Source organism: Molothrus aeneus, chromosome 6, assembly GCF_037042795.1.
Source record: "Molothrus aeneus isolate 106 chromosome 6, BPBGC_Maene_1.0, whole genome shotgun sequence".
Taxonomy (NCBI): domain Eukaryota; kingdom Metazoa; phylum Chordata; class Aves; order Passeriformes; family Icteridae; genus Molothrus; species Molothrus aeneus.
The window spans coordinates 45,993,317-46,120,364 of NC_089651.1; the positions used below are offsets into that span (position 1 = coordinate 45,993,317).

Sequence of the window (127,048 nt, forward strand, 5' to 3'; positions counted from 1 at the left end):
TTTGTAGGTATTTCCGTTTACCACACCTACAGCAATCCACTCCAATTAGTGTAGACCAGTGTTCTCAACAGTGAGACATCTATAAGCTGGATCTTCAGAACATAAAAAAGTATATACCTTTGAGGGTTTCTAGCAAAAAAGACATGACTAGACCAACTGTAGAGTCTTCTCTGCTTAAATAGCCTTTGTTATCTTCATTGCACACTTCAAAAACCTACAGAAAGAAAGTGATTTGCATTAAAAACCAATAAACCTAACCTAGGATTTTTTATTTTGCTTAACTGTTACAGGAAAAACAAAAGAAACACTTGTTGAATCACCTCTATTCATCTACTTTGTTCCAGTAAAATTGAAAATGGGCAAGTCCATTCAGTTTGGGATTTTTAGGTTAAAATAAATTTTTTCATACTGCTACATTTTATGTGCTTATGATGAAAAAGCTTTTTGCAAACTTAGAATACATAGTACAGACTTCTGGGAAACAAATCACATAAAATTTGCTTCTACCAGACCATACATTTTTTCTTGAAAAATGCCAGATAGCTTTAACTCTCATTAAGCCACTATATAGACTGGAACTATGAGGAGAGCGTGCAATGAAAGGGTAGTCAGAAGCCATCAAATTTTCTGAGGTACTTATAGAAGACAAAACAGCATTTCCAGAGCCCATACTTAGAGAAGAGACTACACACTTAACATAGGAATCCATCTAACGTTCCCAAGAGCTTTTCCCACAGAACACCTTCAGCAAGAGTTGATAATACAGCATCATCTCTTACAGTAGCGAAGGTTTATCCACGGAGCATTTCAGGGAAAACCGCTATACACAGCTCTGCGGACAAGCACTGAGAAAATTTCACAAACCAGCTGAATTTTCAGGAAAGATTTTCTAAGAGTAGCCTGCCCTTTTCACTGCGTGTTGACACTTCCAGAATTTGTTAACTGCAGCCACAAGCTTACAATAAATTAAGAGTAACGAGAACCAAGCGCTCAGTTCGCCGCAGCAGCCGAAGCGCGCTTTGATGCGGGCCGCGCTGCTCCTTTGATTAACGTTACACCTGCTTTCCTCCTCTCCTTGCTGAAGCCCTCACGCAGTTATCTCATTAGCGGGGCACTTCAAACACAACAATTAACACCGCGCCGAGCGAAACCATTATGCAAATTCCGCACCTGCCCATAACTAATATTAAGGTCCAATGAAGGCTCGTTAGAATAACTCAGCTCACTGAGACGCGCCGGCTTTGCCGGCGCAGTCCCCGGAGCCGCCACCCGGAGCCCTCACGGCGGCCGCGCGCCACCGCCTCGGGGGCGGGGCCGCGCCGGAGAGGGCGGGCCGGGCCTGGGCCTGCTCTCGCTCCCCAGCGCGGGCGCTGCCGGGCGGGCGGCGGGGCGGTGAGTGAGTGCCGGCGGCGGGGCAGTGAGTGAGTGCCGGCGGCGGGGCAGTGAGTGAGTGCTGGCGGGGGCCCCGGCGGGCTGCAGGCCGCGAGCGGCTGCCGGGGCTCTTTGGTACCGTGGCCCGCGCGGTGCCTCCCCCGGCCGCGGGCGCTGCTTTCACTGTGGAGCGGCGGCGGGAACCGCGGCCGCATGGCCCTCGGCGCGCTGGGGGCGGCGGCTGTCGGGTTCTGCCGCCGGGGTTTAGGGGGGAGGCACAGCGGAGGGGCTCGCCGGGGCCACGGGGGTGACGGGGGAAGGCCGCGGTCCCGGGGTGTTCCCGCGGGGGCTGCCGGAAAGCGCCTCCCCGGCTGGGCCCGGGCTCCTCAATCCGCTCCGCAGGGCGCGCTGGGTCGCTCAGCCATGGGGCAATATCTGTGTCGTGCAAATCGCACCTCTGATTTTTAGAATGCTTTCCTCTATCTTAGCCTGTTTTCCATGTGCGGGTTTTCACGTTTGCAGCTTCCCATTTGATGGTTGCCCCTATTGCACGTGTTTCTTTGTTTCCCGGGCACAGAAACAAGCCTTGTACGCTGTGAAATTTCCCGGAGCTTCTGCCAAATACCGAAGCACAGTTCTTTAGTAATAAACAAGTGGGAGCTAGGAAGGTAGACAGACTTGACCATAACAAAAACGTTCAATTTTTGCTTGGTCTTTTTCCATTCCTAGGAACATGCTTCAGGAGGGCGCACACGGTAAATGGACAGTGTCTAGCAGTGATGAAAGTGCCGAGGAAAATTCGGACAGTGAAAAACCATGTACATCTTCACTATCGGATGCTGCGTGTGGTAGAACGAGTGAACCACAATATCCATGCTCTGAAGCTAGGAAAGCTGCTCACAAGAGAAAAGCTTCCCCCGTGAAGTTCACTGATACAAGTCTTTCTGCAGAAGCACCTCCAGCAGTAAAACAGAGACCAAGCCAAGAAGGTTCAGGTTGGTGTCTTTCTAGTAGTGATGAAGAGCCTGAAGATCTGCAAAAGCATGTCCACAAAGAAACAGTGAAAGAAGAAAAACACGATGCGTCCAAAGAGCATCCTCTGAATCTTTGCAAAGATGACAAACTCTCAGAGAATCTGAAAGAAGAGGAGTATAATGTAACATCCAGTGAAGCCCAAGATATCTGGGATTTGGTAACTGGAGGCAATCCTTTCAGGTTTTTTCTCACTAAAGTCAGTGGAATTGAACGGAACTATAATTCTGGAGCCCTCCACATAAAAGGTGAACAAGTGGCTTCTACTTCTAGAGGGCTTTTGGGAGAAACAAGGGAATGCTTATTTTTAGTTTGTGGGTATTTTTAAATGCAGCTATTTCTTGGTGTTGCTGCGGTTTAATATTCTAAATGTGCAGGTTTGTAGAAATTGATTCTGTTATCTGGACCTTTCTCTTTTAGAAGTATAGTGTATAAAACACTATCTGCTGATACTTTGTTGCAACTTAGGCTGCAGAAGTCTAATGTGTATTTAGCCGAGGCGAGTCATGCTGCTTCTCATTGCTGCTTTCCCTGTGAGCTAGTCTGGGGAAAACCACCTGTGGCACTTAAAGGGGTGCTTTACTTGGGTGCATAACTCTCTGAGTAGTTGTTTGCACTTGCCTTTGTGCTGCTGAGTGGTTTTGACCTAGTAATTCACTATTACTAGATTAAGTACTTCTGAAATTCTGTGTCTGGGGTTCATGGATCTGTTTAAATTTAGCTGGGAGAGAGCTGTCCATCAGTCAAGATGGAGTGGAGTCTTTGGAGTACAATACTGATGCCTCAGGAATGTTCTGTTAGTTGTCCTTTGATGTAAGGGGAGGAAGAGCTTTCTGCACCTGTAAACATCCCTGTAGTGAGAAATAAAATCTTACACATCACAAGACGGAATCAGAAACAAGAATTAATAAGAGAATTGTGTACAGTTTCCTGTGTTACTGTGATTGAACTATGGATAGACATATCCCACAATCAGTCTGCAGCAGATAAATAAGCCTTAAATAAGCAGATTAATAAGCATTGATAAGCCCTTATTGCTGCTACTCTGCCACAGTTCTTCAAGCTCACTCGATAGGGGAGAGAGCAATTTGATGTCCCTTTCTCAATATGATGTTGGACTTTTTCCTAATCAGCTTTTAAAACTTGTTTTCTGCTTTGAGAGGATTATTAATTTTTGTAAGCATATGATCCTGAATGATTCACAGGAGAGTCAATGACTTGGAATACTTGAAACAGTAAACCTGAGAATGCCTCTGTTACACCAGATCTATGAACCACAGGCCCTTGTGCTGTGGTAGTTATCAAGCTGTTCAAGATGCTATATGTTTACTTGAAGTCTTTTTTTATTTATTTATGCTTTAATATTTTTAATAGATATTTTGTCTCCTCTTTTTGGAACTCTCATATCTTCTGCCCAGGTGAGTTTCCTGTTTGTCAAACTGATTTCTCTTGCTTGTTTCACTACATTAATCTTAAACTTGATAATCTGTGCTTGTGCCATGTGGCTGATATTAAATGTTTTCAACTGTTGAACAATTTATTGAAATATAAACACAATCCTATGTTCTGCTGTAGAATTCAGGCAATTATAAGACTATTTTCTCCTGTTTTTGAGGAAAGTGCAAATGAGAAGTGTGAATTTATGTTCATATAAATGAGGTTTGTTGAATGAAAGAAAGAATGCATTGCAATCTAGGAATAATATCTTTGTTATTGCCTAGAAGTTTTGCTATCATTCATGATATAAACACCTGACAAAGAGATGATCCTTGAACCTAAGCTTTTACATTATGTGCATGTGATTGTTTTTTTTCCCTGGATGGTAAATTTTATGAGTACTAATGCACACTTTTGAGAAACTTAAATTCATTCTTGAATTGTTAAAGAGGAAAGAAAGAAAGGATATAAAAGTCAAAAATACACCTGTTTTTAGAATATGTTATATATGAGGTAAGTAGTAATGTGTGATGAACATAAAAAGTGCTTTTGCTGTAGTTCCTTGGTATAGCTGTTTTTCTCTTTTTAATGAGTCTATTTTCTTTTTCTTACTTACAAGTTTAACTACTGTATAGATGTGGGATGGCTTGTAAGACAGTACCCGCAGGAATTCAGGTATGTTTATTTTACAAAGGTGAAAATGATGACATTTCCAGATTATTTCTGTTCATACAAGGTCCTGTTATAAGTGAATGATAAACACTTCTTTGCAGTGCAGATGATTGTTACCAACTTGATATACATAGACTTAGTTTTCTTTCTTCTCTCATTCCACAGCTGTAGTTAGTTCTCTGATTTCTTGACTCTTTTCTAGACTGGGAAATAGTCAGAGTTCAGGATAGCTGGTTTCTGATTGTTATTAGTTAACACTGAGGAGGTTCCACTGTGGGCCTCAATGAGATGGCAGTAGATGACCTGTAAGGATGGAACAAGAAGCTTTTTGCCGTACAGTTCACTGAGTCAAAGAGCCAGACAGAGCAAGAGAAAGGAGAGAACGTAGGAGGGGCACAAGAAAACTGTGTGGAAAGGATCAGGATGATTTCATGGATATGATATAGTAAGGTGATGAGTATTGTCATAAAAGCAGTTCTTGTTTGCTTGAAATTCCTTTCTGAAAATTGTGAACTCCTGCAGATGGAGTGAGCATATAATGTGCCTCTATTTTTTTTTTGTTTTGTTTTGCTGGAAGTGCAGTAGAACCAGAATTCATAGAATCACAGAGTGGGTAAGGTTGGAAGGGACCACATTGGGTTCAGCAGCACACCACTCCTTGTGGGATCCTCCACTATGCGTGTCAGAAAGCTGTCATCAGTGCTTTCAAGGAGCTTCCTGTACTGTTTGTGCTTTGCTGTGTTGCTTCTCCAGCACATGTCAGGGTAGTTAGTCCCCCACAAGAGCTTGGGTCTGAGGCTGCTTGTACTGCTGCTGTAGAAGGCCTCATCCTCTTAGCCCTGCTGATCAGATGGCAGCAGCAAATGCCAACAACAGTGTCACTCTTACTCATCCACTTTTTTATCCTAACCCCTAACATCTTGATTGATATGTTCCAAGTGTTGCCTCATGTAGAGGGCAACCCCACTACTGCACCCTTCTGTTTTTCTTAAACAGCATGTAGCCCTTCATGACAGTATTCCAGTTGTGTGTGCTATCCCACCATGTCTCTGTAATGGCAATGAGATCAAAGCCCTGTGACTGCACACAGCTCTCCAGTTCCTTTTGTTTGTTCCCTGTACTATGGTATGCAGGTGCTTTATGGAAGTATCTCAGTGTGCCAGTATCCCAGTGGGGGTGTAAAGGGATGCCCCGTAGTCCTGTCTTGTAGTTATGTATTTGGCTGCTTCTACTCTGTGCAGTTATCTCCATCCTGTCCATCATTCCCTGTAGCTGGCAGGAGAGAACACAACTTGTCCTCCAGTTGTCCCAAGGCCTTGAGGTCCCTCTCACTTGTCAGCAGTCTTGTTGGGACTTTGTTGGTAGTCACTTGAAAAACCCATAATAATCAGTGGGCTGAGTTTTCTTAGTGGTCCAGTCTCTTACCTGGACCCCAGGAGGCAACACACCTCCCTATGGATTAGATCTGGTTGGCAGGACCAGAAATTTGCTTTTAGGAAGAGAACACCATAATTACTGCCAGAATAGACCTTCTCCCTTTCCCTATCAATCTGCCACCTTCTCTGTAAGATAATAATTTCTAAATTGTCTTAGGTTCACATTGTATATATTGGTGCTTTTGAGAGCTTATATTTCTCTGTTCAAGCTCTAGGGAAAGAGTTTCTTTCATGATCTTGTATTAAGAGTTTTTATTTTGGTGCCTGCTTTACTCCACACTACCTGTTTCCCTTTTTTTTTTCCTGTTAAAATGTTCCGGTGTCTATTCTTTAGAGGTTCTATTGTAGTTACTGCTATTTTGAGTTAGTTAATAAGGCATATTGATTTCAGTGCCATCTTTCTGCTGGACTGTCAGATTTAGGGGCCAGATATAGCTACATGAAGGAATGGTTTAGGCTAATTGCTGATTCACTTGATGTTTTAATGGTAATCCCCTTTTGTTTAAGGAAGAAGCCATTGCTGATAGTTCATGGTGAGAAGAGAGAATCCAAAGCTGAACTAATTGCACAAGCACGGCCTTATGAGAATATTAGCTTTTGTCAGGTAATTAACATTTGTATCATCCTTTGGTTGAAGTTAAGCCATATCTTACACTCAGAGTCTTGTTACTGATGAAAAGACACCTTATGTGTGAAGGTTTTTGTTACACTTTGAGGAATATCCAGGATACCAGGGCCATAGGAACATGGTAACAGTGATCTTGGTCAGATGTGATTACGGTAGGCTTCACTCACAAAAGTTTGTACAGAATAGCTGCCCACAGAAATGCCACAGGGCTCACAGAAGAGCTACTCACCTTCTCCACTAACATGTTACACTCAAGTTCTTACAGTGGCTGAAAAGGAAGCATTATTTTTATGTAAAGCACTGAACTTAGTCCTAGTGTCACTATAATCTTAAATCTCATCAGAGAGTTATTATTTCCCAAATATGTTTTACACAAGAATGCTGATATGAATAATCTCCATAATATTGTTAAAATTGTTGTAAGCATGCTTCCTGGCACATGCCATTTTACCTCTGATGTTCTGTTCATTGTTTTGCTGTCCCTAAGTGGTGAATCCATTGCCTTCATCCTGGGGAAGGATGTGGCTATGGCAATTTGCCAGTGTTTCAGGATTTTGCCAGGTGAAATATATTAATGATCATGGGGACACTGTGCTCTTTGTTAGGAGGAGAATGATCCTGGAATTTTGTTCTCTTTGAAACAGTCTGGTAATCCTGAGTTTCCTGTTGAATGTGGACCCAGTACTGCAGGTGTGTCCTCACTGGTGTTCAACAGTGGGGAAGCATCCCCTCCCTTGACGTGCTGGCAGCACTCCTTCCAATGCAGGCCAGGACCCTGTAGTCATCTTTCATGCAGGGGCACATTGCTGGCTTCTGTTTCATGTCCAGCAGGAACCTTGAGTTATTTTCTGCTGACTATTTCTGAAAATGCTGCTAGTAAAAGAGGCACAAATTCTGGAACAGTTCCAGCATTATCATTTAAATTTAGCTTGTGAAAAGTGCATTAGAATTATGGAGAAGGAAGATAATGTATTTTGTGATCTGTCCACTAGAGAGCAGTGAAATTAAACAAAATTAGAAGCAATGCACAATAGCAATTTTTAATGATCAACTTTTAATTTTGTAGGCTAAACTGGATATTGCATTTGGAACTCACCATACGTAAGTAACACCATGAAGCAGAAAGGTTGCAGTAAAACTGGAGTTCATAGAAATTGTTGAGTCTTAAAGCTTCCATAAACATCTTCTATTTAGAGATGACAGGATTGTTCTAGTTTAATAAGACAAATTAGCCATTTGAGTACATATGAGATGTGGAGGTTAAACAGTTGAAGTTGAACTGGTCTAAGACAGGGGTGGACTGCAGGTCCTGGCTCTTAATCATGCCTTAATACCAAAACTGTAATGCAAACTTGTTCAGTCATAGCCAGGATGGACACAACACTGATTTACTATGTTTTTCAGTTCATGTGGAGGATCTGAAAATAACTAGCAAATCTGGGGATCTTCTCAAGAAAAAAGCTTGAATTGGATATAATAGAAGTGTCTTAAGGTGAATTTTATAGATGGAAATCGACAGAAAAGATCAGATCTTATGTTTTAGCAAAGATCATTTGAGTTCAGTTTGGGTTTCAGATCTCATCCTTTAGGATCACATGGATATGCTGCTTTTACACAGCTAATGAAAACTTGGATATGAAAATCTGAGCAATTTTTTACAAAAGATACAGATGTGTATGTTTATCTCAGTCACTAGTTTTAAAATTCTGTTGTGCTGTAGCTTAAGAGTTATGATAAATAAGTAGCTTTTTGCCGTCACAATGTTTAGCTGTATACATACCCACATTTAAGGTAGAAGTAAGTTAAAGAGGAAGTAACTAGGTTTTTTTAATAAATTCAGTTATCAGTAAAGGCCTTTGTGTTCCTTAGTTCTTTTTTTGACTGTCTGCAAAAAGATAAGTGTCTAAAGAGGTGTGCAAATATAGGAAGTGTTCTGCAAATATTCACTTTGTTGTGGGTAATTAGTTGCACGAAATGTTAAACTGTACTCTGGAATAAAATATATGGGGATAGTCTAATGACTGCCATGTGAGTTTGCAATGCATGGATTGAAGTCTTAAGTGCTTGCATGATGCAGAGCATATTTTTGAAAATAATTACCTTGGAACCTTTTAATGAATTGCTAATTTATCTCCTACTCTCAGTGTACTTGAAATAAATGAAGAGTTATATATCTTTTTTTTAAAGGAAAATGATGTTGTTGCTGTATGAAGAAGGTCTTCGAGTTGTGATACATACATCCAATCTTATTGCTGATGATTGGCACCAAAAAACTCAGGGGTAAGCAACAATCCCTAGTAGGTGAATGCTTAATACTTTCCATAGGGGTTTGCTTCTGCTGGAGATGGGATATTAGGTGATCTAGTGTTGCAAGCCTTACACTCTTAAGATAGAGCTATTCTAAAACAAAAATTTTAAAAATTTGACTTAGAGAACTGGTAGCTGTCTGGGTCTGAACTTTTCTTGCTTCTCCTGTAAATAAAAGTGTTTTCTGAGTTGGCTGATAGCTTAAAATCAATCTGACTGATACAAAATTTTATCATGCTGTGCTGAATCTTTGAAAAAACTTTGTAGCTATAAAGTACCATTTATATAGATCTGAAGCAGCTATTTTAAAATTGTCCTAATCCTGCAAGAATAATGTGGACGTGCAAATGTTCTGCTTTTGTTGTGACTGTATCTAGAATGTAGTCTAATAAATGTTTGGCATTATTGGCTCTGTAATACAGTAGATGACCTAGTATTCACCCAGTATCCTTTCCTAGGAAGGATTTTTTTTCCTGTCTTATTTTTTGGTAGGAGTCTTTTGACTTAATGACCAGCTTAGGACATGGTTTTGTTGAGAGCACAAAAGACAGGATGCAGTGACATGTTCATGTAAGGGTCCTCAAACTTCAGTTTTTTTGGCTATTTTTATGGGAGCATTTTTGTAGTTAGATGACCACAATAAATCAGGCTATAAAATTTCTTCAAACTAATGGGAAGTTGTTTTTCAGAGGTTACTGTCACTTTGACATCTATTTTGCTGCCATTAAATATGGCAGGGTTTTGAGACTTTACTTGTCTGAGACAAGCTCTTTGAGTGGCAAAAATAGGCAGTGGTTTTTTTTGCCTTTAAATCTTATGGGTGGCTTTAGTATCATATGGCAGTTAGCTTTTCAGAAAGCTGAGAAGGCATGAAAATACCTACTGGGATACTTAACAAGTTCCCCTACTTCTCAAATATGAGAAATAGTTTTCTTTTTTAGCTTTTGCATACTGCACTGTTATGCAGGAGCACAATATGTTGGTTCTGAATTTCAAAGGGTAGTATCAACACATTGTAAAGTTGATAATGCAGAATCTTTGGTTCCCATGGCTGCAGTAATGTGTGAGTGGAAAGAAATACTAAATGTTTTCCCTGGTGGTCTCCATCCTATTTTACTCTGATGGAGGTTTTTGAGAGACAATGTATTACTGTGGGCTACTCTTCAAATATATAAACCTTTCAGATGCTTTAATTGGTGATTTTCTAGGCAGTTGCACAAACCAGAAGTTTAGCAGAACATATTGCAATGTTCTATTCCTGTAGAAAATGTTGATGAAAGAACTGATGGTTGCTAAGTCTGAGCCTGACCAGTTAGTACAGACATTTTTAGTTAGTATCACAATGAATCTGTCAAGTATTTGTTTAGGACCTTCAGATGTGTTTTACTCCCATACTAAACCCATGTGTTATTAATGCATAGTGTGCTTGTTTGTATGGCTGATTTTTTTCTTTTTTTTTTCTTTTCAGAATATGGTTAAGCCCTTTATATCCAAGGCTACCTAAAGGAGCATCTGGTGGTGAATCTGCAACTAATTTTAAATCTGACCTAATAAGTTACTTGGCAGCTTACAATTCTCCTGCACTCAAGGAATGGATAGATCTGATTCAAGAACATGATTTATCAGAAACAAGGTATATATAATCTTAAAGTAACTTGCACTGTGGGTTTTTTCTTTTTTTCTAGAAATTAAATATCTGTGTTAGGATCTGTTAGACCTCGTGTTTATTTTGTAAGGTAACAAAAATCTTGTTTCAGGCTGGAGTGTTCATACATGTCTCTATGTGGTCTTAAAAAATTTCTCTTATGTAGATTATGTCAAGTAGACCAACTTCTAGTTTTATAAGCATGCATTTTAAAAGAAGAAAAAAACGTACACCAGCAGCAACTTTACAGAAGGTAGCTATGAAGTAATAAGGACTTGGTTTCATTTGAGCCAGTCTGGCTCAAGTATTTACTCTAGTAATATTACCAGTGGAAAAAACTGTGTTGTATAAAGTTTGTCATGTAAGAGAGATCATGTAAGCAAAGGTTACTGGAATGAGGCAGAGTTTAATCAACATACATATCTGTAGAATTTTGTCTATAACAGGCATGGATTGGTTTTGGTGGGCAGTATTGTGTCTAACTAGTCTTGGAATAGTCTTCTCTAATATCACATTGCTGATATTACTTTAAAAAAATTCAGGATGCTTAATTTACTTCTGATAAGTAGTTGCACGTAAATATGAGCATTTACTTCAGAAAGTGTAAATCTCCCTAGCAACTTAATTGCTGTTTTATAATCTGAACAAAAATTGTTGAAAAGAAAAGCTGAAAATGGTCACATACTGCGGTGGTAGTGAAGACTGAAACCTTGTCTAGTTTATACATTAAAAAGTGCTTTTATTTTTACATAGTGTCTTAAAAGATTGGAGGGAGTAAAAAAAAAAGTGTACTTTAAATCAGGTGAGCTAACAGCTGCTCTGATTGCATTGATAATCAGCATGAGTTTAAACAGATGAGTTGAGCCCTAGCTGATAGGAATTTATGCATGTGATAGGAAAGTCACTTGTTAGGATAAGGATTGCCATTTGATGTGCTGTTGGGGGCATTCAGTCATGAATAAAGTTAGCCTTGAGATGTATACAGTAGGGAACAGCAGCTTAAAGCTGCTTGTTGTGACTTTAGGCAGGTCTCTTCCCTCTTTTCAGGTTAAAGTCAAATAGGTTTCTAAACCCATTATTAGGAGGTGTTGAAAAAGCTGTACTTTGCATCTGAACTGTTAGGTGCCCAAATGAAAACTCATACCTGAATCTGCTGATTGGATGTAGCAGTAGATTGGCTTTACTCAAAAGTATGTGCCCAGTTTGGGACAAATGAGCTGTTTGTGTGTACTGCCAGCGTTATCTGTCTTCTGCATTTTTGCACACTGAAAAAGATCTAGTTCTTGTCTCTGCTGTAGAACAGCCTGGTGATGCATGACAGCCATGCAGGAGGCTGATAATAAATTCTACAGTTGAAATTCCACTTTTCTTTGTATTATAAATCCCATGAGAGACATTAAATATTTATGGTTGCGCTTGAGTGTTCAATCTTGCTGGTAAGTTTTACCTAAATATCTTGCTACTTTGAAAACAAAGCACTTGAGATCTACAAAAACCTGTTGTTTTTTTTTCTATTTTTAGAGTGTTTCTGCTTGGTTCTACCCCTGGACGATATCAAGGCAGTGATAAAGAAAAGTGGGGCCATCTTAGGCTCAGAAAGGTACCAAAACTGTAACTTTCATTGTTGATATTCTTTAAAATGTAAATAGAATTTTGAACAGAATTCTTCAGTTCCTTCTGGTTTTTCCAGCTATCATCAGTCTTTTAATACATTGTTACAGTTAAAGTTAGCAATAACATGTGTAGGCTTGCAACTTAGAACTTAACTTAATCTGTCTACTGATGAAAAATACAATAAAAAATGTTTTTATGAGTACATTAGCAATAAAAAGAGACTAACGAGAATCTCCATCATGTTTTGGATGCAGGGAGACATAGTGACAAAGGAGGAGGCAAAGGCTGAGGTGCTTGATGCCTTCTTTGCCTCTGTCTTTAACAGCAGGACCTGTTCTCCATGTGTTCAGCTCCCCAAGCTGGAAGACAGGGACAGAGAGTTGAATGAGACCCCCATAACCCAAGGGGAACTGGTCAATGATCTGCTGCAACACTGAAATGGACACAAGTCCATAGGACCAAATGGAATCCACTGAGGGAGCTGGGAAAAGTGCTCATTGAGCTGCTTTCAATCATTTGTCAGCTGTTCTGGCTAACTGGGGAGATCCCAGTTAGTGACTGGATACCCAGGTCATTAGGCCCAATCAGCAGGACTATGAAGGCAGATCCTGCTTGGCTAACCTGATCTCCTTCTGTGACAGCCTGGTGGGTCAGGGAAAGATTGAGAATATTGTCTACCTGACCATTAGTGAAACCTTCAAACAGAATTCTCCTGGGGAAACTGTCTGCTCCTGTTCTGGATGGGTGCACTCATTGCTGGGTTGAAAATTGGCTGGATGGCAGATCTCAGAGTGGTGAATGGAGTTACATCCAGCTGGCAGATAGTAACAAGTGGTGTCCCCCAGGGCTCCTTATTGAGCCCACTAAGTTGGAGGGGAGTGTTGATCTGCTTGGAGGGTGGGAAGCTTCTCCAGAGGGATCTGGACAGGCTGGATTGATGAGTGGAGACCAACTGTGTGAGGCTCAACAAGACCATGTGCCTGCCAGGTGCTGTATTTGAGTCACAGCGACCCCAAGCATCCCTACAGGCTGGGGGCAGAGTTGCTGGAAAGCTGCCTAGTGGAAAAGGATCTGGGGGTGCTAGTAGACAACAGATGGACATGAGCCAGTGTGTGGCCAAGAAGGCTAGTGGCATCCTGGCCAGTGTCAGCAATGGTGTGGCCAGCAGGACCAGGGTAGGGATCATCCCCCTGTACTGAGCACTGGTGAGGCCACACCTCAAGTGCTGTGTTTTGGGCCTCTTATGACAAGAACAACACTGAGGTGCTGGAGTATGTCCAGAGAAGGGCAGCAGAGCTGATGAAGGATCTGGACCATGGTGCTGGTGAGAAGTAGCTCAGGGAGTTGGAGGTGTTCAGCCTAGAGCCCTTTTTGGGCTCAGGAAGACCTTACTGCTCTTTACAGCTACTTGAAAGGAGGTTGTAGCTGAGTGGGGTTGGTTTCTTCTCCCCAGTAACAAGTGATAGGACAAGAGGAAATGGATTCAAGTTGTACTGGGGGAGATAAAGTTTGGATATTAAGAAAAATTCCTTCCAAGTCTGTCAAGTATTGGAACAGGCTGCCCAGGGAAGTGTTGGAGTCACCATTCTTGAAGATATTTAACAGATGTGTAGATGTGGGATTTAGGGATATGGTTAGGGGTGAATGTGGCAGTATTATATTAATAGTTGAACTCTCTTGCCTTTAGAGAGGTCTTATGTTTATTTAGGTAAGCTGTAATAGTAAGTCTTCAAGACTGCCTATATCAAGTTTGCAGGGATCCCTCTTGTTTGGTTTGGACCCTTCTTGTTTTTGGTGGCTTTTTTTGTTGTTTTTCAGAATTTGATGAGATATTTCATGTAATCTATTAAATGCTTCTCATAATTGAAGAATTTTTAACCTGCACCTCCTGCTGAAATGGCATTATTTCAAATACTGTTGTGAATTTTATATGAAAATCTAATGCTGTCTGTGGCAAACTTCTGTGACATACAGAATATTTATGTATCACATTGCTTTTCAACATGAGGTTACTCTTGTGGACATCCCTTTGCTCATTAAGAGCTTGTCCTTTCTGGTACACCTTGTCTGATGTTTTTTGCCTATTTAGACATAGAATGAAGAAAAAATAAAACAGAAAAAGCTTGTAAGGGAAAAAGATGATCTTGTGGTAGATGTTTCTGTGATTTAAAAAGGTTTTTTAGTGACAATGGAGATAGACCTGATGATACTAACATTGATGACTGAAGCCATTAGATTGTGTGTTTTCTCTAGAGTGGTGTAAAGGTGGCAACTACATACAATTTAATATCTGTCTATATAAATCTGGTTTTAATGTGAATTTAAATTCCATTCACAGCTGAAGAACTCCTCTGAAAGGATCATTTCAGTTTTCTCTTCAATTGTTCTTTTTTCCCCTCTTATTGTAGACTTCTATTGTAGCTGGGTGTCATGGCTTTAGGATACAAGAGGAATTTTATGGCCAACAACCACCAAATATGAAAAATATTTAGTTGTTTTATTTGTTGGAACTTCTGAAGTTAATGTTTCATGTTTTTAGAAAGAGCTGCTAACATTCTTTTCACCCATTATTTAATGGGTGGCTTTGGTGCTTTTGGATAAAACTTGTGATATTTAATCTTCTCTTGAAGAGTTTATTTGGAAAGCCTGATGATTTTTTTTATTGCAAAGTTAAGTATGTAGTATGAATGTTAATCTCCTTCATTATCAGAAGTAAATTACAGAGGATTTATTAAATCAAAAGTGATATCGAACTGATGAAGGTATTTGGTGTGTGTTGAGGCCTAACAGTGTTTTAATTCCCCCCACCAGCTTCTGAAGGAGCATGCTGTGTCAATACCAGCACAGGAGTCCTGGCCTCTTGTTGGGCAGTTCTCAAGCATTGGTTCAATGGGAGCTGATGGGTCCAAGTGGCTGTGCTCAGAGTTCCAGGAGAGCCTGGTGGCTGCAGGCAGCAGTGTGACAACTTTCCGTAAATGTGATGTCCCAATTCATTTGGTATGTCTTTGAGATGCTGGTGACCTTTATTTAACACTTAATTGTTTGTTTTGGAAATCTTAGTCATTGTTTTGCTTTTAACTTTTGGAAGACAGTAATGGAGTTTTGATCATGAAATTATATATGCCACTTAAAGCCATTTAGTTGTATGTGGTTTGCTACAAAAATGTACCATAATTTCCATCTGCATGACACTAGATTTATATCATCTCATTAAAATTATCTTCTCATTCTATGGCTTGTCTTCCACTGGGTTTTGTAGATGCAGCTGTTTTTCCTGCTGAGATGTAGCTGAATCCTTAGTCATTAATACCTTTGTTTATTAGCGGAATTAAGGGGAGAAGTAGAAAAGTTGGTGGCAGGAGTTTGTTAAATCAGGGAAAAATGATGCACATGCATCATTTTTACCATGTGCTAATTGCCCCTGCATACTTACATCCCACATTTGAGTTGTGAGACTAAAATATCACAAAATAATGTTAAGAACTAACTTTGGCTACTGTAGAAGTGGCTGAAGCAGTATTACTTGAGACTTGCTAGCTAATTTTGGTTAACTCTGTAAGAATGGTAAAAATACTAGACTTTGTGTTATTTGCACAATTGTAGTCGTAGGCTGCAGTGTAAATTTATTACTTTGAAAAAATGAAGCTTTTAATATTTTTCTCAAGTTTTCTTTCAAGTGTTTGTTTGAAAATTAACAGCTTGTCTATTCAGAGCTGTATTAAAGTTACTTTTTGTTCTACCTCCATAAAGGTTTATCCTACTGTGAACAATGTGAGGCAAAGTCTAGAAGGCTATCCTGGTAAGCAGATGAATCCCCGTTTATTTGCTTTTTGTGATCATAATGTCCTGCAAAATCACTTCAGTGGCTTATGTTAAATGAACATGAAGTTCTCATAATGTGATAGAATAGGTGACAGTAGAATCTTACTGCTTTTGCTGGAGCCCTGACTCCTGTTGTGATTGAATAGATAAGGTTTTGTGGGCATTGGTTTGTAACATTTGTCTGTCCTAGCCATGTTCACATGTCACTGTATAGGAAAACATCAGCTCCTACCCACTGCTCTTACTCCAGCCATAATTTCATTTTGGCAGAAAATTCAGGTTTGAGTGTGTCAAGTTCTCCATCTGTTTTGAATGCAATTTCATTCTGCACATTAGATACAATAGAGGCTAAAGTGTTACTTGTCTGTTTTTTAATATTGTAATATACAACTGTTCTGTTCATTATTCCCATGTTTATTTTCATTAAGTCATATTTGTAAAAGCAGCCCCAGCCAACCTGAAACAGGAACAGGTACTATAGTATCCTGTAACTCAAAAACAAGTTTCCAAAAGGTCAAGGCAATTGGAAGAGATTCATGGGGACTGAAAGAAAAGAATTCTTTCCTGTCTGTAGCAAGGGTAAGAAGAAGGATCTGGGGACCCATAGGCCTGCCAGCCTATACTTGACCCCTAGGAAGGTAATGGAACAAGGAATCTTGGAAATACTTCCAAACATTCTTCCAAACAAATCCTTCCAATCCTGGAAAAAAGAAGGTGACTCAGAGTAGTCAGCATAGATTTTTAAAGGAGAGATTATGCCTAATTAACCTGAAGTCTTTCTATGATAAGTGGTTTGATGAATGAGGGAGTGCCCCTAGATGTTGTTAAGTTTACCTTTGTCTTTAAAAACTTTGTCGTCTTCAGCATCTTTACAATGATATGAAGAAGTACAGGCTGGATGAATGGAAAGTGGGGCAGATTAGAAACTGGCTGAGCTGCCAGGTCTCAGAAGTTGTGAGCATTGGCACAAAGGGCAGCAGGAGGTCAGTGGTAGCATGTGCCAAGCACTGGGTGCTGGGGCCGTGTGCTAATGTCTTCATCAGTGACCTGCATGGTGGGGCAGAATTCACCTGTAGGGAGTTTCCAGATAATACAGACTGAATAGGAATGGTTGATGTGTTGGATGGCAGTGCAGTCAGTCAGAGGAACTGTGCAGGCTGGAGAAATGAGCAGACATCAACCTCCTGCAGTGCAACCTCAGGCAGTGCTGAAGATGAACCAACAATGCAGCCTTGTGCAGTGGTGTTTGCAGGGGTTCCAGGATGAGGGAAGGGATGAGAATCTTGACTGTGTGTTTCAGAAGGCTGATTTATTATTTTGTGACATGTATTATATTAAAAGAAAATTATATATAAAACTATACTGAAAGAATAGAAGAAAGGATTTTGTCAGAAGGCTAGCAAGGAATAGAAAGGAATGGAATGATAGTAAAATCTTGTGACTGACTAGAGAGTCTGAGACAGCTGGACTGTGATTGGCCATTAATTAAAAACAGCCACATGAGACCATTCAAAGATGCACCTGTTGCATTCCACAGCAGCAGATAATTATTGTTTACATTGTGTTTCTGAGGCCTCTCAGCTTCTCAGGAGAAAAAATCCTAGCAAAAGAATTTTTCATAAAATATGTCCATGACATCCTTGTAGACAAGAAGACCAGCAGAATCCTGGGCTGTATCAGGAAGTACATTGCCAGGAAGTGATCTATCCCCTCTATTTGGCACTGGTGAGACCACTTCTGGAGTGCTGTGTCCAGTTCTTGACTTCACAGGACAGTACAGATATGGACATTCTGAACCAAAGTACTGCAGAAAGCCACAAAGATCAATAAGGGACTGGAGCATCTGTAATAAAGGAGAGGCTAAGAGACTTGGATAATTCTTGGAACTCGGAGAAGAATGCTTTCCTGAGAAATCTTATGAGTGTATATAAATTAAGAGAAGATGCCATGTAGAGGCAGATTCTTTGCATGGTGACCAGGGAGAGAACAAAAGGCAATGTATGTACATAGGAATCTCCTGTATCTCAATTTATCCTTACAGCAAAATTGTTTTCTGATACTTAAATGGAATAGGTTGCTCATAGAAGCTGTAGAGTCTCTGTTTTTTAACATACTCAAAGCCTGAGAGGACACTGTACTGAAGAGTGTGCTCTGCTGAACCCTGCTTTGGGCATGGAGTTACTCTAGATTATCTCCAGGGGGTGCTTTCAACTTCAACAGTTCAGGAATTCTTTGGCTTTGCTGAATCATTAAAAGTGTTCCTGTTCAAAGCTATATAGGATAGCTATGTTCCTATGCATGACTAGCTTTTGAATTTTAGCAGCTGGTGGATTTTGAACATGGAGCTAGCATGAATGTTTTCAGAAGTTTTTGTCTTTCCTCTGGTTAGTGTTTGGACATACATAGAAATTGCAGCCAGAGAATTTATAGGTATAGGGTGTGTTCTGAGAGAAGTGTTCTGAAGGTTTATTCTGATTTCTTATTATTTTGCTTTTAATTCTGTTAAGTTTTCTTTATACCCTTTAAAGTTTGAGCCTACTTTGCTCTCTTCCTAGTCCTTATCTCACAGCAGTAAATGAGTAAATAATTCTAGAGGGTGAGACCCACTACACTTGGTGAATTACGACTCCGTGCAAATGAACAGCTCTGTAGACTCCTGTAGTTAGTGCATTCCTGAGAGTAGTAAAGCTTTTGTAATGAGTTCTTTTGGTGTCTTCTAGGACACGTTGAATAGAGTAGGCTTTGCATCATGCTTTTGCTACACAACACTAATATAATTCAGTATGCCTGGCTGATTCTTCTTAAATCCATTTCAAGAAATCACAACATGCATTAGCCAAAGGCCAAATCAATACAAATGTAATTTTATCATAGAAGTTCTTTTTAAAATAACATTGTTTGGGATTTGGAAGGTTTATTCTTTCTTTTGAAAGCTGCTTGATCTATTTCCTCTAGTTTGTATGGGTAGTGATTCCAATCTATTGATATCAAGTAGTATCATATAAAAAAACTACCCATAGTTCCCCCTATATACAGTTTCTGATTTTCCTAGTGTAAATGTGCTGTGTGGTGTTTAGGAACTTGCTAAATTATAAGAATGGAAAGAACTCCAGCAAGTATATACCATTTTATACTACTGGAGCACTTAACAATTTCCTGAAAGTAACTCATGAAGGTAGGACAGATAGCTTATTCCCCAAGATGCTTGCTGCCTTTAGAATGTCTTCCAAAAAATAAATGTACATGTTCTGCTTTTTTCCTTAAGCTGGTGGCTCACTTCCGTACAGTATACAGACAGCACAGAAACAGCTGTGGTTGCATTCCTATTTTCAGTAAGTAGAACTCAGTTCTTTGGGTTTTTTTTTTAAATTCAGACTGTATGTTTAAAGTTAGTTAGTGCTATAATGTTTGAGTATTAAAAGCAAATAAGTGGAAGTGGTTACAGGTATGATATTCCTAAACTCCTTAAAATAAAGGCCTTTAGTTCCTTATCTGCTGGGTCTTCTCTCCAACAGCTGCTAGAAAATATGCTGTTCATGCTGTTTACCTAGAAAAATTATGTGGGATAATGTTGCTACTGGATTTAGGTTTCTGTAAACTTTTATATAATGTTTCCTTCTCCAAACAGGAGTAATGTTACTCCTTTTTTTTTAAACTTCCAGTTGTATTTCTCTTTCCCCACTTGTGCCTCTGTATTAATGGGATTTCAACTGAGCCACAACACGACTAGAAAGGCTTTTTTTGGTGGTTGCTTTATTTTTTTCTTGTAAGTACAGCAGTCCTGCTGCAAAAATTCAGTCCCTTGTGGCAATATCTTTTGTTAAAGATGCCTGACATTTTCTATTAAAAATTTGTATTTCCATATGCTACTAGTTATGCCAAATTCTAGGAGTCTGACACATTCCATGCCAGATGTCTCCCTCAGGCTGAATTGTTAAAAACTTATGCATGTTTAGAGAACAATGGGAAAAGTTGTTTTGCAAAGATCAAAAAAAATTAATAGAACTTGTAACCTCTTACAAGACCACAACTTCCCATTCTTTTCATCAGAAACTGTTAACTCTTCTGGATGGAAGTTGCTCTGGTAAGAATATTTACCAAGTAAGATTGTGTTCAGTTGGGTGTATATTCAGGGGACTGAAACAGAATTGCTTGTGGCAGAGAGCATCCCCCATTCTAGAGTGAAGGTGATTGCTGTTGTGAACCTTGCTGGTCAATGTCTAAGGAATGGAACTCAGTGAGAAAGCATGTGAGGCTTTGTCTCCTGCTTTTAAACTGTGTCCTCTGAACACATTCAGCAAAGGAAGAAAGCTGCAATCAACTTGAAACTTTCAAGGTTGTTCAGTTGTGATTCAGAAAGAAAAAAAATCATCAATCTGGGGGAGTTTGTGCAGTCTTAATTGGGTTTCTGTAGTCATACCTCCTGAGAATCTTATTAGAGAAAAGATGTAACCTTTCTTCAGTTAGTCTCTTATTTAGTACACAGAATGTTACTTAATCATGATATAATTAATTGATTTATTCCTTTTCAATGAGAAAATGCCCACATAGCTGTCTCCAGGGGCCTGCTCTGGCAGCAAAAGGGCTGTTTGAAGTTCCTCTGTGGAATTGGCTGCGGATGGCAGTGGCCCTGCAGAATTGCTCTGTAGTGACTGCCCAGGTGCAGGCCCTTAACCTGCCAGAATGCAGCACAGCAGCCCTTGAGCAGAGCCTGCATGTAGACTCTTACCATAGGGCAGGAGGCACACTGCACCTTTTTATCTGTGGAGCCTGGGACACACAGAAAACAGCAGGTTTCACTAGATGTAAATACAAGATGACCTGTTTGAAAGACTTGCTATAACGCAAATCTTTGGGCAGTGGAGGGATTAAAGGAATTTAGAAAATTTTTCTTCAAACTGGAAAATAGTAAGAAACCAGCAGGAAATTAGGGATTCTACCAAAGCTGCAAGGAAAAAAACCAACCTAAGTATTTTATGCTTACAGTAAAGGAAAATGAATAATTTTTTTTTGCAAGTAGGGAGAGATAAATGGAGTTGGAACATGGTGTCCTGCAGCCTCTCAACTGAAGAGGCAGGATGTCTTCCCCAGCACATGACTTTTTATAATGTCTGTGGGCTGATTTTCTCTCTTCTGCCAGCTGAGTGTGTTTAACCTGTAATACAGCTCAGAACTTTAATTTTTTTTTTTAAAGTGTGACTAAACTTAATATTGCTTTTACTTTTCTGATTGTAGCAAATGATGACTAGACTGCTTTGTTAGATTAGCTACTGTGTAAACAGTAAAGAGTGTAAACAGAGTAATTTGCAGAGTTTTCTCTCTGGTATTATTGCTTGTTTTTCCTTCCAGTATTACTAATTTATGAGGACAGATTTGCAATTATTAATAATTTTTGTTAATTGCTCCTTTCAAAACATTTGATCAGCTTTAATAGTATTGTATTTTAACGTTCCTTTTAGTTTATTTGCTTTTAATATGGTGTGCCCTATGTTTGTGCAGTTACTTTTGTCAAATATTTATTTTCAAAGAGTGGAAGAAATTGATTTGACAAGAGTTTGTTTGACATATGCCTGACAAGTCCACAATGATTGTTGTATTAGAGCTTTGCGTGTTCTTTAGATTTATAAAGTTTTGAATAAGTGTTGAGTTTTCTTCTTAATTTGCAGAAGTACAGTGTTGTTCCCCTAAAATCATACAAGATGAGAGACTGAGATCATAAGTGTTCTCTTAGGTTGAAACTAATGGTATGAGTTGTTTTAATTTGTCTCAAGCCTTGTTGCCAGTATCTTAAGATAGAAAATTCTTTCGGTATTTGAAGTAAGAGAACCAAATGCTGAAAGAGGTGGTGTCGTAGAAAATTAGTTATTCCTGTCTCTGTTTATGAGTTGGATATGTCTGTACAGTTAAATTTCCAGGATTTTGTGATGGCTTAGTCCTGGCTTGCAGCTCAGCACCACAAAGCCACTTGGGCTCCCCCACCCTCCTTCCTACCCCCCTAGTGGGATGGGGGAGAGAATCCTAAGGGTAAAATGGGGAAACTTATGGGTTGAGATAAAGACAGTTTATTAATAAAGCAAAAGCTACTCATACAAGCAAAGCAAAATTAGTTGGTTTACCCCACCCTGGGCAGGCAGGTGTTCAGACATCCCCAGGAAAGTAAAGCTCTATTGTGCCTAATGGTTGCTTGGGCAGATAAAGGCCATCACTCTGAATGACCATTTCTTCCATCTTTTCTTTCATCACCATTTCTTCCCTCAGCTTCATGTGCTGAGCATAATAGAGTAGGTCTGGAATATCCCTTTGCTCAGCTGGAGTCAGCTGTCCTGCCTGTGTCCCCTCCCAGCCTATTTACTGGTGGGGTGGTGTGAGAGGCAGAAAAGGCTGTGTGTGACAGCTGAAATATCTGTGTGTTTGTGCTCTTTCTAGCACAAATCCAAACATAGCCCCATACTAGCCAGCATGAGGAAAATTATCCCAGCCAAAACTAGCATGCATTTTCCCCTTTTAATCCTTACATGTTTGTGCTGTCCTACTAGGGGAAACATGGCCAAAATATATATTCCCCATTCTGATTTTAACTTTCTAAAATAGGAGTTTCAATCACTTTAGATGAAATCAAACTGCAGTTAGAGTGCTGTAGGTAATAGATAGAAGTGGTATTACTCTTGCTAAGGCACACTATTTGTATCTGTCTTAAGATAAGGAAGCAAAAAGGCAGTAGACTGAGATAGTATCTCAGTATAACTGCAGTTAGTGGTGAGGGGAGAAGTTTGTCCCAGGGCAAAGCAGTGAGGTAAATCTAAAGAAAATAAATTTTAAATTCCCAGTTTTTCCAGTTTTTCCTGTTTTTCATTTTTACAATTTTATTGGAATTACCCAAGTATTTTGGTCCCATAAAATTAAAGATGCTTGTCTAAACTGTCAGTTGTGAGAGAAAAGCTATTAACCAGGGTGGTTGAGTCATGACTCAGCCTTATAATTTGTATGTATGGGAACTGTGGAGTTTGTAGGGGAAGACAAGTTAAGTCAGCTAATTCTGTATCATATATATCTTCATCTGTCCTATAGAAAGGTACTTTGATGTGGCTTGCATCAAAACATAAAGAAGTCTGGTTTGCATCAAATGTGCAGAGTGTTTCAGCTTTTACCCTTTAAGAATACAGGACCAGTTCTCAGAGGTTTTTTTCCTTGATCAGGGGAGATAGGGTTGTTAAAGTAACTAGGTCCTCACCCATGAAATATAAAGCCTCTTAATTTTAAGTGCACTGTATGCAAGTGTTAGTTGTTAAAGTCAACATAGGTAAATAATTCCAGCCCTTCCAAGTCAGTCTGCTCAGGCTTTTAGAGGAACACAGTGCACTTAAGTTTTTCAGAGTAAATTGATCCTTTTTGATTTGCGTATTAGAATAGAATGCTGAGTTAGGGAAGCAGGATTGTGACAACTGAAACCAGAGTCTTCCTTCAAATCTGTGGAAAGAAATGTCTCTGGGGTAAAGGAAAGTGTGTTAAGAAGCTTTCTTCCTGAATTTGCATGAGGACTAACAGCTGTGAACATAAAGTGCTTCTTAATGCTGTGGCTATATACTTTCAGTTATGTACATATATTTACTGCTTGCTTGCACTTTAGTTCTGTAACATTGATGCTGAATCAGTCTAGCAGTGGTTTGTTATTTTAATCTAGGGTTTTTTTTATATGCACATAGATATGATCTCTATTCTCTTAAACCCTCAAACTTCTCAGTGGCTTAGGGGCACAGAAGGGGGAAGAGGAAGAGTAGCAGCAACAATCTACCAGTTGCTCCCTGCCTTTATGTCATGGATAATAAACTGTAGTAAACTCAGAACTCTGTGAGGTTTAGTTTGGTGCCAAACTCAGTTGCTTGAAGTCATAACCGTTGATAGTCTTCAAAGGACATGTGTTGTCTACAAGTTTAGACTTAGTTCCTTAAGTGCTATCTGGAACAGAGAAATGGAAAAAAATTGTTAGGAGAACCTGACACACTGAGGAGAATATCTCTTTGGGCTAGTTTTAAGGAAAAAAACCCTCGCCTTCTGACTTCTAGTAGAATTGTTAACAGTTCAGTTAAATGTGGTATTTTAAGATTTTTTCTAGAAGAAGTATTGAGTGTGAGAAGTATAAGTAGCGTTCCTGACAACAGCACCATGATTTATGGTATTTTTTTATACCTCAAAATAAAACCATATATGAAAAGAATTCCTTTTGCTTTTCTAGCAAATGGTCAGCAGAAGTCACGGGTCGAACTCATGCTATACCTCACATTAAGACTTACATGAGACTCTCTCCTGACTTCCAGAAGATTGCTTGGTTCTTGGTAACAAGGTAAACATCTAACCAGTACAGCTCTCATTTAAGAACTTTATATATGGGTTTTTTTGTCAGCTGCAGGCCCAGGTGAGTTACTTCCATAACCTAGAATTTCAATTAGTGATGTGAATTTTTGTCCATATTTCATGTTTCTCCATTGCATTGCCCCATTTGAGGCTGCAGATTGAAATGATTATGTCAGAAACAGTTGATAATCACACTAAAATCTTGTCTGAGTAGTGACTACCAGTTTTGGGGTTCAACACCAATTAAAGTGATAAATATTTTTAAATTTGGGTTAAGTTTCTTAAAGATATGATGTGCTATAGTATGAATGTGCTGGTTTCTACAAAACAGAGTTTGGTTAGCTGAAGTTGTACTTGGGCTGCCCTACTGTAATAAAACATACAGATACATAGAATTTGGAATCTGATCTTTTGTCAGATTGAGTAGCTTAGCAGTCTGCCTGGAAGTATAAGCTTTATATTTCTGTTGTTTAGTTGTTAAAAAAGCCAGAAGAGGAAGCAAGAATTTCTTGACTTGAAGGGAGAATGACTTGTTGTAAACGAAAATACAGATATGTTTCAGTTTTTATGCAACCCTATATTCTACAGATTATGATCTGTCCGTCCTTACTTTTAAATGCTCAGTTACTTTAATATTTTTTTTCTCTTTATATTTGGTCTCTTTAAATTTCATCACTCATTGATACTGTTGCTTGCCATAGTGGTAATGATTAGTGTGCTTTTTAAAAGGTTTTAAGTCATTTAAATGTGATGCTCACTCCATCTAATACAGAAATTCATGGTTGCTTTATTTTCTTCTGATGTTTCTTTTGCTCCACCATTTGCTGTTACCAAACAGTATCCAGTATGTCCATCAGGTGAAACATAAGGTGTAAATTTTGTATTGTGCTGTAGAAGTAGGTTTTGACAACAGAATTGCATATATTTTTGACTCCCAAATTGATCTACTTTGTAGTAGATACTGATGAAAGATTAAATACAGAATGGTGCTGAATAGCAAATTGAAACAAAACCTCTTTGTATTTGTTATCATAAAAACCTCTTAAGTATTTCTTATCATAAATAGATCCAAGAACAAAATGCCAAGAGCAAAAGATACTGTTTAACACTCTGTACTAAATGTAAAATGCAAACCCACTCTGTACTGAAGGTATTGTAACTAGTCCTAACTGAGCTAGCCTTTAATCTTTATAAGTCATCAAATTGAAGCTATTTACCAGTACCAAATTCCTTTCTGAAATGTGCAAAGAAGATTCAAAAGGCTGAATTTGTCTTGTAGATCTGTATGACAGAAATAGGCTTGTATAATTAACCACATGTGTTATATGAATGCCTTTCTACATATTGTCTCTGTTGCTCCCACTGTGCTGTAAAAATAACAACAAGGAATAACAACCAAGTCACTTTTTGTGAGAAGACTATTCTGATTGAATTTAAGTTCTCCTGCTAGAAGGACATTGCTAGGCTATGTTCTTTAAACGTTTTCTGCATTGAAGATTGTGCCTCACTAAAATGCTTTGTTTCTCTTAACAGTGCCAATCTATCTAAAGCAGCCTGGGGAGCTCTGGAGAAAAATGGCAGCCAGCTGATGATCCGTTCCTACGAACTTGGGGTTCTTTTCCTGCCTTCAGCATTTGTAAGTCCATAGTACAAGCACAAATCCTGGGATATCATGAAAATCTGCAAATATTTATGAATACAAGCATAACTGAATAATCTGATCAGTAGGTTCTCTATTTCCAGATAAAAAAGTTAATAGCAAATTGGATTTGTGAGGTATTCATAGTCTTGTTTTCCTACACAGCGGGTATAGATTTGGTATTGCTGTGACTTTTTTCCTCTTACTGACAGGCAATAATATTTTGAAATTGTAACATATACCTAAATGTTATTGGAAAGGATGATCAACTCTCTTCTTTTGTGCTTTTTAAAACTGGCCTGTGAGTGCATATTCACATTAATGTAAGGGGTGTGTGTTGTATGTGTTGTAACTTGAGAAATGATTCCTAATCTTGCACCAGTCGCTGTTCTTGCTCATTCTCTGAAATGCATTTTTAGTCACGTGACTCTCTCTTAATATCAAGTTCCTTATTGATCTACACTTCCTGGTTCTTAGCCCTCTATGAAATCCTGTGGTAGAAAGTCCTTAATTATACATTGTATTTAAGAAAAAGGCTTCCCTTCTTTGTTTAGGTTGGGTTTTGTCTATTACCTGATGGGGGGAGAGATGCAATATGTGGCTGATTCCTCCTTCTCTCTGATGGGCTGACGATACCAAAATGTTCTCAACAGCAGTTAGTCTATGATCACAAACCATTCAAACTTCTTCCTATGTGAAATTTCTTCTTTTCAGGGAAGACCACTGCAATTTTCTCTGAAAAAGTATTTGTATGCTAAAAGTCCTTAGAAATATTTTGCTGATAAAGAGTATTTATTTCCTAGATAATGTTCACAGAAGATCACATAATGTTCTGTCATTTCTACTGATTAGTAATGTTGTCCCAAATGAATATTTACTAATATTATGACATTGTAAAAATGTTTGCCTTCCCTAACTGGATAATTGTAGTTTCCTGAGATTGCATATTTAGATTGATGGTTTCTGACTGCAGCTAAAGAATTCCTGTAACTCACTCTTGACATTTATAATGAGTTTGCATAGTAGTGAGGTCTCTGATATCATGAACCTTAGAGATGTTTTTCTCCAGCATCATTTATGTGGAAGAAAATGTGTTTATCAGAGAGTGAAACAAGAAAAATCCTACGACTTCTTTTAGTAGGAAGCATTGTTTTTTATATCAATGAGCTCTAAAAAAAGGAAACACCATTTGTGTAAACAACTATTAATAACAGAATAATGAAGCATTGGGCAAAGTTGTGCAAAAATTTGACTTTTAACAGCAACTGACCTGAAAGGGATAATGTTCTTGGAAGTTGGATATCTCTGGGTGTTGCCAGGCATAGAATCTATGGTACTGGTATATTTGTACCTAGTAAATTATGGGGTTTGTATAAACATAACTGATCTCCAGATGACCCAGTCATGTAACTTTCTAATAATAACTTTCTCAGCCTGTCTTTGTGGGAGAGGTGCTCCAGCCCTCTGATGATCTTTGTGGCCCTTCTGTGGGCTCGCTGTAATAGGTCCATGCTGGGGGCCCCAGAGGTGGATGCAGCACTGCAGGTGAGGTCTCATGAGAGCAGAGCAGAGGAGCAGGATCCCCTCCCTTGCCCTGCTGCCCATGCTGCTTTGGATGCAGCCCAGGACACAACTGGCTCTCTGGGCTGCAAGTGCATATTGCCAGGTCATGTCTGGCCTGTACCCCAAGTCCTCCTCCACAGGGCTGCTCTCAGCGACTTCTCTCAGTCTGTGCTCCTGTCTGGGGTTGCCCTGACCTGGGTACAGCACTTTGCTCTTGGTTTTGTTGAAGGTAATGAGGTTCTTGTGGGCCCATTTGAGCTTGTCCAGCTTCTTGTGGATGGCATTCCATCATTCAGGTGTGTTGACTGCATCACTCATCCTGGTGTCAAGACAAGCTTGCTGAGGGAACACTCAGTCCTGCTGTCTGTGTTATTGGTGGAGGTGCTGAAGAGCATCAGTCCCAAGACAGCACCGAGGGACATCATTTATCACCAGCCTCCACCTGGATATAGAACCATTGACCACAACTTTCTGGCTGTCTTCATTCCCTTAATTATACTGGCATCAGTGCTGAGTGGATTCCTTATCCCTTAAACCAGCTCAGACTGGCCAAAACAAAACAGGACAGGTTTCCATGAAGCAGCTCAACATGATCAGGTAAGGGCTAATGCAAGGAAGAAGTAGGAAGGACAAATTCAAGGGGCACAAAGGTGAGTGGGGAAATCATATTGAGGTACCTTTCTTTCAGCCTGGAACCAGAGCTTATAGAGAATGATGGTCCATGAAGTTTTGGATAGAAAATAGGAATAAATGGCTAGGATCTGGGTAAGAAAACATGATGTGCAGTATGAAGTAGAGCCAAGTTTCCAGATCTTTCCCTTGTGTCACTCTGGTTACTTCAAAATAGCTATTGTTGGGGGAATAGAAGGCTTTACGTTATCATATCAAAGGAACATCTCAAAACTCAGTGTTCAAAAGCAGACACTTGTGGGAAAGTATAATGGCCAGGCATTCATGTAGTAGTTTGTCCCTGCATATTTCATGACTTAGAGGCCTAACCTGTGAGCATCTCTTGTCTGTTCTTAAATGTCTAGGCTTTTGGCAGTCACAGTCTGCTCTGGCTGAGTTCCACAACGTAATACTGTCACATGAGGCAGTTCTGAAAGTTACTCACTTGAAGGTTTTTTCTTCTTGCACTGAAAGATGCAAGAACCATGTGATCCCTAATCATCCCTTTCATACCTCTCTTTCCAGACACCTTTATCTTTGTCTAGAATGATGAGTTCTTATCCTGCTCCTAGGGAGGAGATTTTTTTGATCACTTTTACTTTTCTCAATTTTTTTTTCCCTCTGTATCATTTGGGTTGGGAGGGTGGTAAGTAGAGGGACAAAGCTTGTACTTAAAATGCAAACATGATTCTAGAGAAACAGATTCAGATATAAAAAGATGACATAATGATGTTCTTGGTGTTCTCACTGGTCTGTTTGGCCTGCTGTATTTTTACAAAGTGGTGTGTAACAGGTTAGCTAACCATGGTGTGAATACAATGCTTTCTCTCTACAGCCCTCACCTCCCTTGTCTTTGTCTTTCTTATAGAAAGCTCCTATGCTTTCTATAATTTCTACAGCTTTTAGATGGCTGTACTAAAACCTGTCAGTGTGCACAAGATAATCTTATGTTTGAGTTTCAGACCTCTCAGAGCACAACTTAATTGAAACTCATTTAAAACTTGCAAGAATATATAACAGTACATATTTTGGATGAGAATACTTAGTTCTTCCCCAGTTTCCTACATATTGATAATTAATTGTGAAGACTGGCAACCAGAAGAGAACAAGTCAGCTGATAATCACATGTATGTGATATCCCACAGTATACGTGGGAGCAAAGGAGGGAGAGACACTGCAGCTGCTTTCCTTTCTTCACTGAGAAGTGCATGCCTGCAGACACTCTTGGTAACAAGGAGGTAGTCAGACAAATACTGATACTGGGTTTATGTACATGCAGTCATCTGATACTCAAGTTCCACTGCTTACTTTATAATTTCTTATGCATATGCCCTGCAGTTAACTGCATAAAAGTGCTTCTTTGATAATTTTTCTGCTAGTCACACTGGTTCATTGTGGTTTTAGAATGCTATGTGGTGGGGTAGTGTTAAGTGAAGATAACAGATAACTGGGAATAGACTAAAATTTTTAGAAACAGAAATGCTTGTTCACAACTAAAGCTATGCAAAATATAAACTACATGCAGTGCTTTGAAACATAACTGAGCTTTCCTAGGCCTCAAGGGACTCACCATGCTCTAGCTATCAGAATGCTGATTTAATGCTGCCAGTTTCTGATAGTTCTGTTTCTTTAGGTTATTTCATGCAGTATTATCACAAAGTTCATGACAATTATTCTGGTAGAAGTTAAGACTTAGCATCATAGAATCATTTAGGCTGGGAAAAGACCTTTAAGATCATATAATCCAATTAAAATATTCCTGGCTGTGATGGAAGTTGAACCCATGTCCCAGAAAAGACTGGAGCCTTAATCCAGCACCTGGGACTACTTGGCCACACTACCCTGGTGTATTTGCATAGCACACACTTCATGTCGCTTATCTTAAGAACTCCTCTAGCTCTGCAGTTTGTGCCTTCTATTTTCTGCTGAATACAAATTTGGAAGTGGGTCGTTCCTCACTTGCTATCAGCTGACTGCCAGCTTTTGTCTTTTTTTTTTTTAAATGCTTCCAGAATTATGCTTTGAGGTTGGGTTTTGGCCTGGTGTGCTAATACAGACTCTCAAAAATATGTTGAATAGTTGTTCCCAATATAGCAGCAGCTGTTATCATTTACAGTTCTAGTGTTTAGGGAAAAATCAGCTGATGCTGGCATTAGATCACAAGCTTCTATTGAGTAAAAAATAATGTTTATAAGAAAGATTGTCCTGTGTTTCAACTACATTTCCCTTTCCATCTCCATTTCTCACCTCCTACATCCACACTCTCTCTTTTTCAACTTGCTCTTTCAGCTGCTGGGGATTCCTTTCCAGAGGCTGAGATAAAGTACATCTTTAACAGGTAAAACATGCAGTGAGAATGCAATGACCAAAAAGTATGGAGTTCTGGAAAGCATGTTCTAGTAATTATTTTGTTTGAAAAATCTTGGAAGTGGCTAATGGAAAGCCTTTTAAGTAAATGGTTCTTCCTCACAGCTTCTGTGTCTGATAAGATGCTAAGATAATTTGAGCTTGACTTGCACTAGTATAAAAATTTGTGAAATACCTAAGTCTTTTTAGAGGTTTGTTGAATATGATTCTGGCTCAGTCAGCTTTTAGAAATACAAGCTCAGAAATATAACAGATGCTATTAAAATGAAAACCCACCCATAATTCCTACCTAGTGCTGTCAAATCCTGTAATTATATCTAGATAATCAAACTCAGACAACTTACAACAATGTTTCAGAATCTGAAGTGCTGTATTTGATGTTGAATACTCACTGGAGTGAAGTGCTGTTTTGTACTTGACTCTGGGTCTGGGTGTGTGAACTGGATTAGAGATCAGCCAGGCATTAGCATGTGATTTTCAGAACTGAACTGCTTAAATTTCTGCTGTGTTTGAATAACTGAGCCAGGCACCTTCAGCCATAGCTCAACTTAGAGCAGAACCAAAATCAAGTCAGTTAAGCTCTTTGACTGTAATATCAACTTCCAAGGCAATGTAGTACCACTTTCTTCTTTGGTTTCTCTAGTTTTAGATGAAGTCTTTTATCCCATGTAAAATGGAGTGGGAAAGCTAATACAATGTAAGTAAACCAAGATTTTGTATGCAGACTTCAAGATGTTAAGCCTTGCTTTATGTGTTCACAGAACTGCCACAAGGTTTTTAAATTCTAGTGTTAAAGACACCCAGACAAATACTATCCAAACCAAGAAACTTTGGGTTTAGTTTGTCACTGTTGGCTTCCTATTAAAAAAAAAAAATCTTCTGGTACAGTTGGATAAAGTTGTCTTTGGAATAATTGTGCCCAGTGTTGAGGAAGAATTTTGCTGTGTATTCTGCTGGCCTGATGAGCCTGGCCCCTGTAAAGTTTGTGTGCATCCTTAATTCTGTGCTGCTGAAACCAGCAAGTTTTTAAAGTTTTGTCAAAAAGGACTATTTTTCTGCTTACTGGCATTGGAAATATTATTCCCATAATCATCCAGTGGGATAATCAGTTGTCTCCTGTTAAAATTTACTTCAGTAGGATCAAAATTCTGTAATGGCATCAGTCTTAATTCCCACTTCAGTAGGGCTAGCAATTCTTACCTTTATCTTGTGATCTCTTTTTTTTATAGCCTGCAATATACTTTGTGTTTGGGGCAAAAAACATTCAAAAGCTGGAAGGCAGTATTTGAAAAACTGTTAAACTTCCTTTTCCCATTCTTCCCAATGTCTGCTTTTTCAAAGCATGATGCTAAGGCACTAATAAAAGCCATATCGGCACCTAAAGTTTTAAAAGTACAAAAAAATTCTTCCCCAATTGAGATATGTATTTATCAGCATTTCAAATGTATTGCTGTAAGTTCTTCTATTCGAAGAGCAAAATAAAGCTGCTGAGGGAAAAATTCTGAAAGAATAGAATATGGCCGAGGAAAATTTATAAGTCAGACAAAATTATTTTATGCAAGATCCTGCTGGTTTGTTTTTTGGAAACCATAGTGAGAGCTGTCAACATTCAGGAAATGCTCAAAACAGACAAAGTGTGTGATTTACTTCAATTTCTGTGTGAAGATAGACACATGAGTTATTTTTAAAAGCATGTGAATCTCCTCAGAGAGCCTTGTTAAAGAATATATTCCACAAACTAGACACATACTCCAGTGTTTTGAGGAAAACCCAATGTCTTTTCTTAGATAAATATTTCCTGAATGGAAGGTCTCTATAGGTTAAATTCTGACAGACAAAACTGTTCTGGGATGAACTGAGTCAAGCTGCACTGGGGGACAGCATCAGAGGAAAGAGAAATACAATTGCTGAGTACTGAGGAAGAAAAGGCCAGGAAAGCCACAGTTGTAGAACAAGCGAAGGAAGTAAAATGCCTGGAAAGAAAAACACTGAAGAAGTAACAGGGCATGGAGTGTAGAAGAAATGAAGTAGAAACAAAAATACTGCTAGGTTGAAGAAAACAATGGGTAACAGGGAGGAAAAAAAAACAGATGAAAAATATCCTTATTTTGTAGGTAGAGGCTGAAGTAGGCTGTGTTTTACTGTGCTTTGTGATAGTAAGGGTTTCACAAATGTCCAACTCAGATGGTGCCAGGCAGCAGATTTGTAATTGTGGTGCTGTCGATCGGGCACAAGAAGTTGGTTGTAGCATAAAACCATCTCACAGTATGGCAGAGGAGCCTTCCCTGCTGTTCCACGCGTCTTCCATAGGTGATGTAGAAGACGAGAGAAGCTCATGGGATGCCTGGGCAATCAGACCACATGTCACATACATGCTGACAATTTAAGTATCTATGAATACACACCACCCAGACCCTCCTACCAAGTGCAACCTGACTGCTGTGAGTTATGAAAAAATATCTTTCAGCATTTACACAGTTCCTGTTGTTTGTGAGCTATAGAATTCCTGGGATATATCATGTTCTTTCCACTACAAACAGAAGTATGGTTTTTGCATTTTTACATGACATTTCTACCAATTCCTGAGTGATTCAAATTCATTGGAAGTAAGGCTATACAACTTGATTGCATTTTGTGTAAGTAGTTATGATTTTTTTTCCAGTCATTTTCAAACCCTTTGATGTTTATGAGCTTTTAAAAACAATCTTGCATATTTACATTGGTCTGTTTTGAACATAGTACTTGTTACCTCAAGGCTAAGTTCCACAAAATGCTGTAGGCTGGTTTTAATGTAGATTTATCAAAATATCTCACTGAAATGATATAAGAAAGGGACATTCAAACTGGATTTTCTTTCACGCAGTCCTTTAGCATTAGACCTTGTTTGTTTCCTCTGTTCTTTCATTTAAAGGGCAGTGGCTTTTGCCTAGTCCTTGAAATAATATATAATGTTTCTTACATCATAACCTATAGTTTGCTCTTACTTTGGGTAATGAGACAAAAGGTGCATCTATATTCTAAAGGAGATTCTTGAACTGACTTGCTAGAACAGCTGTCTGACATTGTCATTGGCAGCTCTCCTTTTTCTAGGTTACTATTCTTCTTGAATATTAAAGAAGAAAGCACAAGGCTGCATTAATTCCCATGCTTTGTGTGGTCATATGTGGATGTTGCTGTCTCCAACTTAAAATGATGACATTTGATGGTGTAAAACTCCAGTGAAGAAAGACTTGCAGTGTTGTGTATAGCTGGGACTCTCCATTCAGACAGTGTGTGTGTGTTTGAATACCACAGGATTTTTTGGCAATTAGGATGCTTGCTTGTACTATCACAAAACAGTAGTGCTGTGAAACTCAGACTGGTGGACATAGAGCTTGAATCAAGTGTAAGTTAATAACCGGACATGAGCAGCCCAGAGAGCCAGTTGTGTCCTGGGCTGCATCCAAAGCAGCATGGGCAGCAGGGGAGGGAGGGGAGTCTGTCCCTCTGCTCTGCTCTGTTGAGACCCCACCTGCAGGGCTGCATCCAGCTCTGGGGTCTCAGCACAAGAAGGACCTGTTGGACTGAGTCCAGAGAAGAGACACAGAAATGGTCAGAGCTGGAACACCTCTCCTGTGGGGAAAGGCAAGAGAGAGCTTGGGGCTCTTCAGCCTGGAGAGGAGAAGGCTCCAAGGAAACTTTATTGCAGCCTTTTAGTACCTGAAGGGGGCTTATGAGAAAGGTGGGGACAGACTTCTTAATAGGAACTGTGGGGGATAGGACAAGATGAGTGGTTCTAAACTAGAAGAGGGTATGTTTAGACTAGATCTAAGGAAGGAATTCTTTACTGTGAGGGTAGTGAAACGTTGGCACAGGTTGCCCTGAGAGATGGTAGATAGCCCATCCGTAGGAACATTCAGGATCAGGTTGGATGGGGCTCTGAGCAACCTGCTACTAGTGGAAGATATCCCTGTCCAGTGTACAGGGATTGACCTAGATGACCTTTGAAGATCCCTTCCAACCCAAACTATTCTTTGATTTTAGTAAGAAAAATAGTTGCAGTAATATCTTACAAATAAAGAAACTTGATAGCCTTTAAATTTCTAGTCTGTTCTAATCAAACTACTTGATTGGCAGTAAGCTATTTGAAAGCTCAGAACTAAGATTTTGCTTTTGTGTAACTCACTACAGTTGGGATCCAATTTCTCTGGAGAAGTAGCTAAGCAATACCATCTGCCCAAGTTACTCAAATCACTTTAAATGTGTCTACCTTTGTACTGTATTGCATTTTTCTTTTTTTAGTCCTTAACCTTGTTTGACAGTAATGCTGTCATTCTAATATAAGTGAAGTCTTTGAAGATTTTGTGCAAGCAGTTTCAAATCTTCATTAAATTTTTTTGTGTCTGTGGATGATGTTACCCGACATGTCTGAAAAACACAGATTTGAAGACTTGCTTCTATAACACCAAGTGATTTCTAGTTTAGTCCATGAAACATACTGAGCATCCAGTCAATGTGGTCAGAATGAAACTAAGCAGCAAAGAGAAATTTTAGAAGCTTTTCACTTCAGTTAAATATTAAACACTGAAGGACTTCACCTCGTGAATATGGAAATAAATTAGTGTATGTGTAGGGGTCTGAGAAGGCAGAATATATCCAATATGGACCCACAAGGCCAAGCCAATGGTTGTAATAAAAAGAGAAGAGCTGAAATAGTAGAAGTAAGAGAAGCTGAGTTTTTAAGACATGATGGTGCTTCATGAAGTATCCAATCTCAGTAAAGGAGGTAGGAAAGTTTTGTTCATTAAAATAGCTTACTGAGAAAGTATCTATTGTAGATTAAGTTTGTCTTTTCCCCCAGAAACTAATGAATCTTCTTCTGTATTTTTCCCTTCTTTCATAGGGATTGGACAAAGGTTACTTTCATGTAGGAAGTGAAAAGCTTCCAGAAAGGAAAGATTCAGCAACATACTTTCCTGTACCTTATGACCTCCCACCAGAACAGTATGGAAGCAAAGGTAAGGTGTGACTTCAGAGGAAAAGTAGGCTTGTATTATGCATGACCTCATTAATTTTTAGCAGATAACATTTGTTGTGTGCAACATGTACATTATTAACTCTTTCCACGTTGCTGTTTTGAGCAATTGCCGTTGATCACCTCCAATAGTCAGCTGAACACCAGAAAGCCATTTGTGGTCAGCAGATGTATCTTTAGGGCAAAACATTTAAAGAATTAAAAAAAATCTGGTAGCTGACAGTACTACTCAATATCTAGATAAATAAATCATATCCTACATCAATCTCCTGAAGGTCTCTGTAGTTAACCAACAGATTCAGGCTGTCATAATAAAAAAGACTATTGCAAAGCTCAATATATCAATGATAATAAGATAAATGAAACCTATAGACCAGCAGTATGAGCTGAGAGTTCCTTGGAAGGGAAGCTGAAAATTATCCAATCTGGTGTTTGGGAATCATGCACACAATAGCCTATAAATAAAATTTGTGTCTTTAACAGTACTCAGATTTTTATTTTCTTGTAGAATCTTCTAAATGAGTACTGAGATTTTGTTGTATAACATTTTCTCATTGAGCTCCCATCGTCACGTCTCAGTTGCACTATTGCTATTATCTCTCTTGCCAATACACGTTGCTTACTGTAGTCAAGGAGTTTCACTTCATTTGTGATATAGATATTAAATGGTTTACTGACTGAGGAAATAATCTGTTGTGTGGAGGAAACTTGAAACTTCTAATACATAAGTATATCAAGGTTTTTTAATAACAATTTGGGGGAGGTCTGAGAAGTGCAAAATACTTTTTTTTTCCTCATCTCATCAGCACTTTGTTGAGAAACAAAGCAAATCCTGTGTTTAAAGCTGCAGTACTGGGTGGTGCTTTTTTCCCTTTTTTTTTTCCCCAAACAAGTGGTCATTGTCCTGGCCTTCAGAAATCATCACTTTGTTTGTGAATATTCATATAGATCCCACATTTGTTCCCCATCTGCCTTTCCTCCTTCTTGAAATCTTTAAGTATGATTTTTGCATTGAGAGGAGCAAGATTAGTTCTTTTTCAAATGCCATGCTTATCCAGAGGGAGGGGACAAGAGAGACTGAAGTGCAGTGTGCACCTTTTGCAAATGCTTAAGGAAGAACTTTCCAGATTCATGCAGCAGGGAGTGTTTGCCATGTAGAATGACTTGAAGTCTGGTTATTTACAACCTTTCTATATATGTGAATACTTGTTGCTTTGAAGCTATCATTTTAAATTAAGTAGAGGTAAGAATCCAGTCTCTGAGTTTAGAAATCAACCAGGAATTCTCTCATCCAGATCTCCACTCACAGTGCAAAAGACACCCATAGGAAGAGGATCACAAAGGTGCTTTCTTTGTGTTTTATCCTTTGCTATTCAACTGTGTATGCCTAGTTTTGACTGTACTGCCATCTGTCATCTTTATGAGAACATGAAGGCTTGAGGTGGCCTGCCAGCATGGATTCTTTGAGTGATACTCAGGCATTACTCAAAAAGAACTTGTCTTGTTCTCCAGAGCCTCTCTACCTTTAAGTGAAATGTGGTGGTCTTTTAAGTTGTGAGAGAATGTTCAAAAATCTGAGTATAACTGAAATAGTGCTCCACTTGAGCTTTCAGACGATCTTTAAGTGGCAGTGGGACAGGAATGGCCCCATTTTACTGAGTGCTGACTCCACTGCTGGAGTTCTGCTGCTTGTAAATGAGGCAAGAGTGAAGCTGTGGTACCAGCCTAGTAGATAACACTAACTCCAGTGAGGTGCAGTTGGCTTATCAGAAATGAAGCACTGATCTTGAAATGTGTGAAAGGTAGGTATGTTAAAGACGCTTAAGAAATTTTTGGGGCTTTGTTTCCACCCCCCCTTCCCCAAGAAGATCAAAAGAATTAACTTTGAGAAGCTTGGCAGTCATTTTCATGTGCAACAGTAAACAGCTGCCATCATACAGTATTTGTGCACAGTCATTGCCTTTTCTCTTGTGTTATAGATCCTATTAAAAGTGATGAATAGTTTTAAATTGAACCTGCCATTTTATAAATAACCGAATTATAATTTGTATCAGCAATAGTTCTACACATGACTTATTAAAATACTGTCAGCTGTTTTATAAAATCAACAGCATCCCATTAACAGAACAAAGTTCCAAGTACAATAATAGCTACCTTGAGCAAATTTTATTTAGATAGCTACAATTAGAAAGAGCTAAATTAGGGATTGAGACCTCTCAGCATGCTTTAAGGAGGTGACTGGATTTATTTCTGTACATCTGAAGTTTTTCTCTGCCTGCATGTTCTGCTGAATTAAGCAGAGTCACTGCCAGATGGTAGGAAAGTAGGGAAGATGGATAGGTCTAAGCTGCATAATGTACTCTTGAGTGACAGATTCCAGTGCTTGAGTGGGACTGGATTTATTCTGATGTCATAGATAGAGGTCAGTGTTTAAATCTGAATGTATGTTTGAAATCCTCAATGCTTTTCCCAATTTGCTTTATTCTGTACCCATTTTTTTAACTGTTAATGTTTACTATCTGTTAAGGTATTCACCTGAAGTACAAAAGGTACACATGGCTCTCCAGCAGGAGACTGATAAAACATGCTTAGGGAAATAATGGTGCTAGTTTTTTTTCTTTTTAAGAGATGACTCAAAGTCTAGATATCTTGCAGTTGAGCCAGAAACCTAGAGAGTTTTGGCAGTGCACTGTGACTTAAGTGCTATAGTTTCTTCTGGTTTCTGGTGCCTTTTATTTTTTATATGCTTTGAAATCACCTGTCCACTGTAACAAAAAACCAACCACCTACCCTACTGCTCTCTTCCTGCTGTAAATAGACACATTTTAAAACATTTGCATAGCTGGGATATGTTTTACTGCAACATATGGAACTACAGTATGAGAATTAAGAACACTCCTGTGGCAAGTAATAATGAGTACTTAGTAGCAGTGGTCCCTCTGCCCCATGTTTAATTCCCATGGTACTTGTCACAATGTGCTGTTGTGTACTTTATATAACCCTTCATTACTGATATTGTCACTTTCTTACTCTCCTTTCCTTGCTACAGTAATTCTCACTTCCTGTATTGTCAAGAGTTGTCATTGGATCCTGTAAATTTAATTGGATAAAAGTCATCTCAATCAATAGCTATTCCTGTCATCCTTGGTACAATTCCGTTTAATATATGCGTATTACAGATTAATGTCACTGTATTCCTTCAGGGCTCATTTTGTACATGGAGAGAAGAAGCAGGATAGATTTACATAAGTTTCTTAATTGAGAAAAATCACTGAAAAAAGGGTTAAAGATTTTTCTGTATTTCAGTAGGAGTAGCCTGCAAGGAGTAGAATAATACCTTGGATTCTTAGAACAGCTGCATTTCTGCCACATGTGTGGTAGGAGGAAGAGCACAGAGCAGGTTGCAGAGCTAGCAGTTGACTTCTGGTGTGTTGCCTTTTCTCTTTCCCAAGAATGGAAAGAGCTTCTGTATTCTGAGAAGTGGGAGGGAACTGTGTGGTGCAAACCAATAATAGCTACCTTGAGCAAATTTTATGTTGCTCATCTGAAAGTGTAATGTTTGAAGAAGTGAGGGGTAAATGTGAATTTTTCAGAGGTCAGGCAGTGTCATTCTTAGGTACTGAATTCTCACTGTCCCTGTGAAAAATATTCATATGTTACAGTGCTTATTTATAATTACATTGGGTTAAGAGAGATGCAGCACAAAACTTGCTGGCACTAGGCCATACCAAATTTGGCTGCATTACTGTACTTGTATGTTATCTGAAATACAATTCTTATACAGCTGGTGAGCATGCTGGGTTATAACTATATTTAAAATAATATCTGGGGGAAAAGCAAAGCCTTTTGAAAACTATCTTACAGTTTTAAAAAAAGAAAACAAAAATGTCCACTAAACTGAAATTGCACATGATGTCAATTGAAAATCAGTGAGAATTTGGACCTTCTTCTTCCCTCCAAAGGGAAAAGAGGAAGAGAACCAAATTTTGCATTTGATAAATTAATTTGTCATGAGTATGTTTCTGCTTTGGTTTACAGATCAACCGTGGATTTGGAATATTCCTTACACTGATGCCCCTGATACACATGGAAATATGTGGGTTCCATCATAAGTGTTTCCAGTACTTTGTGATGTTCCACTTGCTAACACTGAGCCTGCTGTGTCACTTGCAAAAACTGCTTGTTTCTGTTCTGTAAGCTATAATGTCTGCTATAATGGTTAATTTGTAGTTGAAACATTAAAATGTTAATAAGGGAGAGATTCTTGGAGAATCTGTAACCACATTATTACAAGTGAAGCTGCTTTTTTGAATACCTTTTTATATGCTTTTTCTTTACTGTGGTTTTCAAGACAAGAACTGTTCTCAGAGAGTCTCTCTGCATTTGTAGCTGTAATTAATTTTAAAATTACTGCTCTGTGAGACTGTCAGTTGACCCCAGTAGCTGGAATAAAAGTTATTATATGGAAAATTCAAATTAAAATAAATGCAATCTTGTTAATATATCCTTTTTTCTGTCTTCTAAATATGTACATTTCGGATTGGGTTGGAACTTGTATCTTGCAAGTGTACTCCCAGGTATTTTATAAAATTGACAGCATCCCATTAATAGAACACATTGGTTGTATCAAAAATAGTGTGGCCAGCAAGTCCAGGGCAGTGATTGTCCCCCCATGCTCAGCACTTTTGAGGCCACACCTCGAGTGCTGTGTCCAGTTTTGGGCCCCTCATGACAAGAAATTGAGAGGCTGGAACATGTCCAGAGAAGGGCAGTGGAGCTGGTTGGAAGGTCTGGAGCACAAGTCTTCCAAGGAATAGCTGGAGGAGCTAGGAATGTTTAGCATGGAGAAAAGGAGTCTCAGTAGAGATATTACTGCTCTCTACAATTACCTGCAAGGAGGTTGTAGCCAAGTGGGAATCAGCCTCTTCTCCCAGGTAACAAGTGAGGGGACAAGAGGAGCCTGAAGTTTCACCAGGGAAAGTTTAAATTGGATATTAGGGGAAAATCCTTCACTGAGGGTTGTCAGGCATTGTTCAAATTAGTTTGTTAGGGTCAAGGTTATGATGTTCCTTAACTATGTTCCTGAAGAATTTTTGCTCAGTATCAAAAGTAATGGAGGGCTGGTTTATTTGCTTCTCTGTCAGGATATTTCATTAGGCATAAAGTTGGCTCAGGAGTACATTGCAGCCATTCCATAGCTTCACCAAAGAAAATCAGTGAGTTTTGGTTAAGTGTACCAGCTAATCACCCAAAGGAGACCTCTAATTAAAATGTACTGACACGTCAATGAGAGTAACTAAACGTCTGCATGAGTCTTCCAAGTAATTTGATGATGCATTAATAATAATTCTACTCTGACCAGACACTTACTAGTAATCATTATTGGGGTACTCAGTGACTGTTAGCTTTCTTAATTACAGGGCTGCCAGTCAATATCAACAGAATTGGTAAATGTATTGATTTTTCTTTCATATTATTTTATAATTGTGCTAAGCCTTACCACCACCAATCTGTTGTCCCCAAATGCCTGCACACACAGACTAGGGAGCTGTGTGCTGGTGCTGCTGAGAGGTAGGGAAAACAGCATATTTCCTGATAGTGATGCCAAGTGACTGTACTGAGGGTAGTGCCATTGCATTCAGGGCTCAGGCTTGCAAGGTATTCACTTTGATTTGGGGTTTATTTAAATGTCAGCAACATGTTTAACTACTTATTTTTTTTTTTTAACCTGAAACCAAAAGTTACTTTTTATTTTTCTTATGCCAGTGAACACACTGTATTTCTGTATTCTACCTTGCTTTAAATGTTATGGATGGCTGACTGATTACACTGGTCCTGCTCTCCACACACTCCAGTTTTTCCAGCTATTTACCCAAGAGCAGTGGGAATGGTGACCTGTTTTACAATAAAGTATTCTTTAGAATAAGCCATAGTCTAATTTTCTTTTTCAAGATTCCGGTCAATATCAACTTGTTCTTGTTCTATCCTTTAATAGGGAGCATATCCTTAAAAAGCCACCTTCTCAAGAGATGATTAAATCACTGCCAAGATCAAAGTTGACAAATTAGGGGAATTTGCAATTTTTGATGATTAATGACAGTAGTACATGTGTCTTTCAAAACTGCCAGATGATCTTACCTGCTTTAATGCAATAATTATCTCTATGCCTAAGACAAACACAAAAATGACATTCCTCACTAACAAAAGATGTAAATAAGGAGGAACTCAATAACCTTGAATAATTTGCCTTGGCTATTCCTTTGAATAGTGTTATTGTTGTTCATATTCTTTTGGGCAAAAAAAATCACATTGATGGTTGCAAGCAGCTAAAGGCTCTTTTTCCCACTGTGCTAATCCAAGGCACCCTTGAACAGGTTTGATGGATGGAGCCATAAGTGTGGACAAAGGGTGGACACTCAGTTCTGCTGCCTTTGTTGGTTGAGCATGCAATGGCTGAGTTCCATCTTCCTTCTGACTGGCAAAGCAGGAAGTATAGGTGGGTTTTGGTTTTTTCCTCTAATGGGAACTGCCAATAATTTTAAAGATACAGCAGCATATTTTAATGGAAGGGTGTTGTTACCGTTAGCACTTAGCACAGTCTGGTTAGTTTGGCTGGCATCTCATCTTCCTATTTTTGGCTATTTAATATCTTCCAGTATTGCTGCTAATTTTAATTTCCATGCTAAAGTCTATGCTAAAGACTAATTAAGAGGGAATAAAAACCTGCAGCATGATGTATCACCTATGAATAACAACAAATAGGAAAAAATTAAATATGACTTCCATTTATCCCCGGCTGCTGGTTTACTGTGCAACATAAGAAAAGGACTCATTTTCCCTGTGCCTGCTGCTCTAGCAGTTGTCACACAGGTGGTGATCCTCTCAAACACTGGCATTGGAACTGCCCACAGTGCACCCTTAGGGCTCAGACCAATACTCAAATACCTCAGGCTGTGAGACAATCAATGGCTCTTATATGGCGTGTACAATTATCTGCCATTAAGGGACATTTCTAAGATCGTAGTGTTCACTTCCATTGCATTTTGACTGCAACACAATTATTAGAAAATGGGGGGGGTGGAGGAGAACGGGAAGCGAAGTGGATGTTATAGTTCATTAACCTGCTTTCTGAAAAAATATATGTAGGTTGTCCTTCCCTGGAAAGAATGTGCTTGTATACTATTACGTTTAGCACAGCTGAATTCCAGCCCCAATTATTTAAAAGTAGAATTCAGCACTGTAGCAACTACCAGATATTGCTGAGTTTAGCTTTTTCTTCTTATAGTGAGAACGATATTTCCAGCAGATTTGGATCGACAGCTCTGCTCTTTGAACCTGCAAATAACTAATTTTAAAACCACATAGCAGCTGGAAAGGCTGCTTCTGTCTTCCCTAAACAATTTCCCTTCGACTACCATGCGCTGGAGGACAGAGATGTAGCACCTTGTCGGGAAGGCAGTGGGTAACCAGACCCTGTGGAGAAGGAGCTATCCTCTTTTGGCAAAGGGCGCTAATTTTTATGGCTTTGATAGGAGGGGATATCACGGACTGACGGGTTTCGTGCCCGGTTGCCTCGGGCACTCCTCACCCCCAGAGCCCGAGCCTGAGGGCGGGAAGGGGGGCGGCCCCCGCCCCTCTGAGGGCTGGAGGCCGAGGGGCAGCCGCCCTCTGCCAGCCCGCCCTGCCCGCTGCCGGCGCTGGGCTTCGGGGGCGGCGGCCGCGCCTCTGCTGTGGGAACTGCACCGGGGGGCGCGGCCCGGCCCGGCCCGGCCCGCGGCTCCCCTGAGGCCATGGTGCGGGCGGCCCGGGGGACCGGGCGGCGGAGCCCCGCGGTGAAGCGGAGGGCGGGGGGCGAGCTGCCGCCGGTCCCGCCTCGTCCCCCCCGGCAGGCAGGAGGCGCCTGGCGGTGCCTGTCCCTGCGCCCCGCTCCGACGTGCTCGGGGCGGGGGCAGGAAGGGGATATGAAAGTGGCGGGGACGGGAGCCCCGCGCGGCGGGCGTTGGGGCTGAGGGGCTCCGAGACGGGACGGGACGAGCGGCTCCCTGGCCCTCAGGATGTTCGGCAGCCCGAAGCGCGCCCGCCGCGGGGCCGTGCCGGGGCCGCGCCCTGCCCCCGGGGCGAAGGTGCCGGCCGGCTCCCGGGAGCGCCGCTCGCCGCCGCCGGGCTCCGCGGCGCCCTGAGCCCCGCGTACGGCTGGCGGGCGGCGCCGTGATGCCCGGCGGCGGCAGCAGGGTCCCGACGTAGCGTGGCGGCGCGGCAGCCCGGTCCCGCGGGCGGAGGATGGCGTGTCGCGGCGCCTGCTGCTGCTCCAGCGCGGGTCGCCTCAACGCGGACAACGCGCGGTTCCTCCTGCTGGCGGTGCTGATCGTGCTGTACATGCTGTGCGGCGCCGCCGTCTTCTCGGCCATCGAGCTGCCCACGGAGCGGGAGGCTAAGGAGCGCTGGGAGGAACGCCTGGAGAACTTCACCCGGCGCCACAACCTCAGCCGTGCCGAGCTCCGGCACTTCCTCCGCGAATACGAGGAGGCGAGCGTGGCCGGCATCCGCGTCGATGACATCCGGCCCCGATGGGATTTCACCGGCGCTTTCTACTTCGTGGGCACCGTCGTTTCTACTATCGGTGAGCGGCGGGACGGGCGGGCACCGGGGCGGCGGCGGGGATGCCGGGGATGCGCTGTCCCTGTCCTCCTCGCCGGCTCACAGCGGGCTCGTGTCGGTGCCCGGGCACGGTCCTGTCTCTTCGCTGCTCCTTTTTTCGCCTTCTTCCTCCAAAGAGCCGCTGCGGCGGGCGCGCCTCTCGCGGGAAACGCTGAGCTCAGGGAGCGCCGCGGAAGCTCCGGGCAGGCGCTGGGGGCCGAGCTCCGGGCAAGCAGGGCAGTGGACACAAGGATGCTCTTCGCGGGTGTCACTAAAGCCGAAAGCTTTAAACAGTCCTGTATGTCTTTAAATTCTGGGCAATGTTACAGAAAATCTTAGATCTGGTGGTTTCATAGGCTGTACGCTCAGGGCCCTTTCTGAGGATCGTCTAGTCCTAACAAGAACCCTTAAATAGACTTTATGGTGTCCAGCTGCAAAGTGTACAACGATTGGGTTTCAAACCACTCGGCTTTTTGCTCCTTCAGGCTTTTCAAGGCAGAACCGTCAAGTCGGAGGGCACAGTTTATCTCACTTATCCCGCCTGAATAAACCCAAGTTTATTCAGGCTGAAGGAGCCTTCAGGGGAAGGTGATACTGAATAGAAATTCCGAGCAGTCTGACAGGTGTACATTAAGATGAAAAGGGGTAGCACCAGGAACTGACATAAGCACCCCAGGGAGCCCATGGGTGTCAACAGAAAATCTTCATTTAGGCATCTGCAGACAGCTAAAAGCCTCGGAGAAAGTGAGCTTTCTTCAGTTAAAGACAGGCAATCTGTATGCAGTTATATCACTGTGACAAATGGGATCATTAAATCTTAGTAATGGTACAGCCAGTTCACATCAGTCCCTCTCCATGAATGAAATATACATTGTGGTATGGTTATTTAGTTCTTCAGGAAATCTCCACTAACAGTTGGTTTGTTTTTTTTTTCTGAAGAGGAGATTAGAGATGCCTTACTTGTGTGGGATGTGTAAGAGTTTGCCCTGTCCTGCAGCATACTCCTCTCTAATACTGAGGTTTTCTAAGTCTGGGGTTATTCTATTAAAGATGTCATTAGACTGGTTTTATATTTCATCAATGCTTCAAGATTTGAATGGTTTGTGTCCTTAGAGCTAAAGTCTTTAAAACCCAAGAACTGTGCTTCAGTGTTCTGCTGGACTGGCAACTGAAAATAATTGTTAAGCCCATTTTTGTGGATTGCTGTAGTTTGTTTGCCATTATAACATGTCCCTTGAAGTGTGCTTCTTGTATGATCAAAATAATTAAGCAGAGTTTTTGCGAATATTTGCTACAGCCATAAAATTGTAGTAAAAAGATCAGATCAGATTGGACCAGATCTCAAAAATTCCACCTGCCTTGCCTCTATTCCTCGAGGAGTCAGTTATATGGGACTTTTTTGTGATGTTGGTTCAAGATGCCATTTCAGACCTGCGCTGTTGGAGATTCCACAGCTTCAGCAAGGAATCCAGCGTTGTGCATTATTACCCTGGGGTTTTTCTGATGTCTGCCTTACTGCAGTTCAGTGACTTGTGTTATTTTTCTCTTGCCATCCTTTGTACTCAGAGAATGGCCTCTGAGGTACTCAAAGACCATTGTCAGTGTGTCCCTTCAGCCTTCTCTCAGTTCAGAAAACCACAGTGTTGTAACTCCTTTTGCAGTGATACGGTTGCTTTTCACAGGTGTTAACTGATGCCAGTATTTCTACATTAAGTTTTGTCTTATTTATATAAGATTGTTAAGGAGAGAAGCATATCTGTGATCCTGTTAACTGCAGATGATCACAAACACAAGTATCCACTTAGCCACTCACACTTTTTGGTAGTTTCTATGACTTGCTGATTTCCATTGCTCACATTTTACAGCTCCCTTAATGTTTCTGCAGAAATCTCCTCAAGACTCTGTTTTCCTTCAGACTGTGTATGGTCTGGAGACTTTGGCAGTTTACATCCTGTCCCTTCTTTTGACCTGACATTGCTTTTCTCAGTCTTATCAGTGATGACACTTTCTCAGCGTGTTTATGAATTACATCATTCTTTCTTAATCTTGTCAGCAGAATTGCACTTCTTCATCATATCAATAGCATGTCTCTTTTTTAATCTTAGTAGAACTTCTGCTTTGTGGGACTGACTGTGCATTTCAATCCTTTAACTTAGCTTGTGCTGCAGGATGGGCTCTCAGGATTGTGCTTCAACCAGGTCTCCTCAGATGTGCCACTCAGCAGTGTTCTCCTGAAGGCAACTACAAGCTCATTTGTATCAACCATATTGGCATCCTAATAATAGATTTTGTTTTACACCTCTAAAATCAATATTTTGTCTCTCTTCTCAGCTCTTTCCAAATGGCCCAATCTTCTTTCATGCCCTAGTACAGTGCTCCAATATTAATGTATTATTCTAGCTGCAGCCTTGCTAGTTCTGAGGAAAGTATGAAAGCTTATTTCGTGTGTTTTTCAGTCTATACTCCTGGTGGCTCTGTACATTCCTAGAGCTAAACAAAATTTGATGTCTTTGGTCAAAAACAGTTTTTTAGGAAAAGGTGCTTATGACATATTCTTAATACCAGCTCACCTTCTACACTCACTACTATGTGCTGGTATAGAAGCTCTATATTTAGTGGATAAGTTGCTGTAAAAACAAATTTTTTTTGTAAACTTTATGGGGTTTTTTTTCTCTTTTGCATAATAGGAATTATTTTGCTACTCCACCAGAATAAATTTATTTCTTCCACAGTGAATAAGGTGAACCTAGCCATTTTGATTTACTGCTAAAGCATCAGTCAAACATTATATGTCACATCAACTGCTCCCTGGACTTTAGCTAGAAAGAAATACCATCATGTATTTCAGAGGAAAGTAGAGTTTTGCAGTAACTAAGGGAGTAATCTTGTCTTTTTAATGAAGATTTGCATAAAATGTTAGACACACATCCACAATCCAGTGGAATTTGGAACATGGTATCAGTGCATCAAGTCAAGAGGTCAAAATTAAATATAACCAGCCTATTTGTCAAGAAAATGCAAAGCTAAACAGAGCTGAACTAGTAAAATTAATTAATTTCTCAGGTTAGTAATTAAAGGGTTTGTTCCATAAAAGTGTTTATTCCTATCAGTGCTCAGCCTGTAATCTTGATGGGTCTTTTAAGCAGTGGTCTCCAGTGTGACCCAGTACTAAGGTTTCCTTTGCAGTAAGGGAAAAGTCAGGAATGAAGGCACATAACCACAAATACCTGCCCAACTAGGAGACTGCCTAGACTGTCCAGGAAGCAATCCCAAGGAATTAGATGGTGTCAAAGCCTCTCAATCCCATTAAGGCAGGTGCCTAACTAATCCACACATGTCCAGTGGGCTCCTCCAAAAGCTCACTTTGCTTTCAATCTACTCTTTGTCACATAATGTACTGTCCCTTTTGCCTAAAAATAAGGTGGTGGTAGTAGGAATATCTCAGGATGGAAGAGTTCAAAGCCACTTCTTTCTCAGTAGGACTTGCAGCAATTCCTGTGTCTCATCCAAGTGCGCTGCCCACCAGTCTGAGGAATAATTTCAAGGTGGGACTCTCAGTGTTTTCTGTTGAAACCATTCCACTTTGCATAGCCTAATGAAACATCTGCAGACCAGAAAATAAAACAAGATCTAAGTCCCAATTTGCAATTCAGTGAATGTTTATGTGTTTTATACAGAGACATATTAGGTAGGCTCTGGGTATTCAGCAGCCTTAGACTGTAGGGTCACAGTCATCATCAGGTGCTCTGATACCCAAGGACTACTGTGGTACCTTGGCACAATAGTGCCTCCAAGAAGTAGGGAGCTGGAATAAAATGTAATGTATCTTGTTAAAAACACATAACATGAAACAACTTCTCAAACTGACTTATGATATTCCTGCCCTTTTCACAGGCCGCTGGAAGTTGGAGGGGATCTCTGGAGATTGTCTGGCCCAACCCCCATACTCCAAGCAGGGTCAATGACAGTCAGCTGCTCAGGACTGCATCCTGTTGCAGCTTGGGTATCTCTCTTGGTGGAAACCACATTCTTTCAGGACACCTTGTGCCAGTGTTTGACCAACTTCACATTATAAGGGGGTCTTTTTCTTCTATTCAAATGGAATTTCCTGTATTTCAATTTGAACCTGTTGCTTCTTGTCTTCTCTGTGTGAACAGTGAGGCAAAGGAGAAAATTATATCATCTTCACAAAATCAGTTACATTTTCTGCAGAAATTGTTAAATTTTGCATCCTTCCTCTCTACAAAAAGTTGCAGCAAATTGGGCTGGAGGTGTAAATTCTGGATATAAGGTGAGAAATTTGTCAACTGATACATTACCTGAGGCCCAAAAGATAAAATTGGAGTGGAGTGAAGGCTGGGATTTTTATAAAAGACAGCAATAAGCAGCCACATGGTGTACTGTACAGAAGGGATAGAAGGAGTCATAGCATCTTCTTTAAGCAGCCTCATAGAAAGGATTGCTCACGGAAGTGTTGTTTGCTAATGGGAAAGTCTGTATGGAGTGAAACGACTGCAGTGTTCCTGTTACAGCTGTGTCATGAGTGAAGGAAGGAGTTCTGAAAAGTGTCACAAAGTGCCTGTTTCCTCATTTTCACCTGTCACTACAGTTCCTGCTAAGTGGAATTACAGCTGTGCAGAAGAAAAGTGTATGTGATAATGCCCAGAAAACCACCAAGGTCATTAAACCCAGAGAGCTGGACTAGTGCTTAGAGCCTTGAGATCACCCTGTCTTCCTGTATGTTGTCCTCTTATTTCAAAAGTTCCATACCTTCTCAGTGATTTCTCATGGGCAGTTCCTCACAGCACTGACTCCTTCACTGCACAGATAACAACCTCCATCTCTCTTAACAATATAGACAACAAACTCCAACACTCCAACAACTCCTCACCCAGCTAACCCACTCTTTTGTAGCACTCTTCTTCTTATTGGACACAGCTGTGGCCTATTAAGGGCAGGCCTGTTCCTAATCTTTGGTGATTAGTACAGCTGCAACTCCTCAGGTGTGAGACTACCTTCTGCACTATCTTTATTTTCTTACATTCTATCCCTCCCCACCTGTGTACAGACTGAGCAGAGAGTGGCAGCTGCAGTAAATGCTCCACCTGGGGCCATGGCCAAGCTTACTCCTGGTCTCACAGAGACCACACTGTCTGCCCTTACCTAACAGTACCATGCCTGAAGTATTTAGAATCATAGAACTGTAGAACATTCCTGTGTTGAAAGGGATCCACAAGGATCATCGAGTCCAGCTCCTGACACTGCACAGGACAGCCCCAAGAGTCACACCATGTGCCTGGGAGCAGTGTCCACACACTTATTGAACTCTGTCAGGCTGGTGCTGTGACCACTGCCCTGGGGAGCCTGCTCCAATGCCCAACCACCCTCTGGGTGAACAGCCTTTTTCTAATATCCAACCCAAATCTTCCCTGACACAACTTCAGGCCAATCCCTCAGTCCACTCACTGGTCATGAAAGTGAAGAGATCAGTGCCTGACCCTCCCCTTCCCTCCACGAGGCAGTTGTAGGCTGCAGTGGGGTCTCTCCTCAGTCTCCTTCAGGATGAACAGACCAAGTGACCTCAGTTGCTCCTCATAGAGTTCCCCTCGAGGCCCTTCATGATATTCATGGTCCTCCTTTAGATACTCTCTAACAACTTAATGTCTTTTTAATATTGTGGTGCCCAAAACTGCACACAAGCTGCAAACAGCTCTAATAATTCAAAATGACCTGCCTGCTTTAGCCATTGAGCCATAAGTAGAGCAAGGAAGGCATCTCTAGAGCAAAAGGCTTTTTAGGGAAGCTGCAGGTGAACTGAAGCCATTTACAGAGACTACTGTAGTTGTCAACTCACTGAAGTTGTAATTGCCACCAGCCTTGGATTGCATCCGTTAATAAACTAGAACATTGCCCACCTTTGAAAGACAAGCTATTAGATAGTTTACTCTAACTTTACCAAAAGCTTTCTATAATATATGATAGATCTTTATAAAGCAAAGATGTAGAGAAAATGTGAAAAGGAGAACATTGGTTATAATGATAGGATCGTCACCAGTCTCTGCTATATGCAGAACAGTGTAGAAAACTTAAAGCAAATAATGTTGTAGAAAGGAAGTATAAAATTAAAGCAACCTGGAAATCTTCTTTTATAAGCAAGATCTAAAAAAGGTACACGTGTGATAGCCTAGCATGTTCTCTCTTGGACACTGGTTAAAATAAAAGTTAAGCCATCTGTTTGTAATCCACAAGGTTAGGGGAAGGGCCAGGTCTGGTCTCACATGTAAATTTTCTTACATCTGTTATTGCCAGTCATCCAGTTTTACATAAGATATCTAAAATAAATTACATGAATTTATATGTCCTAATGTGCCTGTTCCATGACTAGAATTAAATAGCTGATGTGTCATGTGCAAAGGTTCATACTTCTATTAGTGTTGAAATTTTGGTGAAATAAATCCCACCCTGTCAATCTATAGGTGGACACCCAGGCAGCAGCAGAACCAGATCAGCACTGTTGGCAGTACTGACTGGAACTTCTCTGCCACAGGTTCTCTCCCTCTCTCATTTAAATGAGATCAGTAAGTAGTTAAAAACACTTGAATTCTGTAAAGGAAATCATGTTATCAGTTACACTCTCTTAAGAAGATCAGGATTAGGATTTTTGTGAGGAATTGGCATTTTCCAGGGCATGACTTTATAATGTATGGGGATTTCTCTGTTTCCAGGTGAATATGCTGGGACCTGAGCACAAATTCCCTAGTAAGTTTTTGAAATATATAATAAATTTAAGAAAAAACCTTTCTGGATTTGACTTTAACCTAGTAAGTGTAGAAGGCAAATTCTATGACCATGCAGTGGCAGAGTTCATTATTCTTCAGAGGGAAAGGAAGAAGTACAGAAAACCAGGGAATTTTGAGAGTAAAGCTTTAAATACAGATCTGCAGTTTAGAATCTCAGAGGAGCCAAAACTGAAGAAAAATTATTTAAGGGGGACTTTCAGTTTCCTGGACAAAATATATGAATGATTCTGGCTCAAGGGATCCAAATGTGAAATACAGGAGGAGGACAGGAACTACAGTAAAAGACAAAGATATAGATTTTAAGTTAATTTCTGTCACAAGAAGAAAACATACAGAAAACTGATAGAAAATTAGATCAGTGAAGACAAATAAAAGGAATAAAATGGAAATACAGGAACAGATACAAAATTATGCTATTAGCAAGGGGTATCATGGGTGATGTGAACTGATTCATCAGCACAATAGTGATGAGAAAGACTAAGAAAAACATTGCTCTGCTGTACAGAAAAGAGGAAGAGCTCTCAACAAATGATTCCAAGAAGGCTGAAATCTGTAATGGCTTTTTCTGTATCAGTCTTCTGAAAAGGTCAACTCTGAACTGTTGTGTGGTACAATTAACACTTGTAAGAAAGCGGAAAGTAAAAGAATAGGTTAGAATCCCTAAATCTGTCAGATCTTTTAAAATCATTTAAGCTAACTCAACTGCATTCTAGAATATGCAAAGAAATTACTAAAGCAGTAATGGGCACTTTGGCAACTTGTAGAAGGGTTTGAAATTCCAGGCAATTTAAAATGACAAACATTTTGCCAGTCTTTAAAAAAGGAATGATGATAGGAAGAAATAAAAGACAATGGGCTTAAATTGCAACACAGAAGATTCAGATTGTATATGAGAAAAAATTTTCTGAATGAAATGAAGCAAGTGTGCAGTCTGCCTAGGAATGACACAGAGATTTCATCACCAGAATCCTTTGCACTCAGGTTAACCAGACACTTAACAAGAATTATACACAATCCTTAATTCCCTCATTGTGCAGTGAATGGATGAGATTACATTTTTCTGCCTCTGCCAGGGCTTTTTTCCCCAGGTTCAGTGATAGTATGTGCTCATTATTCCTATTAGCCTTAAAAAAAAAAAAAAAAAAAAAGCAGGGTGGTAATCACACTGCATAATACAGAGTCTTGTTCTTTTGCTGTTTTTGACTTCTATTTTTAGAGTGCAGATAAAAAGAATTTTTTGACAAATTTACACTAAACTTCTTAGATATTTTTTTTACCTTCAGGAAATAAACTAACATTTTAATATTAGGATCAAGCAGGCCTTGAGACGTGCCATTATGCTACCCTGGTTGAAATATGTCTCAAATTAAATAAACTTTAAACCAGAACAAAATAGAACTGATCATGGACTGAGAAGTACTTACTTAATTAAAGAAGTGAAATCAGATATAACAATATTTTTACTGATGCTGGAATTAAAAAAAAAACAAAAAACTTGGATGGAAAAATCGGCATCAAGAAAACCAGCTAAAAATAAACAGGAGGTTACTTTGAAGAACTTGGTCCTGCAAGGAATTAAGTACTTTCCTGGAAGTCTCTGTTCTGGCAGCTGTACCTCTTTCTGCTTGTGTTTGATATACTGGTATGACTTGAGGACAAAGAGCGTGAGGAAAGTACTGTTATTGTCCATTTTTTGCACAAAACACTGCTGAAAATTGAATGTAGTGCAGGTGACATGCAGCAGGGACCATGTAGGAGCCCTGTGTGTCTGAATGAAATGTTGGCCTCCATGCCCAGGGTACTGCACTGCAGCCCTTGCCCAAAGGGGAGGAGATCAGGGCCTTGGCAGCTCCCTGCCAGACTGGGCACGCAAACACCAGGCCAAGGAAAGCTCCAGCAGGTGTTGCCTTCCTCCAGATAATCCAAGTGGAGAATGCACCCATTCCCCAGCCAGGCCACTCTCCAGCCTGCTGACCTCATGGACTGATAGCCCTGCTCTCATCCTACTGCTTCTGCCTAATACTCACTTCCAAGGAATCTCTCATTTTCCAAACCAAAAGTTCCCTAAGGAGCCTGAGCTGGAGATCAGTGCTATGGCCTGTGGCACTCAGCATGTGAGGGTTTTCTGACTGGAGCAGCGACACAATTCTCCTATTTCCTGGAGGAAAGCTTCCTTTTTTAATTGAAAACAGAAGCCTAATCAGGGCTGAGAAGATTAGGCATGCCATGAAGTGGGATAAGTTGGATGGAGAAAAGAAAAACACTTATTTAAACAAATTAGTTGCTGGTTACAGGACCAGTCTTAATTTGTCCCATGGATGAATTCTAGGAACAAAGAGGTATGCAGAATAGTAAGGATGGTTAAAAAAAAAAGACTATATTGACTTAAGTGATTATTAACTAATAATCAGTTTAAATAATGATATATATTATAGTCATTAATATAAAATAATTATTTTTACTTGGATTAACCCACATATACAAAGAGGGAGAAATTTGTTTAAAATTATATCACAAATGCTGGGGGAAGGCTTGCAAACTTATATCCCAGTGTTAGCTGACTGTCTTTGACTGTCTTAACTGAGTTTTTAAATAATTTGGTCAGGATATAAAATACTGGAGATAAAGGCTTTGTTACTGTTTCTGTTTACTGATAGATAGTACTTTTTCCAGTGGAATTATTTCTGCTGTTAAAGGTTCAGCTGACTGGTATACCAGCAGTTCACATATTAAAGCTTTTTCAGCACATTAAGAATACTTAAAACTAGAATGGTTTCAATATTAAAAATGAAAAAAAAAAAAAGAACTTTTGTAGCTAAATAGTGAAATATTATTTTATAATTTAAATTCCTAGGAAAAATATTTAGTATTATAGCATGGAGATTTTTATAGCATTCATGAGGTTTTAGTGTTCCATTGATTTCACACTGCCATCCCTGAAGGCAATATATGGCTTTTGGAAGTGTCTCAGACTTCTTGACAAGTGAAAATTCAATATATCGGTAGGTGCTCTTGATTGCAAATATAGCCCAGGCTTTTTGCAACCTCAAGCCAGTTTTGAGTTTGAGGTGGTTTTGTTCTCACAATGAGAATATTAATAAGACACTTAATATGATTTATTCACACAGAACTAATATGCCTATTTTAGTAGTGACTGTTTTTAAGCACAGTTTCCTATTTTAAGCATGTATTTGCATCCATTTTGTACTTTTCTGCAAAACTCTTTTTTTCGTAAGTGGTCAGAACTTCACAGAAACAGCTGTCCAGCCTTCTTGCTAAAATAGACTGTTCCTCATGCCCATCTGTGCTAGTGATTCTCTCATTCTTACCTGCTTGTAGGGATAGCTGAGCTTTGTTGATTCTCTCTGGTAGAGGATAATGCCCACCAAACTGGCACAATACTGAATTCTGTGTTCTTATGCACACACATGAAGTTATTAATATAATCAAGCTCAAAAATTTTACACCACTTAGAGCAAAACCATGTTCCATTAATGGCATGGAAAATAAAGAAGTATTATAGTCCAGTTAGGGGCAGAAATATTTTTTTCTGAAGTTATTTCCATAAAGATATAAGTAGAATAGTGCTGTTAGGGTAAAATAATCTCTATATATGTAACTTTTCTTTCATATTGCAGAACAATTCCTTTTTATAATGTGTCTTGCTTTTGTAGTCTTCCTATATCACATCTCTTTTCAGTTCCCTGTATGCTATGTGCTGGCACTGTTTTGCTGTTTGTTCTAAGAAAAATATTTTGTAATGGCCAGTTTCTCTTATTTTTGTAAGTAGGAGTTAATTTTGTTATACAGGCTGCTCTTCTTCCTTTCATTTTTCATGTATAATTCTTTAAATAGAAATTCTCATCTGCTCAAAGAGCTAGAGTCTACCTCATCCCTCTCAGGCAGCAATATTCCTGGTTTATCAAGTCAGCAGGTCCAACTGGATTGTGCCTTAATGAGAAGGTCCTTAAGACTGTCTGCGTGCTCCAGGGAGCAGTACTGGCCATTCTTTCCTCTTTCACCACAAATTTAAACATCCTTGTGCTGAAGGAGATGCTGCCTTTCAGATAAGCTGTAAACCAAAACCCTGCAACATTAGAAGAGTCCTGGCACCCACTGTAAAACTTTGGCCTTGCCCATAGTTTAATCTTGATCCTCCAGGTAAAGGTACATAAAAGGATTCTCGCCATGTTTTCACTGGGTGCTGTATTCTGGCTGTTGTCTGACATCCCATGGGGTACAACTCTCAGAAGTTATAGTATTGAAATATTGCAAAAAGAAATAAAATAGTTACTCATGAGTGTCCTTAGCTACTCTTGAGGGCAATTATGGACAGTTTCAACGTTCCTACATTTGTCCCTTCCAATTTCTTGGTCTGGACTCCAAAAGAGCAGAACAACAGAAGGTAGAGGTAATAGGCTTGTCATGACAAAACACTAAATATTTTGTAATTTATGCAGCTGAAGCTGTATAAAAAAAAGCTTTGGAAATTGTCCTTTTATAAGGAGAAAGGTTCCTACTTGAGATGCTTTTTCTCTATTGCTCCCCTAGAATGATTTATCTCCTGCCTCAAGAGCTAATTCAGGAGAGTACTGGAAAAAGAAATTAACTGGATGAGGTTTTATTGTAGAAACTTTTGAACCATTTTCCTGTTGTGTTTAAAATTGAGCATGTAAATAACAAAGTGGAGTGAGTTTTCAATCACTTTAAAAGCCATCTATTGCACTGTATTTCTATACAGATTGTATATCTGTTCAGATACAGAGATTCCAAAAGTTTCTACAGATCATACACAAAAGTTCATCTGCAGGAATATATATTTTTCTTATTTTTTCAAAGCAGCATGGAGCAGAGATATATGTAATGCCAGGGATTCTGCACACTGCCAAGTGTTCCAAGGACTCCACTTGCTGAATTTAGAAAAGAAAGTGCTTTCTGGAACCTTTCTGGTATTGGGACAGTTGGGGACCTTTTCCTGGAATACGGATAATTTCTCCCCATGCCAAAAGGAGGCTGAGAAGTGCTGTGTATCTGAGAAGTGCCAGCACAGCTGGGCTGTCATGAACCTTTGGCTCTGTGACAAACTCATGTTGGGGTTATGAGTTACTTGTGACTGGACAAGCCACAGAGTGGGGGGGCTGTCCCTGAGCCACACACAAGGAAACCAGAGCTCTTCAGCAGAGCACTAAGGATGATGGCTGCTCAATTGTCAGAATCCTGTTTCTGTTTTGGGAAAAGTATATCAAAACCAAAATGTGTCTGTGAATCACTTGGGTTTGAAGCTTCGTTATATCCCATGAAAAAATGCTTTGTTAGAAAATTCCTAGTTTATTCTAGTAAACAGAAACAATTTTAATAGAAGTAATTTTCTTTCTTTGTTCCCTTATTGTTTTTCATTTTTCAAAGATGCTCTATTTTTAAAATTAGGAAAGAATCAAGCCACTGGCAGCATGGGCTTTTCTTCACGTCAAGTAACTATTATGAGACTTGGTAAGAAGTCCTGGTGAAGTTCATCTGTGGTGACCAATAGAATCCTACTTAAATCCAGAGAAAGCAAACAAACTTTTTTTCATAGAGAATGTCAGAAACCTCTGCCTTAAATACAGCACCAAATTCAAATTCTCCTTGGCAAAAAACCCAGCAGTGCTGATCAACAAGAATATAAGAAAGTGAAGTCAGCCTTCCCCACTGTTTCTGAGGCTTGTGCTCTTGCAGAGCTCTAACTCTGACTAGATAATTGAAACCAGTGATAAAACATGGATGTAGACCTGTAGAGAGAGGTGTAGCTCCCTTCTGTAGCTTTAATGAAGCTTTGTCCAGAGCAAAACAATAGGATCCTGATACATTTAAGTATTTTGAAAACTTGGCTTGTAAGAAGCATCCTGAGAGTCATGAGTTATGCAGACATTTCATCTCTTCATATATAATTGCCAGTTAATAAAAATGTTAAAATGGAAGAAATAATTTTACTTTGCTTGAAAGAAGCATTATGAGAGTCATGAGTTATGCAGACATTTCATCTCTTCATGCATAATTGCCAGTCAATAAAAATGTTAAAATGGAATAAATAACTTTATTGATTAATGCTCCCAGCAGCAGTGAGGCGGAAAATGTTAGGGTTACAACATTGTGTTAGCATGCAAGAAAGGAAAGTGGTAATGGCAAACTTTAACAATATGCTTTGTGTTAGATGTGAATATAATTGGTTGTCATTACTTCATTAATTAGGAGGTGATTAAAAGCCCAATAGATAGAGAGGAGTAAAAGCCTCAATTACATCAAAGACAGCTTTTAAGTACTGGGAATAACAGCTATACCAAAAGAATGACAATTACTTTTGAAGCATATGACAACTGTTTTTGTAGCTGTGTACTGTCTTCAACACTTGCCCTTTCAGAGGAAATCCAAAAAAGTAAATCTATGCAAGACACCACAAAACTAAGCAATGTAGAACAAAAAGATACTCAGCAAAGTAGATGCATAATCAAACACTGAATAGGACTCAGAAATAACATAACTGGCTAGGTTTTGTCTCCTTAAATAATGAAATCCAGTTTTGTGTCAAAAAGCAGCAATAGTGGTAGGCTTTTTAATTTCAGTTTATTTCTAAAATGGAGAATATTGTGTTTGCCATTATTTTTTTCAGAGAAACAAATCCCTCTCAGAGTGTTCCCGGGTCTTGTTTTTTGTTTCAGGACTCAGTAAAGCTGTAGGGTCTGAAGTCAGCAGAAGTTCAACAGACACTGCTATGAATGGTTTTTCCACTTTATATGAAATTGCTTTCAACAACCACAGACTTTGCACTCAATCTTCCTCTGCCCCCCTCTTTGTTTACTTCTTCATTTTTTCCTGACCATTACCTTGCCCCTGATGACAACACAGGCATGACTGAGGGTTTCAGGCTGTCTTGAACTGGATCTTGGCTTCCCTGAAGAATGCTTTTCTAGGACAGAGGTCTGGAGAAGCTCCCTCAGGCTTTTACCTGAGCCAGCTGTCTTGTGCAGTAAGCTAGGGGGCTGACAGGAGTGGTTTTTCCAGAAGCAGATTCATGTGAAGAACCTAACTTTCCTAGGGCAGGGATGAAAGATGACCCCTTAACAAAATTTGTAAGTGGTTACAGTCAGTGTCAAAATTTCCCTATACTGGTAAAATGAAAGAAGGGGCAACGCAATCATTGCCTTCCATGGCAGCTCTGTGTCCATGCTCCATGTCTCCTCCTGTGAAGTTAGCACCATGGCACAGGTTCCCTAAGAAGGAGCAGAAAAGGCTCAGCCTTGTGTTCAAGTAGGTTGGTTTAGATACTGCTCTGGGGAATAAAAGCAATGCTTGAAGCCTCCCTGTGGCCAAGCAGGACTTGAAGCTGAAGCTTCTGACTTCACAGGTGTTTGGTTATTTCAGTCCTTGCAGTACAATAAATTCAGGCAACACCACTAGTGATTTTGAACAGAATCCATAATTTCCAGTGTCTAGTAAAGTGAACAAATATAAGTCAAGGATACAAAGAGAGCTTGGACATCTCTCTACATGACTCCTAGCATGCAGGATTTGGAAGTCTGGCTGAATTGCTGTAGCTTATTCACAGAAACTGATATTAAGGCACTTTGGGTACTTTGTGGACAAACAATAAAATACAGTCTGAAATACAGAAATACAAATTTATGCAAATGCTTAATCTTATGCATCCTTAGTAATGACCCTCAAGTAACAGAACTACTTGTTTTCTTACTTGGGGTAAGTAAAACATATAAACAGGTTCCTGCAGAGTTGAATTTTAATTTTTCCTTCTACAATTACATACAAAACATAAATGAAAATTTCTTATTTGCTTTTTTTCTCCATTAATTTCTTCAAAGGACAATGAAATATTGCTCATTTTCTTCATACTGGCATTTTTTACAGCAAGGTGAAACAGAAAAGGAAGCAGAGTGTTCTGTAAAACCTCAATCTCAGGAGAAAAAACTAGATATTTTTTAGATTTATTAGATTTCAAGTCTTTAGTGTCCATTTAATTTTACATTAAAAGACTAGTTTTCAAAGTATTGTGACAAAACTATGTAGGCTTGAAGTTCTGATGTATGAAGCAAAGGAAAAACCCCACTGTATGCTCTTGAGTAAATCCTCCTAGTGTTGGTCTCAGGACTGCAGAATCTGCCATAACATCTTATAGTAGCACCATGGCAACCTCTGGGACCATCACAGGCTTCAATGATTACTGTCAAAATATGCACAAATTAGCAGTTAAAACAACAACCCTGCAGCATTTGAGAGATTATTTTCTCCTTTGAACCTTTCTGGATTGCAACTGATAACAGTTTAGTTTCATTAAATCAAGAGCATTTTGTTGGAAAAACTGTCATTGTCCCCTTAGACATAACATAATGAGCCATGGCAGAAACAGTTTCATGGTCATCAGTCAAAGCCTGTGCCTGAAGTGTGAAGCCTAAACTGGGAGCCTTTCTGCCCCTATGTCACAAGGCAGCTGCCAAGGGGGCCTGAGCGTGTCACCAGGAGCCAAAGTTCCAAGGCCACCATGCCAGCAGACCGTGCTGATCTGCAGATGCAGGGCTGTGATTGGCTTAGTCTTGGACAGAAACTACTTTTTTTCAGTGCATCAGCACTTAGAAATGAAGATTTCTTATCTTACAGATTGCTTCCTTGCTGAAGTTACAGAGAAGGGCTGCCCAGGCTTTTGAGATACCTCTGTGTGAATGTGCATTTGACATGTGCCATGATGTAGAAGACCTGCATTCATTTACACACCTACACAAAAAAAGTGAAATAATACATAAAAACAAACCAGACCTCCAAATCTTCCTTCAAATTTATCAGTACTTTGTAGGCACACAGTTTGTGGTGATTGGGAGTGGGGCTGGCCCAGCCTCATCCCCAGTGGGCACAGCTGTGAGCAGCAGGTGAGCAGCACTGACAGCAATGAGCCCTGGAGTGCCCAGGGGCACTGACCAAACACAAAGGGAACAGAGGCACACAGGTGCAATGCATCAACATGAGGGGATAAAAGGTTGGGCTGAAGAACAAGAAATGGCAGCTGCTTGCAGTCTTCTGATGAGGTCTGGTGTTATGCTGTATGGGTGACTGCTTAAAGCCTAAAATTCTATGGTGGTACTCTGAGTTGTGGCTGTCTCAACTGTGATAGATGCTGTGACAGTACTTGATATGAGATTTTCTGTTTTTCAGGTAGGATATTTTCATGTAGTAACCATATACATCATATAGATAACATCTGTGTTCTTAAGCAATCAAAATGCAGGAGTAATACCATGTATTGAACATGAAAATGTGGGTACTTGATCCAAGTCATACAGAGACTAGTGATGACTGTCAAGTCCTTATAGAAGAACTGAGTTTAGGGGTGATTTTAGTTCTAGCTGTACCTGATGTACTCACACATCTGGTAATAACCTCAGGAAAGAAAGCAGGGCTGTAACTCATGTTTCAAGTGAACTGTGGATGTGTTAACATCCCAAATGGCCTGGTGAGGATCTACTGAATCTTGATTAAGATTGTTCCAATTTGATCAGATTTGTTTTAAAATTTAATTTTTACTTGAATTGTGTTTCCTTTGATTTATTCCTTTCATTACTTGAGCCAACCCCCTCTACAGAAACTAACTACCTTCTGATCCCCTTCATTTCACAAAAATCAGGCTATGCTGTGTCTTACGAAGCTACATTGCTAGATGCTAGGAAATGTGAATATGCTGATCTCTGTCAAACATAATATATTGAGCTTTTATCAGGCTGCTCTTCTTTTGCAACAACATGAATTAGCATCTCTGTCTGTCACCTAAATTCAAATTGTCAGAAAATGTGTAGGATCATAATTATCTTGGAGAATTGACAGAGACTGATCAACAACTCCAAAAATTATTGAAGCATAGTATGACTGACAGATAATCAGAGAGGTGGGGGCAAGTGGGCACATAAGCTCCATTTTATTGCAAAGCCCAAGTAATACTACAAATATGCCTTTTTTTGTTATTGTTTTAGATGCTATTAGTACTGGATTTTCCTATGCCAAGCTTTTCATTAGATTTCTGAAAGCTTTGAGCTTCACGACATATTTGTGGGTGTAATAACTCTTTCTAATACAAAGCTAGGCATGAAAGAATAGTTTTGCATTCACATGTAGTATGTAAATGTACATACATAGGTTCAACAGACTTATGGAGGACTTCTCATGGCAGAATATGCAGGGAAACCATGATCTTTGTCTAAAAATGTTTTTGCTTTGAAAATAATACTTATCTAAATATATTAGAATATAAAGGATAAGAAGGAAGGCTAGAGACTGGATATTCACATGTGCTTGGATTAAAATTTGAGCAACTTTTGAGCTGGAAGCAGAAATGGGTAAAACAAAACTGAAATCTTTTATGAAAATGACTGAGATGAAACTTTACTTCCATTTTTAGAAACTAGTATGTGGCATCCTTATTGTTACCTTCATCAGTTTTTCTGCTGAAATATTTTATTTCTCTTCATTGTTGGGGGACTATGAAAAAATTTGCTGTGTATAAATGGAACAGCTGTGTTTCTCTCCTCCATAAAATTCAGTGACTCATCTTTCACTCTTGCACATTGCTCATGATCACATTTAATGAAAATCAAGAGTACGATGGATCTTCCTCAGCAGTTGTAAGATAAGAGTTACCAGAGAAAGCAGGCTTTGAGTCAGTTGAGGGAGATTCTGTGGGGGAGATTTTCACTCTTCCATCCCCCAGTATAAACCTTGGGCTCATAAATTATCAGAGCTTTCAGTACTCAGTAGGGAAAATCCAGGACAAATAATAAACCCTGAAATGTAAAGAATGGAAAAAATACACCAATTCACCCAGATATTTATAATTTAAAAAAACATGGAACCACCATTTAGAACCAGCATAACATACCAGCTAGAAAGAAGATTATTGCAAGTACAGGCAAGAAAGCCTGCTGTCCTTGGAGTTTTGTCAGTTGCTAGGAAGAGATCAGTGCTAATAATATGAGTGTATGAAGCTGATTTTACAGCTCTCAGGTTCTTGTTTCCATATTGAAATGCAAATCATCCTAAGACTTCTGTCTTCACTTCAGGAGCCATATTGCAATGAAATTAGTTGCTCTGCTATTAGGGGAAAAATGGTGATTGCACCTTTACAATGGTAATGGTTTTGCTTAGCACACTGGGATATGAAATTTGCTGTTAATGGCGATTTTAGTTCCTCTCTTATAGAGGCAGTGCCACTGATTGTTGCTGGGAACTAAGTGTGTTTTGAGTCACAAATCTATTTTCTTAGATTAGAGCTTGATGGTATTACCTAAGCCTAGAGAGTCCTGAATTTGAGAACTCAGCAACACTTTTATTTCTTACTAGTCAGCTTATAATAGGTAAGGAGAAAAGGACATATCTCAGTTTCTTGCCTACGTGAGTTTGGATTATGTATTTTTTTCCATACCCCAAACTCTGCATTACTGGATGTATTCCTGGAGAAGTGGTGCTTTGTTCTTAAAAATAAACATGGATCTGGAAGGAAGAAATGTATTTAAGGAATGGGTAACTTAATATTTTCATGCTAATGCATCCAGTTGTGTTAGTTGTGGTGATTTGTGTTTAGTCCTGAAATATCTTAAGATTGGCTCAGTGCTTTGGAATGGGAAAAAATGCCAAGAAATCAGCAAGCTACACTTGCAGGATATTGCTCAAAGGGGTGACTTGATTAAGGTCTTTACAATACTGCACACAGTGTTGTCTTGCTAATTTGCCTTCCTTAACAAGGTATTTTAAGTAGAAAATTGGAATAAAATTTCCCTTTTGGACCATATGGACTTGATTATCTCAGTGCAAGAGACTAGACCCTAAAATTAATTGTCACACTTAAGCAGATGTGGCAGCCAAGATGTTGCTGTCAATTTGTTACAGATAGTCTTGAACATTAAAATGGACTATGTTATAATCTAAGTTTCAGTCACCTTAGAGTTCCTGTTTATATAAGTCAGGAATGATTTGCCAGCTACTGAAAATTAGTTCTCTCTGAAGTGATGTTTTCCTGCAGATCTTCCTGTATTTCCAAATTTGATCTCATACTACAGTGATATTTGGGGCATACCCTTCTCAGAGTGAAAGCAATGAGTGCCTTGGCAGAGAGGAAGGTGGGGGTATGGGTAGGGCAGCAGGACTTCCCTGCACTTTGTAAATGCTGTGGGATCTTTACATCCTGCTTCCACAGCAACCATGCATGAATAGAGGAAACACTGGCTTAATGTCTCAGCACGAGGCCTTACAGAAATGTAGCAGGAGTAAAATGCTTGAATGATTTTAAGATATATGTATACTATCTTATGTATCTCATATATTATGTGTATATAGTGTTTATGATGCATTTGTGAGGCTGAACACACAGCTGTTACACACACATTCTTCATGTTATGCAACATGCATAAATGCTGTTGATTTAAGCCCCCAGCCTTTACCACAGTAGGATTAATGGTCTGCTGGTGTTACTTTTCCTTGCTTTCCTAGAAGCTCTAGGAAATAGAAATAATTTGTGATAATCTGCCAAGGTAAAAAGAAATCGGGAGAAAAATGTTCACCCTCGTGAGGCTGTCATCCCACATTTTCCCATGCAAGGATGAAGCATTTTTTCGCAGTATGCCCTTAAACAGCAGGTAGGAAGACAAATTGGAGCATTAGGAGGTTTGCTCCTTACCTGTTGTGATGGCTTTGCTGCTTGCTTGTTAGGGATTAACCACTTAATAACTTGGAAACTAAAGACAAGAGAAGGGCAGTGTGTGAAATTGTCCACTGAAAATGAGCAAATGCACCAGAAAGTTAGGGGGAGAGTATTTTGTGATTTTTCTCCTGGAGGACAAACCATGGAGTTTGACTTAAATTCTCAGGGAATGGCTGGGCACAGTTTGCTGAAGAAATCTTTCACTAGTTAAGAGGCTTACATGCATAGATGCATTTAAATAGGTTTTGTAATATATTTTATGCTGCTTCCTCCATATATATTTTCTTTTTTCCCCCCCAACAGTCTGATTTTTGTTTCTTCAGGGAGACTCTTTACTGAACCATTCTCTTGGCAATTTTCAAGGTTCAATTCAGGTGGTCTCCCTGGCCAAGGGTAAAATCAGGAGCAGAGCCAGTTCATGTATGCAGTTTTAGACAGAATCAGATCCAAATGCTGTGTTGAAACTGTCTTGAAAGCTGTAATCAATGAGGCCGTGGGCTGGAAATGTTTGTCCACAAGGGAAAAGTCAAAGATGGATAGTAGAAGAAATTAATATATTAAAAAAGGGTTTAAGTATCTCTGAGATGAGGACTTGTAGCACTGCAAAATCCTGCCTTAAGTAATGGGAAAGCTTTCACACTTGCCATAGTAACAGCAAAATTGCTAGTGATAAAATTAACTCAGCCTCTCTATACTTTGTATTATTGCCATTTTAGCACTTGGTATGCCTTTTAATTTTGTATAGAGTATATAATGAAATCAGAAAGGCTACAGTCTAAGTAGCCCTTGATAGTCATGTAGCACATAAATATGAATGGTAGTTTAGAATAGATGCTTAGAAATAAAGTTTTAAATGAATCTGTCTTTATCTGAAAAAAACACTGAAAACACTGAAAAAATTCCATTTAATCTATAACACAGGATATTTGGAGGGATAAATTTACTGCTAACTGTTTACCACTGAAACTCTGGATTTTGGAGTCACCACAGGCTTTAACAGGGGCCTACATACAGACTTTTCTCCTAAGTAGTTGTTAGAGCTGCCCTGAGTTAACTCTAATAGATCATTGTTCAGAACATGAACATCAATGGAAATCTAGTTTTAGAGCAAATAACAGTATTTATTAAGCATGAGTTTCCTAACAAATATCCTAATGTGATTATTGTAGGTATGAATGCATCACACATTCCAGTAATTTTGAAAGAACTCTGAGGAATCAAAGTGACTTTTACAGACTTCTAAAAATAAGCCCACACTTTTCTAAGGAAGTATTTTCTTTAAAATAGAACCCAACAGTTCCCTTCCCTCTCTGAGTCACAACTGCTAGAAGCACTAATGGCATGTCCTCATGATAAATGCTTTAGCAGCAAGGAAAATACAATTGTTTTTTGCAAGTCAAGTTATGTATTTCCACTGTACTTCTAGAAACCAGAAAACTCAGTTATTGCTTAGTCACTTCACAGAGTTTTGTGAAGGAAGTGGGGGAAAGATGTCATTTTCCTTGCTGTGCATATGTCTGCAGTTAGGAGCTCTGCCTCCCTCATTTAGGTGGTGGGGTAGTGCCAGCAACCATTGTACTGCCTCTCTAGGACAGAGCCTCTATAGAAAACCCTCAGGCTGATGCCTCTTGAAGCCTCCTAGAAGCTTGTTTGGATACCAGAGGGCTGCACAGGGTTTGGCAGGGGAGCAAACAGATCCTCTGCCACCATCCCTGTCCAGAGCCGGGGAGAGGAGAGACAAATGGTGCCAGAGTGGGCACTGAGCTGGGGCAGGTCCCCTCTTCAACCAGCCCCAACCAGCTTCTCACACACCTGGCCAGAGTGGAAGAGGCTTTTGGGGCCCTGAAGTGCTTTCTCACAACTTCATCTGGGTAAACACACAGAGCTTTTTGACTAATTTTTTTGCTATTGTAAACAAAATTATTCCCAAAAAAAGAGAGCTTAAGGGAGAGCTTCACTGATTTCCAGCAGGTCGAGGTGTGAATAGGCGACAGGATTTAAAAAAGGCAAATATTAATTGCATGGTAAGAGTCTGTTATGTAGTAGCTTGTTTGTAGTCCAAGATAAACTGGTGACAATCTACAGGTATTTGAAAACATAACCTTACGGGAAGAGTGGATTTAGTTAACATGAAAAAGCATGATTAATAGTAATGGACTAATATTAAGTAAGAAAAAGTATAAGATAAATATCAGGGAAAAAATTGGGAATTTTATTAATCATGAGATATCAGATTGTGGTTTTGAATCAGCAGTGGTCTAGAAGATTACGTGGGTTGTCTGTTAGGTTATGGGCAAGACAATTAAAAGTTTTGTGAATAATTTCCTATTATTTCCATACAAGGTTTTAATTGTGCCAGGTGGAGTGGGAGATGAACTACAGTTGCAGATGCTGAGAGAACTTACATGCTCAGTCACAAGCAGAAGAGGCACCTATGTAGCATCTCTTCTAATAAGATGTAGTTCTTGCACAGGAAAAGACTCTTGATTATTTTATGAGTCAATGAGGGATATTTTGTTAGATGTTATGCAGATCCTACTGCATGTTACATTTTAGCCAATTTAATAATTTCAGTGAGTTAGAAATCTTGATATAATAAGAATCCTATTTTAAATTCAGGAATACCATGTAACTTTATTTTAACAGAAAAGCTATGTCCAACATGTAGCTTTCAGAATATTAAATCTTTTCATATTTTTCTACATAATATAAAAGTAATGTAGCTGAAATACTATGTAGCTTATTACTCAGCTAGGCTATTGAAATTATTTGGAGATTTTGGTGTTTTCCTCCAGTTTTTGTCAACCTTGAGAAAATGCTTATTTTGTTTTCTAGGTATTGAGTCACTTGTGCGAAGTTTTAAATCTATTGTTGACAGCAGATCTATATGTCACTTAATTTTCTGTCTTGGTGTCTGACTCACCATTGTGTTTCCCCAGTGTAAACAGATTTTTTGTGATGGAGTTACAAAGGCACAGGAAAGGAGTGACAATGGTGTAAAACTTTCCTGTGTGAACATCTGTATATGGTGGATGAGAATGTATAAAAATAAAGTCAATCATTTCATAAGCTGTGTAAATAGCTATGCTTTGGGGACTAAACTGCTCTCTAATTGATATAGACATATTGTCTCACAGGCAACTGGAAGCAGTCCTTCCCTTTACAAAGACTGGTTAGCTGGTTATTTTCAGAGGTGGGAAACACCATGTTGGGCATGCAAACACCAAAATGCCATATCTATATTCCCTGGGAAACCAAACACTCCAGTAGCACTGTGCAGCAGGCAGAGTGTCTGACTGTCAGTGCCTGGGCCTCTCTCAGAAGTGCAGAAGTACTTGGGTGGTGCTAACCTGGGGAACAGCACACAAGTGGCCAACAAACCTGGACTGGGCTGCAGGGTTAACATGCTGCCTTGTTAGGGAGGCTGGCTGTCTGGGAAAGGCCAGGAAGATGTGAGGCCATTGCTGTTGATGGCCTTTTGCAGTTCATCCTTTCTGCCCCCACTGCAGCAGCACAGGGCAGCTTTAGCTGTGGGTGTGCAGTCACATGTAGAGTAACTGGTCCATGGGAAGTCAATTAGAGGTCAGCCAATAGGATCAATTTGTTAGATGCTAGGAGTTGAAGTGTTTTTGTTGCTTTTACTACTTTAATATGCTTTTCTGATAAGCACTTGTTTTATACTCCTGGTACATCTGTTTAGTCAAGGAATTAGTGCTGTAAGTTGTTAAAAGAAAAGGGAGTCAAAGTTTTACCACTAGCTGATAGACTTTGGTTTTCCTCTGTCTTAGTTTTAAACATCTGCCAAATTAGGCAAACAATTATCTAATATAACTGCAGTGAGAGTCAGTTTAACCACAATAGAATATACATCCCATTTCCATTCCAATGGAATATAATATTTGAGTTTGAGCTATGAAAAGTACAAGCAAATACCAATGTGAAAGCCTTGTGAATCATCATTTCTTTGGCTTCTGCAGTTTTCTAAGTGATTCTTTGTCATTGAGTTCAGCAAGCCAAGACTTTACTCCAAATGCAGGGGGTTTTGTACACTTGAACTAATGGAATGGGTTTTTAAGATGCCCCATAAAGGTTTAAAATTATTAGGAAGTATTTTGGAAATTCTGTGCCTCACCTGGTTTGAGAATAAGTAACGTGGGGTCACTGAAATATTTGTTTTGACAGATTGTCTTTAATATCCTGCTTCATTGCTTGTTTTTTTTTGCACTTTGTCTTTTTTTCTTCAATAAGACACCTGAAGTATGTTACAGAGACCAGGTTTCTCGCCCTTGGTCAAGTTTTTGCTTTGTCTTTCTTGCTTCAAGCTATATACAAAGAGTAGAGAGAGAAGATAAAATTTTTAGGAAAAAGTAATGGAAATAATAGGGTATCATAAGATTTGTTTGCTAAGAAAAGCCTAGAGGCTATGAAAAAGCAGGGGGCTGTGATCCTTTTGTGCCTGCATGAGAAACAGGAAAGTGATTTTTAGATACAGCTAGTCTAGCAGTTGGGTTTGTATAATTTGACTAGCTTAGACTTTCAGTGTTTGTTTTGTTTCAGCTGTTGGAGTTATGGCAGAATTTGTCCATCAGCATTGACAGATTCATTCATTTATAATTTATGAAGAAGGGGTTCTTTTTCCTGCTAAAAATTTCATTACTTTCCCATGTCAAGACGTATTGACAGCAAGAATATTGATATAATTCCAAGTAAATGACTATAAACAGTTTTGTTGCTTTAAACATAATCTCCAATCTTACATAATGTGTTTCCTTTCAGACATTAATAGTTTTTGCTTTTTTTTATTTGTCATGTTTTCTGAACTTCATGTGATACACAGGGGGAAAAGTGACTCCTCCCATATATCTCTGCATCAAACTACATGAGAATATGCTCTGTGGCAGGTATTTGTCTCCAGCTTCTAAAACATAGAACATAAAACATATTTTTCTAAATAATAGAGAAAATGTTAGTCTAATGTTTTACTCTAGCCTTTAATTACCACTCCATATGCTGATAAACACATTATTGTAGCAGACATGGTGATCATTTAATAGAAATATTTTTAAATCATCACTTTTGTAGTATTTGCAGCCAAAATATTATGACATTGTATATTGCTGCCCAGGCATCTGCCCAGATGTAAAAGCAGAACTCACTTTCTCTAACTGCAAGCTAACTAAAAATATCCTCCAAAGAGCTACAGATGGCAGTTACTGAAATGCTTTCTTCTTCTTGTTTTTCTCACTTTCAGTAGTCTATGACTGTGTAACTAACAATGAAGAAAAATAAATCTTTGAGTTGGTTTTGATTTGTATTGTAGAGACAAAAGTTATCTCTGAGAGAACCAATTATAACTCTATCAGGATTGGTTTAAACCAGAAAAAAAAATAAAGAGCACAGAAGATCAGACTTCTGTATCACTGAAAGAAAATGTCAGATCCATCCATTGTAATTAAAGTGCAGAGAAGAATTATCAGTGGGATTGAATGGCCATCCATTGGTTGATTCCTTTCTTGAAGCAAAGAGTCATGCACTGCAATTTGTCACAGCTTCAAGCCTGAAGTTCCTCACCATAGGATAAACTAAGCAAATATGCAAGTTTTTGAAAGAAGTGACAATATTTTTAGTCATTCATATTTTGGTGAGAAGCTCAGCAGGAAGTCTGTCTTTGAGACTCCACCTCACTGTGTACATTGCACACCTGCCTCTTAGCTGCACATGCCATCAACAACTGCTTTTCTTTCTAAAAAGCTCAAGTTCATGCTTCCTGTCTTCACTTTTTTCAAGGCATAAGCCACACACCATCTGCGCACATTCCATTGAAAGGCTTTGATTTCTCTCTGTCAAGCTAAACCCAAGCATCCCTTCATAGCAGTACAATATTGCTTGTTGACACTTAGTGGGATTCATCCTGGAAGGGAGGGGAAGGTTTTGTCAGAAAAAGAGAAATTTTAGAATGTGTGAAAAGAACTCAAAAGTATCCATTGCCCATGAAGAGTTGCTTAACTTTCTATTAATAGTAAATGTGGCAATTTCCTGCATCTTGTTACTTTAAATTGACAAGACCAAGCTTACATTGATGGAACTGTTCACTTGCTCTGCAGTGGGAAGTGTTAGCAATTATTTCTTAATTATTGGTGTCAATATTGCATTTTATACAGGATGCTAAACACAGCACTTCATCTGTGGGTGTGCATGTGCTGTGCATCTGCTTTGAAGTGAAATCTTGTTCTTTCTGTATTTTGTGTACAGAGCTGTAATTATCCCTTGCAGTGTTCCAGTTAGTTTACCTGCACATAAATAGTAGGGAGGAGAATCTTAAAACATGAAGAATGTGCGATTGTTGATTTCTAGCAAATTATACTGGTATCAAATGTGAGAAGAGGAAAAAATAGGAGCAGGAGATCTGAATGTTTTCTTCAGGTAGAATCACATCTACTTAAAAATCTGTCTCAGGTTTCTATAAGCTGCTAGCAGACTTTTACTGTGTCTGTTTAATGATGATGGGAGATGTTTGGAGACCTGAAGATGTGGATCGGTTCCTGATGTGATTTAGTTCAATTTATTGGAGTTTGACTTGGATAAAATCATCCTTTATTGAAAAAATGCAGTGAAATATAAACTGTCAATGACTATTTAACTATAACTTCTTAAAACAGCTTTATTCTATCCTCTGGGAAATAGAAGAATAAATAAAATATTATATGATAGACCTCCTTGCAAATTTCAGGATAAGTTCTTGTTAATCTTTGCAGTCAATTTCTTGTCTTAGAAATAAATAAAGCATGAAACTCAAAGCTGCATGTGAATAAGGTTTGGCTGAATAAGATCCCAGGAGATTTTTGTCTTACTTGAGTTTGTTAAAAAGTGAATAATTTGCCATACTTGAAAAAAGGTTGATTTAGCTGAATTGCCATCATATAAAGCAGAGGTGGATGGAATCTAATCTGAACAAGATTAGACAATGCTGATCCCAGAAAGTGTCCCGAAGAAGAGTATTTGTGGAATGTCCTCCCTCTCCTCCTGAATGGCTTGGACTTGTGCCAGTGAAGTGCCTAAGGACAAATAAAGCAGGCAAGCAAGCTAATCTAAACTTTATTTTGGATCTGGGAAAAGAAAGGAAACAGCAATCGGATGGATTATTAAAATAAGAAAAATCAATTATCTGATTGTCCAGGTGGCCTTTGGGATGGAAGCAGCAGTATTGCACTCCTGGTTTCCCTGCACCAGTATCCACAGGAGAGACCAGGACAGCAGGAAAAGACAAACTGGAGGACACAGAGGAAAAACACTGTCGCAGGCTTCCAGCAGTAGCATTGCCATACATACCTGTTACCTTGCTTTCAATGAGCTTTCTGGCTCACTGCTGTGGTCATGGAAAAGTTACAAAGCTGAGGCATGGTGGCATACATGGACCTGTCCATCTTACACTACTAAATACAGTTGTAAAAGAACTGGAGATAAAAGTCAGCTTTTAAACTCAGATGTATAATAGCTGTTTCTGTTTCAAGCTCATTGAGGCTTCAAAATCCTTGAGTCTGCCCCCCATCAATGGTAATAATACCTTCATTTTCTTATTTAGTGTGCATTACCCCTAATTTATCTTAATAGGACGGAGTTATATTATTACTGTTCTTACAGCTATTGCTGTTCTCATGACCAAATACAAATTAGAAAGGAAGTGTGTTTGGCAGATGTCTAATAAACATGGTGGAATGGGAGTATATTATAGCTTAAACTATTGGTCATGTAGAGCATGGGCTTTAGAGAGACTTGGAAAATACACACCAGGTGTGTAAATCTTGGAAGAGAAGCTTATGGAAACAGTAGTGGGAACCTAGATTCTCCTTAGCTAGTGCAGTGGTCAGAAAAACTCACAAGATGCCTTCCTAGTCAAAGCAGTGAACCCATGGTTTAAGGTTTTACATTTGTTCAGCCTGTTGAATTGTTTGTGTGCCTGACCCAGCTCTTGGGGATCAGTACAGGCAGCACTGTGTGCTTTGGCTCACTCTAAAGAGAGCACTGCTGCAAAAGGCTGTGTAAAACGGGGAATGCAGGAGTTTTAAAATAATGTGTTCACGTTTTACAAGCCAAAGCAGTAAAGCACATTTCATTTTTAGAGACATCTATGCTCTACCAGTTGGTACCATTGTGTTGAGGCAGACCTGATCCTTGAGCAGGCTGTGTTGGCATGTGCTTACTCATACAGCACTGGAATAAATCTGCCATTTCCTCACACCCGCTCACATCAGTAAGTTGTGGCTATGCTGAATTACCTGCCCTCACACTGCTGAGTTTAAAAACAGTCACTTCAGCCTATTTAAAATAAAATTAATTGGGGGATACCATAATAAAACCTCAGAATTTACTGAGTAGAACAAATAAAGTAATATTAAATTGTACTAAAAAGAGCATAATTATACAGTCTCCATAAAAGGGTGCTTTTTATGGTTATATATAAAAGGTGGAATTTTGGGGTTTTTTAAAGTTGCATTTTCTAATGTACCAAAAGTTATATACTGTAAGCATTGATGTTTTCAGTGAACCTGAGGTGAACAACATCCCTGAAAAAAAATAATTCCATGTGTTGAATGGGCTGCAAAGTGAATGCTGTCTTTGCCTGAATCATCAGAGATCTCCTCAGATGCAATGGTTCCAAGTAAAATGGCAGTGTCTTAAACTGAAATTGTGAATGTTTTGTAGAAAGACAAGAGTGGAAGAACTGCACATCCTCTTCCCCACAAGCTCCAAGGCCTCAGCTGTGGCAAGACATGTAGGAGGTAAATCTACAGAGCACTCTGTGTTTTCATAATTGAGTTGTAAATAAAACTGAAATACATGTAGTCATGATTATTTTGTGTTGAAGAGAAATATGTACCCTAATAATGTAGGGAGAAAATATAGTAATTTGCCATTCAAAGAATATATTTTTAGCCACAGAATCTTGTTCTCAAATTTAAATTGGCATGCAGTAAAGTTAATCTGGTTTGCTAATATCCCTTAATAATTTTATGAGAACAGATTGGTTCTCACATCAAAACTTGTTTGGGAGGAGGTACCCAAAATTCAATCATGTGCATGATGTCAGTTAGCCCAGCCTCCCTCATGTCTTTGTTTTTTATTGTGTCAGTAAGTATGTCATGTTTAATCTCTATGAAATGCTGGAAGCTGATTAATGAGACGTTTCTAAGTTTCATAGTAGTTATTTTCTAATATACATGCTTTTTTAAGTAATGAAGCAAGGTTAAAAGGATTTTCTAATCTTGAATTTTTGCTAAGGAACACAACAGAAAACATGGCATCTAACCCAAAATGAAAGGATAAGATGGGAGGGAGAAAGGACAGAATGTGCAGCAGAGCTGGAATAACAGAAATCCTGACAGAGCTAGCAGGGAAGCAAAGTTCCTATAAAAACTAAAAAAATTCCCAGCAAAGCCAGATCAATGGTCCCCTGGTCCCCTAACCATTCCAACAGCAGCAGGAGGTGATGCTATCTGGGAACGCAAGCCTGGTCAAAGTCATCAGTCCATTCCCCCTGTACACCCTCAGCATGCACAGTCCTTTGATGTGACCCTTTGTCCACAGTCCTGCTTGTGACCCTTTGTCCACCACTTGTCTTTTTCAAGACAAGTTTGCTAGACATGGAAATGGAAATTAATGTGACTTCCAATAAGCTCACCTGCTCAGTGAAGTTCTAACCAGATAATCTATGGGCTGCACCCCTACCAGGATTTGGGAAGGAGGTGAAGGTATTGCTGGGCCTTCTGCACTGCCAAATACTATGTGGGGTATGTGGCAATGACTCACGGGTGGTCAAGCAGCTGGACCAGTTCCTGAGGTGCTTCTTGAATCCAGGTGTCAGAATTTTGTGAGTTCAGTTTTCAGTAGGTCTGCTAAGACATCTTCAGCTTTAAACATTAGGTTGTCAGTTGTGAGTCTTGTAAATGGATGTTGAAAAGGTCTTGATATTGAAAATTGCAGATCAGAGGATGGAAGGAAGAGAACATGAATTGGCTCTAACATGCACATGGAACAGCTGCCATTGCTAGCCAAATGTTCAAGTATATTCAGATCTTCCGTCTGGTGACATCTTAACATTGGTGTTATATGGGCAATAACAGATCTTACACAAAAGAAAACTCTTTTGGGATGGCAGGGCATCTTAATATCCTCATCTGTCAGTGCACATTCATTCAGATGGATGGGGTTTAATTTGCTATTCAGTCATGAAAACATCTTCATTCTTCTTTCCCTGAACTATGCATGCTCTACCAGAATAGCCATTAAATGTTCAAACAAGGATGGATTTTATGTTTGATTTTGCACTAGATACTCTAAATGCTTTTTAATAATTGACAACATTGGATGCTTTATTTCTTAATTAGAAGGATTTATCATTTCATAGAATCACTGAATGATTTTGGTTGGAAATTATCTTAAAGCTCATCTAGTTCTGATCCCCCTGCCATGGGACAGGACAGTTTTCACTAGACCAGGTTGCTCAAAGCCCCATCCAGCCTGGCCCTGAATATTTCCAGGAATGGAGAGTCCACAACTTCTCTGGGTAACCTGTCCAGTGTCTCGCCACCCTTTATAGTAAAGCGTTTCTTCCTAATATCTAATATAAACCTGCTCTCCTTCAGTTTGAGGCCTTTCCTCCATGTCCTATCCCTATATTCTCTTTTGAAAAGTCCCTCTCCAGCTTTCTTGTAGGCCCCCTTTAGGTACTGGGAGGTGCTGTAAGGTCTCCCCAGAACCTTTTCTTCTCCAGGCTGAACCACCCCAACTCTCTCATCCTGTTTTCCCAGAAGAGGTGTTCCAGCCCAGTGATCAACTTAATGGCTCTCCTCTGGGCTCATTCCATCAGGTCCATGTCTTTCTTGTGTGGGGACCACAGAGCTGGGCACAGAATTCCAGGTGGGATCTCACAAGAGCAGAGAGGCAGAAGCACCTCCCTCAACCTGCTGGTTACGCTGTTTTGGTGCAGCCTGGGATCTGGTTGCCTTTCTGGACTGCAAGCACACGTCACTGGGTCATGTTGAGCTTTTAATCCACAAACACCACCAGGTCTTTCTCCCCAGGGTTAATGTCCAACTATTCTCTGCCCAGGCTGTGCTTGGGATCCCTGTGACCTGCACTGGGCCTTGCTGAACTTCATGAAGTTTGCAGAGATCCCCCTCTCAAGTGGTCATTTAAATTACCTAAAGCTTGTCACTCCTGTTCTTCTGTTAGGAGAACTATTAGCAATGCTTTTGAGAAAGATAAATCATGAAGCCATAAAGATATCAAGAGTATATAAAAACAAATTTTAGCAAACCCAGACATACATCTGGTAAAGAATATTACTGTCATGTTTGTAAGCAAACCATAACTCTTGGGACTGCAAAACAGCTGGTGGCTGGTTTTATGTTTTTGCTAGTTTTTCTTTAACCATTTTTTAGAAAACATTCATTGTGACATTTCAAAAGCAAAATTTTATTCAAAGTCAAACTTTAAAATCACTTCTTTAAATATGTACAAATATATATATATATATTCACACACTTATAAATACACTGAGCAAAAAGTACTTTAGCCAATTTTCATTTCATAGGAGGCCAGAAAGGAAAGGACAGTGGTTGGTTTTGTCAAATCCAGTATGTGTGATACATATTTACGTGTGTTCCCAAAGGTCCTGGAAGGTAGCAATACAGCACACAGCAAAATATCGCGTCACCAGGTCAACCACGGTTGACCACCAGGTTTCATTAAAGTATCAGCACCCCAGGAGCTCTAATAGCCTTGATGAAGCAGAGTACTTTGGAATAATTACTAGCCAATTTTTTTAATCCTTTTGTTATTTGACAAAATACTTTTGCACTGGACCACCTAATTTGGTCATTCAACATTCTTATGTTAATATATGCTTAAGTCATGTTATACTGCTGACAACAGTCTGGTGTGGTTTTAGTTTTAGGGTTTTTTCCTATCTTTTGCACTTGTGGGAGTTTGGCAGCTGTGGTCTGCCTCTGCTGCTGAAAAAGGGTTATTTTTTCTCTGTCTGCATCATTCTTCCTCGTATATATTGAGATTTTTTTCAAAACTTCACATAAAAGTATAATCTTTTCTTCTTCATTTAAAACTCATTTGGAGAATGTGACTTATTTCTCTACCTGTTAGAAAAGTCGCTGTGACTTTGAAAGCATTAATTTCTTCAGCTCCTGTCTAAATGATTTTTTTCTGTATAGTTCAAAAACCTTTCTTTCACAAGTCTGATAGACTCTGTCTCTTCAAGTACTTCACTAACAAGTTTTTATTTTAGAAGAGAATCCTTTGTAGCATAGGGTTTTGTACCTATTTTTCAGTATGTACATTATACGCTGTATCAAAGCATTCTTGTCTTTTCATGTATGGCAAACTGTTTTGGACTTGGCTTCCAGGAAGCCATTATAGAGAGACAAAAGACAGCACAGAGTCCTTCTAGTCTGGAAAGGACTTGATAAATGGCCTCAAAACTTACACAGTTAGTCACTGGACACTTAAGAGTCCTCAGAAATCCTATTATTTAATTATGTTCTTCTTTTCCAAAGCAAAATATTCTGTTCAGCTGTGCAATAAGTACTGTGAACTATGAGGTTTGAAGCCTTTAAACCTATTACTAGTACAAGTGGCATCTTCAAAACTTCTATGAAGAGCCAGGACTTTATTTTGTCATTTTTTCAAGGGTTTTAAAATTTACAAGTAGATTGTATTAGGAGTAAATTGGGCATTTTTTCTTCCTCTGGAAGAATACTCAATGAATTAAAGAGGCAATACAACTGTGGTTTTGGATAAACATATTTAGTAAAAGCTTTCTCAGCTTCAGTATTTTCATAAGCAGAGTGTGAAAAACAATTTAATTTAGTTATTTGACTGATGAGCATTAACAGTATCAAGTAAACCAGGCCACATCTGTGAAAAGGGTATTCACAAAACTGAGTGTTGTATATAAGCTGCCAACCACTGAACCTTCCTGCTTCTGGGTTTAACAGCTTCCCAAAGACTGGGAAAAGCTATCTTCCAAAATAATCTGAAATCTCTAGGATGATTCTTGTGATAAATTTCTCTTTGTGAATTTTAAAATGTGTTTCCTTCTTTAAACACTAATGTTTGAAAAGATGGGCCTTTCTGAAGTCCCTGTTCCTTAGCATGAAGGCCAGGACACAACCTTCAGGCTTCAAGAAAATGAGCAGCACACTGTGCTGCACTCCAGAGTGCATGTAACCTCTTAGAAGTTCAGCCAGAATTTCACCCACAAAGTTTTTACTCTTGTATTTTTCAGCCTTATCATTTCCATTCAGGGATCATCATCAGAGAAGGGCTCACTTTCCCTGGAGGCTCTCAAATATTTTGTTGGAAATAGTAGCTGCAGATATGCAGATACCTCAGGCAGAGAGGAGAGCTTCTCTAGAATGGCTTGCACTTCCAAAAGCAGTGCAGCGATAGCTCACAAAACAAATGCTGTTAACTCAGTTAAGCCACTTGCAGAGAAAAATCTCTTAAAGCAGAGAGAAAGTGAAGAAAGATCTCTTGAAATAAATAATTTAAATAAAGATCTTCCAAAAAAGATGTCAAAATCTATTAATGGGCCATTTAAGCTTTAATCAAAAGTGTTTCAGAAACAGTTTCACAATTTTACCTCTGAAAGGATTCACTGCAGTTTTATCTTTGCATGTATGAACACTTCTGTTTCCAGGCATCATTAAGGTATGATTTTTATTTCCACAAACCTATAAATATCTGACTGGAAAGCCAGAGGTCACTGTTAACTCTAGATGAATTCCCATCCAACTGGGCACCTGCTGAGCAAGGGGGCTGGACTGGCCAGTCTCCAGAGGTCCCTTCCTACCTTAGCCACTGTCTCATTTTGGGATGCCCATAGTCCATCACTGTTCAGTTTTATCAGAAAATGCCTAGCTCTGTAGCTTTTAACTACTCCTTAGCATCTTGCTATAATCTCAGAATCTCATTCAGTTCTTCCCACCTCTGCATGCCTATTCTGTCCTTGTTTAACTGTTTGTGTGGGTGAGGCAAATGCTGAGACACTGGATATGTTTTATGCACAGAGAGCAGGACTGATCATCACCCAGATAGGTGAAAAGAGATTCAGCCCTTGAAATAGCTATTGTGTTGTGGGTGTTTTTACATTTGCAATGGCACAACATTTAAACAGCAAGCCAAAGTTACTGTGGAGGATTTGGAGTAGCAGAGTGTTGAGCCTCCCTGTCATATTTTACAAATGGCCTCCCTGTTTTACATAAATGTTTGGACCTGTTAAAATCATGTGAGTAGGCTTGATCACTGAATTTATGCTTGTCTTACAGACATTTACCTTTAGAACTGTCACTAAAAGAGCATCTCTAGCCTCATAGGAAGGGACATAGGCATTAGGTTTAGGCCAGGGACTCCAGCAAGTCCTTTTACATTTTGAAAAAGCCAGACATTTCAAAAGCAAAGGTACACACATTGCTGTTGTGTGGATAGAAGCCAGCACAAGGTTTCAGCAATGACTTACTCTTTTCACTGAGCCAAAATTCACTGTGCTTTCTACCATTGTCACATCTCTTTGATTTTTTTTTTTTGCCTTCGTTATGGTATCTTAAGTTTGTCTTGACATTTTTGCACCTGGTGCCAAAAATGGGGTTTTTTGGTAGGTGATATAGTCTTTGGAGAAGCCCAGCATTACTCAGGTTGAGTAACTGGTCTGGCAGAAGGTGTCCCTGGCCATGACAGGGGGACTGGATGAGATGATCTTAGAAAGCCCCTTCCAACCCAGACTGTTCTGTAAATCTATGATTGCTTGAAAAACTCTCACTTTTTCCCCAAGTGTCCATCCACCAGCACCTCCCACCCCAGAAAGAAAGTTTGCTTTCAAAATGTAAAAAAAAAGAGAGATAGCCTTTGTCCTCTTCATAACTCCTGGCTCTTGAGACACAGATTAATGGATAAAAAATTCAGAGTTAATAAAACCAAAGTTGAAGTTTATCATCATATGCTCATCACAACCACTCTCAGATTTGTCATTTCTTCATAAACAGTTGTCCAATGATGAATATTCACTGAAATCTCTGATAATGTTGTCTGTCATCATCTGCCAGTTTTTTAAATTTTAATTACAATGTTAATATCTGCTTCTGCTTTTATATGGAATATTTCAAAATCCTTATTACACACAATACCACCAGCCTTTTCTACATGTTGTGACCTCACAGGCTTTGCTTCATATTTGTAGTCCCTGCAGCACCTGCTTGAGTACTATGACTTTTTTTCCCATTTTTCTTAACTTTTTGGGGCTTTCTGTCAGTCTCCAAGAAACTAAAGCAGTATCTGTACTGGGTTTTATGCCATGGTCTTTTGGTCTATCTTTTAGTTTGATGTATCCAAGCATCAGGCCAAACTAATTTTCTGGATGAGGTTTTTATTTCCTGGGAAGTAGTGATGCTGAGGCCCTTGGCATATGGTGGTTCTGGTAGCAATGGCTACCAAACTTCCTCTCTGACATCCAGATAAGGCTTGAAATTGGTTAGGAAAATATAATCACACACAAAGACACCTGCACATATACTCCTTCTTCAACTTATCAAAAATAAGTTCTTATCTGTGTCCAACTTCCTTACAGTCTGTAATACTGCAGATTTATTTTTCTTTTCTTTTTTGAGCTTAATACTCACAGCTGAGATATTTTTGCTTCAGTTGAATCACAAGTGACATTGTTGCTTAAAATTGTTGGTATATAAAGCCAGAGAAGAGCTTTAATTTTACAAAATCTGCTACACTGAGATGCTGCTAACAGTATGTCCCCAAGCTCAGGTTACCAAGAGGATTCAAGCAGGCAGCACTTGTTTTTTCCCCTGAGGGGGGCCAAAAAGCCTGCCTTATTTCCCATAGTTTTACCCCTAAATGAGAAGAAATGCTGAAACTTTATTCCAGAGAAAAGCTGTATGTGTCAGCAATAAAGTAACAATAAGCAATTTTAAATCAACCTTTGAAAATTCTTGAAATACAGGTAGCTTTGTACGATTTAAAAAGGAAAATTTTAGAGTAGATGAACTTGCAGCTTAATGAGTACACAGTATTATGTTCCTATTCCATAATAGTTGGGGTTATTATGTTTACACAGACCGAATGACTGCAAACAAACCCTTGAAACAGTGTTAATTGGATTCACAATTCAGATAAACTATTATCCTGCCAAGATGAATTATGGTTTGAAGTTACTGCTATTTGTTAGTAAGGTAGACTATTCAACAGAAATGTTTCTATTCAACAAAAAAGAAGGTTTCTATATATGTATATATATCTGACTCAGATGTAATTTTGTATATTTTTTGGTTATGAACCTTCTCCACAGAACTACCACTCGTCAGTATTACTGTGCCCATACCAAGGCAGAAGCTGTTAAGCACATTTGAGCACAGGATTTCAGGTTGTCTTGGAGCCAGGCACAAGTGCCTTTTCATACAACATGCTAAAATGAAAATATGATTGAATATTAAATACAAAAAATGTACTTAATATTCAAGGTACACTATTTAATTAGATAAATGTTTATATGTTTTAAAGCTAAATAAAAGCCTTTAAATCACTGTTCACAAATTATGAAATTTGAAAATAGTAATAAGGTATTTCAAAACTGAACTTTGTTCCATCCCGATAGTAACACGAAAGCTGTACAGAGGTACAAATCTATCTAGGGGTGATGGAAAGGCACTAGACCTAGCACCTCCAGCATCAAAAACTACATAAAAATTATAAACAGAAACATGAAAGTAGGCATAAAACATTTATAGATTGAATTTATGATCACACAGAAGCTGTAACAAGGCTGTGTACATTTCTTATAGAAGACCTTGTGTGAATTTTAAATAAAATATAATCTAAACTATATAAAACAGAATGGCAAGGTTTCCATAATTTATCTTATGTGAAAATCTTGCAATGACTAAAATGTCTATTGAAACTGATTTTTTGATGACATTGTTCATTTAATGTTGTCCCTTTAGCATTCCTTCTGCTTATGTCTTTTAAATTTCTTAGCATTGGAAACTTCTTTTAAGGTAGGTTTCTGTTCAAGGCAGAACATGCAGTTTCCATATGTGAGATGAGAGAAGGGCAGTAACAGGCATCCAGCTCTCCAGAGAGGGTTTAACAATGACTCTCTGTGAGCTGAACTTTGCTTGTTAAATAGAGACTTTGCCTCACACATTAACACAAAAACAGTTTTTCTTATGCCTTGCAGAACAAATCAGTGAAAGCCCAAGGTTTTGCTATTTCAAACCTTGAAGTCCCATTTACACTTGGTGTGACACCAACCTGCACCTGTGTCACAGAGTTGGGTTTACAGAAGCCTTTTCTCAGAGGGAAAGAAATGTTATGCCCAAGCTCTTACACAAGGCTCCTGTCCCAGTGATGGTACAGACCAAGCATGGCATCCATGCAGTCCTCAAATCATTATCTCCAGCCTCCCTGAAACAGTGTCCACAGTGCTGTCTGTCAGCACTCTGTGATGAATCTCCAAACAGGTTAGAGAGGGAAAAAGATCTCATATATGTATAGTTTCATCAAGACATCCTACACCATTAGTTCCAGCATCTGTGTTTGCACTTTTGGAATGGACTGAACCCTGCCAGGAGGTCTGCAGGAGGTTACATCCCTCTCATCCTGCCTGTGCATGGCACAGCAGGTGCACTCTGACACAGATGGAAGCAGCTGCAGCAGCACTCAGGGCAGGTCCCAGGTCTCCAAGCAGCTGAGCACTCATCACAGCAGTCTGCAGTTATGACTCAGCTCAAGTAGCCCAGGAGACATTTCCAGGTTTTACAGCTCTGGAGTGCTGGAGATGCTGGGCAGGAGGTGCAGAGGTTGCTCAGGCAGACAAATCTGGGAACAGACGGCATAGAGCACAAAGGACTGCTGTTATAGCCATGTGTCCCTGCCTCCCAGGGCAGGATGAGTCTTTCCCCACCACTTAGCCATCTGCACAACAAAACAGCATTGGCAATTAAATAAATGGCACCACATCCCAGACTGTCCTGATAAAATATTATTTTGTCAAATAATTTTTCCATTAAAGGAAAGTTTCATGGCTAGCTCATTCTCCCTTCCTCATAAGAGACAAGATCAAGATGTTGAAATTAATGTTTAAGACAACATGCATGGATGTATGTCTCACTAGCCAGCTGCACAGTTCAGATGCTGATCTTCCACTGATGGGAAATCAGAGGTGCCTGCATGCGTGTGTGTGTGTGCACTTTTCTGCATAGACTTAGCAAAATCAACAACACTAAAGATGTTTTCTCATATCAGAAATTGGACCTAAGTGCAGGTTTGTTACCATCAGGTAGCTGTGACAGCACCATGCCTGCTTCCATCAATGTGGCCTCTCATACAGTGGAAGTCTTTACAGAAATGAGTCTTTTTCTTCTCTTTCTGGGAAGGACTTAATGTCCTCCTTCCTTTCTGGAACAGGACACTTTTACAAGCTTGCTGACATAGCAGTGTCATGAAGGCAGTGATGTGACAAGATTTGAGAGCCCTTTAGCTGTTCCTACAGGAGTGTCTACAGGGGAGAATTACTCCAGCAGAAGTAGTCTTGTCAGGAGTACTTATCCTGCTCAGCGAGCACCAGAGGAGGCTATCATGGGAGAAGTGAATTTTGCCAAAGTATTGGTGTCTGCACACTGTTGGAACAGTGCAAAGTACAGGACATTTTCTCAACTAAGTCTTTGAGGTACAGCTTCTCCTAGAGTTATTTCTTCTGTCTCTTTTAGAAGCACAAAACATCCTTATGTAGAAAGTTCAGTACAGAATGTGTCTGAAAAAAGAGGGTCAGCATCTTTGCAGGTATCTAAGTCTTCCTGTATTTCTCTTTACTAATTACTATTTTCTTGATTTTTTTCACTGCAGTTGAAACTCTTTGTCCTATTTAGTTTGGTTCACACTATCAGGAACCTCAATTATTATCCATTGTCTATTTCACTGGAAATTAATAATTTCTCCAATGAGTGTCTAAACTGAACTGACAGAAAAAAAGAAATAAACTACATTAGGAGTACAGACACCACATCACAAAAAGCTCTCATTGTAGGCTAAACTGGAACCTGGTTTTTATTGATATTTATATTTCTAACATCACAATGACTCATTGTTGCCCCCTCTTTCTACCTACTTCCTCTTTGTGGGAAGGGCAGGAGCAGTGAACTGCACACATTCAGAAAAGAAATGAGACCTATCAGAAAAGAGAGATATTTTTCAGAAAATAGAAAGACCCAATTGCATGATCTAAAATTAACTGTGAAATCTCTATGTCTGTCCCAGTCTCCCTACTCACAAACTATTTGGGGCGCCCCGGGCTTCATTCTTGAGGGATTAGGACTGATGAACTATTTCTCATACTTTTTCATGGCACCAGTTGCACCAGGAAATGAAGTTTTAATTAATGTAACTGTGAATGTCAGGACATCCAGAATTAAAACACAAAATGCCAAACTATGTGTCACCAGGCAGAGGGAGATGAGTGTGGATAATGACCCATGAGAAACACTTACAGCAGCTGGTAGCACTGGAGCAGTTTGCAGCAGAAAAGATGAAATTACCTAATATTGGCCAGGAATAGGCAGTTTGCCTTTTTCCTCCTGTTTGATTTCAGTATAATCTTTTTACTGTTAGATTGAGATTAATAATTGCTTGATGTTATTCACTGTTTGCTGTTGGAGAATTCTGCTTTAGGAGAACTTCCTGTTGGACCTCAGTCCTTCTTATCAAACTGGTTATTGATAAGAAATACAGCTGCTCACTTTTCTCCATTTATACCCAGTACTTCAAGAAATAATGGCAAGTGATTATATTATACTGTTGATGTGATTTCCCTTATTAGTTGTGTTTGGTTTTTTTTAATATATCCACACAATATAATCTGAACACACAGGTGAATTTTAGAGTGCTTTGCAGCACCAGACTTCATAACAGAAATTTTGCTGCCATAACAAAATCTAAAGATCTGTTTTCCATAGGAGGTGTGCAGTGCTTAGAAAAATTTTGCTGACTCTACTTGGAATTAAATTTCCTCCAGCTTCTAATAAATTAGATCTGCTACAGAGAAGTTCAAAATTAATATGAATATTCACCAAAAAGCCCCAGAATTCTTGCTTAAGCAATAGGTAAAAAAAACCAAAACACAATATTTGGAGAAAAATTGAAGCTTAAGGAATCTACTTGGTCAGTTCAGCTGAATATTAAGAAAGATCATACTGATTTATAGAAGTCAATGGATCATGGGACAGAGGCAAATCAGTATCATACCGATTTCAAAATAGGATCCTGAAATTTTTACTAAGAATGCTGCCTTCATTGCTGGGCTGGTGAAGTTAGGATTTGTCATGCATTTCTGTCAATAGTGCCACTGCAGACATGTGAAACAATTGATTGAAACACTTTTTAGTACCTTTAAAACATTTTATTTTCCCAACTCAGAATGATCTGATTTCCACTTGATTAACTATAATCTCAATTGCTCAATTGCTCAATTGAAACAGTGCTTTCGAGAAATGTCACCCAGCCTGTAAAATAAAAATCACTAAACTTAATCAGCATTCTCTCCTATCATAAAATCACCAGCATTTTTTTCTGCAGTTGTGTCTTTTTATTTCTTCATCACAAGAAGCAATTTTGTACTTTCAAGTAGTCTCCAAGTATCAGCTGCTGCTTTTATTTCCTCTTTTATATGATTTCACAATTTCATTTGCTTCCCAATCTGCAATGTAATTTCTTGCTCCTTCACTGTTGGGCTCTTTGGGTCACATTGGTGCTCTAATTGCTCACAAAGTCATTTATTCATAATTCACCACGATTCCCTGGAATGCCTATTGAATGTCTTTGTAAAGCCTTTGCTAGTGGGTAGCAGGACAAACCCAGCAACAAAATCCAGTCAGCTAAAGAAACAGCTGGAGGAGTTCAGGCTCTGGCCATGATGCCAGAGGCAGGATCCCGAGAGGAACCTGTGGGAAGCAGCCCAAAGACATAAAACTGCCTCTGGGAGCATGAGCCTTTCTCTTTCTAGGGCATTTGCTTTATGCTTAGGAGAGGCCTGCCAGTCCCAAAATGCTGTTAACCCTGTGCCAGGGGCTCCTCATCTTTCCATCCCTGCCCAGCATACAGCTGCTTCCATTTTCAAGGAAAAGGCTATGGCAGGGACATGACAGGCCCTCACTTCCCTCCCCACAACTTCTTTGGGCAGATCTCACCAGCTGCTGAGATTTCCCTTGTCCATTGTTTTTTTGTGTCTGTCCACAGGGTGGAGGTCATGACTTGCATATTATCCAGCCTGCACTGAAAATAAGCATTAAAAACTATAATTATAGTAGTTATGATCAAGCCATGGAACAGAAAGGGAGGGTGGAAAGCAAGAGGAAATATTTGAGTGCCAAGGGCAACAACAGGAAAAAGTTCTTGTCGTGAAGAACATTTTGTCTGTGGTTTGTCACTTGTCATGTTGCTTTCCACACCACAGATCTGCAGTCCAGCTCTCCCTAGCACAGAAATTTAATGAGGAGGCTGGAGCCTCTGGTAGGGCCACTTGGTGTTTGATTGTGGATGCAGGCAGAAGTGCAGTGCAGACTCTGGAGAGCCCAGGCTTGGAGCTGTTGTTAGTGGGGCTGGAGGGGTGAGAGTAAGGGCTGACATTCCACAGTGTGGCAGGGCCAGTGTTAGAGAGGAATCTGTGCTGGCAGCAGGTTGCCAGTGAAGAGAGGAGAGGTGCACTTCGGCACTGTTGGACACGTGGTCTTTTCACATTGCTCTTTTTTTGTCTTTGAAGTACAAGTGTGTCATACTGACTATACTTTCCTTTGTTTCTCAGAGCCTGATGTGTTTATTTCATACTTGGCATCTCATAGTTACAAAGAGAAATAAAAAATCCTGTGATTTTTTTCTTCTATCAACAAAAATGTTTTTGCTTAGTTGGTCAGTTATGTAGTCCTTTAATAATCTTAATAAAACACCAGCAAAGATTTGTCATGAGTGTTACTCCAATTTGCTCAGTGATGTTCTGGACATTTTGCTATTCTTTAATAATATCTTATTAAAGCAAGATTATCTTACCAACAGCTTTAACCAAAATAAAATTACTATTTTCAGGTTTTAGCATGGGAAGTATATGAGAGTAGACTGAAGCACCCTGGTCCAAGAAATCCCATTACAGGGAATCAGACCAGAGGAGACTTTTGATAAGATCCACATGCAGACTTGAGCTATGGAGTGGGACACAGAGAAATAGAAAAATTTCAGCAATGCTGATTTTAAAAGGGGTTGATAATGACTGACAGACAGCAAAGTCAGATGCAGGGCATCTTTAACTCGTTCTGGGACACTCATGATGATCCTGTCAGGGGCTGTCACCTGGGGTGTGCTCCCAGTGTGGGCTTCCACAGCCAGGCTACAGTGGGTGCTGAGTGCTGGGTGATGTGCCACCTGCACTACCACCAGGAGTCAAGTTAGCCTCAGAGAAATTTCACTTTGTGTTCCAAAGATTTGGTGCAGATGGATCTCTGGAAGGCAAGAGGCCCCTCTGGGACAGAGCCATGGTGCAGGAAACCATCAGACAGAAGAAAGCAGCTGCAATAACCCCAAAGCCTGGAAGCAATCCAAAGCACAAAGAGAGAAAGATTGAACCTAGCAACCAGACCAAAATTCAGGCCTCCTCTAAACTCTCTTTTCATGTCCATGTCTTTTGTTCTGCTTTTTGTTTCATTCTAATTCTGGAGGAAATGCTGGCATGTGTTCCTTCCCCTTACAGCTCAGACTTAGTCAAGCACAAGTGGGTGACATCTGGGGAGAATGTATTTTTTCTCAAAGCTGAGTTGTACCACAAGGATTTGCCACCAGTTCATCCATCTTGCATGTGATGAAAGTCCTAACATGGTACCTACAGATTTATTTTTTCCAACTGTTCTTTTTTGTCTTCCAGGGTTTGGTATGACCACCCCAGCCACCGTTGGAGGCAAAATTTTTCTGATATTTTACGGCCTTATAGGATGTGCAGGGACCATTTTGTTCTTTAACCTGTTCCTGGAGCGCTTGATCACTGTCATAGCTTACGTCATGAAGTCCTGCCACGAGAGACAGCTGAGGAGGAAAGGGGTTCTCCCTCACAACGGCCGCCGGGGCTCGGGGAGCTCCGAGGTGGACAGCCTGGCGGGCTGGAAGCCCTCTGTGTACTATGTAATGCTGATTTTATGTGTAGCATCCCTCATCATTTCCTGCTGTGCCTCTGCAATGTACACACCGATTGAAGGGTGGAGTTACTTTGACTCACTTTACTTCTGCTTTGTGGCCTTCAGCACCATTGGTTTTGGTGATCTGGTCAGTAGCCAGAACGTCAGGTATGAGAGCCAAGGCCTTTACCGCTTTGGCAACTTTGTCTTCATACTCATGGGGGTGTGCTGCATCTATTCCTTATTTAATGTGATCTCTATTGTCATCAAGCAGTCCATAAACTGGATATTAAAGAAATTGGCCTGCAAGTGCTGCCACAGGTGCCAAAGAAGATTATTTCGTTCACGGAGGAACGTGGTGATGCCGGGAAATGTGCGCAGCCAGAGGAACATCTCCATTGAGACCGACGGTGTCAATGAGAGCGACACGGACGGACGCCGTCTGTCAGGGGAGATGATCTCCATGAAAGACTTCCTGGCCTCCAATAAAGTCTCACTGGCCATCATGCAGAAACAGCTGTCAGAAACTGCTAATGGGTATCCAAGGCAAATAAGCTCTAACTCAAAACAAAACGGATTCTCTGGTGGGGTAGGAGCCCTAGCAATTATGAATAACAGACTGGCAGAGACAAGTGTGGATAGGTAAAATAATGACAGTAATAGCAGTGAAACAGTGTGAACCATTTCAACAGGTATTAAAACAACATGAATCAAGTGAAATAGCTAGGGAGAGAGCACCACCTGAGGGTGGGATCATGTGAAGAGCATACCTCCTGATGGAAGACCTCTTGACTTTTTTGGGGGCTGTCATCTAATGTTTTTGCATTGTACCAGTCCCAACTCCTCAAGCAGGTTACTGCAGGAGGATTTTAATTTAGCCTTCAGATAAAATTTCTATGTTCTGTTGTTCTCCATTATGTGACATTCAGATTTCAGGATAAGAAATCTGTGGGATGAGAAGAAACCAAGTGTGTCTACTGAACACATTCTTAATAGAGATTGCTTAGAGCTCTCTGTCTTACTCTCATCATGCCTGTTTCCTGGAAGTGACTTATCTGAGACCAAAAGATGAATCAGCCTTTGTGATATTGCAGATCTAATTTAATGGAAAATAGTATGAAAGTTGGTAGGTATATTCTGGAGCTATTGTAGTGTGAATGGGGAGAGAGTTTTGCCTTTAAAATTTATTTAGTTTTTCCTATAATAGGATACTGTCAAAAGTGATAGAATAAAAACTTATCCTACTTTTGTTTTCTTCATTTTCAAATCACGGTTCTTTTCCAAGGATACTTTTTCTTCTAGAGTTGAATCACTGTGGCTTTCTGCTTCAAAAATGTCAAATTAAATTGAAAATTGACATACTGATGAGTGGTATGAATTATTCCACAATAGCAATCAAGGACTTTCCAAATTTCTGTTCATATTTGCCTCAATTGTGACTGAAGCATCAGCATCTGTAATGCAACTAGTAACTGAGTTTACACAACAGGCTTTAGTATGCAATTAGATTGCTATGCCAGCATCCAGAGTGTTATTATAAATGACTGTGATCACAGAATCACTTTGGCAGTGTCCTTTTTCTCTTTCGTGTAACTCTGTCATTCTTCATCTGTTTCCCTGGCTTTCAGTGATAATAATGACAGTGTCTTGATTAGGGAAATAGAAAATTTTTCTCAATGAAATGCTCTGAGTGCTCATTATGACTAGAAAGGAAATTTCAATGAGAAGAATAATAACAGCGAGAAGATCCTGAAAAGAGGAAAAGAAGTGATCTTAAATGACAATGAAATCATCCTTTGTATTAGGGTAGCTAGAGAAATAAGGAATTAAATTAACATAAATTCTAGCAAGAATTTAAGGAAGACTGGGCTGAATTCCTGGCTCTCCTTTAAACTTGCAACACATTAAAGCTAAACAGTATACAAGAGTGTAAATAAGCAGAACTGGTCACAAAGGACCCCATCTCCTGGAAAGAGTAGTATATGCATCAGGACTAAATGTTTTCTCACAGCTGGAAAGTCTTTCAGAATACTGCAATATTAGGAAATTTAGAACATCATTATGTGGTTCTCTCATATGGAACAGTGCAGATAGCCTTTTCAGTCTCATTTGTGTTAGGAGTTGATTCTTTTTCTTTATTCTGGTCTAAAGTTCTTTCACTTAGGTTTTTAATATTATAGAATAACATTTTTATACTCATTTTATCAATATTTGAACTTGAAAACAAAAGCTTGGAATCCTTTAATATAATAAGCTAACCCAAGATATTCAACAAATGTACTTAACTAGTGAAAAAATTGCAAGCTCTTTTGATGTTATTAGGGGTAAAAATCCTGATTTAAGTCAAATCCTGCTGTTCTTAATTACAAGGAAATCTTCAAATTGAAATCCAAATTCTGATATCTGTCAACTAATCTGTGCAGCAATGGAATAGTTTTAGCAGTATCCCTTCACATTTGCATCCATGTAAAATCTGAATCAGCCTCCAAACCTAAGTTTTGTGAGAAGTGCAGTTTTGTTTGGTTTTTTGGGGAGGGGGGTATGTTTTAGCAAAAATTGCTACTGAGCTATTTAAGATGAAATTATAATACCCAAGATCCATTACACTGTTACACTTTCTTTTTTTTTTAATCTCAAGGCCTTCTTTGTCTTAATCTCACTGAATAAAAATACTTGGCTATAAAAACAGAGAAGTACTGCTCTGTAGCCTTCTTTCCAAATTCATTCAGAAACACCTCTGTTCACTGCCTGTAAGCCTAAGATCTCATTGTTTTTGATGTATTTCTCTGCCAACTAGCAGAAATAGTGTAGGATTTAACCCATTGCTTCAGCAGTCATTAAGAGGGTCTTCAGATGGTTTCAAGACATGAGACAGCTGTGTTGCTCTGTTCCATTCTTTCTGGTAACCAGTGCTGGTTTCTCATCACCACAGAGGAATCTTTGTCAGCTATTTTCAATAAGTCCGAACACATCTATGGTTATAAAAGCAAGGGACTAATAAATAGTCTTTATCCAAGAGATTTGACAAGGCTGTGAGGGATCTTTGGTGTACACTAGCTCTGTTTTCATTGATCAGCCCTGACCTTCTGCTCACTCAAGCACTGCCTTCCTCATGGCACAAGCCTGCCAGGTGCAAGATCTCTGCACTGGTTTTGTGGTTGGATTTCATGTCCACTGAAGGTAGTGAGGGAATAGCTGCACTAATCATCTCTATACAGATATCAATTGCCAGAGATGAAGGACCAGCATATTCTGTCCCTGTGTCATCTTGTACCATGACATCATCCTGTCCCTAAGAGACCTCTCACTTTGTCATTGAGTTCCCCTTACAGCAGCCACACTCAACATTGAATGAGGTAACTTTGCCAAGGAGACTGTAGAATTCTTAGAGAATATCTCTGGATAAATAAGACTTTTAAGATCAGAGAGAAAAATTTCTGGCTACAGTCCCATGGTATTACAGTTGTTTTAGTAAAGGCCTTGAAGAGAGAAATCTCCAAAAGCTCTGATTATAATGAGCTATAATATTATAGTTTAATATCAAGATATTAAATTTAATAAAGATATTAAAGATAATAAAACACGTGGAGATACAGACGTACACATACCAAAAGAAGAGCAGAATTTAACACAGGAGTGACAAATTCCCATCCTCTATGAAAAGTAAATTACAATAAAAATACAGATAACATCATATTTCTTGCATTACTTTTTAAAGTAGCAATGAGGAATTAAAGGAAATAGTCAGGAATCTATTTTTAAAGCTGTGCAAATTTTAATGCCAGATTGCTTAACACTAAAATCTCAGTCAACAAGACAGAAACCTGTTTTCAAAAGTACTGAGTTTCTCTATTGCCTGCCATGAATTTTCATAGTGGCCACTGAGATATAGGGATGAGGTTTTTAAGGCAAAAATGCTTAGAGGGAAACCTTGGATGCATTGAGATTTTGCATCTGCACTTTTAAAGGTCAGGAGTACTGCTAAAATCAGTGGGTTAAACTGCAGGTTGCAGCCAGGCTGAAACTGAAAGTCCTTAATGGAGTAATCTGCTGAAATATAACCTTACCATTATGCCGCAACTTAGTAATATCATTATTGAACACTATAATTATTTTACATTGAAAGGAAATATTTAGTGCTAACCAAAATACAATCAAATAAAAGTAGAGGTAGCTCTAAGGGTTTTCTGTCTTGTTTAGGTTTTGTAAAATGTGTGCATCAGCCACTTTGCTGGTAGGTGGGTGTGAAAGCAGTTACATTCATTTATCTCCATGAAGGACATGGGCTGCTTTTTGCAAGGACATGAATAGACTCTTCAAAGGCATTTAATTCTTGCTGGAAGTCAATTAACTTCCCACCACACACCGACTTTCAGTAGAAGTCAGGTACCTGATTCCCTTAGGCAGTTTCAGAACCCCAGCCATGTATTAGGTTTTGAATCTAAGATGACCTGACCATGTCCCTGAAAAGTTCAAACTGTTGGAGCAAAGTTTCAGTGCTGCAGCACTTTAATAGCTGAATTAATTTATCTAAAAGCATTTTATGGTGAAAGCTTTGCATCAACCAAATAACACAAACAATGTTTACATTTTGTTTGATTTAATCTTGGCCTCTGTCAGTTTAAATTATATTTGACACATTTACAAATTGAAGAGCAAAGAGAAAGTTGGGCTAGGTACAAAAAAAATAAAGCAGCTACATTTCTCTGACTGAATTGATCAAGAGAAAGAGGTTAGGTTGGGAAAAGAGTTTCTTGATTAATATTATATTTGAATAAACTTTATCTGGAGGTGGAGGATATTAAGTTGTTTGGATGACTCCTCTCCAACAGCTGTGGAAGTAGAACTCTTTGTGTGACCCCCTGATATCCCTACTCTGGGAACAGAAGCTGAGTGAGCCTTAGCTTAGAGAAGGGTCAGCATTTCCAAGCAATACAGCTGGAATCTTCTGTTGTTTTAATTTAGGCTACTAACACTGGGCTAACACAGTACTTTTTTAGATCCTTGAAGAAACAGTACAGTTATTTTATCTAATTTCATGTACAAGCTGTGGAGAATCAGCAAGTGTTTTCTTTCCCCTGGGCAGAAAATACTGCCAAATACACAAGTACAATGTGTCTGTTTGAGAATGTTCACAGTACTTTTTTGCTTAATCCAGGAAATAAGAATATAATCCCTTCCCTACTCCTTATTTTCCAAACATCTATGGGCATTGGCAACAATATCTACTCAATACTCTGCTTATTACTTGAAAGGTCACATTTCACTAGGAAAATGAAAGCCATTGTTCATCAAGGTGGACCAACATAGTCTTATTTTTATTAGATTTAAGAGAAGTTGTGACCACAAAGAAGGACTCTTCATATCCAAGTAGTCAGAAGCTTTTTGATATAGCCTGTTAGAGCTGTTTTATGTCAAACCACACAAAACCCACATGACTGCAAACTTATAAGAGCCTAAGTAAGTCTAAGAACAACCTTATAGAAAAAATACACTATGTTATATTTTGATTTTTTTCAGTTTCATTCTAATATATGTCTTCAGTTTTCATTATTTTTAATTATTTGTGATAATAGAATAAATATAAATTTGCAAAGATTTTGAGAGGCACAATAGTGAGATATGTTTTAAATGAAATATTATTCTCCACTGGCTGTCTAGCTTTCTATAAAGGGGAAGTTTGATGAAAGGCAGAATCAACTCTTTCCAGGCAAGGGTGCAATTTCTGGACTCAAATGGATTTCCTATTAGGTACATACAGAAGCTCCCAGAGGGGCAAGATGGCTTTGTTTTCACAAATGTTATCTTTCAAAATGCTTTTCACAGCTATTCCTCCTTGTAAAGCCATAGAACACTGTCAGTGTTTTCTGTTTGTCTTATCTTAGAAAATGTAACCTTGCTTTTTTCATATCTTTAGAAGAAAAAGATTCACATGAATAAAAATAAAAATGACCTTACATAAACTTTACATGTATTGCTTGGAGCTGCAGAAATCCTTCTCTTTATCCTAACTCAAGTTTACATCAGAGTAATTTCTCCAGCTCACCAAAGAGGTTTGGTCTTATTAGTCAGTAGTCATAGCTCAAGTGAAAGAACTTTTATTTGTTCATCTGTTAAATGAGGCAATGAGCTGATGGTCTGAGCAGTGGGTGCTGTTCTAAGTTTGTTAGCATGCAAAAAGCTGGAATCACCATTGTTCTCATTTCTGCAATGCTCAGGGAGACACTGAGTAGTGTCCAGAAGAGTCCTTACTGCTGCAGTAGCAACAATTGCTGGCCATTAACCTCTGGGTGTCCTGCTGTCTGCACTTAGTGCCCAAGGCCAGAACTAGACAGAGAAAATGCTGTCCAAACCACCATTTCAGAGATGCACAGAATAATTTGCTATGGAAGATGCCTCTGGATGCCATCCTGTCACCCTTTTCCAAAGCAGGCCTAGCTAGTTCCTGCCCATCTGTAATTTCTGGGTGATACTTCTTCAGCACTCTGTTCACAGTGTCCTGACTGAGCAACACCCCTACCAAGAGAAAGTGACAGACCTTCCTCTGCACCATTACATTTGGGCAAATACTAGCTCTAAGTTAAACAAATTTCTTTGTGAATAGCATCCAGACTGCTGCTTTTCTCAGCCTCATAAGCAGCAGATGGGTGTTTTGATCCCTAGGTATCGTTATTGTTGGCAGTCTTATTTGAGATGGCAGGGCCTGGAAAGGTCAGTCTGTCTGCAATAGGCTCCTAGGCAGGATCCTTTTGGCAAGCAATTCATGGCACTTTGGCTCTACACATTGGATTTGGCTGGATTCAAGAATGGATTCTGCTCTGCTGAAACCAATGGAGACTTTGCTACTGGATTCTTTATCTGGTATTTTGCACAAGAATTAATTTCACTTTACAAAATGATCGAAAGAAATGTGACTAGCCTTTGTTTTTACCAACAGCTGTGCAAATACTGGTTCTACTCATGCAGTGTTGTGTTCTGCAATAAGTTATTGCACAGGAACCGTTTTTTGGTCTAAAAAATAATCATCTACTTCTCAAGAAGACCAATTTAAAATTGAAAGTACCTAGATTATTATCTCTAAGAATTGTTTGGTAGTCATTCATTTCATCAGCTGAAAAAACTCTAACAAATAACCCATTTTCCATGAAAATTCCTGCAGTTTTGCAAGGGTAAAGAAAGGAAGAGTTGCCCTGTGCTGACTGCTTGTGTCATCTTGTTCTTTCCCTCAGCTTTCTGTTCTCAGTCCTCACCTGCAAGACCTTTCTCCCTCTTTTTTTTTTTTTCTTTCCATTTACTTTTTTTCTTATTTCACCAAATTCTTCTGTTAGCCAAATATACCATGGTATATGTACCACACAAAGCAAGTCAGGAGGAAAAGCAAGTGAGGCACAGAGAGTTCTGAATGCCCCATCAGCTGAGAAGGTGTCAAACAGAGCTTACACCTCCTCAGATTGCAGCATCGATGCAAAGGGTAAACAACAAGTGTTGTGGTATTTTAGCATCTCTAAAAAAGAGATCCCTTTAATCTGCCAGGATTTAACTTTGTTCACGGTTCTATCCTTGCCTTTCACTCTTTTACCTGCTTTGAATTCCTAAGGCTTTAAGGCCCTGTTCATGAACAACAGAAGCTACAGAAATGGTTCACCCTATTTGCAGAAGATTTGGTCCTTGTTTGGCACCATGTAATAGGTCTGTGCAATAGCAGGAATTAGAATCCACAAACCACAGCTCATGACGATAAGAAAATGGAGAATTTTGTGATTCTTCTAATGAATTTCCAGTGTTAGAGATTTCACAGTTGTCCCAGGCAACCTATTGCAAACCTATGGCAGAGCATCTTAATTTTAAACATTTTCCCGGGCACTAAATTTATCTCTCCCTTGCTACAGCTGAGGCACACTGTTTGCATTTGAGCCCTGCTGAATATGGAGAACAGAATATACCCCCCCCCCCCTTTTTGAAAGGAAGGTATTTTTTACAATATCTCATCTCAGTCTTTGCTATCTCAGGCTAGAAATATCCCCTTCCTTATGTGACATTTTCTACCATTGCTCTACTGTGCTCCAGATTGTGTTTCATCTATTGGTCACTTTTCCTTTCAAGTACAGTGCTCAAAATGAGATACAGAGAGAGAAAATATATTATTAAGAGAGCATGGAGCAGCACGATTATTTTCCTCATCTTGCTTACCTATCCTGTTCCTGTGTCTGGACTGGTGCTTGCTATTTTAAAACACTGTTGATTCATCTTCAGTTTTTCATATAATATCAATGCCAAATTCTTTTTTTTCAAAACTGTTACCTAAACTTTAGTGCTTCCAATTATGCAGGTGATTATTCCGATGTACAACTTTCATGGATTGTTATTGAGTTGCTTCTGGTTTTTCCAGATCTCTTTCCCATGTGCATATTGGTTTGAATCCTAGTCTTTCAGCATCTTTGCCACTCTGAGTGCCTGGAATCATCTTCAGACCTAAAATTGTGTCCTGTATTCCATCATCCAAGTTCGTAATAAAAACAGTGACTCACTATTTTTGCAAAACCGAGTCGATACTTTCTTCCTGTTTGAAACAAAACTATTGGTCTCTACCTACTGTTGCCTGAACACTGTTTCCCAATCAATTTTACACTCATTTGGTGTTAGTTTCATCAAATGTAAATGACAGTAAGCTGCAATTGCAATATTTTTATTCCTGGCTGTCAGATATGAGCTAAAAAAGATTTAGGTTTCAGATCTCAAGGGAATTTGCACAACTGATTAGTTGATGGAAAAGTGGATAAATTTTAAAATTATACAAAAGTAAATCTTGATTTGCCAAATCTCCAACATAAAACACCACTCTGTCCTTTTACAGTTGCATATTGTAAAATAGTTGTGTTCCCAGAGCTACAGAAATAGATGAAAGTAATAGAAAGATCACCTGGAAGAATTCAGGCTGAAAAATACAGAAGTACTTTGGCAATAGATGGAAGGACTTAGGTTTGCTTTCACACATTGTCTTGGTTTGAAAGACAGATGTCTGCCAAGGGAAGGAACCTCCCTTGGAATGGAAAAAATCCCCTTCCCTCGGGATTACTGTAATTTTGAAATTAAGAGGCTCTCAGGCAAAGATATGGGGATAGGAATAACAGTTCTTTACGAGTATGTGTATGTACATAACAAGGTGAACAAACAGCAACTATGGCAGCAACCACAAACCCAGCCAGGGACCCGGTGGAAACCTCTTGGCGCGGCGCTGCCCCGTCCCTGCAGTTCTGGTCACAGCCAGCGGGGGCGCTGCTGGCTCCCGGCCCGGCAGGGCGGGCGCGATGATTCCCCCGCGCCGGCGGGGGGCGCTGCAGCGCGAGCGCAGCCTCCCTCAGGCAGCAATGGCGGCCGGGCTGGGTGGGAGATGGGCTGCGGCGGGAACCGCGGAGGGGCGGCTGGGACAGCAGGGGTGAGCAGGCCCCAGAGTAGCAAAGGAAATGTGTCAGAAACTCCACAGCTGTAGCAGGAGCCAGGGAGTGTCCCAGCAGGCACGGGGTGTGGGTTTGAGTGTAGCAAAAAAGCCTGAGACAGCAGCAGGAAGCAGTGGAGCTTGGCAGCAGCTCCTCCATAGCAGCTGCCACACGAATCAGGGAGACACCTCCTCTGGGAAGGGGGAGCAGGTTGGGGTCCTGGGTTTTTTCCCTGAGGTACCTGAATAGGTGGTGAGGGTCCCTTCCAGTCAGAATGGGTGTTAGGAAGGCCCCAGTTCAACAGCTGCTCTAATGAGCAAAGGCTCACCCACGGTAGCAGAGTGGGATGACAACAGCTCCATCATGGCAGCGAATCCTCTGGGCAGCACCCACAGACCGTCCGTGCCTCCTTCAATGTGGAAAGCGAGAGAGGGAAAGAAGCCCAGCCCATCACCACCCGGCCAAAATCGCCAGTATCTTTGCTTTTCCTAAGAGAGACCCCCACAGGTAAGAAAGTAACCACCTGTACCTTCTTCCTCCTCTTCCTCCCAGTCACATCTTTTGCTCTCTTAAGAACAGTAGTTATTGTTTCTTAGCAACAGATGGGACAAAATTCCATGAGAGAAAGAAACAAAAATACTAATCCCCAACACATGTGTAAAACACAGCATGTATTTCCATTCTGCTGATTAAAATCCATTTTAAAAAAGTCCAACATCAGCATGGAATATTTTTCCATAAATATTATTTTAAGTTTATATATGAAATCCTATTTGAAGTGGAATTATGCTAGACAAATTTAACCTTACTGGCTACAAGTACTGAAACACAAAACAACTATTTTTGTGTGTGTGACAAAAAGGTTTTTCAAGAATATTATTCCCTTGGTGTGTCAGGCTGTTGATTATCTTTTTTCAAACATTGATCTCCTTAAAGAGAGCAGGAACTTGTGACCAGCAGATGATAGAAACCTCCTTGCTTCAATTCCCAAACAAACCTTGTGGATTTATAATGTACGTGCTGAATGTGAGGGAGTTCATTATTCATTAGTTTAAGGCACCTTGGCTTATCATCCAAGGAAATACCCTTCTGACAGAAAAAAGAAGGTATTAAATGTACTTAGTGCCCATATCAGGTACCCATCATAAGCAAATCCTCCTTGCAGGAAAGCTGCCCTGAGCTAAGGCTTGCTGGAGGGAAGTTATGCTGCTCCCTCTCTGAACCCTGGAGAGTTACACATTAAATATACAAAATCAGCTTTGTATGACATAGGTCAGTACAGTAAAGTCATCACTCTCTTGATTTTGATCAGCTTTGAATGGGCTCATGAGAGGAGTTGTAGCACAACTGTTTGGCAGCAGCAATAACTGCAGGAAGCAGTTTCTGGCACAGAGCTAAATGGGGCCTCTGGAGGCAAATACAGTTAATAATAATAACAAACAACAGAGACCATGTAGAACAGGACCACAGAAAGGAAAGTGATGAGATTTGACTAAACATACCCCTCATCTTCTTACTACCATTAGGAAGTGACACTGGACGTCAAAGACTCAATGCACGTTGGGACTTTCAGAAGGGAATCACTGGTCTCCTTTCTGATGACATGCTAAAGTGGAAATGTTTAGGCCTGGTTTTTAAGAAATGTGTAAGTAAATGCATGGTAATCCTATTATTGTGGTAAACTGCAGCAGGAGAATGCATGATAATCAAAGTGTTTGAGTTATTATTACAGGAACAGAATATTCTTTTGAAGGGAAGAAAAGGACTTGAATATCTTAAACAGACTAGGATCCTCTCAAAATTTCAAAAATATCTAGATAATTTAGGTGTTCAAACTTGAAAATAAAGTTATTTTCAGCCAAGTTCCATTGGTTGCTTAAAACAGCAGCTGTGTTTCCAATACCAGCCCACTCTGACAGTCCACTTACCCCCCAGCTCCACAGAAAGCAGGGAATGTGCCCATGCCACACCAAATGCCTCCTTCAAAAGGAACACAGCCACCACATGGTTCCCTCTCTGCACAGAGAACTGGGGCTTTTTCACTCCTGGAGGGTTTCAAGGCACGCCCAGCCCATCCCATAAGGGCTGCAAGGGTTTTCCCTACTCTTGCAACTTGTTTTCATGGTTATCCAGCCCTGATTTTCCCAAGGAGCAGGCTTTCCAACCCCGCAGCCACTTGTCCCTTGGTCTTCCTTGGCACCACACCCCGAAGTACACATGCAGCCACCCACCATGGTAGCAGAAAAGGCTTTGCCTTGGGCCACCTGCCCAGTCTCTGACACAGATTTCACTGTCCCACCAGTAATTTGGGTGCTGAGACCCCTGCATGTTCCTAGGGCAAGTTCTCCATCCCCTTTCTTCCTATTCATAATGACAGCCTAATCAAATACCTCACTGGATACCCAATATCCAGCATTCAGCAGTATCATCACCAAATTTGTCTTCTGCAAACAGAGAGGCTATGAGAGTATTAATAGCATGCAATCCATTTATTTTCTTGCCCAGAGATGGTTTTTGAAAAATTAAGGTACTGATAGTTTTCCTTTCAATGAAAGGCAGTGATGTTATCATGTGTGTGGATTAAGTCTTTTTCTGAATAACACTGACCAAAATGACCACCTGCTTAACACTACAATCCAGCACACTTTGGGAAACACATTGGGGTTTCTTCCAAAGACCTTTTTGGGGTGTTTAAGGAGCTTGTCTGAGAATTGCCATGGCCTCAGCACATGGCTGACATGAGACACTTGTCCCTCCTGGTTTGAGGCATCAGACCCACGCACAGGCTCCATGTGTGCTGTCTGCCCAGAGGCAGATGCTTCTGTTCACTGAAACTCCATTGCTATAATTAAGATTATCTTTATGTCTCCAGTTCTATTTTTTCCAAAGCTATTCTTGTGTCTGAGTTTGTGGTCCTGACAAACACTATCAGTGGTGAGTGAAGGGAGAATTCATGTTCCACATGTGTAGTAAATGATAATGTTGTTCTTCGAGCGTAACCTGGGGGTTATGTTTTACAGATTCTTTGTAACTGGATTTTGCTCAGTACAAGATAAATCCCGCAGGAAAATGCTGGCATTGACTTTGTGTAAACAGGTAACAAGTATTCAGATTGAAATTCCTGTTGGAAACAAATTATCAGACCTAGTTTTTGTTCTTCTAAAGAGCAGTCTACTACACCCCGGGTTAGTGTCTCAGTCACAGGGTCATGATCTGCTTCCTTTAGGTTATATCTTACAAAAACTGTAGTATGCAACATTTCACCAATTAGTAAGTGGCAAAAAAATCAAACTATTTGATAGGAAAATTAGGCAAACTGGTGGGGGAAAGGTCTGTTAGGGATGCTTCTATGTACTTTTTTGAGGTTTTTTTTAACCAGAAGAGAGTTTGGTCTAGAGCCTGAAATTCTATGTGATATATTTTAGTAAATAGCTGGAGTGGTGAAAGACTCTGCTGTGTTAGGTGGAAAAAAAAAGCACCATTTAATCCTGACTGTAGCACACTGTCTGTGGCATGATGGACTGATAATATAGCAGGCCTGGTAGGTACTTACCAGGCTGAAACAAGACAAACACATGTAAATGTCAGTGTGACTCTTGTTGTTCTTTGCTTGTTGACTGTCAGTACCCTTGAACTTAATATTATTTTCAATTTACTCTTCCTGTTCCTCATTTCCAGTGCAATCAATACCAACCACCAGGTGCTCTGCTAGAAATGTGCTGCTGTGCTTTACCCTGAGCATCAGGCTCGTTTGATGTTGAAAGCTTTGAGTACATGACACTGGCTTGTCACTGCCTGATATTGCCCTTCCTTTGTATCAGTGCCAAGGAGACTAGAGGAGCTTCTGGGAAGCTACAGGTTTTGAAGATTCATGCTCTGCCCTTTTACTCCTTTTGATATGTTCAGACCCCAAGTCAACTATCCAGCCTTCCAGGTGCTGGGTCTTCATCCATTCCAGTGAACTCAAGGGTCAGAATTGAAAGCCTGTGCAAACGATTAGACCTGCAGACAAGGCCAGTGCACTGCCATGAGAATGGAAGAGAACAGAAGAGACTATGCTATGGATTTTGTACTCCTCATTTGTTTGCATTCTAACCTATATTCTTTTAGGCAGAAACTTCTTTTGCTGGGGTTTGTTTTACACTTTGTGAGTTCCAAGAATCTCAGTTTTCAGATGCAATAATCACAAGTTCTGCCAATTTTTTTCAAGTCAAACTTCTGGTATTTATTGGGTGACTGATTTCTCTTAGTGCTTATTAGTAAAGTCTTAATGAAGTAGTGAGGCAAATTTTGGATGTTTTTTTGTTCAGTTTATGTTTTCTAGTTGTTATGGTTAGTCTAATAATGCCTGAAAGCCTTATTCCTACTCCAAGGGGTAGTCAGGTCGATTAAACTAACTTTTGATAAGATACTTTTTATACTAACACCGAGAGCATCTGAGGGGAGAACTGTGCTTCATACCAAATTTCACACACTCTCTGCTAAAGTTGTCCTCTTTTTTACTTTTTATACTCCACCAATTTACTGATTACTTCCTGTTACTTCTGATTGTCTCAGAAGTTTTAATATCATGTCCATAGTACTGATAATTTAAAACCACTTGTTGCTGATGAAAATAGATGCAAGTAGTCTCATTTACCTCTCTTGACCATTATTTTTGATTTGAAGGTCAGAAGCTGTGCTCAGAGGAAGTCTACATGTGTAGATTGATAGAAATCTAAGGACACTTATGTAAATTTGCCATTTAATACACCGGCAGTTCCTCTGCCTTTATGATGCTCCCTCTTCCTCCTGCATATAGCAGATGTGGCACCCTTATGAATTAGTTATCTAATATCCAGGAGCAGAATGAGTTTCCATATATTCCTGTACTTCAGTCTTCTGCTTCCAAATTAAAATATTTGATTGAAAAGGAGATGATTGAAGGTTCTATTTCTCCCTGATTATTACACCAGGGTTCTTGTAGCCTGTTTAAATGGAATTTGTGATGGGACATATGACCTCAAAAAGAATAAGGAAATGAGTTTCTCCTTTCCATTCTTTATTTGCTGAAAATACAGAATACTTCGTTCTGTCTCCTCTTGGAACAGCTACAAGAAAGAGTTACTTTGACTTATAGGATTTTACCTCAAGTCTTTTGCCTTAGACAAAAGTTTAGCAGTTTTCTTTGGAGTTTCCAGTTAACGTCTATGCCATTTTGGAGTGCACATATTTGCAAGTCTATATGCACACAGTCCAAAAACATGGATGTTTTTGTTTGCCCTCCAGAAGAAAGTAACTGTAAAAGGAACAACACTGAGGAGATTTGGAGCATGTGTGGGTAAGAAGGTTCAGGAATGACTGCAGCAGGGAAAATACCAGAATAAAGATCTGACAGTCTTGGTTTTATTGTGAGCCAAGAACCAAAACACAAAGTGCCTGGGCATTCTGCCTGTGCAATTGCCCTATGTACAGGCAGTCTGATAATGTGTTTGTGAGTTGTGTTTTCATTGCTATTGTGGTCCAGACAGCTAATTAACAACTAGCAGTGGATTTATTTGCAAGTGGTAGTCATACTACAGTAAAAACAATTTCTATATGTTAAAGTTCCTTGAATTTATGCAACTGGATTTTCTAAGATTCCTGCAGAAAATAGTCGAATTTAGCTTATTTGAATTAACTCCTCCAAGGTTTCACCTTTATTTTGCAAATGTTTCCCTTACCTATGTGCTTTTCCTGAGATGGTAGCCAAATATTAAGAGAATAATACTAGATAGATTAAACAGCAGCACTATGTAAGGTTTCTCATATTCTCGGAAATGAGGCTGAACTGAAATCTCCAGTATAAGCTCACAGACCAGACTGTGCAAGAGGAATAATTGAGATATGTCTTAGAGACATATTCAACTAAGCTACATTTGAAAATTTCGTGATTATATGTCTTGCACATATGTGTTTACTTTATATTAGCTCTAAACAAATTTTAATATGTTCACTGTGCATAATCCTTTTTTTCACTCATCCACTGATTTTACTGCTGTTTCTCTCTTCCCAACTTTGAGAATTCTTTACCTCTTAATGATTTGGTGGCAGACAAGTTTGATGGTAAAAGTACCTAAAATTTCTTTATAATTTCAAGTCCTGAAGATATAAGTAACAGAAGTATCTGTAGTAGGAAAAGTGATGACAGTGCCGCTTACCTGTAAGCTTTTTAACAAATCCATGTCCCATTTTGTGCTCATCACCATGCATGTCACAGTCATCTGGGACTTACCTTTCACTTGAGCTGTAGGAGTTAACTTTGCTCAGCTCTAGCAATATAGCACAAAGTCGAGCAATTCCACTTACAGCAAAAATATAAGAGCAAGTTCAAATGCAGTTTCCAATATCTTTTCGTATCAAAAGGATATGAAAAGAGTCTGACCATTAAGTGTATAATCAGACACTTTCTGTATACTATTATCCCTAATGCAGCACTACTTTAACTACGCATTTTTTAAAAATAGCTTTGATCTATAATAGTTCTAATATTCTGAGAATATGTCACAAAGCTGCAAGGTTATTTCTAGATATTCTGCTTCTTGCAAGAGTGTTTAGACTCGCACCTGCTTAGAAAAGCACCACAGTGCAGGTTGTTTTCTGGTGTTCTTAATAAAAACATTTATCTTTTGTTGCCACTAGGTGTTATCTTGATGAATGAATCTCAGAACTCTGAGAATATTGGCTCTTTACCACCTCACTTCTCTCAGGGAGTGAGGAGTCAAATTTAACCATGGGCAGTAATGAGTTACATCCATAGTTGGATAAAGTGTATTAAGTGTTTGCATTTGCATCATAATGGTGTTTCTCTGGAGTGATCTGTGGTCATTTGGTAGGGAATCATTCAAGCCAACAAAATGATCAATCTTAGGGAAATTAAATCAAACTCCACTTTTAGCAGACACACTGTATATGGGCTGTGGGTAAGAATGCTAGACAAGGCTGTGGTTGTAGGGTTATGGAGAGTGAACAGGAAAATGCTTTTAAGACATTAAAATTAAAGGTCATGTCAGCAAGGATCAGAACTTGAAACAGACAAGTGGCTCTGTGCTAATCATTGTACTAGGGCAAATGTGGCAAAGAAAGGGACTGGTTAACATCCCAAGGTCTTGTCAGGCCACCTCTTTGGAACATGAAACAAGGAAAATTCAAAGCTATATTGAAGCCAATGAGCTATAGAAATTATTTTTCTCCCCAGCAGCCTGGACTGTCTTTGCTTATCAAAGTAAGACCCTGCAATTTTTGTTCACCAATTATAGCAGCTACATCTCTTCCTGAAAAGACTCAGAATTCTCATCAATCTCAAGTGGCTCAACTGAATATTTTCATGGGGAAGATTATCTGAGTCTAGAGAAAAAAACACAAGCCTTCAGAGAGCAGCTTGGCTCTGATAAATACAAAATGGAACTCATAAGAGGAGGGTGATAATTTCAGCTCTTACTAAATCACTCATTTGTGGTCCTCGCTTCTCAGATGAACACTTCAGAAGGAAACTGCTGCTTGTCCCTCATGGATGTTCCATTAAGTAACTGGATCTCCAAATATGTGTTCATATAGCTGAGCTATGCTGGTGAGTGCTGGACTGTCTATGGTTAACCCAGGCCTTGGAACTGCCAGTATGAAGGTCTCATTTATTGATCAATAGTATTTCTTCTGTGATGTCAGTTGTAAACACATTTTTCTGCTAACTGTGGTGAAACAGTGGCAGCTGACTGCTTCAGTTCCAGTTTGTTCCAATCCATAGGTGTGCCACCTCCTCTCCTTCAACTGTTCCACACTCATGCCAACATTTCAAACCTTCCCTGGCCTTGCCAACTACAGCTCTTTAGTCCAGCTGCATTCTCAACATGTTCCCAAGCCTTTCTACATCCCTTCCCTGTATGAACTAGGAGGTTGCTAAGCCAGACTCAAATGTCATGTTCCTACCTCTAATTTGTGCTGTGCTGGTGACATTTGTCATTCACAGCCTTCAGCCCCACCAGCTCCATTGCCCACTTGAGCACTTCTGCTTCTGTGTTTGTGCTCTGCCCACACACCTCCTTCTGGGAGGGAATGCTCTTCTTGATGCTGCCTCTGCTCAGAGCCAGCTCCTGGTGTCACGGTGATCTAGGGCTTGATTCTTTACTTTTTCCCTTAATTATCTTCTCAGATAATGCAAAATTAACAGAACTGTACATTGACAAGGAAAAAAACCCCAACATTTTAATTGTCTTAGTTATAAGAATCACATGCTGATCAAATGGTCACAAGTAAGCAAAGAAGCCCACCAAATTTCTTACTGCTAGCCTTGATTGTGGGTTATAGTTCCTATGGTTGCAATACATGGTTCTTGAAAGAGGTCTAACTTGACATTGTATCTGTACTCCAAGTGTTCAAATTGATTTCTTCCTTTTGCCAAGGAGTATATTGCTGATAACTCATTTTTCATATGCAAACACTTTTTTCCCCAGGAATGGGATTTGGAAACCTGGTATTTCACCTGCTAGGTTGCATAAGAGCCCAAGCTGTTGTACTGTGATTGTTCAAATATTTTATACAAATACTAAGATTTAATACAGCTGCAATAAAAGAAGGGGAGAAAAATGTTTACCCTAGAGTAGTCTGCCTTCTGGAAATCAGGTGATGCTCCAACAGATGGGAAATTTCAGGCCTCTGATCTTCCAGAACCACCACTTCTTTGTGAATTGTTCTTCAGCTAGTTATTAAAAGGTGAAAAAAAGCTGATTTACATTTAATATGTGCTTTGCCTTTTTCTTCATTCACTGCTGGACATGATGGAATCATGCTTAAAGGGCTGCATCTCACTGATTCTGAGGTCTGCTATCAGTTCTGTCATTATGGTCACTGTAGCAACCCCCTTCCCACTCAGCCAAGTGACTGAATGACAATCAGTGCAAACATTGTGGCATGCCCTAGATGCAAGAGTTAATACTAAAGTTTTCTGGCAGGCTTTTTGTGCAGTTAGTGCTGGTGCCTGTCATAGCTTTGCTTCTGTTGTTACTCAATTAAGCTGTATAAAGGCATCCTGGACATGATAATCCCATCCAAATCCAACAGACACATGTCTGGGTTCAAAATCTGTTGTCATGTCAGTCTCTTTCTTAAAATAATGCCTTTCTGTATTTTAGAGAATGTCAAGACTTGCTTAGGAAAATTTTATCACGATTTTCTTCTGCTCCACATAAAATCCAGTTTCCAATGCCTTTAATGGTGGAAATTCTTAAATGTGGTGATAATTTTATTTTTGTTATTCTCTGAGGTGTAGTTAAATTGTTTCTGTAATAACTTTAATGCATTTTAAGTAAAGAGGTGGTAGGGAGCATCTTGAAACAAAAACTTAAAAACCATATATTCTCCAACGCCTTGTCTCATTTCATATAGTCACTCCCCCCAAAAAGAATCCAGAATTAATAAACAACTAGAATTTTATTTTATCTTTATGGGGAGAGAAGAATACAATACTGGAGTACAGATGAATGGTGTATCAAACCTGTGTCTGGCAGTAACCAGTGCAAGGTGCCTTAGAGAAGAGTGTCTAAATTCTATTAATCAGTAATTATTAAATAGTTTGCTTATCTGGGAGCTGTGTCTTTAATGCCTTTCACTTAGAAGGTAGCTTATTTCCAGGAACAGTACCATGTATATTGCTTAGAATATTGCCCCATCAAATATCAAATTGTCATATTCAGATGGATGTTACTGTTTTACTTTGTTCTGTGTAAACCTTGTATTAGAGTTTCATGGGCTGAGTGGAGAAACACTTTTTTTGAGGAGAAAAACAGCACAGAATAAGGCCTGTGCTCCTAAAACTGGGATGTTTCAAACATTTCTAACTAATATTTTTCTATTACACCTATGTAAACACCTATATCCCTTTTAGCTAAACACTTTCCCAAGTTGGTAACAAAGTAAGACAAGATGACATATAGTTACTACTTAATAATTGATAGCAGCAGTAGTAAAAAGAACAAAGATATTTCATTGTCTTTTTCTAAGGCATCCTTCATATAAAAAAACTACCTAAGTTTTATGAACTCTGACTAAATTATTAATAATTCCATTTTAAGATGTCTGACAGTACTGTGTATTTCAGTTATTTGCTTTCTGACTTCTCAGAGTACAATAGATGCACACCCTTCATCCAAACAACAGATGTATTGCTTTGAAACTGTGTTTTCTGCATGTTCCTATTCTGTCCCAGCTTAAGCCTAAAATTAATAGCATGGTGGGCATGAAGCCATCAGATTCATGTGTACATCAATCAGCAATATACTGATGTACATCAATCAGCAATATACTGATTGATGTAACCTTGCAAGTGGCGAAGGAAAGCTGGAACTTGATTTTGATGTTGATACACTTCCCACTGATCAGGTTTCCTGATGACAAATACCACCACAGTATTTGAGAAGAGAAAAAAGGATCTTCCTTATGGCTGGGAACAGTGCCTACAGTGCACTGGTGAGCAGCCCAGGGTCACTTGCAGTCTGAGGATAATGGGACTTGACCCTGCAAAATCTTCAGCCTGAAAGTTTTAAAAAATGTTTTCATTACAAAGCTGTATGACACAGCCATACATTAAGTAACAGTAGGACATTGTTCCACATACAGAAAAAGGGTGCAGGTGACCCATTTAGAGGGATTTGAAGGTGTTTATTGCTCTTGGAGCAATAGACTGTATGTCACCTGCTACAGAACCTCTTTTGTCCCCTTTGGTGTTACCCTAGAGTAATAAAAAAACAAAATAGGTACCTTTGGAGCACTGTCAAGAAGTACAGAAATCTGTCTACACATACACACTGTGTGGGTAATTTAGGGCTGAAAGGCTGACACTGTAGTGTGAGACACCCCCAGATACCACAGCTTTGGAAGTTGTGTCAGGCTCTGACACTTGCAACACTGGTGTGTTGGGTCAGTCTGCCAGCAGTACTTGGTTTCAAGCAAATTTTCTCAGCTTTGGCTCTTGGTCTAAAAAAGTCTTAGTAAAAATATTTGCAGTTCAGCATTATTTGTTCTGTGCTATAAAGTCACCTTATATTACTACTCCTACAAGACATGCTGTTCCAGGTTTTTTTCATGGGTAATGAAATTGGCAGATGACTAATGTTAAGTTGAATGAGAAGAATTTAAGCTCCTGTGACAGTCCTTGGGAAAGATGTACAGTGATATGTTTCCCCTGAGCCCCAGCAACTGTATAGTCATTGCTTATCACTTCAGCTTTCCAATTTTAACATGTGGGAAGGGGGTGGTTTTGGCACTTGTTCATTAAAACTTAGTCCCATGTTTGCAGTATGTCATAATTTACTGTTGACAAAATCATAAGTGAGGAATGTTAATGAGCATCATCAGTGTTGCAGGTTGTTACTCTGGACTTCTACTCCTTAATTTTACACATGGGTTCCCAAGCTGTCTGCTGTGTGCCAGTCACAATCAGGAGCTCTGCAGTGTAGGGCAAGCTCTGGGAGGAGTGCTACAGATGTCATAGAATATTTCCGAGGAGTGTATGGCAGAAGCAGCCACGACCTGAGAGCAGAAGCAGTGAGAGGTGTCAGGCTGTCTCCCCCTAATCCCAGGTTCTCTGGAAAAAACACCATGAGGCTTTCTGCCTTGCAGAGAGTAAAGGTAGCAGTTGCTTGAACAGAACCAACCTGCATTTCAGAAATTCTAAGACCACTATTTTATACTTTTCTTTCAATGCAAAAAAGTGTGTGTATCAGGTGTCAGGAGTGATTACAGCAATTACATGAATGATGAGATCAGGTCAAAGCCTCACAAGCAGCTTACTGATAAAATGGGGAAAAAATTAACCTAACATTTCTCCCTATGGCTTCAAAAACAGCTGTCTTAGGTTGCAAATGCAAGATGTGTCACTGCAGGAGGACTGCAGCCACCATCCAATCTGACTGCTGGGTGTCAGGTTGTATTCTGACTTTGTCAGTGTTGTTTTGTATTACTGCATTTTTATTTTTCCTGATAAAAAACTGTTATTCCTACTCCCATATCTTTGCCTGAGAGCCCCCTTAATTTCAAAATTATAATAATTCAGAGGGAGGGGGCTTACATTTTCCATTTCAAGAGAGGCTCCTGCCTTTCTTAGCAGACACCTGTCTTTTTAAACCAAGACAACAGCTAATATTTTATGTAACTGGATTCCCTTTTAACTCAATTTTAGGGCCAGTGCTCTTTAATGACTTGACCATATTAAAAGCTCTCCCCAGTCTCACTTCATGAAGCAGTGTTTGGTTAGTGAACACCTCCAAGACATGGAGAGGCCACCTCCAGCTCTGAGAGGTAAGGCAGACCTGGTTTCAGGAAGTATCCTTGCTCATTCTGCTGCATCCAGCCCTTGCTCACAAACACTGTGTCCCACCAGCAGGCAACCCATGGACAAGGTAGGGCAAGAGGTACTTTGACCAGGGCCATGCAAGGAGTGAATTACAGCCTGACTCCCCTGGCTCAGGGAACACTGCCCTGTCTGCTCTGCCACTGCAGACACCTTCCAGCTGCCTCGGGCATGTTGTGTGACTAAGGACAGAGACAGGAAAGACTTTCAGAGAGCCCTGGGGTTACCTTTCTCCAGCTGCAGATGGTGCTTACAGTGATTTCCTTTTGAGCCTACTAACTGAACTATTCACCCTGCTAGACGTAAATAGACAGGATGGATGGTTTTTACACTAGAAAGTGTAAAAACCATTGAGATTTCAGTTGAGAAGCTGTTAATTTAAGAAAGGCAAGTAGGCAGGTCCAGAGGCAGGAAATCACTTTCCTTGTTTGTTGTTTATCCAATGCAATTATTTTTCCCTATGGTAACTTTAATATCTTTGAGCTAAGACATAGGAAAAAAATTATACTGCTACCCTAGGGATAGCTGGAGAAAGAGCCACATGTAAGAAAGAGCACACCCTTTCCCAAAGCCCCATTATACCAGTTCTTCCTGGGAGGAGGCCAGAAACTGCATGCCTGGATGTAACTGTGATTAAATTGGATTTTGAATAAAACACTATCAAAAGTTAAAGAACTGAAAGAATTGGTTTTTCCCTCCACAGCTGAAGGTGTTAAGAAACTAGTTTATTAAAAATCAGAATTAGTTTCTGCTCTATTTCATTATTCTGCACAAATTTAATATTAATGATGTTTCAGTTAGCAATGTAAACAGTTTTAAAGCATCTTCTTCCTATGTGTTTTAAATACAATTATGGAAAAAGGGTGAAAGAAAGAAGCCAGAGTTTGTGACAGATGAGAGTTTTGGCACTAAGCAGGCAATTGAGGGCCAAATAATGTAACACATTAGTGCAGGTATTTATACAGTTCAGCAGATTTGTACATCAGTAGTCATTTGGGCTGTGAAATTTATGTGACTCATAAGACCCATATTCTGAACTTCAGGTACCTTTTTTTTTTTTTCCTCTAAGACATTGACTCTTGGGGATGAAATTGTGTGTGTTGCCCTGTGAAGAGAGGACAACCTCTTGTCTGGGCTCAGAGATAGTTGGGGAGACACAGATGCAAATACCAGTTTGCAAATTTCTCTCACACAGCCCCAACACATTTGTCAGCCTTGTCTTAAAAGTTTGATTTGGGTGGAAATTTGCTCTGGAGAGTAGGAAGGGTCTGCCAAGGGATCTGGACAGGCTGGATTGATGGGCCAAAACCAATTGTATGGGGTTCAACAAGGTTCTGCCCCACACAGCGCTACAGGCTGGGCAGAGTGGCTGGAAAGCTGCCTGGTGGAAAAGAACCTGGGTGTGCTGGTTGACAACAGCTGTTCATGAGCCAGCAGTGTCCAGGTGCCAAGCAGGCCAATGGCATCCTGGAAGGTGTCAGCCATGGTGTGGCCAGCAGGACCAGGAGAGTGATTGTCCTGGTACTTGGCACTGGTGAGGTCTCATGATGAATACTGCTTCCAGTTCTGGACCTGTCAATTCAAGAAGGAAATTGAGGTGCTGGATTCAGTCCAGAGAAGGCTAACAGAGCTGTTGAAGGCTCTGGAGTGCATGTCCTATGACATCTCCCTGAAAGGAGGGTCTAGCCGGGTGGGGTTCAGTCTCTTTTGCCAGGCAACCAGGGACAGGGCAAGAGGACACAGCCTTAAGCTATGCCAGGAGGGGTTTAGGTTGCACATTAGGAGGATATTGGAATGGGCTGTCAAGGGAGGTGGTGGAGTCACTGTCCCTGGAAGTGTTTAAGGAAAGACTGGATGTGGCACTCAGTACCACATGTAGTTGATATGGTGGTGTTCAGTCATGGGTTGTACTTGATTATATCAGAGGTCGTTTCCAACCTAATTGATTCTGGGATTTGGTGAGGTCAGGAACTATGCAGGAGCAGCCCCAAGCTGGCACCATGACCCCATGTAGGGCTGCAACACCTGGCAATGCCTCAAGAGTGTCTGACAGTTTCAGTGCTGATGTTCCTGTATACTTTATAGGTAGTATTAAGTGCAGTCTCATAGGATGTAGAAAAACTTCATGGAGACTGCCATAATCATTGCCCAAAAAGGATCAGTTTCCAGGCCTGTGACAGTGCATTGCTCTTAGCTTGTTGGATGAAGCAGTGTGGGTGAGACAGTGCTGAAGGTGCTGCATGCCATGCAGCCCTTGGTTGTTGTTCACATGCCCAAGGGCTGTGTGTTTACTATACCTGTTTAATATGTCCCCAAGCCCTGGGTACTAATAGGACATTCATTCTGAGAATCTAAAGTTTTTATGTAGTTGTCTAAAATTGACATTAATTGCTGTGTGAACCTAACATTAATAGCTAACTGCTATCATTAAAGCTTTGTGAAGCTTCTCTGAAGTCCCTAATTTGGCTTTGCAGTTCCTTGTAAGGGCTCTGAGGCTTTCTAAGGACAACTTTTAAAAATGCCCTAATTTTGGAAAATCTCAGTTATTTATTGTATGTGACAATGTTTGTAACTGCTAAAACAACTTCACTGCTCATACATAATATGTCATAAGTCTTGTCTGCTGTTCATGCATTTTACAGCCTAGTGAAATGTTTTTGCCTCTCAACAGGGCTGTTTAGAGGGACTGTCATCAGGATAATTAGAAAGCAACCCCAGGATCTCCCAGAACCTACTTGCTAATTTAGGACCTCTGAGGTTACATGCTCCTCTGGGCAGCTCCCAGACATACTGCTTTATCACAAGAACCCTCACACTTAATCTTGATTCCTAATCTTGATACCATGGATGAAGTAAATGGCACACAGCTGCTATTCTGTTCTCAGTGATGTCAAGGGCTATCAGCGGAACTCAAGAGAATACACAGCCTTCCTGACTTTGCCAATAAACAGGGGTAGGCCCTTTCACTTCAGGGATCAGCTAGTTTAGACATTGTCTCTTTATATAGCCTAAAATGACTGAGACTGGCTGAGACACTTGTGCTATCAATGCAGAGGATTAACCTCCCAATATCAGCAGCTGGGAGTTACCAAGTGAAAGATGAATCATTCCCTGTAAAATCTGGCCCACTCTCTCAAGATTTGGGGCTTGTCAGTCTGCTGATTTTTAAACTGGTGATGAGGTTCTCAGATGCCTTGGCAATGGGCAACCTGCCATGCAAGCAACTGAAGCAGCTAAATAAATGGTGAGTCAAAGAGTCTCAATAAAAATGAAACGTAATGACTTAAATCAAATTTAACATCCAAATACTTCCTGCAAACTGGTGCAATTGAAGCATGACATAGAAACAGGAATGACTTTGTCGGATATGGGATACATCAGGTTCTGAAGCAATGCAGACTGGATTGCAGGAAGCTAATTAGGTGATGCAGGTAAAAGCTTGGGAAGAAGCAAGTCTTCCCCTTCAGAGAAGAGCCTCTGTGATCCCTTGTTTACTACAGGCAATTTGTTCTGTGGCAATTTGAAAAAGGGGAAGTCTTGTCCTCAGAAAAATACACCAAAATGCCCTACACTGGTGACAGCTTCCTCAGTAAGGCACAGCAAAAGCTGTATTTGCTTTGTCTCTTACTCTCTTTCCTTCTTCTCTGAGAGGTGAAAGGGTGATGGCAGCAGCAGCAGCATTATGGCCTCTTCTGCTGTGGTCTTTGTGTTGAGACACAAGTAGGGTGACCTGCACCAAAAGGCTCAGTGCAGGGGGGACAAATCCATCACTCTTACCAGCACTGCCAGCTCCTCAGAGAACCCTCGGTGTGCCAAAGGCTCTGCATCATGAGCAAGTGCCACAGTCCCTTTTGACTCTTAGCTGAGGAAGAACTCTCCTAAAACATACCATGAGAACAAAAATTAGTTTGATGGTCCAAAAAAGTCCAGGAACTGCTGTGTTGCAGTTGGAATGGGGAATGGAGCTGGCCTGTGACGTGGGGCAGGTTTGGCGAAGTGCCCTGAGGGAGACAGCAAGAGCTGGTTGCACAGGCTGGATGGTGCAGCACTGGTGAAGAATGTGGGAGTACCAGCTCCTCATGTGGGTTCCCTCGAGAGTCATCTGTGCCCTGTTACTTGATGCCAAGAGAGCCAAGTGTGCTTGGGCTTGTGAGAAATGGGATGGCAAGGCTTGCTGGTGGGGGAAGGAAAACTTTGAGAGACCTCATTATATAAAGGTAGCTTTGATCAGGATGATGGGGGCTTGAGACTCTATCCAGTGTTTAAATATAGAATAATTACAGAGTGTTTCCAGGGATGTAATGGCTGTTGCATTGATCCAAACCATTGGGCTTGTCTGGGCAAATACTTCCTGCAATACCAATAATACTGGATGTTCTTTAAGCAGAAGCGTTCAAAAATTTTTTCTAATGAATATACAATCATTCACCAGGTTTCATTTTATAATCTTAAAATCCTCTTCTTAGGGTCTCTATTTGGGCATATTTGTGACTGAGACAGTTTGACAAGTTTACTCAGACTGAACAAGAGCTTGCTGCTGGAAGAAGGGAGGACTCTTATCCACACTCCAAGCAGTGGGGGAAAAAATCTATTCACTTAGAGCAGCAGGAATCTCAGCAGGACCTCACCAGAAGACCCTGTGGGAGCCAGAGCCATGGTGAAGGAAGGAGCAGTGGGAAGGTGCACACCTTGCAGCACACCTGGCCACACAAACACACCAATGTACCTAAGGCTTGGGAAATCAGTAGAGTGAGCTCCAAACTGAGCTGGGAAATATGTGGCTTGAAGCACAACTCTACTGCTTTTCTATGTGTGATTAGTACTTCATGCATTATGAATAGGGATTTATGAATCCTTGACTTTGCTTGGATAATGCTGGTTCTGAGCAGGGATTTGGAAAGGTAGCTTCTCTGTAATTCACTTCCCCCACCTCGATAATAGTTTGCAGTAGCTCACGTTTGTAGGATGCATTGAGATGTACAAAAGGAAAGCACTGGGGGTAAACAGCATTTATGCACTGCAGTTGTGCCTTAAGGGCTTTTGATCTATATTTACAGACCTGAAAGCAATTACAAATTTTCTTCCCAAATTAGTGTAACTGTTGAGAGAGCATATTAACTTCTAATCCATTCCAGTGTGTTCTTGTGCTTTTGCCTGACAATTTGAAGACTTTGAGATTCTTAAGACTAATAAATAGACCTGAAGAGAGTAGGAAATCCAGCCTCTTCTGGAAGTCAGCCTGTAATAAAGACTGCATGACTCAACAGCAGAGTCCATTTCACTCAAAGGAATCAATGTGCTTAGTTGTTCAAGCATGGGATGCACAAACTCTTCTCATAGCAGCTGTTACTTTAATGTTGACAATTTAGTAAATCCCAGGACAAAACCAAAAGCTCTCCAGAAGAGGCTATTTTGATCTGCAGGACCTTCACCTCACTGACATGTTGACTGTAACCAAACAGAAGTCAGAGCACTTTGCTCTCAACCAGTTAATCTCAAATACATCTGACTGTGTTGGCAGTGGCACTCTGCCAGGGCTCCTCTCTTTTTAATGTGGATGCTTTGATTCATCCAACCAGGGGAGTTAACTCAGACCAATGAAGTCAAGACCTGCAAAAGGCTCACAGTGAAGTCCAAATGACAAGACTTTTTTTCCCCCTAAATTTGCATCTCTTGTGTGATTTTGTTGAAAGTTTTAAAAAAAGAGAATCTCAGCAAGCTGTGAAAGCATATGGTGTCCTTACAGGATATGGCCCAGGATAAAGTATGTTAATTGTATATTTTCTGCATTTTGCTGTGATCTTTAAGGCACAAGTGCACCCCATGGGAGAAACAAGCTCCCAGACAGAGCACACTGTGATCCTTGGAGGTGACAGAATATCACAAGATAGGTCAAGAAAGGTCAAGCTGGGATCCCAAGAGATAAAATCACTGCCTGACCTAGGTCATTATACAGATTAAATGTTTAAATAGATCCTCATGCCAATTAGTGTTCTGCTTTTGTACCATGGTAACTCATACAATTAAAAAATAAGCAAGGGGAGAAAAGTACTCTTTTCTTTCTAAATAGAGCATTTACCCATGATCTGAGGAACTGGAGTCATCAAATACAAGTTGATCTGTATAATGCTACACTAATACAGCATCTTGTTAAGGTTGACTGAGGAGTTCTGCTTTTGGGGCTAGGCAGAAAAAGAGATGTCTGCCATCCAAGGCAAAATGGTGTTAATAGCATGTGTTCAAAGTGTTACATTCTGCCACATTTGGAGGAAGGGTAGTTGAGAGGTCCTACTCCTCCCAAGCCCACTCCATCCCCAGCCCAGTCAGGTATGCTCCAGGAACACCTGCAGGGAAAACAGCTGGAGCAACAGCTAAACACCCCACAGTGTAAGCCAAGTGCTCTGCCAAAATGCAGCTCCTTATGCAGATTCTCTCTGAGGACATAATGGTGAAGCTTCCCCCAGGCACCTGCAGGCCTGGGCACCAACTGTGTTTAGCATCTCAGACTTTCTGCTGTGGTCTTTTGTGGCAATTTGAGCACATGAATTCTTTGTGGTTCTACCTGTTGCTCATGCTAGAAAGTCTGGCCCCATGAAGAAAGGTTGAGAGAAAAATTGGGACCAAAGAGTCAGTGTTGGCTAGACACGCTTTAGTGGGTTAACCATTACTCCTCTGTTAGATGTCATGTAGCCAGAAAGCACAACAATTTATTATTTATTAATAATAACAATTTATTAACTGATCCACTTAAAAAATTCTGAAATTTTAGGAGAGAAGCTGTAAGTTCTGCTGGGAAGTTTAATATTACCAAGCCTTTGTCATGATGATAAAAGTTCTGTAGTGGCATGACTTTGGAAGCAAAGAGAAATCACAAAGCAGAGAATTGGGAGCCAGAGACACTTGTGCCTGTTAGGCCATGCTAGCCAGGAAGCCAGACACTCTGCCCTTACACAGCTTTCCCAGGGAATTTATGTAAATATCAATCCCATGTTTTGCACTGCACAAAATAACCACAGCTGTGTGATTAGGCTCACAGCATCTAAAGCCTTTATTCTCATTCCCATGGGGCTGCTACAATGTAAAATGTGTCTCTCTCTCCTCCTTCTGCTGTAGGAGTATTTTATTTTTGCAGAAGTCACACATTTAGCTCTGTTAAACATAATGGCATCAGATTGACATGAATGCTCTTTTTAGCTATCTGTGTGAGTGCTTTTGCCTTGGAGCAGAGAAATCCTCTTTCTAAAAGCCTCCATTCTTCACACTGTGCCAATGGATGACACCATCAGGTACCAATGGCATTGTTGCTGCACTCTGGGGAAGTGGTTGTACCCTGCTGATATCAGTTTTGGTGTTGTCCACACCTCCTCGGCTCTGCAGCAGTATGTGAAATTTCCTTCAGTATTTAAGAAGGTTATCTATAAACTGGGTAAAATTATACTCATCAGAACAGTCTTTCTGGAATTAGTCACCTATTCTTCAAGTCGGGTTTTCCTGTTAAAATCAACGCCAAATTAACCTTGTGAGAATTAACAGATGTTGCAGAGCAGCTGGGGACCTGGAGTGCAGGATGTTCACATCATGGCTGTCACAGTTTTGTGAGGCAGTGCAGTCCTTGCTAGATGTTTCAAATCCAAATGCTTTCCCCAGCTGGCACCCTGAGCAGCGGTGGCACGTATATGTGAGAGGATTTACTTGTGCTAGCTTCTCAGAGTGGTTTGTAGAGGTATGAAAAAGATGTAAGGTTGTGCACTGCACTTAACACTAAACCCCTCACACCTCCCATGGGCAGGCAGATGAACTGACATCTCACACTCCAAAATCCTGGGAGCTGCTCTCCTGTGGCAGGCTCCTTCCTTCATGCCTCACTCCACACTGAAGGCTTGGAGGTTGCTGCTATGGGAACGAGTTATTCCTTCTGCTTGCCTCTCTAGCTCCAAGTACCTCGAGGACAGTGGCAGCAGCTGCTGCAAATTTAGGGGTCAACAAAACATAAAAGCCCTTGTATTACCACGTTGTTCTTTCCATCCTAATGAGAAGAAGACAGCCAGCTGCTGCAGGGAGATTGGTGACTGCCCTGACCCTAGCTATGGCAAAAAAGTATATTCCCTGGGAAGCTCAGGCTGATCTCTGCAGGACTAATGTATAAAGCAGGAAGGCAGCTGAAATGTTGGGAATGTCAGCACTACCCTTGTTGTACTTCATCATTGCCTTCCAGTTTCCTCTGGGTGAGTGTTTGTACAGACACTCCTGTTCATGGCAGTGTCTCTGCCCTGCACACACAGAGCACATCCTTCTAGTATAGGCCCTGCTGAAAAATCAGCCTCCATTGCCTGGGCAGCAGGTGCCCCAGAGGTTTGCTTGCAGTGCTGGGGAACATGGGGACTGGTACTCCTCTGGACATAATTTGGTCTTTCTACGACCAGTTCCCTCTTGACAGATTCTCTCCATGCTGTGGCCTAGACATGCTTCATGAACTCCAGATGAATCAATAGGAATTCTATGTTGATAAGTGAAACAAAAGGCTTCAGAGCATCTTTGACATTCATTTTAATTTGCATTTTTTGAAAAAGAACCACTGTAGTTTCCATTTATATTTTGAGCAAATTTAGAGCAGAGTGTAGCATGTGACCACTTGCTGGGAGCTTAGCCTTGGTAAAATATTATAAATTGGCAGGACAGTAATTAGTAACACAGCCCTGTTCTTTCATTTGCCAACATGGTTTCTGACTTTGTGTGAGAAACTAAATCAAGTGTAAGTAAACAATCTGGAATTTGCAATCAGAAATGCTTGGTTACAAAGCTGTTTGACAGCTTGGAAACTTAGGCACAAAGATGGCAGCACAGTAATAAAACCATCCAATTTACAGGCAGAGAAAAATCATTGAAATTCCCTGTTGCCAAGTGACAAAAGGAAGAATCTGTAGAGGACTGAAGGAGAGATGAGTTGCCATCAGTTTTTTATATCAGATTGGCATGTTCACCCATTAAAGACCCACTGCTGCCAGGACTGCAGTGAATCTCTCCATATCTCCTGTGCCCTTTTGCTGTGGCCTGTTACAGTCTTGTGGACTTTTGGTAGTGGGTACAAAAGAGGTTATATTTATCACAGAAAATGGGAAAATATTTCCAGGGCAGGGCTATAGCAAAGAGGGGATTCTTTGGAGCATTCTGTTGTGCGGCTGCCTGGGGTCATAGGGACACACAGCCTCTCCCAGCTTTTTGAAGTTGTTGAAATATGTTATGTACTTGTCAGCTCTTTCATTCTGATGCACAAGATAAAGTTTTGCTTGGCTCTAGAACTAAAAATCTTGAGGACAGAGGCAGCTGAACCCTGGCCATGACTCAGGACAGATGGGTGCTGGAGCTGCCAGCCCAGGAGACAGGAGCAGGGCTTTGAGCAGAGTTAAGGGAGCACGATTCGCTCAGCAGTGCCAGCAGGGGAAAGGATTCAGTTGTAGAGGGGGGTCACCAGTGTTTGCATGCACCTGCACTCCCAGCTGCAGACAAGTGTGTAGGCAATCCAGGCAAGTAAATTAATGAGCTTTTCTTAACAAACTGCCCCAGGGGAATTCCTGAAGCAATTTACTTTTTAGATGTATAGCAGTAAACATGTAAAAATTTAGACTAGCTCTTTATGAGGCATAAAATAACAAGGGATTTGTAGTGAAGAGGAAATATGACTTGGTAACTAAATAGGAAATTAATAGCTCAGCTAAAGGCAGAGTGCAGACAATGAACTGAAATGTTTTTTTAGAAGGATTTTTCCATTAAGGCTAATTGTAACAATAGCTGCTCAATAACATAATCCTCAAGCAACATGAAATGCTTCTGGTCCCATGCACTTAAGCTTAGCTGAAAGAATTTACAGGCCTCTAATAGAACTCCAATTTTATGAGAAAGCTTCTTGTATTTGTATTATTGCTGCTTCTGGACTTCCATCAGCTTAGCTGGCCACTGCCAGCTCTTAGCTCTGGCCACTGCCTATTCTGCAGGCAGACTCTTACAGTCAGCCCTGAGGCAAACTTACTTTTACAGAGTTCAATTAGCCTAATGACCAAGCCCTGTTCTGATCCTGAGTGTTGCATTCATGCTTGGAGAGGTGCAGGTTAGTTTTCAATTAGCTGTGTAGACAAAGGACTTGAGAACTTTGCTACACCAGAGGTAACATGGAGGTGACCAAAAGGCACCAAACATCTCACATGTTCTCAAGAGGTTCTTCCCATTCTCACACTGAGTTGCTGCAATAATCAGTTGCTACAAGCCACATGAGAAGAAATTCTCATCTCTTCTTTTTCTCAGCAGTGCCCCCATTCAAAATTAAATCAATATGTGAAGTGGCTCAGCTGTACCTATGTCTATCATTGAGCAGCATATGCAGGGAGCTTGCTGGCACGCTGTAGGTGCTACTGTGTGTGTTTCCATTCCTCCTTATTACTTGTCTGTTCTGGAGGGCTGGGAGAACCAGGGTGACGTTCTGTGATTTTCCTACTGGGCTGGTCACTGCAAGTTTCCAGGCAGCTTCTGAGTCTGGATAATTTCAGCACCTGGCTGTTCCTCTGTCACTGTTTTGGGAAGTGAGTTGTTTATTCCCAGTTCATCTGGGGCCGATGCTCCTACCTCATGATATTTTGCAGCTGGGATGTTCGGCCACCACCCAAGCTGAGGGTATAGGATTAAGAGAGATAGGGTCATGAAAACAGAACTTCTATCTGTTTGGAATTATATCCTCAGGTCACACAAGCAGGGATGAAATCCAGGCTGTCTTTTGCATGCATAGAGATCTTCAGTTACAGGGTTGTCAGTGAGTATGTTGAGCCACATGGAGATTGGAAAGAAGAAGGAAAAAAATACCTCCTAGTCCTTTCTGTGTGATGCTGCCTTTCAGCTGCCAGCAGTGAATGCAGGAGCTCTCCAGTAGCCCTGAGTCACTGGAAAGCCTGGCTAGGCTGGCTCTATGGGACATGAAGCCTTGTCAGGATATCTCAGCCCAGAACCAAAACCTCATCTCTTTTACCACGGGAGGAATCAAATTGTTTACAAACGCAGGACATAAAAGCAAGTAAATGATTAAGGGTTCTCACAGCAATTTTTGCCTCCTCCAAGGAGTTTGAGAGGACAGAGATATTACATTCCTGCTGGTTTTATGCTAATTGGATACAGGTCAGACCTCTGCCTGCCCAACACTCCTTTTTATTTGGGGCACATGTAAACAGTGACTTTCCAGTGCTCCTACCATAAGCTAGTGCTGAAAATGAAATGATGTTCCCATTTTCTGTTCACTGTTATACAGCTCCTCCAGACTCTTACTTGACTCTTACAGAATACCTTCTCTGGCTATAGGTGCCAGCAGTCAGCTGAAATTCCTTTGTACTTCAGCCAGCAGCCAGGCAGCACAGCCCAAGAAAACTCTGCTCCCCTGCCTCTCCTTTCATTGCTTCACCTGTTGTTGCCCTTTATCTAACCAACAAGTTCTTACTGTTTCATCACTGCCTTGCAAGGTCTGTGCTCCTGGAGTGATCATCAGTATTCATGGGATTTGTCAACACCATGATTTTATTGATGCATTGAGCACATTGAACGCTTTCTGTGGAATTCCCAGCTCCTGTGTCACTGTCATCTGGTAGAATCTCAGCTTTTATGAAAGAAAGTACTCTTGTCATGGTCACAAAGAAAAGCTGGAACACAAGGTCCTGGTGCACTCTGTAAAATCATAAAGCTGTGGGCAGAGGAACCTTAAAAAGAATGGAAAATAATGCAGTTCTCATTTCAGTGTTTACAGCATGGCTTTGGGATTTGGGGTTGGAAGTGAAGTGAATGTTATCCACAACCCCTGCAGAAAGCAATTGTTAGCATGGGGTTGGATTGTCTGCAGCTCCCACAGAAAAATTGTATACCAGGAGGAGGCAGCAGAAAAGTCTGACAAAAGCTTCTTACAATGGATTTAGCCTCCTGGAGGGGTAGAGTGGACTCTGCAACCTGGCAGGAGCAGAAGGTACCCAGTGCTGTGAACATGCAGACTCAAGCGAATGGTGCTGCCTGCCTGCCTGGGGTCTGCACTGCCTTCAGCCAAAACTTTTGCCTGCTTGGTGTGGAAATTGGTGACTTCTGACCTGCAATTCAAACCTGGCTTCTGCCCTGAACAGCCTGCAAACAGCCCATGCACCAGCCTCCCACAGCTTGTCCAGAACCTGCACTGCTTCAGATTCAGATGAGACACCTCCCTTAGCAGTGATCCAGCTCTGCTGCCTTCCCTGCCATGTTTGGATTGATCATCAAACCAGGTGTCCATTCCACACACAGTCAGTGATCTATAGAACAAACTGTTGGAATCATCAGACATTGACCTATTCAGAGGAAGACAGTGAAACAAACTGCTATTTCAGGATGTCTTGTGGCCTTTTCATTGGAAAACCTTAATAAAAAATGCTTATGTTGCACAGGAAATCTGGTTAGTCTCCATGAAAGAACCTCTCAATTGTTAATCTCATTTCTGCCAGAGACTAAAATTTGGCTGCCGTGATCATTGTCAGCCTGTTGATCTAATATTCGTAATCATATCCGTAATTACACAGCCAATCACTTTTTAACGGGCAGTAGGATCTCAGAAAAATGCATCTGGATGGGCTAGCAAATCCACCCACTCTGGAGATTCCTGCTTCTAGCTTGTCTTGCTTCTAATATTGAAGAGTTGGAAAACTTCACTGAAGTCCACACAAGCCATGATTGATATTGTTCCCCTTCACTGTACAAATGCATCATTTGTGTACTGTTTGTTTTGATTCCATTTATCTTGTTGGAATACAGCCAATAACCCAGTCATGAGGTGAAAGACAGATCAGCTGCTCCAAATATCTAAGGGAGACACAGACTGAAGTTAGTTAATAAGAAGAGAGACAGTCTTCTTACGAGGCAATGAGTCAGATTCTTTTTTTAATTTCCTTATATCCTATAGATAGCATTTTGATTTCCTTATATCTTAAAGACGGCATATTCATGGCTTGGCATGTAGCATAAGTGAAAATACCATGACTATACATGCTACAGATTTTTCTGTCTGAAGAACAGATATTTAAAACTGAGACTTTACTAAACTATCATAATTACAGTACCATGCCTGCTTCTCGTCTGCCTCACTGTGGTTGATACTAGAACAGGGGAGTTTGTAGTTACTATAGAGATAAAGGCCATAAATTTAGATTCTCAAATGACCAAATGTCAAATTGGACGTCAGAAATCCACCAAAATCCTCTGGAATTGCATAGTTGTGAATTCCTTCTTGTCACCTCTTGGAAATCATGACTTTCACTTGACTGTGGGAAATGCCTAGTAAAAGTCAGAACCTCCAAAACAAGATTCAGAGTGTTGGGCTGTGTTTAAGACATGTTGTGTAGTATCTGCTATAGAAGAAGTTTGGCATCTTTAAAGAATAAACCAGGAGCAAAATAAATGGAATTTTCACTTTCCTTAATCACAGCTGATTCCTGAGACTTACCAGCTTTCTGGGAACACACCACTGCCGTCTAGATTTCAGAGGAGTGCCCTACTTTTCTTGTAAAATCACTTTGTAGATAATATGGTTTGCATTTGCCCAAACTGTGGCATGGGGATTGCACCCTTGCTGGGATACTCACTTTCAAAGCCTCAGTTGTTTCTCCGCAGGAATAGTGCTTATGTTAAGCAAAAAAGAAATAGTGTGTCATTATCAAGAAAATGTAAAAAAGAGAAAAAAAAGAATGTTATTTGTCACTCATATTGTAGAAAAGGAGACTATTTCATGTCTTTGCAAAGTCTTCCCCCCAGAGCAGAGAGGAGGTGGACTAAGAGTGGAAGTCAAAATAATGGGAGAGGGCTCTTGGCTACCTTCCAGGGAAACAGAGTGGGAGTTCCCATTGAATTGCAATAACACCAACTTGGAAATGCTTCCACTTTACCATGTAGTAACTGTGCTCCAGTCTGAATAGCCAAAAGCCTGAACTTCAAAGCTTAAGCAGAAGACAGAAAATGAAGCATAAAAATGTTGACAGTGTTGCTAAGGAACCAATAGCAAATGTGGTATGTTCCCCTTGATTGCTTTCTGTAACCCACAGCTGCCATCGAGGCTCTGCAGAGCTGCTGCAAGGCCAGGGCCAACTCCACCCAGCTGGCCAGTGCTGAGACAGGGGGCTGGAGGGAGAGTGCCTTGAGGGTGCTTACCAGCTTTATCTAAATAAAATAACATATCCCTTGTTTGTCATGCCATCTTTGACAGTCTTGTGCACTTTTGGCACCACATAAGAACCTGAAGTGGTGTTTGGGGTCAGTCAGAGCTGAGGGACCATATGAGCCAGCAACAAAGAGAGATTTGCATGTTCAGAGGGCACTTCCTAAGAAAACTCCACAGTCCTTATCTGAATAGCTGAACTCAGGGGTTTTTTCAGGGAGTTTACAGAGCCACAGGTAACACAGTTGCCCAAAATAACAATGCAGGATCAATAAATGGTTTCCAACAGCCACCTAAATGCAGAAAAGGGGGAGAACGCTGTGACTGTGATGCAAAATGCAGTGTTCCCCACTGTTGGATACAGAACTGAATTTATTTTATTGCAACAGTGCCACTTTCAGTCTCAATTAAATGCACCCAATAGACCCATTTTCAAGTGTTATTCATACTGTATGACAAATTCTTCATTTACAAAAGGAGCATCCTGAGATAAAAATTAGTAATTCTTTTTAACAACAACAAAAAAATTCCCAAGAAAGCAGGTTTCAAGAGAAGGAAATGATGTGCCACATACTACTAGGAAGCAGACAGTCCAAACACTTCACACTATAACCATTGAATCATAAAATGTTTTGGGTTAGAAGTGATCTTAAAAATCATCTAGTTTCACCCCCCTGCTGTGCACAGGGATGCCATTCACTACATCAAGTTGCTTAGGGCCTCATCCAACCTGGCCTTGGACAGAGTATTAAGTATATTATCCTGATAAGTGTAACATTTGAGTGATATGAAGGAAACCAATACAGAGAGCTGTTTTTACAGCAGGGAATACAGACAATCAGCTATAAACATATATCTGAAAGCCTTTTCCAGGGCTAACTTAATGTGAGACTGGGGAAAGAAATCTGTGTCAGGGAGGGACAAAGTTTCTTTAACAGACATGTTTGTAGAAGATAAAATACAGCTTCAGAGCCACAGCACCTGCACAGCTCCAATGCTTTTCCAGACAAAATTAGTATCTCCAAATAGTCTGGAATTCATCACCCTGCCAATTATTAGAAAAGCCCATATGAAACGAGATCCAAAGCAAACAGGGATCCCCGTATTTCTCATTTGTCACTCCACCTTCCAGTACCACACACATTAGACTGAATTCAGGGCCTTCTCCTGATGTTTTGGATGGACAAGCATAGCCTCTACAGTACATGCTGACATGTCCGTGAAGGGGCTGTGGCTCTTACTTTCAATAAGAGTATATTTTCTGTGAAAGAGCAAAGGAGAACAAAAAAAACCCTTCCTCAGCAGCTAAAGGAATCATCTGTAGAAACTGCTTCTTGAGGATGACTGACTTGACTAACTCAACAGATTCAATTTGCATTATTAACAATAAACATAATTACATAGATATATCAACAATACTTCCAGATAGTGCTGCAATTACAGGCTGATTGAACAGACTGTGCATCATGAAATCAAAACCACAATTACTCAACAGAGAATGTGAACATGGTGAGACACTTGTGCAGTATTAGATTACAGTGCTGCAGGAAATGACAGAGGAGCCATTACATTTTAGTCAACAGATTAATGCAGAACCAGTACTTCAGGGAGGAGCGATTAAAGCCAACATATCTTCAGTTCCAGTGGCAAGGTGGTGAAGCTTGTGGCTCCTAGGTTACCAGGGACCTTATTTTGCTGATGTCTCACACAATTACTTCCCATTCCCCTACACTAATGATAGCTCTCTCCCTTCTTTCCAATTTCCACTGCCTTTAATAGAAGTGCATTCAGCCACTTATGCTTTTCATTGTTAGAGTCAGCCTTTCTTTCTATCCACCTCGGTGGGCTTTGGGACTGTCCCTAAATGCTTTCTGACTTAAAGACTCTCCTCCAGACTCCTGTCTTTATTGAAGGCTTTGCTGGTGTATTTGTGTGGATGGCTCTGCCCTCTGGCCTCTCTCTGCACTGTGAGGAGAAGACCTGGAGCAGGCATAATGACTTTCCTGGGTTTTGCAAAGCAAGAACACTTGCAGCATTAGATGAGTAATTATAACAACTCTGCCCTTTCATGATGGAAAACATACAGATCATTAGCAGTTAATAAAACAATGGAGCACACAGATTTGGCAAACATTTATTACTGTCTAGGAATTTCAGACTCACAGCCTAAGTAGTAGCCAGTATAATATTTAGAAAGCATTTGTGTCTTTAGAAATACTGCTTTCTCAGAAATGAAAGGAAAAGCCTGTTTCTTTTTCTTCTCTTTACATAAAAATTATTTCACTATCTTTTCATAATTTGATTGAGTCCTGCAAAGTGAATCCAACTAATTTATGTGAATATTGATGTAATTACTGAAGAAATGTTCAGTTTGTTACAACCCTCCTCAGCTATTAGTGTATCAGTGGGTTGACTCTGATGACCACTGCATGATGGGATCTTTTCGATATCAGCAATCATTAATTAGCCAGGTGAAGAACTCTCTATTCCATTTAGAGGATAACTCCATATTTGATCACTTATCTTTTTCTCTTTGCCCCACATGTAGTAAGTTTCTTATCCCATAGTCTTTTGTTCCAGCTTTCCTAAAGCTACCAAAAACTCTACAGAATTTTAACCAGCTAATATGTTAGACTTCATGAAAAAATCAGTTTCTTATTACATTTTCCTGCCACACAACAGGGAAGCAACATAGCAACATCATTCTGGTGCTCACTGCTGAAGTACCACAGGATCTTCTCTTACCAAAATATGAGGCCCAAGAAGCCACACTACCTGGTATTTGCTAACCTCTGCACAGTGAGAAAGGGAGAAAGGTATATTCTTCTTACACTCACTTTCCATTGGGTTTAGGATTCCACTTTGCTCTGGCTCTGCTCTCACTCCTTGGAATCCTTTGGGCCAAACTTTGCCATCACTTATGGGAATGTATTTGCCACCAGGTGGGCGAGGTGTCTCTGATACTTCTCACACTAAGGGAGAAATAATTTCACTTCAGCTGTTGGATGGTAAGACTGAGGCAGTCTCCTTCAGCTACCAGCCTGCCTGCAGGACTATGAGGCCTAACTTGGGGGAATTGTATGTTGCTCTGAGACTTCCAAATGAGATTATATAAAGACATAGGATATTATAAACATAATTTTAAATAAAATTGCTTCTTCTGCAACATTCTGAAAATATGTATGAAACAATCTTCAAGGTGTCAGAGTCTGCTACAGCGTGGAAAGATTCCCAAGAGTTTTATTACCAAAATTTTTGAAAGCATTCATGCGCTTCAGATGTTTTGAATTCTGCTTGTCCAGTTCTAAATAATTCCTGCTCCAAGAACTCTGCTTTTCATTGGTAATCAGACCACAACAACCACACATTATCAGTGGGAGTTGATATGCAGATGAGTCAGTAGCCAGAAACTCAGGTGAGCTATCCAAATTAATAGATACTGCAAAAAAATTAAACATATTAGTTGTGGCACTAATCAACACCTACCACAGCCAGAAGGCAAACAGGATGGGACAGAGACTTCATGATGTGCCAGCACACCTCAGCCCCTAGAACAGAAAAGGGAACTAAAAATTATGCCATCCTGTTTATGCTGTAGTAAAGCACAGTGGGATTAATACAGCTCTGAGAGTGAACACTTGCTGTACTGCTCAGCTGTCTCCTTAGTAATTATTTAGCTAAGAAACAAACATATATTTCCATTTCCTTATCATTCTTGCTGTTCAGCAGTTGGTAGTTTTTCTTCATTTCCTGATCTCCCTCTCTCAAATACACACATTTTAGTGAAATCCCTTCCTTCAGCTGTAACAGTATGTCAAATGAACTCTGCCCTTTGCAGATAGAATTTTTTTTTTCTACTCTATTCAATTTGGCATCATTTGCCCTTCAAATAAATCTTTGATATATTAAATTTGGTCCTTTTGGCTACAGAACCAAAACCAGATTTGCTCAACTTTATTTAAGGTAGTTGTTAATCTGGAAAATGGACAAACATGTCACTTCCTCACAAAGCTAATTATGAATATCTGGTTGGACATTTTGACATTTTTCTTTGCAAAGTGTTTGGGGGTTGGTTTTTTTAGACTATGGC

At 40.0% G+C, this 127,048-nt stretch overlaps 2 protein-coding genes across 3 annotated transcripts; both read left to right on the plus strand.

The window, feature by feature from the left end:
- The first annotated feature begins 1,323 nt into the window (after window positions 1-1,323).
- On the plus strand, window positions 1,324-40,072 carry TDP1 (tyrosyl-DNA phosphodiesterase 1). 2 transcript variants are annotated; one of them, XM_066552438.1, is made up of 16 exons: window positions 1,324-1,392; window positions 2,101-2,651; window positions 3,778-3,821; window positions 4,460-4,515; window positions 6,456-6,552; window positions 7,643-7,677; window positions 8,764-8,856; window positions 10,352-10,516; window positions 12,050-12,128; window positions 14,954-15,139; window positions 15,893-15,941; window positions 19,230-19,296; window positions 24,198-24,305; window positions 25,850-25,952; window positions 35,437-35,551; window positions 39,607-40,072. In XM_066552438.1, the coding sequence occupies exons 2-16, from the start codon at window positions 2,105-2,107 to the stop codon at window positions 39,678-39,680; spliced, it is 1,818 nt and encodes a 605-aa protein (XP_066408535.1). In that variant the 5' UTR covers window positions 1,324-1,392; window positions 2,101-2,104; the 3' UTR covers window positions 39,681-40,072. The 2 variants fall into 2 exon arrangements, with proteins under 2 accessions (XP_066408535.1, XP_066408536.1); XM_066552439.1 differs by lacking the exon at window positions 1,324-1,392 and adding an exon at window positions 1,436-1,446.
- A 3,776-nt stretch (window positions 40,073-43,848) lies between these two features.
- On the plus strand, window positions 43,849-88,642 carry KCNK13 (potassium two pore domain channel subfamily K member 13). The gene is made up of 2 exons (XM_066551914.1): window positions 43,849-44,188; window positions 86,714-88,642. The coding sequence occupies exons 1-2, from the start codon at window positions 43,849-43,851 to the stop codon at window positions 87,604-87,606; spliced, it is 1,233 nt and encodes a 410-aa protein (XP_066408011.1). The 3' UTR covers window positions 87,607-88,642.
- Window positions 88,643-127,048: the final 38,406 nt, after the last annotated feature.

Excerpts from the sequence above, each read along its gene's own strand:
- KCNK13 (XM_066551914.1), top strand. The coding sequence starts at position 43,849 with ATGGCGTGTCGCGGCGCCTGCTGCTGCTCCAGCGCGGGTCGCCTCAAC. Across the intron at positions 44,189-86,713 it reads CACCGTCGTTTCTACTATCG|GGTTTGGTATGACCACCCCA; the intron begins GTGAGCGGCGGG and ends TTTGTCTTCCAG.
- TDP1 (XM_066552438.1), top strand. The coding sequence starts at position 2,105 with ATGCTTCAGGAGGGCGCACACGGTAAATGGACAGTGTCTAGCAGTGAT. Across the intron at positions 7,678-8,763 it reads GCATTTGGAACTCACCATAC|GAAAATGATGTTGTTGCTGT; the intron begins GTAAGTAACACC and ends TTTTTTTTAAAG. Across the intron at positions 35,552-39,606 it reads AGAACAGTATGGAAGCAAAG|ATCAACCGTGGATTTGGAAT; the intron begins GTAAGGTGTGAC and ends TTTGGTTTACAG.